Here is a 144,179-nt window from a genome sequence, read left to right on the forward strand (position 1 = left end):
TGCGGCGGTGAGAAACACTTGCAAAGTTAAAAAAGTGCAGGTGGGCAAGAGTTAAAAAGCAAATTCTCCTACCTTGATTTTTGATAGTGTTCTCACTCAGGTTAGTTTACAGTGTTAAAACCAAAGGGACTTGAATAGAGCAAAGGTCCTGAATTTGAATTTCAATGAACGATACTGAGGGAGTGGTTGGGGTATTTTATACATACCCTAAAAACGCGTAATAGGCATTCTGCTCTGGAGGACTTGAAAGGACCGTAACCTTTCCTACAGTTTAACAACACACTTCTCCATAAAACTAACTTAAGAGAAATTCCCTGCATTCCCACACTGAACACTTAGCAGTCTTTTCAAACTTATGATATAGCAGTAAATATAGCTTATAACCGTAAAATTAAGGTTATGTGGACTTGTAACTTTTTATTTTATGCTAGCTCTGTGGGCCACTAGCAAGTTCTACAGAGGTTACTGTCCTGAAGTCTGCAACAAATTATGTGAGTAAAGTAAGAGGAAACAGAACGCAAAACAGAAAACAACCCTCACTCTTTAAACAGACACACTTGGTGTTTAAGGGGAGAAGAAGGGAAGGGGAATCCACCATGAAATTCACAACTTCTCATGCTCTACAATTTCAGTTTATTTTACCATAGTTCTTTGTGCTGTACAGGGAACTGGCTAGCTTACATGGCTGTCATCGCACTCATGGGGTGTTTAATGGCTACAAAAAACTCAAGAAAGGGTGATTGATCTCATATGTAATGAGGAGTGTTTTCTTGGAACAATACCAGTGAGATTCTGGCAACCTGTGCCAGGTGAAGCTCAAACATTATGCAAAATTCAGATGATTTTTACTGTGGTGTATTTAAAAAATGGTTTCCGTGTAGCCGCATCCTTGCAAATTGTGTTATGGATTGTGAAGTCACAGAGCCCCTGGCTTCCACAGAAAATGTGCACTGCTTTTATTATGTGGTTTTACAGTGCCTAGAAAAACTTTGGCTTTCCAGTAATGTAACTGTGAACAAAAACATAATAAAGATAGTCTGCTTTTTTTTTTTCAGTAGTGACTGTAGACTCAAGGTGCATCAGCTTTTGTGTTCCTGAACAGAAACTCTTTAAAATCATCTGCTTTTAAGAAAATAGGTGAACAGAATTTTGTGGAAATCAGCCCTTTCTAGGGTAAATTTGTGACCTTCTCCCAGTAGTTCTGTCTTCTTGAAAACTTTGAAGGCCAAGAGCCATCTCATGAATGGCCTTGTTTATCATGAAAGCCCAGTTGACTGAAATCTCTATCTGGCTTCTGCAGTGATTACAAGCATTTGGACAGCATGGGAATTGGATGCATCTTTACTGACTCAGGCCCTTAGCTAAAAGAAATATAGCCACAGCAGGAGGGGGCTAAGGAAGGGAGCAATTCATTTAATTTTCCAATAGTATCGCAACAACATGGCCATCGTAATTTAAAAGCCTTTGGAACAGTCTTCTTCATTTCCTCCGATCCCACTCCCTCAACTTTTTTGTCTCGGTCTGGCTTTTGTTCGCTTCACGCAGCCTGCCAGACCGACCCGAGCCTGCCTGAACCCAACCGGTTGATCCCTGACGTAATCCCAAATGGTGACCTGTGAGGCCGACCTCAAGATTTGCCGGGCGGAAAAGGACCCACTTGGTTTTAAAGTGCTGGCTCTGTTCTGTGAGGAGCTGGCAAAGTATGTTTTTCTTTTTACTTTTATAGCTTGTTCCAAAGTCCATGGAGGATACACAGCTGGCTGGCAATACCACAGCTAATTCCATGGCTGCAGAGTCTTAAAAAGCCTCTGGTGATGATGCTCGAAAGCAATGCACAAGAGTAGTGCACACTATGTAATAATATGCATGTTGCCTACAGATCTGCGTGCTCTCCACAAATGCACAACATTTGTGAGGTGTTTCATTAATCTTTGATGGAAACAAAGCACACATTTCTATAGATAGCAAGTTCTAAGTGCTCCTGATCTATGTCAATTTTGATTTTACCCCACTGCTTCTTGCTCTCTGTGTCTGATGCCACCGAAAGTGAATGACATCTTCCAAACCTGTTTTACATTTTGGAAGTTGCTTGCATCTGGGAGAGAGCAAGCTGTTGTTTTGAAACTCTTTAAATGAATATTCTGATTCCAAATGGATTCATTTTTTTTTCTCTTGTTTGGTTGGTTATTGATGATAGTTCTGTTTTCTTTAGAGTATATTTTTATGGGCTTTCTTTTTTGTTCTTGACTTCTGTGGGTTTACCAGCAGTCTGAAAAAGTCTAGAGGACAAAAAGAACCCAAATTTACTGAAACTTCATCTAAATCATGACCCAGAAAAGCAGCATGAAGAGAAATAAACAGTAATAACGCTTATGGAACTAATCTCTTTCTCTCTTCTAATTGAGGGGAATTGCAAACATAATATGTGTCCCTGTGGTCGCAATCCCAATGATAATTCTATGAAACATGGAAAGTAGACAGCTCTCCCAAACACTTGCTGGTAGCTAGGATGAGGTAGTGTGTAGTAGTAGTGTGTATCTTCCTGTTGTTGGGTAAAGTCACCCACACAGTTTTTACATAACGGCCACCTGTGAGCACTGACATGAATTATCTTACTGTGAGCATGACAGAGCTCATCACCTTCACTCAACTAAATGTCAGCTTTTTTCAATTACATCAATAAATCAGGACGTCTGCAGCTGAAGGTCACATTCCAGTTAGATTTAGGTACCTAAAACTTAAGTGGGTTTTAAGCACCTAAAACTTAAGTGGGTCACATTCCAGTTAGATTTAGGTACCTAAAACTTAAGTGGGTTTTAAGCAGCATCAGATCAGGAGTTTTGGGGATTTTGCAAGTGATGCCTAGTTCTTTTTTTCTCTTGTATTTCCTCAGTCACCTGCAGTTCTGCTGCTAGGCAGGCTCATAGCCATCTGAGTCCTAGCATCTAAACCAGGTGGGGATTTAGAACTATGTCTCCAAATGGGAAACATCTTCTAGATGTTCTCAGAGCCCACCTTTCTTTATTGATCTTAGTTGTAACTAAGATCAATAAATCCTAAAAAGGGGTCAACAGAACCTCCTTTCTTTCAAAGGCTGTGGTTCTATCTTCTTTTACCACCCCTCACCCCCAATGGATAGGAAAACATCTTTGTAGGTCTTGGAGTACAGACTGGAACCTGAGTCCCACATTTTCCGGGTGAGTGTCCCAGTTGGATATGCAGCCATGCTCACATGGTTTTCACCTGAGAGCCTGGACGGACATCTTGTGGTTAGGGCAGGCAGCTTGAACCTGTCAGGCAGAGGAAAGGACTGCTGAAGTCCTCTTTCCAGCAGGCTACTGTATAAAACACTGATGGTAGGATCTCTGTACAGCAGCTTTCTAAAGACTGTAATGATCTGTAGCAAGTTTCTGAAAGAAGGGATTCAGGAGTGGCGCTGGAGCTCTTGATATTGAGGAGAAAGGTGCTCTGCAGCACAAAGAAAGGAGCTGCAGCTGTGGGGGAAAGGGAGCTGCTGACATCCTGTTGCTACATGTGTTTCATGTTATCTGGCTCTACATATGTGTCCCCTCAGTGCTGGGGGTGTTGGGGTCCCTTCCTGGGATTTTTGACTCCAACTGCACACAAGGGAAGACAAGCTGTGCAGGGGTTGGTTTCTATTTCAGCACCTACAATTCAGGCGCTGAGGCTTTCAGCATTCAGTCCTTGCTTCTTCTATTGTCAGAAGCACAAAGCTGCCTGTCTTAGTGTGTGTTGCTTGCCCGAGACTAGAGTTCAGATATGCAGCTGTTCACGTCTATCTCAATGGGTTGAGATTAATGAATCTTTTTTCTTTCTACAATTTATCTGGGGAATACATCTGAGAGAAGGTCCACCTACCTAGTATTTTTACTTATAGACAATCCAAGTTGTAACTATTGGTTACCTGCAAGGCATAACCATCTGCTCATTCTATGGGTACTGCTGAAGTCCACCCTGAAACAAGCATCCATCTTCTTCACCCAGGCTTCTGTGAGGCCTCTCCAGTGTGGCTCTGGCAAAGTGTATGGTAGGAATCTAGACTGGAGCTGGCAAAGAGATAAACAAATGCAATGTATTCCAAGACTGAGGAAAAGAATGGCATTGGATCATTGCTTTAATAAAGTATTTTTAGCTACAGCTCCTCTGTGTGCATCACATGGTAAGCGATGATCTTTTACGCAGTGCTTTGGCAAATGCTGGGCAGAGCCACTGACGCAAGAGGTAGTGAGCTGAAAGAAAATAACTTGTCTTAAGAGATACTAATTTCATCAAGGTAAAACATTCTGGGTTGGGCATCGACCAGGTTCAAAAGCCATGTCCTTTGTTTCAAGTGGTTCCCAGGCAGCTGAAATACTCCTAGGATAGAAGCAGTCTTGATTTTGACTTTTGACTTCCTTGTCTTTTTTCTTCCCCACCAATTTCTTCCATGTTTTCTTTTCTTGTTTTTCCTAAGTGCCTTCCTGGCCATTGGTACTGAATTACTCTCTCTTTTTGTGTCTTCTGCAACCCCACCAGCCAAACAGTGGCCTGGATTCAGGGCCCTGCCCCTAGCGTGCCCTGTCCCCACCTTTGGCCACAGGACCCCCCCACTGAAATGTGAATAATGGATTATTACAGTTGGGTTGGTTGTTTTTTTTTTTTGGTAAGTCATGGATTTTCCATTATTTGTTACAGTTCCTTTAGGACAACAGTAGAGTCTCGGGTATTAACTGTGTTTGTGTGCTCTGGGGTACCTGCATGTAGTTTACATGCAATTTATGAAAAAGAAGATAAGTGTTTGAGAAGACTGAACTCTACAGCCACTGGAACTTGGAGAAATTTTTACAGCTAGATCTCACAGTCTGAGTTAAATTTTAACCACAGTCACACTGGTATAAATCCAGAGTAACTCCACAGGGAGCTTAATAAGGTCCTGACCACACTGCTGCTGAATTAAACACAGCTCGTGCCTAGCATCTTGCAGGCCACCCTTTGGTGGAACTATCCTTTGGTGGATGTGTGCAAGTCCAGACAGGTTCAGAGGCAGGATCCCAATTGTCTTTTATGGAACTGTTTTCTGGTGCCCTGCTGGAGTTCCTGGTAACCTAAGAAGTATAATACAAAGCTATAGCACAACTCTAGAAAATATAGACCTAAGAGAAAAATGTGACTAATGAAAATATTACAGAAATGTGATACTAATATTAACAAATGTAATTAGTCAGGTTGCCAGGTCTGTCTAAATAGTACTGTAATGAGCCTTGAAAGAAAATGAATAGAATATTTCTGAAGGCATTGTAGGAACTAGACAATATAACACTTCATAGGTTATGTTTTCTCCTTTGTCTGCATATAGTCAGGGAAGAATATACCACATAGGAAAATTAGTGAGCCTAACACATTTAACATCATGGCTATCCCTGGCAGACTTTCCATAGTTAGTTTAAAATAGTGTTCCATGGACTTACAGTACTTTCTTTGATTTGCTGCCAATATTTACTTAAGCAAGTTGAAGAGCTCATGTTGTACTAGAGTAGAAAGAGTGATAAATTGCAAAAATGCAGTAAATGTTAGGCTAATTTTTTTTTTCAGCAGAAATCAGAAGAACTTATTCTCATGGTTGATAACTGTAACAGATTGAGGAAAACATACAAATACATAACAGAGTCAGTAAGTGAAAGCTTCAAATATTTGCTGCACTGGAAGAGATTTTGGCAAAGTATTTTTACTGGGTTCACTGAATCACACACAGTTCATTAGTGTTCAAAACAAAAGCTTTGAATCCTAGAAAAAGTTTACCAAATATTCTGTTCAAATGTGAGAACTAAGAGGCTAAAGTCCCCCCACAAAAAAAAAGTGCCTGCAGCTCCCGTGTTGACTTCAGGATAGAATTTGACCCATGGTAGTACTTTTAGCCTATTTTGTTGTTGATAAATTTGTATTGCTTTTGTTTGTTTGTGCATGTGTGAAGAAAATAATTGTAGAAACTGTATTTTGAGAGCCATGAGGCACATAACAGAGATGATACGGACCAGAACTAAATCCTGAACTGGTACATGCTAATTTTGCTGCAAGTCAAATCTAGGTTTAGGTAAAAGTTTTACAGTTTCTGTAAATCTCTTCAAATGCAAAAAAAAAAAAGAGATGCCCAATATATTATGTTACACATGATATATTATTATATGAAATATAAAAATAAAAATAATTTTAAATAGGTGTATACTTGCAGGAACATACTGTATTTCTGCAATTATACTGGAGTACTTCTGGTTTATGCTTGTGGGCAGTGCTGGAAATCTGAAGATACATATGCTACTTAGTTTGCATTAAAGCCAGGTGAATATTGTATACAAATATTTAGAAATGCTTGTTTCAATGAAAGAAGGAGCTCAGTTTGCTGCAGAACTAATGAAGTCTGGTATCCTATTGCCTTGTTACTTCTAGATGGAATCTTAGACATTGGACTGAAGCTGTCAATCCAATTAGATGGTATTCTCAGACCTTTTAATGGTTTCCATTAACCTGAGGATACCTAATTACGTTTACTGCAAGGCTATTCATGGAAAATAGACCTCATCACAGATACTTATTATATATTTGTAAAAAATCTTGTAAGAAATGTGTGTCATGAACCAAGAACAGTAAGAAGAGAGAGCACTATGAAATCTCTTTGATTTTGCTCCTTTACATAGACCTTTCAGTGATGTAGGGATCAGGTAGTATTGTCACCAGGTGGGGTGGGTAAAATCAAATACAGCCCTTGAACAGTAAATAGCATGTAACAAATAGCAAAAGAAAGAACTGAAGTGAATCACTTCAGAACAATCTAAACAGCTGAAATATGTTCACTGACACAGTTATTTGAACAATTGTGAATAACAACCAGATGAATTAATGTCAAAGTTTGTCCATAATAATTCACAAAGAGAACAAAAGGCTTAATCCACTAAATAAAACATTTGCTATTAAAAGCTTGCCCAGCCCTAGTTCATATACTGTAAAAGGAGGTTGGCTTAAGATATGCTTTATTACCAAGCTCAGATAAGGATACAGGGAAATGCCGCCTGAGGACTTCATTAAAGGAGCTATGGGCTATGAGATCTAAGAGTGGTCAATAGATGAAGTGAAGGTATTTTTACATTGTTTTACGACTTCAGTGTAACAAGAAAAGGATGTAACCAGTGGAACTTGGGGGAGGAGGCAGACAGGGGAAAGTCAACATAAGACAGAGAGCAAAAAGATAAAACATCTTTTGACAAGCTTATCTTGACTTTTAAAACTGGAAGCATGAACTACAATGGACAGTCCCTCCCTTACACCATTATGCAATGACTTTCACCCTGTTTTCCCTTGGTAGCCCTCGTGTCAGTGGACACAGATCTGGTATGGGTTTAAATTGACCCTGGCACCTTGTGAGACCTCACCTGATTCAGGTCTGTGCAGTTCCTCAAAGCAAACTCCTGCTTCTGCAGAGTGCTGGGCTATTCCTCCTGCTGTCGAGAAATGCATGTGGCTTCACTGTGATAGCTTCCTCAAGGTTATGTTGACCTTAAGTAGTGAGTCAAGTGGATAATATCCTGGTGGGGAGGGAGGACTTTGTGAGGGTGGATAATGAAAATCCTCTCCCAGGTTCCCTGGGAGGCTACAAAGAAGAATGCTCACACACACAAAAAAGTAAGAATGTGCATTTGGAAGCCGTGTTCATCACCGGCACACTACTTTCTGATGGAAGACTTGCAGGGGGATAGAGGCACTGTAGCTGGCATCCAAGTTGGAGTCAATGAATTACAGTACATCCTCTGCTGAGCAGGACGTCATGCTTTTCAGTTCTTTCACACACAGAGGTTTTATGGATTTGAGGTTCCAGTTAGGGAAGGCATCATAGGTTTCTCCTAAAAACGACAGTCCTTTGAAATAGGAGCTTTATTAATTTGTAGTCATATAAATTTCATAAACCTTTGCAAATCTTAGGCACATCTGTGGGGCAGATGCTAAGAGTCCCAGATGCTTATGTAGTTTACTAATCATATCTAGAGAAAGGCAGTTATTCACTTGCAACAGCTGGCAGAAGTCTGTGAACAAAGAGACAGGTACATCCTTCTTGGGTGGGAATCCTCAGAAGAAGAAGGGTCTCCACTAAACAAGAATCTTTGAGGATTTCTTTTATATATTTCTCCCCAGTTCTTTTTCAGTTTCTTGGTCATTCAGAGGCTCCTGAGTTCCCTTTGGTGCTGGATGGTAAGTTCAACACATGGGGTTTCATTCACAGCAGAATACATGAAGGACTATATTTAGTGGAGGAAGTATTTTTGCTGTAAGAGAGATTTGTGTCTTCATTTTCACTTGATTTTGTGGGCAACTTGAGCATTGACTTCTCCAGTTCCCCTCCATGCTGTCCAAATTGGTCCATGCTTATATTATTGTACAGTTGCAGCTTCCAGGCTGATTCCATTAAAGGCTGACAAGGACACAGATGAGCACAGGTTCATGGGATGATGTGTCCTGCCTGGTTTCAGATTCCAGATTACCTCTTCTTCCTCACCCTACATCCAAGGCACTCACAGATACTGACTTCATGGTTCTGAGGACCAGACAAATTTAGTTTGGGTGCTCAAAAGAAAAAAAAAAAATCCAAGCCTAAAACCCAAAACAGTCCTCCCCAAAATACAAAGCTCTGTGACCTTTCACAGGTGGGAGTTGAGGAATTAAGGAAACTTTAGAAAACTGAGGTCATGTCTGCTCAGCCTAGACGTTAAAGATCCCATGGTGCTTTACATACTAGGGGAGGATTTACCACCACGTCCTGACCAAAATGTAACCTTTTCCCCCGAGCAAAGGAGCATACCATACTCTGAGTAGAGACTTTTCTCCATCCTGGAAGTGTCTGCATTTTGATAACCCAGCCTGTGCCTTTGTGTAGGTACACACACAAGTGTACACAGAAGGACTTGGGTATCACAAGGGGCTTTGGACTCAAAAGCAAGATTCCCACATTTCTACAGAGTGTTAACAGGCTTATGGCCATGCCCTGTGAAATATTTTGGGATCCTTTTTAAGATAATCTTCATTATTTATAATTATATAAATGGATGGCCAGCAGTGCAAGTAACAACATGTAAGAGCTGTTGGGCTTGACTGGGCAAACATTCTTGTGTTTGGGCAGTTTTACACATGAGGGCGTTCCTTTTGACTTCTTCAGAACTGTTAGCAGTATTGGTGATATTTCCCAATATTAAATTCAAGTTGGGAAGATCATTTAGGTGAGAAAAAAGAATTTGCGAGTATACAGTTAAACTTGCAAGAATATTTGCAGAGCGTAGCTTTGATTTATCATTAGTGTTTGCCAAGTTCTGTGCTAATGGGTCAGAATTTCTCTCCTACTCCCTAATTTAAAAAAATCCCAACATAATTTTATTTCATCTTTTAAAGCACTTTGACTCTAGGGATCAAAATAGCTTGGACTTCTATGCTAAGTTATACTAGAGAATAATTTTTGTTGCCTTCTAGCGTTTCAACAGAAAAATAAAAACCATCCAGTTAATATGTAATTAATAGTTTGGCATTTCCCTGAGGCTTTACCCAGGACCCTTTCTGTTTCTGTTTTGTATTACTGAACTCCCTTGCTAAATATTTCCAGATCATATAGATTTAGATAAGACATGTTCCAGAACTTATAACATTTTTTATTTTGACTTTTACAGTATTTATTAGCGTAATGAAAATAATACTTTGACAAGTCCCCAAATAAATGGTAATATTCACCCCTGGGTAGCTAAGTGAAATGTTCAGTGGTTGTAGTCCATGCGTTACTTAACCGTCCTTGCGTATGAGACATAAAAAGTATGACAAAAATTTTGAGGCTGATCCCTTAAAAACTTGTGACCCTCTCCTTTGACCAAGGCCTTGATCCTGTAGTTTGAGTAACACAGGAGGACATTGGCAGGCATGAGAAATGCCACTGAAATCCAGGGAGCTCTCCTGGAGGTACAAGGAGAGCGTAGGATTGAGACCTAACCTACTAATGTGATCGTTTTGGGCGCCTTTGGGGCAATCTGCAGGACCACTCTTACCTCCTTCTATGCATAATAAAAAGCTGTATGAAGAACAATTTGGTGAAAAACCTGTAACTCAGAAATAGATTAGCTGGGAAAACACCAGAAATTTGCAGATGTCAAAAAGCCAATTATGATAAATTGATAGGAAATCCTACATTCCTAGAGTTAAAGAATTTCACCCACATTCACCAATAGGTATGAAATTATTAAGGTCACTTTTATGCTTAATACTACATAAATGTGCACTACTTCTGATGAGCACAGAAAGGCCCATTTCTGTGTAGCCGTTTGTGTGATTAAGGCCTGTTAAACCTTAAAGGCAACATTTGTCGTCTTTGTTAAGCTTTTAGCACACTTTTGAGACTACTGAAAAACTAAGGAGCCTCAGGAATCTAGGCTGGAGCTTGGGATGTGTGTGCAGACCAAAAGGAGGGCTTTGTAGAGCTCTCTGGCCAAAACGAGCACATTTTCTCCTTTCTGGGACAGATCTCAACTTACAGCTCCCTAGCCGTATCTTCACACCAGTTCTTTTCTTGGTGGACGCCAGTCAAGTGGTCTTTACCTCCACTCTCATTTGTCACCTGCACACGCTTACAAGTTAATTTTTAAAAAGAGAAGCACCAGTTCAAAACCAAGAGCTGATGAGTTTCTGTTTGGGAATATTAAAAAATGATGTTTCAACATTTCCCAAACCAAATATTTCTTTTGCTAAGTGAAATGTTTCAACATAAAAAAAGAATTCCTACATTTTTAAATCCCAGACAAAATTATTTTTCCAAATGTGACTAAAAGTCATTTATGTTTATCCTCTTTCCAAAGTTCAGTTGTTTGATACATTTATTGTTTGTCTAAAAATTGTCTGAGTTGCACCAAGTTTGCTATATGGTGCCTTCACCTCAGCAAGGCTGAGAGGCACAAGAACTTTTTCCTGACAGAAACATCTGAAGTATTTTAAGTAACTTAAAAGTATTTTTCTCCTCTGGTCCTTCCAGAATACACCATGATGAATGTACATTGAAATTTTCATTTCCTTGGACCATGGCCACTTGTTCGTTAACATATTCACAGGGTTGAGTGTGATTTGTTTAATGGGAAGCTTCGTAACTGGAAGAAATTCCCTCCTGTCTATCTTTTCCAAACATATACTTCTTTGTGTACATAAAGGGTCTGTATCTGACTGCACAAACTCATGGAGCAGTTTGAGATTCATTTTATATTAATTCTGAGCATATATTATTTTTTCTTCAATACATGGAAGAGCGATCAGTTCCTTGTTTGGTGTCACTGCACAGACATTTTCCAGTACCATCTGGGAATGATCATGGCATCCATGATTGGAAATCCCATGTTTTTATTCTGTCTTTCCTATGAGAGCGTGAAACTTCACATGCTGGTCCACACATTACCTCAACCCTTTCCAAATATATTATTTTTATAACAGCTCTACAGAACTGTCTCTTTGCAAAAGCTGTGCACCTTGCAAACTAATTGTATCTGAATGTAATGACCCTGAAAAGAAATTAGCCAGCTCTCAAGTCTACTGTCCACCAGTGTATATGCAGAACATCCAAACTTTATAATCTCTTTCTTTTCTCTGGTTATTTTTTTCACTACAACTACCATCATTTGATGGATCAGGGGCAACATATGAAGTACATTTCTTGATGATTAAGAAGCTAAGTGGTTGTAGATCATACTTAACTATTTATGTGTATGAAAAATTAGCAATGTTTTTGAATTGCTGAAAGTCTATGAAACTAAAAGAAGATTAAATCTTTCTGATTTAGTGTGATTAAGATAATAAATGTAAGATTAAATTATGCTTAAAAACTGGATCCATAGTCTGCCAGTAGAGTTAATATATTACCAAGTCTCCTCCCAGACACAGTTTCAGCATTCTTATTGACATGTTGAAAAACGCTATTGGCATCTCTGTGCAAGTTGTGCTTTCCATGTCCTGGTATCTGAATTCCTCTAGGGATTATGGGGGGGATTTAGAACTCTCCTGTAGGCAGATGCAACAGGAAAATGACTGGGAAGAGGGTAGAAAGGTAAAAGAGGGACAGACTATAGCAGTAAGAGAAGGCTGGGAGAGAAAAAAATGGCAGGTATTGAATCCCTATTGAGCAGGTAAGGGAAATTTCTTTCCAAGCAATCAAACTACTCTTCTATGTTACTTTCCAAAACTCTTATTGTAACTACTGTTACTTCTAGCCTGTTGAAATGGATGAGATAACTCCCATGACTTTAGTGGGAAAACAATAAAGTGAGCCCTAACTACAGCTAGAAATCCCACCTTTGCATGTTTTTAAGGTTACGTGTTCAATTTGCATTGGCCGTGTGCACAAAGTTGGAGAACGCTCTAACTTCAAAGAGGAGAAAAAAATTCTCAGAAAATGATTACAGTTATTTATATCTGAGCTAGTTTTGAATTTTCAAGATACTTTTCTGAGTTTCTAGGTCCTACATATTGTTGTGTCCTGCTGGTTGGAAATATTTGTATCTGAACTAGGGCCTAAGATATGCTGCAGCTTCTGCTTCCCTAAGGTTTCTATGACTTCAGGGTAAGCGGCATTTGAGTGTGTGGGCAACTTGTCCCAGCTGGGCTGGTGGCAAGTGGGTTCTGCTTGCTTAGGTTTACCCATGTGGAAGCCTCTAGATGCAGCATGCTATTAATGCAAGAAGGACTTGTAAATTTTTCATAACTTGCCAGACTGACACTGAAAGAATGTCTTGATTGTTTGTTTTTGTCAACAGCACAAAGATCACAGACGACCAAAAGAAGTGGCTTCTTGTCCATAAAACAAATAGCTCGTTCAGTTGAGCTCTGTGAATAGGGCAAAGGGAAAGCCAGGATGGAACCAACAAGTCCACATTTACTTAGACCTGGTAACAACACAACTTGAGGTAGCTGTTGTCTAAGTGTAACTGAGGAAATATCATCTAGGCTTCCTCCAACTGGAGGAGTCTGGAGTTGTTTTTTCAACAGTCTTTTCATAAGCCTTGTCCTAAGCCCATCATTTTTGCAAGTGGGGCTTGAGAAACAACACATCACAAAAAAAAATCTGAAAACACTTGAACAACCAGATGCATGGTTTACCCTTGTGGTCTTTTACCTGACATCCTAAAGCTTGACTGAAATCTCTGAGTAAAAAAAGTGACGTCTGAGCATGGGAAAAGCCAACAATGTGCCATAGAATCACGAGAGGCTCCAGGGGAGAAAACAGTCTTTGCTGAATGCTTAGCTACTGTTTCTCACATGAAAATACAATGGCTTCTGTGCTGATCACAATTATGCTGCTGTAAATCTACTGCTTTCTTCTGTGTTACCTTAGATTTACAGCATTGCAACCGGCCTCACGGTCTTTTTGGTTCTGCTGGTGCCAATGAATTGTATTTTCTCACCAAGGCACACTCAGGAGACTTCTCTCAGTGTTGTCACCCAGCAAGTGGTCTATCTTCTGAAGATAAAGCATATCCAATTCCTGCTTCCTTTAATGAATACTCCTTATTTAGTTAGGAACAAAAATTTGGTTCTAACTGGCATCCGATTGTGCTTTGCAACCTTCTATTTTGATTTTGAAGTTACCAGACTAATGCCTGAACTTTTCGCTCAGTCATTTAGCAGACAAACCCATTGGCTTCAACGTGAAGCTTATCTGTATCCGAGCTCAGTCACAAAGTTATCGGTCTGGAAGGGGTCACAATGTGTCCCACTCCCCCATACCACAGCAGGATTCCATGATAGACACATGTCTAGTCTGCTCTTAAAGATCTGCACTATCTTCCCCAATAGGTTGAAGGTCCACTGCTCATTCTGATCACCTCACAGACTGGTAACTCTTTCCCTCTTTCCCTGCATTGCTCTGAAATCTTATTTACTGCAAATTAATTTTTCATCTTTCCCTCGTGGCCACAGAGAACAGTTCATCATCTCTGTCTCCAACAGCCTTTTTAATTTTGGAAGACTGTTATCATGTGCCCCTTCATTCTTCTCTTTTCTAGACTAAACAAACTCAGTTCCTTCAGCTTTTCCCTTGTAGGTCATGTTTTCTGAACCTTTTAACATTCTCAGGGTTTTTTTTTTTTTCTATGTAAAAGGAAAGACAGTCATGCTGGGAAAATTATTTCCCCAGTATTTGGCTGTAATGGGTCCCTGCTTTGAGATGGTTTCTTCCTTCCTAGAGAGGGTGTTACCCACCTTTGAGTTAATGCTAGACTGAAGGTCTCACATTATCTATTGTCAGTCTCTGTGACCACTGTGTGGTGTGAAAACGAAAGTAGAAGGGTGAGGAAGTATTAGTGAGTAGGGGTAATGTGTGATAGAAGTTGTACAGGTTTAGCATAGAGATGACAGATTGATTGAGGAGTCCATGCATTTCATAGTTTCCAAGAAGGTAATCTCTAGGAACTCCTCCTTAAAGAAGGACGTTAGGTGGTACCCTTCTTGAGAGACCCTGGAGGATGGATGCGATGGCCTCATGGAGCATTGGTGCTGATGATCTGGACTAAGAATTGATGTTTGTATTGCTGGGGTGAAAGTTTCTCTGTGGTGGAGTAAAAATGAACTGTATTTTTTCCCTCTGACTTTTTCTCCCTCTGACCTCATGCCAGTGGTAATTCTGGAGGAAGAACTGGTCAGGCTTGATCCAAGAATCCAGAGTTAGCTTGACTGTCCTCTAGTCTGAACATGCGGGAGTTGATCTGTGTTCTACTGAACTTTGTACCTGAAGCTTGAACCCTTCTTTTCTCTGTTACTCATTTTAATTAAGTGCACCAGAAAATAAAAGGATGATGAAAAGCCTCCTGAAATCCAGGATTTATTTTGGTCCAGCCCTGGGATCCGTTAGCTCATGGCTAGTCAAAATAATGTGAGAGTTTTTATTAGCATTTTCACATTTCATTTCCATGGGGGTGGAAGACTGAAAATATCTCCAAATCTATTATTGTGTTTATTCAGCATCATCATCACTTACTGCCCCTGATCTGATACATCACATTTTCCATCCTTTCTGAGTCTCGCACTGCTGAGCGGCTGCAGCCTATTGATTCTGGCCTGCAGTATTTCTGTTACAATCACACACACTCTAACAAGCAACATTTGCCACAGTCTTAAATGCTGATGGGAATACAAATCCTTATAGATTCATCCTACAAATCTAGGGTTACCTCTTAATTAGCCCAATTAATTTCTGCTGAGCTTAAGCCCTGTTTACACTGGCCATGACAAAGGACTTCACCTCTGCTAGAGGAGAGAGTTAAGCCTACTTCCAGCTGAGATGGCTTATGAAATGTTTTCACAAACCTGTGTGGATAGCACCAAATGGTGTCAGAACCACATTTACAGTGGTCTCCTTCAGAGACCGGAGACCCGGATCAGAAAAGGCTGAAAGAGCGACTTGTGTCATAGTTTACACTGCCAGAGCACAAGGCAAAGGCTTGCCAGCGGGGTGCAGCTACAAAACAGCCAAAGCCTGCTAGATGCTGTGTTAGCTAGGAATAAGGAGAGCACAGACACTGCCTCTGCCCTGCCCATGAGCCCCAGGGAAAGGACTTGACCAAGAGGAGAAGCCTGTGGGGCTGACCAGGAGTGAACTGTGAAGGAGACAGTGGAGAAGTACAGCCATTTTTGCAAAAGGTAGTCTAGTAGCGGATGTCCTTTGACCTTGATGGGATGATTGCATTTCACTGCCTTCCCTATACTAATGCAGGAGGGAATTTACTCAAGGCTCTAGAGATATTCCAGAAAGCCACCAAAGAGAAGACCTTATGAGTCCTTCTTCAAGCCAGCACCTCCTGGATACATCTGCAGACTGACTGCCTGGATCTCCAGATTGATCCTGAGTTGTTGCTGATCCCTTTTGCAGCCTGGAAGAAAGTCACAGGCTTTCTGGACCAGGTCATTCCTTCAAAGTGATTTCTATCTTCTATTTTCCATGTTTGAATGATAAACAAGTCATACTCATGTAACATTATCAGCAACAGGGCTTCCTACAAACTGCAGAGATCCTTCTAACCTTCTGCAATTACCTGATCATTTTTACCAATTTCCTAGGCATTCACAGGGTGTTTACTTTCCCATTTTGTATTTTTACAGAGTGGAGATGGATATTATCAGGCTGCAGTCTAACGCGGATAATTAAATACCACCGTCCACGTTCACATACAAGAGCAGCCAATTCAGGACCTGCTAGGAGTTCTGCCACAAGCTGAAACACCACATCCTTCATTTTGTTGCATTGAAGTGTAACTTGCTAAAAAAATACTTTTTTTTTTTTTCTGTCACTTGTAGGATTAGAACTTGCCTGGTGCCTAGTTTGGCAGCAGGAAGGATGGCTTTTTGGATGGATGTGTAAAATAAAAAACAGTTGCTGACGATAGCAAGGCACTTCAGCGTTCTACCATGAAGAATAGCTTCCAAAATCAAGAAAAATGTGAAGTCTGTGTTCTGTGTTCTTTCCCGATCACTGGTGCAGGATGCTATGGTCTATCAGTTGTTAGCACAGACCTTCAACAAATCACATAACTCTTTCAACCTTTCTACTTTAACTGTGCAAATGAAAAAGTAGCTGTAAATCTTGTTGACAATTACTTCTATATCTATTGGCAGGCGGTCAACTTTGGCCTGAACAACATGGGAACAATATGTGCAGCACAGCCAATGCCCATTAATTGTCTCTTTAGTTTCTCCTGCAACTTGCAGAGCACATTTCTCCCAGGTGATCTGCTTCTCTAAACATTAGTACAAGCCTGTCTGGCACAGAATGCCAATAATTTATGAGTTAGATTCTGCTTTTCAGTAATATTTACAGTGTGCTCTGATGTAGAGCACATTAGATACTTTAAGTATAGATGAAAATGCAGGAAAAGTGTTTTTTTTTCAGGTACCTTCAAGAAGCAATTAAAATTTACTCTCATTTTTCTGTGAACTGTTTCATCAGCTGACGCAGACCCAGAGCCACATACATATGCTCACTGCTAAATGGCGCAAGGATACAGTGGAAGCAGCTTCTAGATACTTTCCTCTCTGTGGCATGGGACTGCTCTCTGGATTGCTTTGTTATCTTGACTCCATGATGTACTGCTGTCATGTTTAATCGCTGTTATTTTACTTTCTGTAACTTCTCCAAGACCTCTCCCGCGTTTCTGGGAAGGGCACTGTGACAATAGGCAATAATAACTGCTTGGCTGCGATGGATGCTTTTCCAGTGGGAACAGCTGACCTTTCACTTTCTCCTTCTGAACTAGTCTCCCAGTGCTGAATGCTTTATAACACTTATTTAATGAGCAATCTTTTCTCAGCTCTCCCAAAGACTTAATAGCAGAAGCTGTAGCGAGATCTCCTATCATCATCCTGTTTTGTTCCAGAGGCACTGCTGAACATGCACCAGTGTTTTATGTGGTGTTGTTACAGCTAAATCCAAGTTACGCACAAAAGCAAACGTAGAGGAACAAATACGGCATGAGTTCCACCTCTTTAACACTTTTCACTCAATTTTATTGTACGATTTAGTCACTGGAAACCCACTGAGGTTTGGAATATTTTAGACTGTCCTAGTCTTGTTAAATGAAGGTTCAAACTATTCTTTAGACATGAAGTGGAGTTGAATTAAGTCTTCCTTACAATTTTAAGGATCACTTGCAATTTCAGGCTCTTGGGTCCGGGGTTTGGAATCAGACTTGGCTGTTGTCTTTCAGCAAAGTCAGAAATAAATGTAATTTTACTGTGGTTGGAAACAAACCCATTTGAGATACCCGCAGTGTATAATTTCCCTCATTAAGGAACCTCTTCTTTATCAGTAATGTCCTTCCTGCCCTTTAGCTGCTTTCTGCTACTTTGTTAACAGCCCACTCCTTTCCAGCAGACTCTGGAAGGTTTTCACTCTTCGTCAATGTGTGGCTGCTTGCTGATTTTCAGAAGGAAGTCACGGTAATATTCCTACCGATCATCCCAGAGACTCAAGCTAGAGAAAAAAAAGGTTTCAAGGAAAACTGATGGCCAACCATTACCTAGTTCTGCTTTTATTCTAATGTGGCAGTAACTCTGCCCCTTCAGAGACTCACACTTGTATTCCCTGGGGTCGTGGTGGAAGGGAGTGTGGTCCACAAAGCAAATTGAAAATCACCTTGAAGTTCATTAAAAGGGTCCTGGCCTCCTTTGGTGTGTTTTCCACCAATTTCTTAGTCTCAATGTCTGGATGTTGCTGCACCAGGTACTGTATTAGGCCTGTAGCTACATCAATTGACAAACAGGTTTTTTCTTGCCTTTCAAACTCGAATAATCCAGCTTAAGCCTCTTCAAAGGCCTGAGAACACTGGAAAAGATGGATGGCTTGCTGTTGTGGTGTGTCCTTTTGTGCTCACATTCAGCTGTAACAGCAGACCCCCGGCACCATCAGTGGGATCAGTTAGAGCACAAGCTGTCGGTGAGGGTCAAGAAGGCTCCTGGGATCCTGCTGATAACGTCTCAGGGGACTTATTCTTCTGCGTGTGTGGTAGATTTGTCTCCCACAAGCCTGTGCCCCTTTTTCACTAAACCTTTGTGACAGAGTAATAGGAAGTGAAGCAGTACGACGTGTCTGGTACCCTGCTGACCCACACAGCCCAGCCCTGCTGCTGCTGCCTTGCCGGAAGCAGAGCAGGCAGCCCCTTCCCTTGCTGTCCCCTCAAACAGTCCTGGATGAGCCAAGAGGGCTTTTCGGTTGCAGCTGGTCTCCATGAGGAGCTGTGAACACCTCAGAGATGTTAGGCTGCTGGAGATAGGTCTGCGGTGACTAGCCCACCCAAAAGCATTGCATGGGAGGGATGCTTGGGGCTGTTCACAGCTTTGGGTGGCTCTGCAGGGATGTTCTCCTGCCTGAAGCATGGCTCCGGGCCTGGGGCATGCCAGGGCAGTGCTTGTTATGCCAGGGGCAACCAGTTCTCCATCAGGACCAGTAAGTAAGAGAGAATGGGCACAATATTCAGTCTCTGGGGAACTGCATTTGTGTTAGTGAAATATTTGACCCAGGATGTGATGATGTTTCTCAGGCTTGTATATGGGACTGGGCAGAGAAGACTCAACTGGATTACAAGGACACTCACAGACCTGGGAGGATTCTCCTTCTACCTTGGCTGGTTTAGCTGAGCAGATACAACTTCTATTGCGACACCCAGCCTTGGAGTTTAGGGCACTCTTCTAGAGAGCAGCACAGACACAGCCCCTTCTGCCCCTCTCTGAGGATGGCTAGAGTCCTGCATAGAGGTTGCTAGGCATATTCATTGACACAGTCTGTCCAAACTAGTGAAACCTCATGAGAAAAGAAAAGCACTTATCCTGCAGAGCTGTGTCTGTGGACAAATGTCAGGATTCTCAAATGCTTTTTAAAAAAAAATAAATTCAGCAACACTTGAGTCACCTGTGCTTATTCCTGCAGAAAAATCTTCCCTGTATTATCTCAAAAACTCATTTGTAAGCCTCTGAGCTGACAAGGTCCCACCTTGCCAGGTCTGGCAGAGCTTTTCTAGCCCTCCTCCTTGCCCTGCCTGGGCCACAGGTGATATTGGACAACCTGCGTAGTTCCTCCTGTGGGATGGCGTGACACTCCATCCTGGAGCAAGCTATCTGTCTGCTCTGCATCCCATTAAGCAAAGGCAGGGAGGAACTTGCCCATGGTCACATGCAAAAACTTAAGTATAAAAGTGTCCTGCTCCAACTGACACCTAAAAATGTGACTTTTCCAAAGCTGCCAAATTTTTACAGCTCCACATACTTTCTTGGTGAATTCTTGGTGGTGAGCATCTTTGGGAGTTAAAAATGAAACATGGGAGGTCTGAGTGATTCTCTGAATTGTTGATTACTCGAGGTGCTCACATCTCTATTATTGAGTTTATTCGTGGGGGAGGTGGTGGAGATGAATCCCATTCCCATCACCATAACAAGGAAATATATTGTAAAATCAAATTTTCATTGCTAATATTGGCTTAGATGAAGACCAGAGCCAGTAAAAACAGTTATTGTAGCCTTCAGATGAAATAACTGATATGCAGTAGCTTTCCCAGATGTACAGGCACAAGGAGGATGGTTGGATTCACATATTTTCTCACACGTACCTGCTGATGGAGAAGTCCCACGTCCCACTGTAAATGTAAATGTCCAGTAATGTTATATAAAGCTATGCCTTTCCCTGGAGAATTTTTGCTTCATAAATTTTTGGCAGCTCAGGACGGATGTAATCTTGCTCCTATGTGTTAAGTAGAAACAGGGCCCATTGCTGTCAGACCGCTGCAGCGAAGCCTTGAGCAATACGGGATATCTTGTTAATGGACACAGAAATACACTTGCCATGTATTCTGAGGCCTAGAATTTAAAATGTGCCTGGATATCACCTTTGAATAAGGTACTGCCTCCTGCCTATATTGTGTAACACCAGACAGGGTTATTGCTTCACCAGAATACATGAGAGCAGTTATGGCAGCGGTGGCCTGTGAGGTTTGCGTATCGCAGCCTTGTTTTGGCCTTAGGTAGCTCATTTAAGTGATGCTGCGTGATGCCTTTTTCCAGTGATCTGAAATATAACAAAGGTGTATTATCTCTTATTGCCTCTGACCTGGCTGAGGTTTGCCACAGAGGACATTTATTTGCCACTGGACGTAAAAGCATCAAAGGATCCAGTGTTGGCGATATATTTAGTCCTTTTATGCTGTTGGACATTTTCTTATCTAAACTTTTGGGCACTAATTTTGCTTATCTTTTGTTAAATTACTTTCCTAAACAAATATAAACATTTCATATGATCTTGACTTGACTTTAGACAATATTTTATGTAGCTCCAGGCTAAAGACTGACTAACAAATCCTTTGTATTTACCTTCAGATATCTGTGGGCTGAAAGATGACATGCTCAATTTGTGTAAGGACCCCTGGATAACTAAGTCTCACTACCTAGGCTGCAGTTGGCACCCATCTTTCTAAGACACTGCAGGACATCTTGGTATCCTTTCCAAGAGGGATGTCCAAGTCTGGGAGCTTTCCAAATGGGAAAACCCATCATGAACTAGATCAGCAGTTGAGATCCATGGAGCTGGCATGGAGGAACTGGATGTTGTTCCTAGGCCGATTCCAGGTATGGGATCTTCAGAAACCTGGATGAGGTATCTGCACATGAGTCTCTATCAGCAACAGGATTGTGTCTAGAAGTTTGAACTTCATTGCTTATCCAGAGGGATGTTTATTTGGCACACTCTGCACTGTCCCTGTGGTGTCTGTGGATGTCACAGGAACACAGAGCGAGTCAGTTTGTCTGGCAGAACAGAGGAGGGGTGGTGTGTCAAGGGGCAGAAAGATCCTTTTGCAGCTTTATCAAAGATATCTAACAGGGATTGTTGCCACTAGTAAAAATACAACTTAGAGATGACAAAGAACACACATGCACTTTACAGGTTAAAAATATGCGTCTGTAATGGTATCACTCTATGGTGCTTATAAACATCCTGGAGAACCTAGCTGAAATCTGTGATACGTGCAACACAGTTTAAGGCATCATTGAGCCACCACTGTTCTAAAAATCTGGCATCCCCTTTACTTGCAAGGCTAAACTGTTTTAAATTTATTTACACCCCACCATTTCCTGAGGGACCTGTTTTCCGTAAACTAATGAGGCACTGATGCAAGAGCTTTGCTGTTATTCCTGGCAGAGACCGTTTTGACTCAGAGGCATACTTCACTGGGTTTTTTTCTTCAGTAGCCCAGTGCAAATAATAAATAGGAGGAAATACATCATGTTTTCGAATGTGGAGGAACACGTTGCAGGACTGTGAGAGGTTAAACAAAGCAATTACAAGTTGAAATCCAGACTATATCACCTGTCCCCACAATTTTTCATGTCTTACCCTTTTCACCTATTTCAAAATTGCATGTACAGTTTGTTGAAGACCAGCTCAATCCACCAGCAACCAAGGAGCAAGCTTGAAAAAGGGAAATAACAAGTTCAATATTCCTCATTGTATCCAAAGGGCTGACATCTCATTCCTCTTCCCTTGGTTAACAGTGTGCCACACAGTGGATCTTTCACTTCACATTTGAGATACAAAAAGTCTTGATGCTGCTGAGACATATGGGACACTCTAAGCAAGGGATAAGTTTAAGATCAATTTTTAGAAGTAAAAAACCCAAGGCTTCAGTGTATTTTCTAAGTGCTGAGTGAAGGTTCTGCAAAGGGACTGGGCACTGTAATGTATACACCCAAGTGCAAAATTGCATCCAATTTGCAAACTAATGGACGTCCGTGTATGCAAAACCTTTTCTAGCATAACTGCTTCAATATGCACTTCAGTTATTCACATCTTTGCACTAAGGCCCATAAATATGTAAAGCTGATTTACTGATGAGGGAAAAGTGGTTATTATGAGACTGATTACAATTGCTTGTTGAATATTAAGAGTACTCTGCATTGGCATATTTATCTGAAAAATGTCAAAATGACTGTCTATGATTAATCTCAAGGCATAAATCTCTTCCCAATTACATGTGACAACACTTTGCTCTGCCTGCGGACCCAGCAGGATGACCACGCTGTCCTCCTTGGGCCTCTAAAGCCAGCTGCCTAGGTAAGGGTCTGGAATTTATCTGTGGTCACAGGAGGGAGAGAGGTAAGGCCAATTACTGGCTCCGAAGACGGGATCCTGCTCCCAGCTTGCTTGTAAGGAGGACGGAGCGTCCCTCTGATTGACTGGCTGGAGAGGACCCGGGTGTCTCACCTGGGAAGGAGAGGTGAATACTCACTTTCCCTCCCAAGATTATTAACCTGTTTGACAGTTGTGAAAATCATGGTAGGCTGGAATGGTATAATTTTCCCAAAGCCAAGGAACAAACGTGCCAAAGCTGAAACCAGAAGCTGAGTGTCCTGATTTGCTGGTCAGGTACTTTAACTAAAAGACCACTCTTCTTCCTCGAGAGAAAGAGAGGTCATTATTAAACACAGGAGAGAGAATGTGCAGAAATAGTGATGAACTAGAACTATAAAGCAAGATTTGCTTGTTTTCCTTTTTCCCCATTCATCCCAATTTCAATCTAGTTTCTATAGGCACTGAGGGGAATATAGTCCTTTATCTGTAAGCCCTTATGAATGTTGAGCAACCAAATCTGGGAGAGGTGAAGGATTCAAGCATGGGATGTCCCTGTACATTTCACAAGCAGAGGTGGCCAAGAGGAAGACATCCACATGAGACCAAACCATCAATCAATTTCTACAGAAATACTTCTTTCTCTGACCTTTCTTTTGCTCATGATGTCACTAAACTGGTTACTGTTACCTGAGGGTATGCTGACACTTCATGTTAATAGCTGCTCATTTGCAAAATTTATCTTAATAAAAATCCACCTTGGAGATGAGACGAGCCTTAAGGCAAATACTAAAAATTATAAATAATTTACTTCAAAAATAACTGGTGATGCTTGAAGCTTGGAAGTATTAATCAGTATGCGTAGAAATGGATTAGGTGCATCACATTTTGACTTGTATCATTTGTATGTTGTATCTCCGACTCTTGCAGTAAACTAGAGGAATTTTTTTTCACACTGAGAACAACTATTGCAAGATGCTTCTGAATTGCACTTGAAAGAATACAGTGATAAGTATAATTTAATTCTGTTGAATTAAAGCACATTATATGAAGAGTACTGTTAAAAAAAGAGTTCAGTTTTCTGATATGTATCACTAGATCTTCTCGCTAATCCACCCTGGTAGCCCAAGTTTAAATTTTCCATGTGAACTTTTTCTTTCTTAAATCTTAGAAGGTGATGAGGTCCTATGTTTGTAGAGCAATTCAGACTTTCCATTTCTTTATAATGTGTGTATGATGTAAAGTGCTTTCATGTACAAAGTAAATAATGGCTTTTAGATTAAGCAGTGAGATTTGTAAATTTAAATATTATTATGTATTTATAACTGCAGATTATTTGATAATGCCCATGTCTGTCTACTCTCACAGAACGGGTGAGTGTTTTCCTTTCATTTTATGATACTGTATGGTGCATAAGTGTGTAAGCACCTGAAAATATACTCACAGATGTATAGGCATGATGAAGCCCACGCTCAGTGCTTAGAGCGGGGACAGACCCTTGACATGAGAATGCTGTTGGCAAAATTTGCTGCTGATTAGGGACAGAAATGAGTTTTTACATTAAATGTGCAGAACATGTCGGGTAGCACATTCGGCCACGGGTGTCTACAACCATAGGCACCTATCCTGGCAGCCAGGTACTAAGATGCTCAGCATGGTGTTTTCGGGAGGCCATGAGCTCCTGCAGCCTGGCAGAGGTCAGGCAGATGCTGCAGGTGGGGAGATGGGTGGCAAAAGTCATGGTAAGCCCCATTCCCACCACTCCTGCCTCATGTTTGGGGCCAGGTGCCCCAAAGATGAGACAGGAGTGTCTTCTTGCAGCCAGGTGTTTCGTTGCAGAATCCAGAGTGAGATGAGGATGGGGCAGGAAGGGAGAGCAAAACCACCACTGTAGTCAGCAGCCTTCAGGGCAGAAACAGTAAATTCCTGCTAAAGCTGCCCAGCAGGCAAAGATACCAGCAGGGTGGACAAGATGATTTGGGCGTTATTCAGGAAAAATAACAGATACTTCCCAGACTTGCCCAGGTCTTACCACAGCTTGTCACTCACCGTGACGCTACATACCCCTTAGTGTGCTTATTTTTGGGTTTTAACCATCATCACTCTGACTGACAGCAGCATGGTCAGAAAACCGGGGTCTAGTTTCCTTGCACCCTCTTCCTGTAACCTCAGCCCCGTCCCGCTCAGTGTGGAGCGGGGTGGCCGGTGCAGTGGGACTGCCACAAGCAGGGGATTAACAGCATCTGTCTGTGCTCCGGGGCTAAAAGCCATCTCAGTGGGACACTGATGCTGGGCTGCACTGAGAGGCAGAGAGCACCTTTGGGAGATTTGCTCCCCTACTTAGACGCTCATATATTTTTTTTTTTCCTTACCTTTGCAGAAAAGCAATTCAATAAATCACCAAAAAATGCCTTATACACTCACAAGGAAAAATCATTACCTGCACGATTTCTGCATACGTACAGCATCACATCTACATTACAAATGTCACAAACATGTCTTAGAATCAGGGTCCTTTATTTTTTCCAGATGGCAGAAAAACAGCTCTCTATGGCTGTTCCTTAAAACATATTTTTACGTAAATAATGGTGTTCTACTGAACAATGGGACTCATAAACAAATAATAACACTCGAGACCCACTTTGCACCATTTTAACTGACTACCCAAGACACAGAGAAGCGATTAATTTTGCTCACAGGCTCTGACTTTGGTTTATGGTGTAACTGATGCTCACAAAAACTGTGTAGAACAGGTTATCAGATGTGGCAGCATTTTTGTCACCACAAGTAAAGGCTTTGAAATTAATTTGGTTATATTTTGAAACAAAGTAGTGCTGAGCCAAAGAATCAGAATTTTGAACATCAAAACTCCTGAGACTTTTTATTTCGATAATTTCAAAACTTTATAAAATGGTCTTGAAAACATTGAAAAAAATCTTTCTGAATGCAGCTTTCCCTGTATAATGCTTTATACTTCTGGCAAATTGGAATTTTCTGAGAAAAAAAAATATTATCATCACAAGTCCCATTTAACTCTGCTTGATAGGAGGAGGCCATTTAAATATCTTGAAAATATTGGGTATTTATGTGCAAAAATTCTGAGTTTTTATCAGGGGATTCATGAGCAACCACAGTCAGATGCAAGTGACGGGAACCATAGGCCTGCCTTTTAACAATTAGAGAATGTACATCTTTTTGGTTTTGGAGGAGATAAGTCCTCAAAGCGTTCACCTCCATCTTCCATCCTTCCATCTTCCATCCCCCTGAAATCATGGCTTCCTTGCTGCCATTACTATTTGAGCATCAAGCTGATAGAACAATCCATTGTGAAAAAGAAACATAATAATATTTTAAAAATTTCCTTCTGAGTCTGTCTTCCTGTACTGGGACAAATAACTTCTTTTTTCTTCTTTGTACTGCATCTCCTTGTCTGTAAAATGGAGTGTGTGATCCTGGCCCTTGGGTGAAATGGTTTAGCCTCTCCTAATGCAAGTTCAACATTTCTTGCACAAAAAAAAAAAAAAGGGCCAGATCCTCAGCAGGTGTGACACAGAGCAGGTCAGACAACATGGTTGGGTTTTGCACGCAAATACCAATCTGCTGAAATCCAGATTTCTGCCTGGCTGCTCAAACTAGTTTCAACCAGAATGAAATTGCTGGTTAAAAGCAACAAGAAGGAAAGAGACCCTCACCCATCTGCTATGGAGAATTTTATTACAGAGACAAAAAACGCTGCAGAAAATTCAGAGGAAATGAAACATTGCATGGCATTTGCAGCAAATAAGGCATCTGTAAGAAGCCTCCTTCCCAGGAATCTCTGCTGAAAGGTAAATTTATTTAAGTAGATAAACTCCACTATATTGTCACAAACCATAGTATAACTTCCACTCAGAAAAGATTAAAAATGCCACATACGCTCACTCTTGCCTTAGCAATGGCATATTGTGCCAAAGAAACATAAACCAGCAGAAACTGGCTCAGAGATGAGGGTGCACTGTAGCATTGCCACAGAGAGAGTGAAGGACACTTTTGCCACTGATTTATCCTGGTTTTCAACCCCCAAACTCCAGCATTTACCATGAGAATGCTACCTCACATGTGCATGGAACACTACAGCTATCTGGAGCATGTTAAGAAAACAAATACATACCAAGACATGTATGTCATATGGACTTGTATTAATTTTACAATGTTTTGAAGGAAAAATAGGCAGGACACTGCAGATCCTCCCTCCCCTTTCCAAACTTTGTCAGTTATCTGAGAGGTTATCCCTGTGGTGTATTTTTCTGGGACCTGTTCACGTCCTTCCCACAGCTGAGTAGGGGATGTCTGAAGACCTCAGTACACCCAAGGGATGAGTTGATGAGTTTTGGACCAGCCTGGAAAGGTGATGGTGAGGCATCCATACTCCTGCTGCCTGTTCATACAGCGCTTCTTCCTCTCCAGGTTTCCCCTACAACACCTATACTCACAGTCATTTTTGAAGACAATGCACAGTCTAATTCAGGGTGTTGATATGGTGTATATTTACACTATTCATTACATCCAGAAGAAGATGCTCCAGGTTTTTACTGCAGCACACACTCAACCTTCCTTCTCTCCAGAGAGTGTTATACCAACCCACCAGGTCTTTTTGTAAGAGTATGAGAACTTCCAAATAATTAAAATATGTTACTGTTATGTGGTGCGATTTGTTTCTGGAAGAGTAATGGAGATTTCACTAATGTAGAGTGGCTTCCTAGGATCCAGGCAGTGGGTGATCCAGCAGGAATTCCTGAAAGGGGGGATGTGTCCTGAGCACATGGGTTGAAATACTGATGCATGCTGAATACAGATAACAAATTATACCAAAGGTCTCTTGGTTCTCTATTGTCTCAGGAGACCAAGGGCCTCCAGTTGTTAGAAGCTCCAGATTGTTTTTTCCCAATCCTACATCCACATTACACACACAGACCTGCAGTACAGCAGCTGAGGTTAAACAGGTGCCTAACAGGTGGCAAAAATATCAATGACATTAATGGCAGAATTGTACTAATGTAGGTTTTTAGATATTTTTAAAATTTGCTTCTACAAACTTGTGAGCAATTCCAATCTTATGTAAGGCCTTAAGACCAGAGGGAACTTCTACAATCAGGCACGTGCAGAAGACCTAGCATATTTGTTTTGCAGCCCACATTCAGGTTTGCTCATGCACTGCTACATTTGCAGCCCTGAGCAATTCCCATTAGCTTTAGCAAAGACTGCTTAAGGTTAAGCACCACAGATTTAGGCCACATTAATCTCACCTTTCCCCACATGGGCTTTAAAAAATGGAAATGAAAACAGTTGAGAGAAAATACTGGCCTTCTGGGAAAAGGAGAGGTTTTGCCTGCTGGTCCCAGAGGGAATATAAAACACCAGGATTAGAGTTACTAAGGAGTGGCTTAATGAAGCTGGCTGGCTCTGTGCTGGTCGTGGTTGTACACGTGGGAATAGCATCCGCATGCCAAGAGAGCACGGCAGTCAGTTGTCTTTAGCTTAAAAATGAATCAAATAAAATTAAAACAGTGTCTTCATACATTAATTTACCAGATTTAAGAAAAAAAAAATGGACTTAAGCAAAGATTTATTGATCATATATATAGATGTAGGGACTAATATATGATAACTTAAGTCCATCAGAACGTGACTTAGATGAATGCTGTTTGCTCATCTCCTGAGTCAGCAGAAACTGGGCTGTAAGAAAAGGATGTCTTGGCAAACTAGTTGACTATCAGAGACTTCAGGTAGTCTTGCTCAGGTACATCAGTGCACATATCCTGGCATTTAAACATGGCCATTCCTGGGTCTGCAGCCTCAAGGTAATGCAGCAGCTCTCTTGCTCTCACGGTCACATCAGGCAATTGCTTTCTCAAACTGCTTCAGCTCCATTTCAACGCAGTTTGCACTCTTTAGAAGTGCACGCCAGAACCTCACTGTCATCTGTCAATTAAAGCCTTTTAATTACTCACATTTGGGTATTCATGGCTAATTTTATACCAATTCATTCTTGCATTACTGTTATCTTTTAAGCATCTTGTCCACTCTATAGCCTTTACTATGTCTAAATATAAAGTAATATTGTTATATCTTTTATCTGACTTTTTATCCCCCTTTTCCTCCCTATTGATCCCTTGCAGCCCTGCCTTGCTTCGCTGTGTGCTGGCCTTGTCTGTGCCTGGTGCTGCCTGTATCCAAGCAAATGGCACTGCCCTGCAAAAGTGCTCAGCTGGTGTCATTCCGAAAACCATCAGAAACCACTGGGTCAGCACACCTGAATGCGTTTTTGCTGGAAAAATCCATTCCAGTTCCATGAAAATACGGCAGTTATCTTTTTCTTGTATAGTTTTTTTAAAAAAAAGATTTTGTGATTCATGAAAAGTACCACATTGACAGGGCTGGAGATAGAAATCCGCTGTTCAAAGAGCAAGTGAAAAATGACCTCCCTGCTAATCTGGCATAGGTTTACTCTAGAAAGGCCATCTACAGCAGTAAAATGACAGCTGGAGCCTTCACTTCCATTGATACTGTTTCTTTCTGAGGTTTTCCTCTCCACTCACATCTGTTAACTTGGAAAAACAGTGGCACCAGCATTTCTTGATGGTCTATGCTCAGATATCACATTCTGTATAACACCCAAGCAAGCCCACTTTATCTAGCTAGACGATTGCTGCACACTGCCTTCTCACCTGTGGCCAAAGGATGTTTATTTCTAATTCCTCAAAAGTTTCCCAAGCCTCCTAAGGTAGCATTGGTTCCTACATGCCAACACTTGAGCTTATTTAAGAATATATGGTACCATCTATGACCAAAGGCTTCTGCTGCAAGAAGCTAGAGCAGTAGGTGAAAGTCCCTGGATCTCCACAGAAGATAGCTTCAAGTGAAGGTGAATTCCAGGATAAGAAGAGAAGGAAATTATGGTTTGGAGAAGATGTGCCTGGATTTGGAGGCAGTTCACTAATGATTATTTAAATACGACAATATTGCAGATTCTAAGGCCATTTGTTAATTTTTGGGAAGTTCACCTGTCCCGAATTTTAAAAGCTTCCAACTTATGCAACCCCTAGATTCAATTTGTTCTAACCCAAACAGTGGCAAATTTTCCCCTCAGTGAATCAAAACAAAATTTGACATGATCTCAAATGCCTGCTTTTTAAATGTACAGGTTGCTCACTTGCAAAAAGACAATAAGGCTTGATTTTCTCCAAAATTATGCCTTAAGTTCTCTCTCTGTTCATGTGTCCACACAGCCAAGTATACCTGAATAGAGGAGACTTAAAGCACTGGACAACCCACGCACCCTGAGTTACACAGTAGCAGCAGAATAGTCTATCTATGTTCTGTACTATAGGGAATTGACAGATTATTGTCAGTCCACTGTCGAAAGGTCCCTGAGACTTGCCTTCACTGTAGTGACTGTGTTACAACTCAAGCATTTGTGTGCTTGGAGACACTCCACAACTCCCCTCTTTGGTCCTCTGTCCACTGCTCCTCCAAACCTTTTTTTCTGTTTTTCTTCTCTGTTGTGATAGGACAAGGGATAATGGTTTTAAAATAGAGGGAGGTAGATTCAGACTGGACATAAGGAAAAAATTTTTTACAGTGAGGGTGGTGGAACACTGGAACAGGTTGCCGAGAGAGGTGGTGGATGCCCCATCCCTGGAAATGTTTAAGGCGAGGTTGGACGGGGCTCTGAGCAACCTGATCTAATTGAAGATGTCCCTGCTTCTTGCAGGGACCTTTAAAGGTCCCTTCCAACATTAATGATTCTACGACTCTTTTCTCCTGACCTCTTCCCTAACCTGGAGGGAAGAATTAGGGAAGATCCAAAGGACTTTTATTCAGTGTCTCAAGCCATGATCATTGGCAGACAAACTTTTGGTCACAGGTAGCATCAGCTCTTCTCTCCTCCACTCATCTCCCCTCAGACTGTTTGATCCTCTTCTGGTTCAGAGGAGCCATCTGAGCAAACCAGGGATCTGTACCCACCTGGCTTCTGCTCCAGCCATTCCCCTTCTTTATAGTCTATGAAAGCCCATTGAAGTTAAGCAGAGGGGGCATGTTATTTCTTTAATAAATTAAAGTCAAGACCCTTTACGTGAATAAAAGTCAGTCCCTGGAGTTTTTTTAAACCTTCCAAAAATAGCCCTCAAAACTCAGCCAAAGTGAATGCAGCCACAATTTCCATGGAAAGCACCATCAGATGGAGGAGGCTGTGCCAGTCAGCACGCACACAATGGCTGTTCAGTCCCCTCCAGCCTTCTCACCTCGGTAGATTTTGCAGGGATAGAGGGAGAAGGTAATGATTGGACTGTGAAATGATGTCATACCCTCCATTCAGGAGAAGATCACCAAAGCTTTCAAAAAAGTCTCTTACAAAATCCCTCACAAGAGGCTATTAAAGAAGCTACGCAGTCATGGGACAAGAAGAAAAGTGCTGTCAATGTTTATAACTGGGCCAAGAGAGAGAAATGCAAGAAAAAGGAAAAATGAATGATTTTAGACAGGCTGAAAGAGAAACAGGTGCAACCCATGCTCTAGAATATCATCACTGAGGATCCTGCAGAAAGAGGTGAACAGTGAGGGGAGGTCTTGGATGTGAGCAGAGTTACACTGCCTACCAAGTGACATGCATGGCAGCTCTTGGGAAGGGGTACGTGAACTACTTAGAGGACTTATTTAAAATGAACTTTGATAATTCATAAATTAGAGCACAATAGACAGATCTATGAAGTCCTTTACTAAACTAGCAGTGTCCAAACCCAACCAAACAAAAAATTCTATTTCAAAAGAGAATGCATTGATTCCATGGCAATGATGGGCACGATAAGGAAAGGGAAACATCTTTATCTGGTATGAAATGATGCATCTCAACTGGAATTGGTGGAGCAATGCTCTCTTGAGATAACTAAAGAGGATCTGACCTTGTTTACGGAAACAAAGTAAATGAGTAAATGAGTAAATGAGTAAAAGAGTAAATGGAGAAACGTTTGAAAATGGAGAGTAGAAAGAATAAGGACATAAGCCAACTGTTAAAAAGAAGATGGCATCTTAGAAACAGATTATTGCATAAATTGAGTACCACTGGGATCTTCAGGAATGTCCTTTGAAACATCTTGGCAAGTCTTGAAAGCAAGATACCAGACTAAGCAGATTGTGGCTTGATGGAGTATAGCAATTCTTACACCAATGGGAGATCTTCAGTAAAGCTTGCCATGGTACAGGCTATGGCTAAAGCTAGAACATACAGGATGAATTAATAAAAAATATGCATGTTGTTTTAAAGAGGAAAATAAATCTCCCATTCAAAGCTGGTCTTTCTGTAAGCTGTAGCATATCCACTCCTCTCAGGTTAGTAAGGTGTAGCTTAAGGATCAGGTTAATGGAAAGGAAAGCTCTACAATTTTTCCTGATTTTCCTCCTGTATGTTCATATATTTCTGTATGACCATGTGCACACATGAGCATACTCAGTACTGTTTGTGGAGACCAATGGATCTAGTGTGACAGATTCAGCATCTGTGAGTTTCCCAAATTACCACACCTGCAGAAATAAAAAGGACTGTTTGAGTCCCTCCATCAGCCCCTGGTGTCAGACTTGTACAAAGCTGTTTTTCACACAGCTCCGATCTTTCAGATGCATCACTTAAGCCAGTCGTGAGTGGGATGAAGTGTGCGGGACACTGAGAGGGAATGTTTTACAGAAATGAAGGGCTTCAGGGAAAGGACTGGAAATGGAAAAAGAGCCATGATGGACTGCGCTTCTCTAGCTGTCAGATGCAGCTTGGAAGTCAACCAGGATGTCTAGAAAAAGCAATTTTTCATATCCTGGTGACTAAGTTCTTCTTCTTTCTTTTTTTCCCCTCTGATGGTTTTTAAAGTCTTTTAAACTTTACTTATACAAAAAAAAAAAAGAGAGTTATGTGAAAAGCTCCTTTTTTTTTTTTAATACACAAAGTTCTGTCTCCTACCGACCAGGACAAATGTGGAATTGGTGCCAGGAGGGAGTTGCATGCACAGAGAAAGTAAAGAGCTGACCAAACCTCTCTAGATATCTATTTGTTTTCCAAACTCTGGTTTCTAAGATTATGATTGTTACTATTTTCTGTTATTAGAGGCCCTAGGCAACAGTGGAATAGCAGTGGGCATGGGACTAGCAACAGCAGTTCCTGCCACAGACTAAATAGGAGAGGCGGGTGAATAGGAAAAAGGTTGCAACATGCAAGGCAGAGATCAAACCGTGTTAAATGGCAATGCTGAGGGCTGAACATGTCTCTTGGATCCCACAGCATTAGCCACAGCTTCAGTTTCTCTCAGCTACATCTTGCACACCTAAAGATATCACCAGTCCCATCATTGCAGGTTGCAACTATCCATGGGTCCAAGGCACCTGCTGTTTCCTGCTGCCGGGAATGAGATGCCTGGCACACAGCCCCACTGAACACCAGACCCTTGTCTAGGTGACTGCACTGAAGGTAAAAATCTCTGTCTAGTCACCTGGCTTGAAAAATTGCTGTTGCTAAAAAGAAAATAAACTTTTTTTTTTTTTCACTTCTGTTTGGAAGTTGATTTCCACCTGATTAGTGACAAACCCACACATGGTTCCCCCGCTCTAGCAACTCCTGGGTTGCTGTACCTCTTGGGGCACATTCCCAGTATGTCCTTGTGCTCTCAGTCAGGGATATAAAGATTTGAGCCATCTCGACATCTTTCTGGCTCCTTCTCATTAGCACTGAGAGTTCAGGTATTCGGAGACCTCTTGGAGTTCATTGTATATTGCCTTTCTTATCAACCTGTTATGTAAATATTCAGCACTTTGTGTAGGATATCTTGATAGCTTTCTCTCTCTTTATTTTTTTTATTTAAGATTTTTTTTTTTTAATGTGGCTTTCTAGGAATAGATCACCTGCAGGGTGCCAGCTTTCCATGTGACTTTTTATTTTATGGAATGAGGTGGTTAGGATTCAGCCACTAAGGTAAGTAAAAAGTGCTTCTTCATCAGAAGCAATGTTGTCTCTGAGCTGAGGTCAGCTTCAGGACTTCTGTGCAACCTGCAGTGCAAGTGATTCTGAGAGGGCTCTCTAGTGAGAAGTTAACTGACCATCATGACGAGATCCAAAGACGGGGACAGTCTAGCAGTGCCTGCATCAGCCTGAGGCTTGCAAAGGACGCACAAGGAGAGGACAATCAACACAGCAAAGGGTGCCAGCACTTCTCTTTGGGAACAGCCGATCAGCACTTTCTGCTGTTTGGGACCACCAGCCAGGCAACAGTGCTGCCTCCTTTTCTTGGAAGAAAAACTGGTTCCTTCTGCAAGGGGTTTCTGTTACAGCTGTGTTCAGCAGCTTGATCATCACTTATGAGGCTGCTAATAACCTATGATCAAAAAGGCAAACTGTGATGCAGGCAAAAACAATTGAAATCTCAACTCTTTCCAGAACTTACTTAGTTTCGCACCCATGTAAGTGATTGCTGGAATTTCATAGGACGCTGAGCTGGTTTGAATTCCTCCATGCATTTAGGATTGGAGAGGCTGAAGTAAAATAGGAAGGTATCTATACCAGGTAGGAGGACCAAACCTTTTGATGCTGTCTCTGGCAAGGTCCAAAATGAGAACCATGAGGAGCAAAATGAGAGGAAACAGGAAGATTTTTTTTTCTACTTTTAATTGGATTACTGCAAGTGAACTGTATTCAGATTGTAGCTTCTTAACATATTAATGAGTATATTTTGATTTTTGCTGCTCCTATTTGACTGTTATCTGAATGTGATGTTGCTTTGGACTGAAGCCTCTGTATCAGCAACATGTAGCTTATGATGCATCTGCCCTACCATGTAGAAATTAATGAAGTTGTTAGATGGTGTGCAGCTTGCTGTGTTTTTAGAATATCTGTAATAACGGCTCTTTAAAGCATCTCTTCCAAGAGAAGAGTCTGCAAACACCTTTTCAAAGTCCATTTGTAATGTTTGCTTTTTCCATTGGACTACATCTTTGTACATGATGCTTCCTCAAAAAATGTAAAATTCTAACAAGAGGGAATTTAACCTGTTGGCTGATATGAATTCTTTGTGTTTTTTTTTTCTGATGAAAATATAAACATGCATACATGTATACACATATACACACACCTATACAAGTATATATAAACATGTATATGGGAATGCTGCTATCTATTGCATGAAATTCTAGAGATAGTACAGTGACAATTAAACGGAACATGATCTTACAGGGTTGTGAAGTTAACAGTGGGTTTTTTTCCCGCTATTTGGGTAAAGGAAAAGATTGAAAAGATACATAAACAGCTACTGCCTTGTCATGGGACTGGCAAGTAACACAAGCTTTCCAAGGAGCTTTTAGTTGAGAATCCAGTGTTGGACATCAGCACAGACTGGATAAACAGTTTTTTGTACCGATAACCCCTTGAAATCCTCTTTCCAATAGACTCCCCTGAATCAGAAGTTGATAAATAGATTGTATAACACATTTGTCCTGTGATTTACTCTGGAATCTACAGAAGTGTGACAGTGGAGCTGGCTCAAGGCTTGGAACTCTTAAACCATCCTGGTGTCAGAAAACCACATTGTTTTTATTGAATCAGACACGCTAAGCAAAGCTCTTTACATTGCTTTCCTGCAGCTGCAGCCAGTCTGTATGCTTGTGCAATAAGTCATCATCCATCAGTGTAGGTGGCAAAGAATAGGAGCAGGCCAGACAAGCAGCCAGCTTTCACATCTCTTCTGGGTCTGTCTCATATATAAAAATATATAGTGTCATCGACCATTGGACAATGCAGACTGGCACTCAATGGACCTGTTCATTGTTCACAGTGCGGTTAGAGGGCTGTGGTCTGTGTGCAGCAAGAGTCCACAGCTCCATGACTTTCGGATACCAGGCTAAGGATAAGCTTTTTCTACAAGAGACTGCTCACTCTTTTCTCCTTTGAAAATTCTCGAGCAAATACAGTGTCTTTCTCCATGCTGTCCTGATGAAGTTGAGCACATTCCATTGTGGTCCATCATCTAAGACATCAATAAGTTGTACATAATCCAGGATCAAACCAGCCTATCCATGATCCTCATAATTTCAAAGTCACCATCCCTGGAGGTGTTAAAAAACTGTGTAGATGTGGCACTTGGGACATGTTTTAGTGGACATGGTGGTGCTGAGTTGATTGTTAGACTTGATGATCTTAGAAGTAGTTTCCAACCTTAATGATTCTATGATTCTATGAAAGCTAACTAAAAAAAAATCTAATTTATTTGTAGTTAGACAAGCACAGGAATTTGGTTCTACAGGCAGCTCAGGAATTTGGTTCTGCAGGTGGTTCTAGACATTGCAAGTAAAATGACTGAGACACTGTAGACAACAGTCCAGCTTTTTTTCTGAAGCCCATGACTGCCCTCCTGATGTAAAAGAAGCATCCACAATACTGCGTACCACACCACATGATGTGTTTGCTACTGCATCTATGCTTATTCAAATCACTTCCCCTTGGTTCAGTAACTTTTCATATCTGTTGTGGAAGGAGAGACTTCTGCTGAAATTTAGCTAAATGCCCTGTTCTTCCATAGTGGTTCACACTGAGCTTTCTTCATTGGAGCAGCCAGGTCATTCGCACTGTGCCACATGGATTCATGAGGGCTGCCTCTTTTCCCTTGCTAGGTAGTAATTCACAGAGCTTATGATGTGTGTTAGTGTTACTGTAATTCTCCATAAATCATTACCATAAACAACATAATTGCTGGTTTTGTGTACTCTGAATTATCATTTGCATGCTTATTACAGCCAACTTAGTATCATCAGTGATGGTTAAAAGCTTCTGCAAGATCAGGATCAAGTGGGAATACACTCAAATCCTTTAAATTTGCCAAGCTCTGACTGACATGTAATGATCTGCTATTTTAAAGAAGCAGCACAGTATTTGTTGACTCACCTGGCCATTTTCCATGCTGCTGAAATTTATACTGTTCATCTACCACATTTATATTAGGTGAAAAAAATCTTTTAAACTAAGAGTGTGCTATTGTGTTTGTCACTGGCAAGGAGGAATGCCTTAGGATGCAGACTTGCCTGCAGATCCACTGCGGTGTTTAGACACAGTATTTCTTCAAAAGCTCATTGCTGCTAATAGTAATTGCACGGTTTTCAGACAATGTAGTCCTGGCAGTAAAAGGAACCACAGATTCCCCCAAGGCTCTGCAGGGATATGTTAGGTGGATTCAGAGTCACCAGAGATATCTGCATCACTGATTTGTCTGTGCAGTGACTAGAAGGTAGGAGGATGGAGTTCAGGACTGCCTCCCCAGGAAGGACCAGTGTGCACAATGCATGACCATACTTGCAGCAGTCCAGCCAGTGTCATCCCCAAATGAACCGGAGGGCTGGGTCCTGTTTTCTCTTTCACCTCCTACCTTACCCCCAGTGTTTGTGCTGCTCCCTCTGCTGTCACCCATCTCACCCACCCCACTCCCTCTCCGGCCACTCTTGCAGCTTTACTAGCTGATTTCATTTTGGATTCTTCTTTTGCTTTTCCAGGACATAAGCAACTACACAGCATCTAACTAACCGCCTCAGTACTGATGCACCGGTTTTTCTATACTGATGGAGGTGTTTTTCTATACTGTACCTGTGTGGACATAATCATGCAGGCCAGCAGCCCCTGGGACTCCTTGGGAGCAGAAAGTCTAACAGAGTAAGCTCTGGTTTCCTGATCCCTGCACCAGCAAATACATGCATTTTAAGAGGAACATAAACAGAGCTTCTCCTGACTACAGGGCAGCCAGGGAGATGCAGCTGAACTTGCAAGACAGTCAGCCTTCTTGGTAGATGCCTGGGCTAGCGGCCAGGGGACTCAGATTTAATTTACAGTGAAGTCATCTATGTTTATTTCTCAGAAAATACATATTAAAAAAATTCTGAAATTAAAACATGGCTAAAACTCTCTACAGTAAACAGAGGTCTTTAAAGGAAAGAATGGCTGCCAGCTTTGCTTTTTGTTCAAGCTGTAACAGATTTGAAGTTTATTTTATACTCAAGGCTTAAAATGATGCTTGAGACAGTTCTTCAAAAGGAGCTGCACATCTGTGGAAGCACTCGCAGAATACTTCAGATAATGCTAAATCTGGGTCGGATGCCCCAGAGATCAAGCCAAAGAGAGAAGTGATTGTTTTGCTTTTGATATCTACACCCAACCCCCCTTAAAATGGGTGACATTTCAGCTGCAGGCACATTATCAGTAGCCTGAGATCAGAATAGCTGTCAAGTACTTTCAATTTGGACTAAAAAACAAACAAGCAATAGAGGTCATGAGTTAAAAATGCAGGACATGCTGTTAAGGCTCTCAGAGCTTGCTGTTCTCCCACAGAGAGGAAGCTGTAATATCTCTCCATATAATTTGTATATCATAGTGGTGAAGGAAGCTCTAACACAGACCAACCACTATTCCAGAGAATGCTTCTGCTGTGTAATTACTTGAAAAACGAAACTCTGTAGGACAGGGAGGTTAACAGGACAGACTGATTTTTCTCAAGGTTCTCAGAACAATGTCTTCAGCAGAACCTGTGTGAGACTGGTCTGTCCCCATCCTCACAAGATGGGAACAAAACAGCTTCATGCTGACTGAGTCTCCTGTGTCATGCAGTGCAGGACATCCTGGTGCAGAGGGGCAAACTGCATTTTGTAGCTCAAGAGTCTAGATTTTCTTTTCAAAACTCCAGAGGTCTTGGGCAATAAAGTGAGTCAAATTTACTGAGTTTTGCCTTAAGGATAATTTTCTCTCAAAAAGGCTTTTTTTTTTGTTAGGAATGACAGAGGGTTTCATTAGTTAATGCTGAAAGGAGAGAAGGCCCCTCCACCAGACTTTGGCTGAATGAAGAGTCCATGAAGTCTTCTGCTTGTCTTAATCCCCCTGTGTTGTTCTGTAGATGAGTGCTGAGGATTTACGTCTCCTAAAGCATGACTGGTGTCTCCAACACTACCTTATGACCTAACAAATCTCAGTCCTCACACTCTGAGCTCCCTTCTTTGAGGGCCCTGGAAGACCACAGGTGTTCATATCCCATCCTGCTGCCTTCTAAACACTCAGAATCACTTTTTTTTTTTTTTTTTTTACACACCTATCTATCTTCCTCCTCTCAATCTCAGTGTTAGGAATCAAGCGATATGGTAGTCTTTTCCAAGCAGCCCTTGCAGGTGGTGTCTTCAATGTGAGAAATCCCTTCCCTGTCTTTCAGTGGACAAACTTCACCCTGTCAAGAAGTGTTTCAGGACTGTCTTTTGTATAATTCCTTATTCTGGCAGCCAGGCTAGACTTAGCAGATCTTTATGAAAATCGTTTCCTTCTGTTCACAAGCTAGGAATGAAGATACTTCTCAAGCTACTCCTAGATCTTGAACACGTCTTACACCTTTCCATCACAATCTTTGAAGATGTATCAGACGAGTAACACCAAGTACCACTAGTAGTGTGAAAACCTGCCATAGGCTGACAAAAGTGAGCTGATAGTCCCAACATCCCAAACATATACATCTCCATGCAGGTGGAATCCATTGCATTTCCTGATTCTGTGAGGTCCTGAAGGGAGCTGAGGGCTAGTCAGAACACCTTACTCTGCTGCAGAGCCTAGAAGAGCTTTGGTGACCTGAGGTTTGTAGTGGAGATCATGGAGCCCAACTCCAGAGTTCACTGCATATTCTTTCTGTATCCTTTCCCTGGCTCCCAGGAAAAGTGGAGGAATGGTTTGCTTTCTCTTAAAGCCTTTTATTCTACCAGTCCTCTGTGGATATGCAATAGTTTACAGAAGCAGGTTTGAGGAGGCTGGCTAGCTAGGGTAGGTGAGCAGTAGCAGTGTCTTGCCTGGGATGGAGATGGGATGGAGAGGGAGCTCCCTCTATTGATTTTCCAAGTCTTAGGATTTTCCTTGGGTTCTCTATGTCCTTCGCTGGGGAGAAGCATGAAGCTTTGTGTTAATTCCCTGCTACTGATATTCACTCTATGTAATGGCTTCTTAGGCATTGGGATGCACCCATACCACCTAATTACTGACATCTTGAAGTCAGGTGTCTAATCTAATTGCTTGGCTTCAGTGGAAAGAAACGGCTGTCTCCAGGTTGAGTAATTTGAGCTGCCTTAGGCATTTATTTTAGGAAAAGCTGCCCTTGGAAGGTAACCATCCCTCTGTATTGGTTGTAGGCTGGATGCTGAGTTTTTAGGCAGAGAAGTTGGATTCCACAGCAGACAACTTTTTCTGACTGACCTCTTAAGAAAGAATATTTCTTTACTTTTTGTTTTCTTTCTTTTCTTTTTCTCTAACATGAAACAAAATCTGCTTGCAGTAACACACTGTGATCATTTAAGGACTACGCAGTCAATACGTTCAAATGTTTATTTCTTTATTTTATTTACGGTCCTGCCCAGTGTAGTTGTTGGCCTCACTCATTAAACTACAATGTTTCATTTCTCTTAGTTTTCCTGTATTTTTGCTATAAACTATTTAAGAGTTTTAGAATTCTGCTTATCACCTCTGTTTGCAGGGTCTACCACTCATCTGGAAATGTAAAAAACTATACTGTTAGCCTACAACTTCAGATGTCAGCTCTGAGACAAATATGGTTTTTGTGGATACAGGTTAGGGAGAAAAAGATTCATTACCTTGCAAGAATAAAAAAAAAAGAAGGTAAGAAGAGTATGAGGTGCTCCGAAACTATGGGAACGGGGAACCAGATAAGTCCTCGTGGAGAGGAAGAAATGAAACACTTGCTATGCCAATGGAACTGCTGTACTGCAATAGCAAAACAAGTTAGAATTTTCCATTAAAGGATGAGCTATTTTTGCTGATGGAGATACCATAAAAAACGATGCAGCCTTGCTGGAGAGAATTAAGGTGTACCTGATGCTGTGAGACACAACATGTCACAGGCAACAGGGAATATTCCCTATAGTAGGGAATATTAGGGAACAGAGAGAAAGCAACACCTTGCATGGAGTTGGAGGCCACGTCTTAGTGGCAATGAGTGAGGAGAGGTGGGACATGCGTTGATTTTGAAGTGTGCTTTCCTCTCCCGCTCACTGCAATTCTGGTGAAGGATGCTGTCCTGCTTTTCCAATGGGTGGTCTCCAAAGCCTTCCGTGTTTGTCAGGGCTGTTGGAGCTTTGTTCGATTTACCTGTGGGCAGCCCTGTGTTCATGATGGGAGTCTTAGTTCACAGGGAAAGCAGGCAGCCACCTGTGGAAGTTACTGTGACCTTCAGAGACATTCTTACACATTTCAAAAACACAACATTAAAACTGCCACTGACGCTCAGACGATGAACCGGTAGGTTACATCAGGACCCTTGTGTCAGGGCCCTGAGTGCACCCCCAGCCCTGACCGCCTCTGCCCACCCTGCCCAGGACTCCCATATCCAGCCCTAGCGCCTCAATTCCTGCCCGAGCAATCCCACCGCAGGGCCGGCCTTCAGCTCCCCACAGCCCGGCCCTGCCCGGCTACCGGCCCCGCCGAGCCGCCCGCCGCCAGCCTGCTCTGGCGCTGAGGGGTTGGCGGCGGGGCAGGGAGTTTGGCGGTGCCGGGGCAGGGCCCTGGGGGGTGCCCGGCAGGCCGCCGGCGCAGGCCGAGGGCCCGGACGGCAGCAGCCCCACCACCCCGCTAGATGTCCCCCGCCGTGTGCGCAAAATGGCTGCGGGCAGCCGCGGCGGGGGGGCGGGGGGCCGCGGGGGTGGGAGCCGGGCGGGCACGGCTGCCACAGCACCGCTGCACTGCCCGGGGTGGTAGGTTTGGTCACTTGCCATATGATTTTTGCTCATTCTGTTTCTAGCCGTGGATCAAACGTAAAAACAGTTCTTCTAGCCTTGGGCTGTTCATACAAAATAAAGCTCTGATCTGAACTACTCTGATTTTACTTTGCTTAAATAAAAAACAACTGCCATTTCGTTATGGTCATTTGGATACAAACAGAACGATATATCTCCCCTCTTGACTCCCCTACTTCTCCTCTTGGGAACCACCTGGCTGAGACCCAAGTGCAAACCATTGCTGGCTGAGGATTGCAAACCTGAACCCCCAGAGCCAGGCTTAACAAAACCAAACCCACACCTCCTGGTGCCCACTCCCACCCAGTACTTGTTGAGGGTACTGCAAGGTGCAGCGGTGGCCGTCAGGCTCGAAAACAGCACAGGGTCTATGTGGGCCTAGGGGCAGTGAGCGGCCATTCCCTCTGTCAGGCAGCGAGGCCTGCGGCTGAAGACTGGTGTTTCTCTCACTGTATTTCAGTGTTTTCAGCAGAGAATTAGTGGTTTCACTAACACTAATACTTTTGACAATCATAATTTTTTTTTTAAGCTATGGAAGTAATTTTCCAAGATGATCCCTTGAACAGAATGAAGAACTATTTTCTTTTTAAATGCTACAAATAACTGATTATGCATTAAAATATGAGACCTGATTAAGCATTGGAAGTAGATTTTTCTGAAAAGTGTTTCAGATCCTGACTTACCACCGTTTTTCATGTGCATAGTCACGGATTCCTCCTGCGACTTGCCTTATGTTATGTAGCTTTGCCCATGGTACAAATGCGTGACTCATCCCTCAGACTGCCTTTGTAGTAAACACAGTGCATGCTCATGTAGTAACTAGTCTAGCTGCGATAGTCAACAAAGGTTATTCTTTTGCAGCTGGGGAAAAGCCAGTTAACGTAGACAGATCATGTCTGTTCACTCCAAACAGACACGAAGGAGGATGTGCAGATGCAGTTCTTAAACACTACACCTTTTTGGAAGCAAAGCGTTAAGATTTTGAAACTAAAGGTATGGTCAGCTTGCAAACTAGGCTTTCAAAAAATCAGTCTAGGGCACACCTTGACCCACTGGTAATGTTTCTCAGTTCTGAAATATAGGAGGATGTTCAAGAAGACTGGAAAAAACCTTAATATTATTCTCCCATGATTTAAAAAAAGCTGAAGATAATGACTTATTAAATATGGCTGAATAAAAGCTAGCCAGCTTCACATATGTTTTGGGCAGATGATAGAACTTCAGAAACAAGAGTAAGTCAATGACTGCTAAAGAGTACTAAAGAAGAGCAGTCTCATTCAATGTCAGTGCTTATGCAACTTGATTTTACCTTCCTTTATTTTTTGCTGAGGAGATTATGAGTCATCTAAAATTTAGTCATGTAGTTTTGTTCTTCTAGTCCAGGTCTAACTACTTAGCATTGTTTGGCAGATCATAGAGACATATGTGGAAAACAATCATTCTCATGTTAAGATGGATCTGTAGAGTAGATGGGATGAGTTGATCTTTGGAGACACTGGTCTTCTACCAGGAGATGGTTTGGGCCAGAAGTCCAGCTCCTAGATGGATACAGTCAAATGAAGTGGATCCTTTCTCAAGCACATACACATAAAACTACGGGTACTCCAGAGGTATGACAACTCGGATCATAAAAAGAACAGCCAAACATTCAAGAGAAAAATTTGGCACTTTAGAACATTAGTAGTGAAGATAACTTTCCACTGAAAGAAGTTTCTTAAACATGTGGATGGGACCTCCGCCCTTGACAATCCTGACAATGTTTTTGTTAAGACACTATTCTTCTGAAAGCCAAGCTCCAGTTCAACTCAACGTGAAACAGGGATTAATTCCTGAAAACTTTCTTCTAGGAAAGAAGTCAGATGGCAGACTCTTCTGCTCCTGAAGTCTGACAACACTTCTCCCAGTGCTGTCTGGTATAAGCAAGAAAGATGATATAGCAAGAAAAAGACTAAAACTAGGCTGGGATGATAATTTGAAATGAAATGAACTGAAATGAGTGAAAAAGTTTATGTCTTTTGCTGAGGTTGTAGTAGAAAATCATAATAAGGTACCAGGTACCATCTCCACCATCCAAAAAAGCACATTGTCACATAGGATACAACTTTGGCAGAGTATAGGCACTGAACATTGAGACAATGATGCAAAAAGTCCCTCATCCTAACACAGCACCCACAGTAACACCCCCAGAAAAGGACAGAATATGGGAAGAGATTCCAATTTGCATAGCAACCTGAAGATTAAAGTCCTCATCCTACATTTAATGAAAAGCAGTAAATAAAAAGGTGGGAGAAAAAGAGAAAGTGAAAAAGGAAAGAGAGAAGTAGAAAGGACACGTGTGCTTGCAGACTTAGAGTCTGAGAGCAGATGAAAGAGGAGGATGTTTGGATTCATTCTTGGTTTTATTTCTTGACCTATGATAATAGCCTACTTTTCCTTCTTATGAGGACTTTCCCATAAAAACTTATGACTGAATACAGGCACAGATATATGCATCCACAGTTATTTCACACATAAACACAGCTCTTGGAGGTCAGATGTGCATTTGAGAGCACCATCAGAGAGAATTAGGATTTCCATTGGGGATTACTGTGTTTCTACTTCCTGCTAAATTAATATTTGTGAAGCTCTACCTGAAAGAACATCACCATCCCTGTGTTTTATACAGCGGGAGTTCACTGATGTACCATGGGCTTGGGATATTTGTATATGGTCAGAAGCTGAGATATTTTTCTGTTTTTACAGCTAGTTGGAGCACAATACACTGCAGCAAAATGTGTAAAAGTCCTCCTCGGACAATAAATGGGGGCATGTATTTTAAACCATCTCTGTTCAGCAAAGCTGAGCGTCTTAGGTGAGGCATGAGGCAGCTGCTTTTCCCTGGCCTGGTGGTTGCTACTTTGACTGCGTTTACAGAAGTCACCCGGCAGAATATTTATCAGATTGGTGTAGAAAGTCCTGTGAGAACAAAGTGAGATGTTTCTGTTGCTGCATTGCATAATGTATTGTGTAATTTCCATGTCATCATGTGATCGCGTATAATTCTCATGCCTGGTGGCCCCACTGAGAAGGGAAATGTCACTGTGCCTGGCATGTTCCCTCCTGGGAGAGGAGAGGAGGAAAGGCGGTAGTGGCAGGGAGGAAGGGAAAAGAAGTGCAGATATCCCCATGGGACTTTTCAACTAGTAGGAAAAAGTACCTGGAGTGAAGATTTCTCAAGGCAGAGACTGTCTTATGGAGAAGCTGAAGGAAAAGTGGTAGGACACAGCTGACCTTGGAGACATTCCTAACTGCACTCCTGACTGAGTCTTCCAGGGATCACTGCTGTCTTAAAAATCAGAAAACCAAAAAGTGCAAGCAGATGAGTTCAAAACAGAAAGAGCAAACCTCCTGCTAGGCTGAGCAGCTGGGGTTTGAGTGGCTCTTTTGCTTTGCCTGCGCAGAGAAGAGCAAGTGAATGAAGCTGCTAATGGAGTGCCTGGTTTTGGCTGGGCTACAAAACCCATTAAAATGGCAGAGCCAAGACAGTGACAATATTTTGGCATGACTTTCCAGTGGTCAAAGTGACCCTATATATCATTTTATGTATTTATTTTTCTATAAGTATACAGTCACCTCAATGACTTGGCGTGCTTTCTAGTCACGCCAGCCAAACCAGACCTTTTCTATTTGGCTCTACCTTCAAGCTTTCTGGCATGTCGACTTCTACCAGGAAAGCTGGCTAGCAGCGGAGCCTCTGGTCTCAGCTGGGATGCAGCTGCCTTTTTTTTTTTTGCTGCAGTCATCAGGGCACAGAAGGGAGAATCTGCGTTTATTTTTACATAAGAGATAAAGAGGGTAAAGATGATTCAAAAGAGAGCTAGGCAGGAAACAGAAGAGTAGGTGTTAGTTTTCAAACCAAGTACTGTATAAAGTTTTTAAACATCACAGCATAAAATCACGTATAGTTTAAAGCCATCTAATAAAACCAGTTACTAGAACAGTCTCATCTGAAAACACCTGCTTGCTTTACCTTAGGAGTATTTAAAACAAGTATTTGTCACCCCCACGTCGCTTGCAGAAGTGTGCAAGCAGTGGAATATCTGTCGGTTTCTCCTGAACTACACATGTACCTTACTGTTTGGAAAAAGAAAGAATTAAAAAAAAAATGTTGCAAAAGCCACAAAGTGTAAGAACCTGCAAGGATCCACTTTCAGCTTCAAGAATGGCTAGTACTACGTTATGGGTGTAATAGTTACTGCTTGCTGTTTGCCTGTGTACTCACCTTCTAAGGGCAGAGCAGTTGCAAGCTATACAACGCTTAGTGAAGCACCATCTTAGAGTCTGTATAAAAACCAGAGATGGTCCAGAGATATCCAAAGTGAAGCAATGCTTTTTGACGACTGGAAGTAGAAATGTCAGAGGAGCTTAGTAGTTCCTATCTCATTGACAAAGATACCTTTCATGACCAAGAGAGTATGTTTGAAGGAACTACAGCATGAAGAAAGGGAGTGGAAAATGTTATGCCAGCAACTCATGTTTCATCTTCAATGACATTTTCCCCTGACGTGGGGACGGTGCTGTCAGTCTGATCTCAGATAAATGTATTGCATGATCTTGTGAAACAGGTAGCTTGATTTCCTGAAGCAAGGAGCGATGAGATGCTCTGATGGTTGGCTGGATTACAAAAGTAAGAATATGCAGCTCCTTCTCACTAGCAGGCTGGGATCCTGAACATGTAACTTACAGATCTATACTGTATTCTTCTGGACCTGCTGCTGGCAGACAGGCTCCCATGCCCAGTTCTTTTAGGAATAATTCTTGGAATGAGCTGCCCATTATTACCATTGGTGTTAATTGCCATATTACTAGCGCACTAGAATGAATTGACTGCAGCCAAGACTGTCCCATGGTGGATGGCTGTTGTCACATATGTTATGGTCTGGAAAGACTGCACTTTAAAACTACGTTTAATATAGAGTGTATAACAACAACAACAACAACAAGAGGTAATAACAGTGCTAGAACTTTTAAAACTTAAACAATTAGAGATATGGGCAAGTGTTAGTGAAGCTTAGAACCCCATACTTTCATTTGGGAGGAACAGCATATACTATATTACTGCTGAATCTTCTAGTGAGTCAATAAAATTTTAGTATCTATAATAACTTATATTTTATATCAATAATGTAATATCTGTGATATGAAATACAGCCTTTTCATAGCTCTGAAAAATTGTTCTAATACATTTGCAGAAATGACCATGTGTTTGCACTGACTTAAGACTTTAAGAAAATGTTTTGTATATTTATAAGCAACACTAAACAACTACATAAAGCAATTCATCAGGATGCATACAACATGCAGCCAAACAACGGCTGTCTGTTGTTGATTTCTGAATGGTTAAATGCAACACCTGAGTCACAGAATCACATAAATATTTTCTAGAAGGGAGTGCTGGCAGTCATCGAGTTCAACTTTGCCTTGGAGTTGGACTATTATTTACACCAGGTCAGACTGGAGAGATCTGTCTTCCAATATGGACTGAAAGAACAAAATGCTGATATGACATTTTGGTGATGTGTAGTTATCCAAAGGCAGAGTATTGATTTCACACTAATGTTGTGAGATGCAGATCTATAATTACTATATATGATATAAATTAAATTGTAGGTCTGATTGCAGTACAGGAAAAATAAATGCTTTGCTCCACCTCTGGGCTGTGAATAGAAAACATGCATCCTGACTTATTCTTTAACCATTTTTAAGTGTCATGAGTTGTTGGACCTTCCATAAAAATATTGCTAGTAATTTTTTTGTCGTCTTCATCATTCCCTGATTGTACCTGAAAGTACACAAATAGAATACATTGATATAAAATCTACCAAATACCTCCTTTGCCAACACAAAATGTACCCTGTTATCATTCAATGTGGCATGGGATTTGGACACCACCCAGGTATGGAGCACAAATAGCGCTACTTGGCTGAGCTGAGTGCTGTCCCTGTGCCCATGTCTGGGCAAACAGAAGAGAAAAATGTCAGCTTAAACTTCAGCAGGTATTTTAGCTCAGCAGATGTATGGTGACTTATAAAACACTTCTGCATTTCTTATCTCTTGAAAGACATGGACTGATAAAGCTGGCAATTGCGATGAGATACTCATCTAGTAAACTTTGGCATTGCATTTATCATGTGTATAAGCTGAACAGTGAATAGCAGGCTCTGAGGACAATTTCTTAACTCCTTTAATGCTGGCCTTTGTTGCACCATCTGTGCTGCCATCAGTATTTCAGTGAGGAGAGACACAGGGCAGAAGTGTGGTTCTATGCCACCCGTCCTGCCCCCTACACAGCATTGAAGTAGTTAACTCTTCGTTTTGCTAATCCTCTCCTCCCCTTCACTGTTGGATCATTCTCACACCATGCAGAAACTGTGAGAACTGGAATGACATAAGCCTTGCTGATGGATCTAGCTCTTGCACATACGAATGCTACAGCTGTGTTGGGGTTCATATTTGCTAGCAAGACAGCCGTAAGACAGATGTCTGAGAGGACTGTCCACTACTGGGTTACAGAGAGAGTATGTTCCTTTGGACTTTGGGCACAATTTACATTCACGGTCCTTCAGTATATTCTGCTGTCCATCACAGGGCTCCAACTGGAGCCAAAATATTTCCTTTCACCTCTTTGTTGATTGATTTGCAGTAAATACTGGAGCTCTTTGTTTCCTCCATAACTGACTGGCAGATTAGATAGGGAGGAATGATGCAGGCAGCAGACGTCCAAGCACCTGCTGCAAGGTCTTGAGTCTCAGCATGGCACTACAAGAGCTGATAGTTTGCAAACGTGATAATGGGTACTCAGGGGATGCCATCCAGTGCTATCACTCTTCCTAGGCTGTAACAGCATCTGACCACTGGGCAAGGGTGGGACGATGAGCACTGGAGTCAACCTTAGAGTAGTGCACATGTCAGGAGCTGTAGCTCCTTTTAGTGACCTCCACTGGCTGCAAACCTGAGGGCTCTTCAACATGGTCAAGACAGGAATATGGGCAACCTGATGTTTTCATGGAGAAAAATAAAAGAACTAGTTCTCTAACCCATTACTGGGGCATGCTTTTGATATTAGAATAAAATGAACTGCATCTGTTTAAACCACCTGTGGATCTAGCCCATAATTTTCTGGATCGCAACACACTCTGAAGACGGTTCAGATATAGTGTCAAACAGAATTTGACCCAGTGACTGTAACAAAAGTCAGAATGTTTATTATCAGTTAATTTGTACACATGCCTGTGGCTCTTTTTCTTGGAAACAACCTCCCTGGGTGACCATGAAATGCTGCTATTTCTGCTGCAAAAAGTACATTTTTCCTGTGGTAGACCAACTTGTCTTGGAAGCGCTGCTCAGCTGATGTAGCTGTTTGTTGAACATCCTCTCTTTGTGTGTAGGAACTTCTGGCATAACGTGATAGACAATGTCGCTGTATGGCACTTGCATTCACTATATTGTAGCTGTAGGACAGGGGATCAAACTCAGCCTGGGTGCAAGCAAAGGGAATTCTGCTGCTCCAGGGAAACATCCCTGTCACATAGGGGTCTTATTCTCCTCCCACAGAACGAAGAGGGGGAACTGACTTTGTGATACTATTTTAAACCATCAGGAAGGAGTAAATAACTGGTCTGGAATTTCCGGACACATTCTAGTGGGAGATTTTTAAGGCTATTTGAGCATTTTGAACTACACTGTTTCCCCCTGAGCCGAAAAATTCTTCCCTGCCATTCTGCTCCTTCTATTGATCATGGTTCAAGGATCAAAGTAAAGTGCGTTTTGTGAGAAGCAAAGGTTAAAGTCATTCACAAAGTTTCTTGACTCTGCTGGGAGTTCAGGGGCAAGCATTTGGGCAACAAATACAGGCTAGAGTCCTCGTGTCCTGCTGCCTGTCCATCCTCTGGCGTCTGTTCTGAAAACCTTTCTGCTTTGGCAAGGACTGCATCATGCACTGAAAAAAAAAACCCAACAAACCAGCACAAGATTTCAAAAATGTGGAAGAAGTCACTGCCCCGGTGTGAAACTCACAGATGTTTTTTCCCCATAGGGTATTTTTCCTGCATTCACAAATGAAGCAGTTTTCTCTCTTCCCTGCTTGTTAATGATGGGAGGATTTTGTCCCTTGGGTTTAATTAATCATCAAAAGTCATGGATTTATTTATTGATAAGCCTTTCCAGGGTGCCCGTCGCTGTAGTATCTGAGGCCACTCAAGCCGTGACCCCGCCGCATTCCTTGGGAGGCAGGGAAAGGTCTCCGGGGTTTATCGCTGCCGCCTGGGAGCTCACCCGTCACTAACTGAAATAGCGCTAAGTGTGCAACCTGCCAATACCCGAGTCACCGCTGGCTGTGGAGGTGGGCTGATTATAACGATATTTGACTTGCTACGATATGAGACGCTGTACTTAGAAAACAGTTTGAGGGAGACTGGATGGAAGAGACAATAAGGCAGAAGCTGTTAATCCCTTTAACGCATGCACAGTAATTGGTATAAAAGCTTACGCACCTCAATATACTTGAGATAGAGAATAAATATCAAAACATTTTTTTTTGCAAGACCATTGTCAATATTTTAAAAGGTTCTCATAAAAGCAAGATCCTAGACTAAATCTAACCTAAAACTTACATCTTTTCTGGGTTTTCCCATTTCGGACAGCAAAAAATTTACCATTTAGGAAAACTCCCAGAAGAGGAGATATTATTTATAGCTCAGCCTTTTTTTTTTCTTCACAGCGCTATGTTGCTGGTAAGCACATACTTAGAAATTAATTGAAAAATAATAATAAGAAAAAATTAGGAGAACTTTTCACCTCTCTGAATAACTTTTTCTTTTCCCTTACCGGTGTTGAATATGGAATGGAGAAGCAGGTGTCATAAATCCACAAAATAATTATTCCCCATTTGCTATATTACCTTTTATTTATATTCCCTGGCTGTTATTTTATGTTAAATCTGCAAGTCCTCTTGTTAGATTTTAGCTTCCACCCCAGCAAGTGAGCACATAGCACATAACCGCTGTTGCCGCAGAGATTTCTTTTCCAAAGCTTAATTACTCTCTGGTCATGTTCATAAGAGTTTTAAATATTTCTGAGGGGCCTTAGTAACTGTAAATTTTTGCCACAAACTTACTTTTTAATTGGAAATAACTGGTCTATCAGGAACAAAATCATCAGATGTTTTGCCATTAAAGGTTAAATTGACTTTCATATAAAGCCTGGCAAGGTTTTGGCTTTTTAGGTCCAAGTAACCTGTCCCTCTGTCGTATTGCTGGGGAAAAAGAACTTCAGACTTCCATAATGTTTACCTCAGACTGGAGAGTTTGAAAGAAATGAAATTTTGATCTATCACAGAACCTGTTGCTTTCAGTAGTGAGGACCTGTTCTCAGCGATGTCCTGGGTACCTACCTGACATAAAGAGGGAGATGTTAACTGCCATAAGGAACATATGGTCAACTGGTGATGGAAGATATCAGAGGGAATAAAAGCAACTAGAGGGATTTTCTGTTAAAATGTAGGCAGCCGCATGAAAGGTGTCTGAAGAGACAGTTCAGCCGAATATAGGAGAGCCTTGCAGACAAGCTCAGAGAAGCCCAACCATGGATTTCTCTTTTCTCTCCTACATTTTAGACAGCAGTATGGTATTGCCTTGGTTAGGTTTTTAGAGCATCAGACATGGTAGTGCTTTCTCAGACAGGGTGAGAGGCTGCAGACTAATGGCACACTGGCTGTCCAGCCGCGCTGAGCAAAGGAGAGTCGAGCAGAGGCACCCGAGTTGGTGCCCATCAGCACAGACACGTGCAGTAGCCTTAAGTATGGGCCTGAAAATAATATTGCTGTTTGTGCTTGCCCCCACAGCACTGCTAAAGAGGATTACCTTTGGTCATGCTAAACTGCTTCCACCTCTGGACTAACATTTTTCCCATTAGCTTGGGAGTCTCTGAGCCATGCTCCACTGAGTGGGGTAGTCAGAGTAAAATTTCCCTCTGTTCAAAGAACACCACTCTGCAAAACAGCAGTCAAGTGGAACACAAGTGTGCACAGCCTCCAGGACAGTTGGCTGTGGAGAGGGAATAATCTGAGCTTGCACTGGGAGGAACTGCTGTTTCTTTGTCCCACCACAAGCACAATCAGCGTCCGTAAGACCTTTTCTCCGGTAAACCCTGGATTTCAGTCTCAGACTTCTTTCTTTGTAGTCAAAATTGCTTTGTTTCTAGTTCTGTGCAATTATCTTCATATAAAGATTGAAGTAGATGGGTAAAATTCTTTCTCTTTGTTGATTCCAAAGACTTCAGTTGAGAAGTAATATGAGACTGGCCTGTATTTAGAAAGTTGATATGGTTAAAGTTTGAGGAGCTAAATGATGGTTCAAGATATGCACCATGTAACAGGAGAGCTGGAGGGAGGGCACAAGTTACACTCCCAGCAGAGGCAGGGTATTTAGCACAGCATGGAGGCATATTCCATCAGGTGAGTCAAAGGCAGGTACTCCCCCTTGGACTGCTACCCGAGCTCTTATTATGTCCGAATGGGGAGCAGTCCAAGCTATTTCTCCACCAGAGATGACCGAGACCTGCCTAGCACAGACACAGGGGCGACCAGGTTAATGAGATGGAGAGCAGCGTGGCACTGGGTTGGAGATGTACTGATTCACTGTTTCCAGCAGGTGATTTTTGCCAGTGCAGCTCCTCAGGCCCTTGTTAGAAGTGAAAACGGCTTTGCCCACGGGCACATTCTCCAAGGATAGCAGCTGTTTTCATAAAAGCGATTAAAATCTGTACCAACGAGACATTTTATCAGAGTTCTGGCCAGAAACCCCCCTGCTTCTCTCCCTCTGCAGATCTACTTGCAGGTGTTCCAAGAGGGAAAGCTCAGAGAAGGAAAAAAAGCAAAGCTTAGCCAAAAGTAAGCATGACTAACAAATTACTCATAATTAAGGTTTGTTAATTGCATAGAACCCAATTAAACCTTTCCACGTCTAAAATGGAATAACTTATGCTCACAGCAGAGCTGTTTAGCTAGTAGACATTTTTGGTGACACTTGTCTGTTGATTTGCCATTAGATAACTTCTTGGCTTGAAGCCAGCTGGGCCGGAGCTAGGAGACTTTTTGTGCATGTGTTTGCAGCACATTTTCACAAAGGGTTGCCAGAGTTTGGCCCATGATGACTAGTGAGTGGATTTATTACATTATTATTTTAGATTGTTATATTATTATTATGCATGACTGACATCGTGAAATTCTTATGTTACGGAACTATGTAGAGTTAATATAAAACAGTAAGCCAGAGAGGCATTTTTCATAAAATTCCACCATAAAGTGAAAATTTTATATAACTGAAAAGTCATGACTTTATGTAGCATATATAACTCTGCTAGAATGAGAATATCTCCCCAAAACATGTTGCCTCAGAGTGAACCTAGAAGAAACCTTTCCCATGATTCCAAAAAAAAAATGCGGATGACCAAAAAAAAAAATCATTTCCAAGTGTGTGTGCCTCTTCCCTTCTTGGTTCCAGCTGCGACCACAACTGGAAATAGCAAAATACCACAGAAATGCAGTTCTTGTGGTACTTCCAGCCCCAGCAGAAGCAGGAAGTATTAGAAATCTTCCAATAAATCATGTTTTCATGAGATTTCCAGTCCAGTGTTGCAAGCTCAAGAAGTCTGGATAATAAACCCAGCTCTGCTTGTCCATCTGAATCAAACATCTTACCCTCGGGAGACTTACCTTTATTCTCAAGGACTGTTCTGTCTGAGATGCTGCTGATATTCCTTCTAAGCCATAACACATCTTCAGTTTCACATTAAGTCCAGCTATAAATTGGATGAAATCTTGCTATGAAAGACAGATTTATCTTTGGCCTTCCATTTCTCTTAGCCGCAGGACAAGTTTTTTTTTTTTTTTTTTTTTTCCCAAGACAAAGGCAACTGCAAGACTTGGAAGTTTGAATGCCCATGGCAGAAGTCCTGCAGCAAGCTGCTCTTTGGATACATTCCCCTGTGTGGACAGATAAGAAAGAGTATCTGACCATGGAGAAGAAAAAGTGAACACAGCCTGAACTGCACCTGAACCATGGCAAAAGGGAAGGCTTCCAGAATGAGCTGGTGAGTAAAAGAACTCGAAGACCCGTAAGAAGAACTGTCTCTCTCATGCACCCTGACCTGCCCCTGGCAATCAGCTCATCCTTGTTGTACATAAGTTACCGAACCCAGCACCAGCTTCTTCTCCTATGTAGTACAGCCTGTAAGACACTGGATTGTGTGGTTGGCTGATCAGACGAGGAGGGCTCACCAGGTCGACCTAAGTAGGTCTATATGATGGTGGCAGTATCAGGCATGTTTTTCTGTCCTTTCAGAACGGAGCTTTGCTGAAACCTGTGTAAGAGATCAGGTCAGTGTGATTGCAGCAAAGAGACTTTCATTGTATGCTGGTTGACATTTTACCACAAAGAGGTCGCAAGATTTGCATGACCTTGTGATCTCTTTTGTGAGTGGTAGTTGTGCAACGGATCCACTGGTAAGATAAGACAACATGAGGGTTTACACCAAGTGGGAAAGTTTACTAGAGATATGGCTTGCCAGTCTCCTCCTTTAAAGAGATAACACCTACATTTCAGGCTCAGAAAAAAATAAACCAAAAAAGACTCAATATTTATATTCTCTTTTGAAGTGGTGTGTAATGCCAGATCTTCACTTTTTAACTTGTAAGACCTCTCTCTGTACTAGGAATACTACTGGTTGAAAGCAAAGTTTTCTTTGCTCCTCAGCAGCTGATGCTGAGTGCACCATAAATGGGATAGATCCTTGTTGACCGCTTTTGTAGCAAGGGCTTTGTGGAAAGGGTTGTAGCCTGCGGTGGGATTTGTTCCTTCCATGTTCCTTTCATGCTGCTCTTGGACATGCGTGAGATGGCTGTGAGAGCTACTCTTGTGTATGTAACCTCCTAGGTTACCAGTGGAAGAGGAAAAATCCAGAAAGCACAGTTCACCTCCTAGTATTTCATCTAGGCATTTTGAGTAGACATTTCAGTGTCTGTGTCAGAGGAGGTGGCTGGAGATACCCCCTTCACCTCCTCGTGTGTGGTTTTGCCGGGCAGCTGTCCCCTCTGCTTTCTGCAGGCCGCACTTTTACATTTCCCAACCGTCCGGTGCCTGCAGACCCAGGCTGTTATTTTGTTCAGTGCACGCTGTCACAGAGGGAAACGTGCTCACACAGAAATGTTGCTTTTGTTCTTGTGCTTTTGTTCCCCTCATTTAAAATGTGAACATATCTGCTTGCTCTTTTGTATGGACACCCCCCTCCCAACTACTTCCTGGGTTAGAAGTCTGAAGAGACACAGGCCTTTGAAACATTTTCTTGGTGTGTGGGCAAAAACTAACAATAACTTTGTAATAACATATATGACTGATTCTGCTGATACTCAGATTGCAAACTGTTTTGGCTGCTTGTGGTCACAAATGCTTTGTCCATTTCTGGTTTCCTTTGCATTTAGTGTAAGATCTTGTGAGCATTTCTATTCATTTAAAAATAAAACCCAAAGCCTTTTTTCTGACCGTATGAATTTCTTCAAGCATACACACATATACACACACACACACATGCACACATATATATAGCTTAGGAAATATGTATTTTTTTTTATAGCATTGCCTGTAAGAACAATAAAATGCCCACTAAACATAGTTAATATTAAAAGTTCCCATAATACATCTTAGGTTTCAGGAATTTAGAACCTCACTATAAACAATGACTTTTGAAACCCAAGAGAATATAATTTTTCCTTAAAAAAAGAAAATAAGAGTATGTGTTGAACTGGAAATTGATTTTCCGTCCAACAGGAAGCCTTTCCATAAACGTTGGGTACAATGATGTGTTTATTAGTTTTGAATCGCTGCTATGGGTAGTAACTCACTCTCTTTCTTTTGAACACAGCAATGTGTTCTGGGATGTGTTGCACGCTCTTCCTCTTGAAAATAACATCAGAAAACAACAGACTTCACAATAAAACACGGGAGAGATGATGTTTGTTTGGAAATAATGATTTGGCATTAGCCTCCTGTTCCTGTTATAAAATCTCACAATGTGAAGAACATTGAACCATGTTGCCAGTATGCACTTTATAAATAGGCTGAAGGAACATTTACGTGGTAAGACATACTGGCTTCAGAGGTGAACAAGGTGGCGCAGGTATCAAAAGCACGACAGTGCATGCTGTGATGGTGAGAGCCACTGCTGGTTGGGTGGGAGACACTGAGTGCTGTGCCCAGGGGAAGGGTGCAGGACCAGGGTGGCTGCTCTTGGTGCACAGCTAAAAATCTAAATCATCTAGGACAAAGAGATGAGACAGCAGTGACAGAAAATGGTTTCCATCCAACAAGGCCTGGGCAGCCTGTGGCACAATGGTCTAATAGCTGACGGTCATTCCCCAGCTAGCAATGTGTCTGGAAAAGTATCTGTAGCTCAGGAGCTGCTTGTCATCACTGGAATTACTTGATAACTACCATGGAGCAGCTATTGGCAGGTCAAGTCAATGAACTACACTGTTAACTGCGCATGGGACCCTTTCCCTAGGTCTGTTCACAGGCATGGGAAGGTTGTACTGCTCTCCCAACTTTGTACCTCTTTTTTAAGTAGGCAGGAGAAGGCTGACTGTAAACTTGGCTTCTTTCATTCTTAATAAGGTGACTGATTAGATCTGAGATTTCTGGGGAACCAAAGGATAATTGCAAAACAAAACGAGAGAGTTCCTGTCCTCTGCATGCTTCTGGACTTTTTCAGGGTATTTTCCAAAATAAACCGATATCAACGTATCATCTCGCAGTCTTTTCTTCTTACTTGTACAAGCGAGTTGGGAAAGTTTTTACTGGAATTACTCACCTGCTTTCCAGAAGGTTGCTGTGCAAGAATGAGGATGCTGAAGTTCGATACTCTTCCCAGGTTGGCAAACTACTCTTTTGCAAGATCTGTGCTTAATGCTGTCCATCTTGGGATGTTTCCCTGTTTCACTTGGGGAAATTGTCTAAAAGATGTGTGAAAAATTTATGTTCTACTGGTTTACAGATTCTTATGGCAGTTTATGCTCTTGGATCTTGAACTCTCATCTGATGTTGTATCACTCAACATGGAGAAATATGATCACAAAGCCATGGAGAAAACTTTCAGATCTGTTCACGTTACTGTGATAAATGTGAGAGGTCTATTTAAAAAGCAGCTCACTATTTATTTGTAGGAGGTGAAAGGCATCTTTATCGTCTATTTCTTAGGAGTTGGTGGCTCTAAAGGTGTGGAGTATGTTTTAAAAAAAACCTCTTTGTGTTGCCAGTGATGGTAGGAGAGCAGGAAAACTTCAGAAGGAAAGTTTAGGAAATGAGTTCTAGTCACATGATCTCAGCAGAAGGCCAAGCAGGTTGAAATGTCCAAGGCAGAGGGATTCAGGGAGTTGTACAGGGAGAGACAGAAAGTCTAGAGAGACAGAGTTCTCAGGAAAAAGGCACATGTCTACAAGTGGATGAGGTTACTACAAGAGAAGACACAGGAGAAGACCTTTGTTAGCACTCATGGGTGAGTGGTGAGGAGATGAGTTTACCAAGAAAGATATGGATGGATTAGCTAGTTGGGTAGGAGGAGATCCAGAAGGTCATGAAACCTGCAAGAGGAGGACGGGGCATGGTAGAGTGCATCAAGAAGAATGAGAGCAGGAGAATCTTGAGAAGAGAAAATAAATAACAGTTACCAACTCCACAGGTAAAGCTAGTTGAAGCAGATCTGTTTGAAAGTCTGCCCACAGTCGTGACAAAATAGCTCCTGCTGCTTTGAGGAACATGTCATCTTTCAAAAGAATATTGAAGCTCACAAACACATTTTTACACTCTCTCAACAACACCAACATGTAGAGCAGAGAATTCAGTCCATGTCTTCAGTGATCCCTCTAGAAATTGTCTTCTGTCAATTAAGTCCACTCATAAGTCCACCTAAATACCACTGTAATTGGCACTGTAAAAGTGTTGAGACACTTGGAGGTGTCTCACTGCACAGAGCCCACTCTCAGGTGGAGATGGGCTCTGTGCAGTGAGAGGTAAGATTTGGTATGTTACCCGTACCTCAGGTAAATGTCTCACTTGCATGCCGTAGTTCCTGTGGTCTGTCTGCTGCTCTTGTGAATGTTGCAATGGCTTTCACTGCAGAGGAACATATACAGCCAAACTTGCAGCTACATAATAAAACCTCACAGAGTCTTCCAGTCAGTATTTTGATGGTGCAATTAGAGAGTCCTTTCAAATATGACCTTTTAACTACTGATGCCATCCTGTAACTTTCACAAAAGTGACTGTGTCAACTGCATCACATGGCTGAAGCTAGACTGATTTTCAGCCATGTGATGCTATTTTATCACCCTCAGGACAAAGGTTAAGCCCTCCCTTTCTTTTCTCCGTTAGGCACCACTTTCTTTGGTCCTCTTACTTTGATAAAGCTAAAATTCCTGATGACCACAGAGTTAAGAGTTTTTATAATCCACTGTGCGCTTCTCTGATGAAGAACCCTGCTATTGTGCTGTATGTAACAGAAATACCTTCACACAATGAAGCAATCATTCTTCCCCAGCAGGGTCTGAATGTCTTGATTCTCATCCTGCGGCAGGTTTGGCAGGAAACAAATTCCCCAGCTTGCAAAGGGCAATGGCCAGCATAATCTTTCTGCATTTTAAAACATTCTTTAATGTTAGGCTCTCTGCATTCAAATGGTAACTTTAGCTGACATAGAGTTTTGTAGAATATTTGAACTGCAGCCTATTGAAACTCTACCCCACTGCATTTGTGAATATTTGCATTACAGTATAAACGTGTTATTTTTCCTTTTATTTATTATGGTACAAGCGTATTTTAAATACTTGTTCTGTGGCTGATTTGGAGGCTGCAGTTTCATTTTTCCCTAGATGGGACATATGCATTATTGGAGGCTTGAATACAAACTGGACAGCATTGAGATAAAGGCTCATAGTTTTTAAATCAACCTAATCCAGCCTGTAGATGGATAGAAGAAAAGAAATGTAGTTCTATATTGATATTATATGATGGTGTAAGTAAGTAAATGGATAAGTGTTGGATGCACAGTTGGACTAAAGTGAATTTACTGAAGTTGAGAATGTTTCCTGTGTGTTTTTTTTTCACTGTAGATTTCAAGATTGCACATGCATAAATTCAGTCTCTTCCTAAGTGAAATTCAACATAAAATTAATTACACTTTATAATAGAAAAGGTATGAATGAGGTCAGGTTTAAAATCTGAGTTTTAAATATTCCCTTTCCTCCCAGTTCTGGAGAGCAAGGAAGAAAAATCAGGAGCAGACCCCAACACTAAGAGTCACTATCCAAAACCTGAACAGATGCTGTGTAAAAATTTAACAATAAAAAAGAAATTATGGCAGCCTTGCTTGCTATTTGCAGCATCCATTAGCGATGCTGAGTGTCCAACTGGGCAAGAGGGGTGTGATGCCTGGTTGAGCAGTGGCCTGTCCCCACTGCCAGTGGTGATGCCGTACAGCTCTGCTGATGCTGATGGAGACCGACTTGAGGGGACCCACTGAGGCTGCCAGAGGATGGGGTCGTCCCCAGGCACCAGGCTGAGGCTTGCTAAGGGACAAGGCAGCTGTACTTCTTGTGCTGCCTGTCTCCTGTTCCCCATCACCTAAGACTCCCAGCAGCACCCAGCCTGCACCTACTTGCTGTGGGAATGCTCCTTTCTGGCCTTGCACCTGGGTGCTGGAGAATTGTGCAGGCAGGGAGGAGGATGCAGACGAGGGAGCCCCTTGGTAGCCCTCGAGAATCAGCATCAGAGGAGACCTCGGGGGCTGAATCTGTCTCGGGACCTGGCGTAATGGCTTCTCCCGATTCACAGCTGCGTAACTCGTGCTGGAGTCAGGTTCATAATATCTCAGGCATGTGATTCACATGAGTGTAAAAGCCACTGGATACAATTACACATTTATTTTTACCTACCACTAAGGGAATTTCCATTCAGTACTATGTGAGCTGGTTGTCCTTGCTCTGTACTGTTTCAGTAGAATTTTCCTGACAATTCATGTCTAAGAAACACAAGACAGAGAGAGACTTAATGTTATGTGAAAGGATTTTCCTAGGGTAACTGTATTCAGTCTTTGCTCAAACTGAACGAATAACTTTGATCTGTCAACTGTGAAAAGTAAACTGGGTGCGACCTTCCGTCATCGGCTAATCGTCTCACTTAATGACATCTGTTAACTTTGTTCTGATATTAGATCATGGTCTTTCTTTGTACTGTCAAGATTTTTCATCCAAGGTCTAATTATTTCACTTTATGTGTATACAGATATCTTGGGAGTCAGTTGCACCTAGTACGAAGATCATTTTTTCTATTTTGAATTTCCAAAACTGATCACAGCGGTCAGATCAATGTGGCCTTTTCATGGAGAAAACATGTCAGCTTAAAGCCCAGCACTGTATCTCAGTCCCTCTCTCCCCTTCATTTTCTCTTAGGCACTGTATTTATTTATTTTTATTCATAATGGACAGGGAAGGAGGAAAAGGGAAAACTCTTTCTGTCCCAGGAAAGTTCAATGTTTCAAAACAGTTGATTGATGTGACTTGCTATACAGATCTGAACTGTCCTACAGGAAGGAAGAAGAAAATACTATTTTTCAGGCTCTCCCTTTCCCTTTCAAAGTTTTTTTTTTATCTTTTAGTAGTGATAAAGGCCTGGGTAGATGGCGTTTTTGGGGGATTAATGGCCACTTGGGGTTAATGCTCTAAGGCCCTCTGTCCCTCAGGTCTTTCCAAACAGATTAATCTCCAGGGGAATGTATGTGCCCTGATCGCTACTGCTGATAATGCTCATCCTCATAGTATAGATCAAAATGCACAGACTTATTGTAGTAATGGCCATGTCCTCACCTCCCAGACTTTGTTCAGTTCAGTCAGCCACAGCTTAAGCCCCTGGTATCATCTGGTCAAACTCAGTTCAACAGAGGTTTTCTCTCTTGGGACCCAATCCTGCAGCATGCCCAGTGTCACTCACCAGTGTTTTGAAACCATTGTCTTCTCCTGTAGTAAATCTAGGGAAATTACCTCTTAAAAGATTGTGAGTCTCAATCCCCTCTCCTCATCCTGTGCAATAGCAGTGCAGGATGTGGGACCACTGAAGAGTGCAAATGCAAGAAGTGAGAGCTGGTTTTTAGGGCAAAGGGACAGTGGCAGGTGTCCAGATCAATGGCAGAAGCATCACATCACCACAAGGTCTTGTGCCCATTTTCTTTTTCTACGATGTTGGCTTTCACCAGCTCACACTTCATTTATTACTGAGATGTACACAATGTTCTCTGCCAGGTTCAAGTGAAAGAAAAATGTTTAATTAAGTGAATTGCATCATCTGTAGAAGACCAGCACCTGTCAGTAGGTCAGCCCATAGTGTGTGTTTCACCAGATGAGTAAGTCTAATATTTTTCAGGTGCTTTCCTGGGGATGGCAAAGGATTGAAAGTTGCAGAATACCTATCAGCTATTACAGGTTGGCTGGATGCTTTCTCTGTGGTAGGGAGTTGTTTTCTTGGTTCTATTTCCTAGTATCTTGTCTGGTCTAGTTTTCAGTTTCTGAAGCAATTCACCCTGCATCACCTCCTTTGGGAGATTATTCCATAGTCTAGTAGTCCTCACTGGGATCCAGCCTCATTTCAATTAGCATGTCATGCGTTTGCAGTAGGAATATCTAGTTCAATATCTGGTTATAAGTAATACACACAGGTAAGTATCAAGACTGCTGCATGTGAAGACTTTAAATTCTATGAGAGTCTGTAATAAATGTTACAGTACATTCCTGTCTCTTTAAAAACATATTACATGCTGAGAAGTAATAGAAGAAAGAATAAAACCTAAATGGCCACATTTTCTACCTTTATCCTTGTGTTGCGTCAATGCAATGTGTTTCTGTGGTATCTAATCTCTCTGCGAGCCGCCCCCCTGAGCTGTCCTCTGGGAGTTCAGCGTGCATTCTTTCCACTTCAGAGAAAGGATTGGGTCTGGTGGTTCTCTTACTCCTCTGGAAGCTCTTATAAGTGAATGTTGCCACTGTTAGAACTTTATGGTCAGTTAAAAGTATGTGAATAGGTGCAAGTATTTGATTTTAATTTCAGGGAACAGGTTTTTTTTTTTAGTTTATAGCTATTGCAAATGTTATCTTTTTAGTTTATTTTTACCCTTATAGAACTTTTAAATACAACAGTTACAAAACAATAACTGTTGTAACTGATATTCTCTGTTACATTTACATGGCACTTTATTATACATACATGCAGCTTTCACAACTTACAAAGTGTTTTTTTTATTTATTCAGTCCTTCAATAATTATGATGGGCTACAACAGAATTAACAGAAGTCTAAAATCATGGTCACTTTTGAGTGTATTCCCAAATCTAGTTTGAAAGCATGTAGGTTATTAATATAATTCTTAATGAATTCCAGCCGCTCTTGCTGACAATAAGAGAAAATGCAAAGCCATTAGCAACTTGCCAGAACAGTGGAGTAATAGCCATTCAGGGCTATTGGGAGCTATGGGGCTATTTGGAAACAAATGGTTATTTCACCAGGGAAGCGAAACAAGCTGCACAGACTTGCACTACCTTTTTTTTTTAAACTTCTTCCTCTTTTTTCTCTCCCTCTTTCCTGCTGGACATATTTGTCAAAGAAGGCCTAGAAATCAAGCATGTGGAGATTTTGTCCACATATGTCAGAGTGGGAGACTTTCATCATGGCATTAGTAGATGAGCCTTCTTTTCTCTTCACCTGTTTCCAAATGCATCTTTGCTTGCTCAGCTAATAAAAACATTCACTGTTCTTGGAGAAAAAGAATCCAATATTAAACAAGCATTCTAAATTACCCTGAGTACTGACTTTCTTAGGGGAATATGTTTAAAAAGCAGATGTAGCTTGCAGCCTTATTTTGCTTTTAAGCATTTAACATGTTTTTATGTGTTTATTTTGTACCAGCCCATATATTGTGTGAGAATATATGAACTGGTTCATTATTCTGTATTTGCCAACATGCATGCTGTCTGATAGTTCAGGTTCTGTTTTGTTTTGTTTTTCTTTATTCTTTATTAAAAAAAAAAACAACCCAAACTTGATCTTGCCCATAAAACACTCAAGCAGTGACATTAGGTGATCTGCTAAGAACCTCTCCCCAACAGCTCCAGTCTAAATGAGCTGAGCAGACTGTGCCTTCGTTGCAAGCTACAGGAGTTAATAAAGGGGATAAACTCAGCTGGAGAGTTTGAATCTGTTTGATGGGATCCATCTGAGTGATTGAAAGCCATTTCAGGCCTGACCTTTATCTTCAAATGTCCTGTTTGAATTTACGTGAACACCATGTAGAGGGATGTTGGTGACACCTGCCTGGTGAAAACGGGACTGTCGCCATCACTAGCTCAGATCAGACATAGCGTTGTCTAGGTGAATTCGAAAAACCTCCAATTCCAGTACATTGCTGCGTACCTGTTACGGTGCTGTATCTCCCTCTTGCAGTGAGTAAAAGGTAATCACATTTTTTTAAGGTCTTATTCTGGCTAATCCTGTTGGCTTGTACATATCCAGACCACTGAAAGTCAACCTGACCCTTTTGAAGAGGCAGAAACAGCACAAAGGCACAGGCTGGCAACATTTGTAAAGCTGCCGTGTCCAGTCCCAGAAGAATATTTGATATGAGGAGGCAGGAATACAAGAACTGTCCTGCTGGGCTGTACCACAGGGCCAATATCCAGTGATGGTGCTGTGGGTGCTTTGGGGAGAGTATAAAAAGACAGTGTAGATATAGTGGCTGGGATTAGAAAAGGAATTCAGATGTTTCTACAAGATAGGAAAAAAATCATCACTAATATCACAAACAGAAATACTTAAGACTGCTCTCAAGGCAAGTGAGTTGTATGTACATATGTGTGCTGCAAATGAAATCCCGTGAAGAAAAGGTTTGGAAAAGAAGAAAAAAGGAAAGGAGAGGAGAGATATCATAGCTGTCAATATTATTATCTGATGAAAACTCCAAAGCCTATTCAATGAATTATCCAAGTAGATATCCTCTGAGTGAGGTGACTCATCCTGGACATTTCAGCTGTGGACACGGAGGTGTGAGAAGGTTCCCATAGGACACCTTGCAAACCGCCAGGGAGCTTCCCTGATGCATCCTGCGGCGTTAGTTGGTAGGAAAAGAACAGAGATCCTGCCTTGGACATCTGCAGTTTAAAGGGAAAAATATGTAAAGCTCTGTTTTAGATAGATTCCTGATACCAAAGTGGGTAAAACTTAAGGAGGAGCACAGGGAGTGGGTCTAAGTGCAGCCTTGTCTTGACAGAAAGTGCTGGAAGAGGGGACAGCCATGAGAGTCCAAAACTGCTTGGATGTCCTGGGAGAGGTTATGACCATGTGGAACTCAAAGATGAAGAGGTTAGGACCTTCATGAGGGAGAGGGAGGAACCAGACCCTTGAAGAAGCACTCTTTGCAGTTGGATGAAATAATAACGAACAAACATTTTATGTCAAGATACTATGCAGAAATAACAGTTATGTGCACTGCAATGAAAATGAAAATCTTGATCTACTTTTGTTTCAGGATGCAAGAAAAAGGCCAACATGGATGCCACAACATTAATCCTGTGCCAAAAGGCAAACCTGGTCTGCTAGGTCAGACAGATCTGATGAGTGGAGTAAAAGTTTACTTCAAGAGGTATCAAACATGGAAATAATGAGATTCAGGAAGATGATGCTGACATGGACTACATGACTTAAACTGAGCGAGTCTTCTCTTCCAGATTCCCAGTGAATATGGGCTATTCTCTAACACCATCCCTCTGCTCTGCTTTTCTGTTGTGGCTTTTACTTCTTTTTCTTTTTTTCCCCCTCCATGCTGCTGTCTCTACTTCCTTTAATTTCTTTCTCTTTGTTGTTGCATTTGTCTACAGACACCTTGGAAATTTTCTCTGAGCTCTCTTATTACTTTCTGGGGAGTTAGTCTGATTTCCTGAGTTTGTTCATGAAGACTTGTTGTTCTTCTCCCCCATCTCACCCCCTCTCCCTTGGTGTAATATTGTCCTTTTCTGCTGTTTAAAGTTACTAATTCCTGGTGTAACCTGTGTGGCTTGTTTTTGGCCACATCTTCTTTTCTGTCTTTTGGTTTTGTCTGTTCTTTCTCTTTAATTCAGTGAGATCATATGCTTCAAGTAAACAGAATAGGCGAAGTTCTGCCTATATTTGCACATTCTAGTGCCTGTTCTCAAGACTCTCTCACCACTGTGAATACTTTAGGTTACTGGTAACTGAACAGGTGCCTCTATCTGCCTCATTTGCAAAATGAACTGTAAGGACATTTTAAATTATTCTCCAGTGTTAAGCAATATTAGAGCTGAAAAACCTCAGTCTACAAACCCTTTTTTTTTTTCTTTTAGTGAATTCACTTCATCCAAATACAACTCATAAAATGTCATCATTGCAAAAAGGCTGTTTTTCAAACCTTGGTTTTATGGCATTAAATGTGACATTACTTCAAAAACTGTGTAAGATGGGCTGGAATTACTTTAAAGTCCTCAACCGCCCTTTACATTGCTGGATTTCAGAAGAGTGGAGTGTTTTTAACTTTTTGGCTCTGTAAGTGTAGAGTCTTTATAGACATTATCTAAAATACAGGTATGAGCTCAGATGAGAGACTCACTTGGCATTCATGTTTCCCTTTGATTTCAAAGTAAGCCAAAGCTACTCAGAATCTTAGAGGAGTGAGTTCTTGTGATGTATTTCTGGTACATCCTGGCTGAGAGTTAATTGCTCTCACAGGGATAAATGGGGATGTGTCCCTCTCAGTTGAGTGTAGTTGCCCTCACCCACCAAGGCCGCTGTATAGGTACGAGTCAGTAGTCCCAGCTCACTTGGTCTCTCTGGCTTTTCCTACAGTGGATGATGGGTGCCATTTAGCAATTTGCAATTAAAAAATTATCTTGTTGAAATAGTATTATGAAGCAGAAGAGAGAGTTTCTTGAGAGTCAGTTCTGCTGCACCATCAAGTTGCTTTTCTCTCCCAAACACTTCTTCGTTTGAATGGGGTAGAGCACAGATAGGTAAATAGTGGACATCCTCTGAGGTAGACTTGGCTGAAGGCGTGAATTTCAATCTCAGTAGCACAACAGTAACCTTGGCCTAATCCATAGACCTGAAAGAAGTGCCCCCATGTAAGGGAGCAGAAAATGGCCAAGTACTTCATGACTGGTCTCCTGTGAGTTGCAAGGGTACTGATCTCCTGGTGCTGCAGTTTCTTCTATGCTAAGCCAGTGTCTGAAAGGATCCATTATCTCTCTTGAAAAAAGTTGAGGACTTCTACCGTGCTCTGAGAAGGTGCATCAACCCTTGAGCAGCTGATCCTGATCCTTTTGTGCCACCTGAGTGCTTCAGAAACTAGGTACTTTGGCTGCAGATGTCTGGCAGGCAAAGCCTTCCCCAGTGAGTGGGAATTATCAACCAGCAGAGAAGTAGTGGAGCCGCCTCCAGCCTCGCACAGGCAGGGCACATGGTGCCTGTCTGGCCATCCCAGCCCTCCTGGGCTGCCAGAGCCACTGCTTCACAGGGACGGTAACACAGTTGGCTTCACCATCACAGAATGCCTCCCAGTGTGGGCTTGGCTCAGCCTGAAGTGCTGATCCTGGTATTTCTTTGGACTCTGCTGAGGGAGTTCTTACAGCATGTTACTGGTTTTCATATCTTTTGGATCTGAGTGTATAGCAAGTGAAAAGGAGGAAAGCTATCCTCCCAGTAGTACCCTGCTAGCATCCTCATGGTGTCACATGCTAGCATGCTGTGTACAGAGGGACCACATGTTAACTTTTGTGGTGCTGTGGGACAGAAATGGATGGGAGTGAATTCCTCCCAAGCAAGTCTGGGTGAGTCCTTGACAGAGACCTGTCTATGGCACCAGAAAACCATCATGTCTGGGAATCCAGCTTCACACCCAAGCCTCGAAGACAGACAAATGAATAGTACTGGCTTTATAAAATCCAGTGCTGTTGGTAGATGAAGTCATTTGTGAGCTGTAAGTTGATGCATTTGTGATCTGAGAGATGCTGTAGTCAGGGCTCAGTTTCGTAAGCACAGTTCTTGCTGCTGCTTGTCATGGTCCACAGTATCCTACTTGGCCTCTGACCATGAGTCATATCTGTCAATTCTGTTTTGAGACCTTGGACACTTGAGGTTACCTCAAAGAGTGCCAGGTACGTATGCTCAAGTGAGACAAGGTGTGACTAGCACCCTGGAACAAAAGGACAGAAAGGTAGGTAGGCTCAGTGCTCCCCTGGGTACCAACACAGCCACTTGAAGTAGATGAATTATCTTAATCATAGAATCATAGAATCTTTAAGGTTGGAAAACACCTCCAAGATCATCAGGTCCAACCATCAACAAGCCAGCATGGCTTCACCAAGGGCAGATCGTGCCTGACCAATTTGGTGGCCTTCTACGACGGGGTGACGGCATCGGTGGACAAGGGATGAGCAACTGACATCATCTACCTGGACTTGTGCAAAGCTTTTGACACTGTCCCGCATGACATCCTTCTCTCTAAACTAGAGAGACATGGGTTTGATGGACGGACCACTCGGTGTAAGGAGTTGGCTGGATGGCCGCACTCAGAGAGTGGTGGTCAACGGCTCGATGTCAGGTGGAGACCGGTCACGAGTGGCGTCCCTCAGGGGTCCGTGCTGGGCCTGGCCCTGTTCAACATCTTTGTCGGCGACATGGACAGTGGGATAGAGTGCACCCTCAGCAAGTTCGCCGACGACACCAAGTTGTGTGGTGCCGTCGACACGCTGGAAGGGAGGGATGCCATCCAAAGGGACCTTGACAGGCTGGAGAGGTGGGCCCGTGCCAACCTCATGAAGTTCAACCAGGCCAAGTGCAAGGTCCTGCACCTGCGTCATGGCAATGCCAGGCACAAATACAGGCTGGGCGGGGAATGGATTGAGAGCAGCCCTGAGGAGAAGGACTTGGGAGTGCTGGTGGATGAGAAGCTTAACATGAGCAGGCAATGCACCCTTGCGGCCCAGAAGGCCAACCGCATCCTGGGCTGCATCAAGAGAAGTGTGGCCAGCAGGTCGAGGGAGGTGATTCTCCCCCTCTACTCTGCCCTGGTGAGACCCCACCTGGAGTACTCTGTCCAGTTCTGGAGCCCCCAGCACAAGAAGGACATGGACAGTTGGAGAAGGTCCAGAGGAGGACCACGAAGATGATAAAAGGGCTGGAGCACCTCTCTTATGAGGACAGGCTGAGAGAGTTGGGGCTGTTCAGCCTGGAGAAGAGGAGGCTCCGGGGAGACCTGATAGCGGTCTTCCAGTCCCTCAAGGGGGCCTACAAGAAAGATGGGGAAAGGCTGTTTAGTAGGGCCTGTTGCGATAGGACGAGAGGTAATGGTTTTAAAATAGAGGGGGGTAGATTTAGATTAGAAATTAGGAAAAATTTTTTTACGATGCGAGTTATAGAACACTGGAACAGGTTGCCCAGAAAGGTGGTGGAGGCCCCATCTCTGGAAGCGTTCAAGGCCAGGCTGGATGAGGCTCTGAGCAACCTGACCTAGTCAGGGATGTCCCTGCTCCTTGCAGGGGGGTTGGACTAGATGACCTTTGAAGGTCCCTTCCAACCCTAACCATTCTATGATTCTATGATTCTATGATCAACCTAACATCACCATGCGTACTAAACTATGTCGCGAAGTGCCACGTCTACACGTTTGCTGAACACCTCCAGGGGTGGTGGCTCCACCGCTTCCTTTGGCAGCCTGTTCCAGTGCCTGACCAGACATAACCTGTAGCTTCTGGAGACATCGTACTGCCTGAAGCCTCATGCTGCTCCCACTTGGGGCTTGCATTCAAACAGCACATAAATGTAAAGCCTCACCCCAAGAAATCTTTCTCCCTGGGGGAAAATCCCTCTTTCTCCCTTCTCCACCTCCAGGCCCACTCTGCTGTGCAGCACACAGAGCTCTCTGCACGCAGCTCCTTGGCTGTGCACCAAGTCCAGGCAATAAGTGACTTGGTGGAAGGCACAATATTCACAGGCTCTCAGGAGGCTCATTGGAAAAATCTGGTTATTAATTAATGTATGATAAGACAGCACAGTATCGTCAAGGGTTTCTTGAAGTTCTTGAAGGGTTTCTCCTAGTGCTTGGGTTTAATATTCCTCCTTACAGCAGTCTCCATATATCTTCTGTAATGTGAAGGAATCAGTGCCTCCGAGAATTTTTTTTATTCTAGCTGCCAGACAGCTATAGACCAATTAATCTACAAGTATGCACATTTGGGGATGATATTCTCCAGTGACTCAGCAGTGTAACAGATGGCAAAATATTTCATATTTATTTCCATTCCATTTCTATATTGGAAATGAACCCAGACATTTTAGTTTTTTGACAGTCAGACAACATCTGTTGAGAACGCTGTCAGCTGAATTACAACCTCTCTGGCAGGTAATTGGGCAGACAGCATGAATTAATTTCAGCTATTCTGTATGTGGTTAAATGTCTTTCTTTACTACATTATTTTCATTGCAAGTGCTGGATTTATGGATGCTGACTAGCTTTACATTGTATCCCTGAGAGTTTAAGTTCAGTCATATAAAGATTTGACGCATTAAGGAAGATACCGTGTATTAAGTTGCAATATCAATGGATTTATTTGCACTCATTCCTTAGCCAAGACCAATTAAAAGAAGGGATGTTTTGGAGGGGTCAGGCCAGTGGCTTGGAGGCGATGCACTCCTCTGCCGTGGAAGGAACTCAAGTGTGGGAGTGACTTTGAGGATTTAGTCCCAGGAGTTGGTGTAACCCAGACATATCACAGTCTGAGATATCTGAGCAGAGCGAGAGGCTGCCAAGTGCTCTCTCTCCTGGTGCAAGCAGCATCCTAGACTTCTGGCAGTTCTCAAACAAAATTTTTCCTGGGGAAGCAGGTGTGGAAGCTGTGGCCTTCCATGGTGAGAGGATGAGGAGTCTGAGCACTGAAGGAAGCCTGATGTGGGGGAAGGGATTTGGTATTTTTCTGCTAAGAGAGAAGCTCCCTGAGCAGCAGAATTAGCAATTTCCTCTAGGCTGCTTGTCCTGTGTCCATATTCCTTAGCTCAATGCAGTCACCTCTATTTCTGCCCTCCTGAGCACTATCCACGTTGCCAGCCTCCCCTGCAACAACACAGTCAGTTGTCGCTCTGGTCCTATTCCCCTTCCACAGTACTTTAAGCTCCCTCATGGTTTTTTGCTGTTGGGTGAGGCACTGTGCGTGATGATGCAGACAAACACACACACATACTCATTTTCTAGAGCGCACATGGCTGTGGACTGACCAGCTGCTGCCAAACAGATTGAACAACAGCTGAGTTCTCCTTGTGTCTCCATCAGACATTTCTGATTTTCAGCAAATATGTGTTAATGTCCTCTAAGATGTCTACTGTCTGCCAAATGCAATTAGGATAAACTGACAGACAGATAGGACAGACAGGGTAGGAACACTTGTGGAAAACTAGGCTAAGAGTCACAGTAAACAAGTGAGTAATGAGGGAAATATCTGCAAGACATTAGTTTAATTACTTTGGTTCTGTGCTATTCTTTAATTGACTTTATTCAACTTTGTTTGTTTTTGTGACAGGAATTAGGTGGTGTTCTCTGTTTATTTGGTACTTAACTTATTATGCTCACAGTCCAGCTCTGGAGCCTCCAACATAAGGAGGACGTGGACCTGTTGGAGTGAGTCCGGAGGAGGGCCACAAAGATGATCAGAGGGCTGGAGCACCTCTCCTGTGAGGACAGGCTGAGAGAGTTGGGGCTGTTCAGCCTGGAGAAGAGAAGGCTCCAGGGAGACCTTATAGTGACCTTCCAGTACCTAAAGGGGCCTACAGGAAAGACAGGGAGCAAGTTTTTAGCAGGGCCTGTTGTGATAGAACAAGGGGTAACAGTTTTAAAATAGAAGGAAGCAGATTCAGACTTGATATAAGGAAAAAAATTTACAGTGAGGGTGGTGGAATACTGGCACAGGTTGCCCAGGAAGGTGGTGGATGCCCCATCCCTGGAAACATTTCTGTTCAAGGCCAGGTTGGATGGGGCTCTGAGCAACCTGATGTAGTTGGAGATGTCCCTGCTCACTGCAGGGGGGTTGGACTAGATGGCCTTTAAAGGTCCCTTCCAACCCAAACTATTCTATGATTCTGTATGTATGAAGTCATATGAGTTACATTCACTCAACCATATGTGTATGTGTCTGTATTTTTACATATGTGCACAGACAGAGAGATAAAGGTGTCCAAAACCCAAGGCTGATCACTGCTGTTAAGTTATTAAAAACTTTCAATTTTTTAGAAGTTTAAAGTTTTTAAAGAGGATTGTTGTGTCAAACTGGATAAAAGTTGAGTGTACAGGACAATAAAGTAGAAAACACAGGCTTAAGTGATGGGATTAAGCAAAGGTATATGCTGATGCTCTAATGCCTGTCTGTGGGTACCAGTCTGGATGTCTGGCAAGTGACAGGCTGTACATGGGGGTGGCATGGCAAGTCACCAAGCCTCGGTGACTCGGCTTGGTGAGTGTTCCTGTTCGTTCACATACCGTGGGACAAGCAGAAGATAATATGGCATACGAGTGGTTTCTTTCGTGAAGTGAAACTAAGCCGCTTGCATTTTCCAGGAGCTGAGCCTACTTATAGAGATGACTCGCAGGTCAGAGGCTCTGGATGTCCTGCCTTACTTGTGTTCTACCTGAGAGCTCTTGCCAAAGCTTGGAGGAACTTTATGTTCTGCACTACTCACTTATGTCAAAATAAAAATCTAGGCAATCCTTCTTTCTTTAAGTCTCTCAGGAGTACTGCAGTTTGCTACACAGTCATTGCATAAAGGACCAGGCAGATAAAGAGTGTGCTTGGACAAAGACTTGCCAGGCTCGTCCGGAGGGCTTTAAACTAGTGTTGCTGGGGGAGGGGGAGCACAGTTCAGCCCACTGCGGTCAGCATGGCGCCAGTGCCAGCACCGAGGGTCCAGAAGCTGAGGAGGGATCACAGATAAGTGCAAATAAACCTAAACTGCGGTGCAATAGTAGTTCTTTACAGACACTTCTTTTTGCTGTTGTGTTATTAGGTTATGAAGGTTTTAAGATCAAAGGTGGCATTCCTTTTAACCAGAAAACACAGCACTATTTAAATTTTGCAAAACAAGGAAGCCTGATCAAATTCAGAAATCTTTATGGCCCTCCAACATCTGCTGAAATGATCTGAGCATGAATCTCTTGCTGATCCAAAATAACCTGGGGCAAAATTTTCCTTCAAAGCTAACCCACATATCATAGGGTGCAAAATCACATAATGTCTTTAATAAATTCATAATTTCTTTTCTGAAACCTTTGGGGAACAGTGCACTACCTTTGAGATAATGAAAGTGCAAAAGTTAACCTTCATGACACCTTCGTCAACCCCATTGCAGTGGTCAGACACGAAGTCCCAGACCTGTTATGGGGATTCTGAGGTGGCTGCTAAATGGACTCAATCCTATATACACTGTGTTTACAGGTGTGTAATTGTAACAGGACATTTACTTTTTCTATGTCTGTAGTAAACAGATGGAAAATAAAACAATTTAATATTAAAAGCCAGTTACAAGGCTTTTCCACCTGCTCTGGAAACAGGGATGGGAAAACTATTAGGAGCCAGGAGTATTTGGTAGCTGGAAAGAATGAGGGTGCAGTTAGTCCAACAATCCTACAAGATTTAAAGAGAAAAGTCTGCGCAGAAAAGCTGCAGAGCATGAAATCCAAACTACATCATTCATGTAGTCTGTTTAAACCAGTATCTTGTCTTCCACAGGAAATCAGTAGAGCTGGAGAACTTAGCACTACCTAGATAGTGTCAACAAAAGTGGCAGTGAAAAATAGTGTGGATCAAGGGGTGACACATATAGATCTCGTAGCTAGGGTTTGGGGAGTTGCTGCAGACAAGTATGTCCTTTTAATTACCCTTCTCGCATCCCCTAGATAAAAACAAAGCAGAGGAGTAATCTCAAGAGGAATATAGTTCTCTCTAAATGTGAAAGATATTAAGCAAACATTCTTCTTCTGGTTGAGACTGTCAAAGCTCTTCTCACTGTAAAGTTTGCGTACCATCTCCTGTTTCTGTACTTTGTGTACCATCTCCTGTTTCTGTAGTTACATGAAGAAAGCAAAGGCAAACAGAAGCTTGGAAATCGCGTGAGAAAGAGCTTCTTTTGTCTGTCAGTCCTTCTGACCAAGTGAAGCTTTCTGGGCCAGCAAGAATGGGAAACATTTCCTTGGTTAGGCTTGACCTTGGTTGTGCCTTTCCCAAACCCCTTGTAAGAAGACAGCAATTTCATTGTACTGGAACATGGCTGAAATACAGCGATTTTACCGGAACGTAACTGAAATAGAACCGTTCTGAGAATGTGTCCACTTTTTGTAGTTGGTCATGTACTGCGTTCTTGCTTTTTCTTTCTTATCCCTCGCATATTGCTATGGAGAGAAATAAATTCATTCTGTGTGTGGTGTACCACATATGAGTAGGTGTGAGGCAACGTAAAGCAAAGGCTCAAGGAAGGCTGCAGCAAAGAAGAGAAGGAATCACTGATGTGGGATTTCGCAGATAAGAAGGCAAAATATAAACAGAAACCAGTTTCACTTACATTATTCCAAAGACACTTAAATACAGTAGACTGGGTGTTAATAATGTTGTGATTTGGAGCAAAAGCCCAGTAAAAAGTGTGACTGAGCACAGGCAAAGTGGGAGCTGATGAAGCACCGAGTTAAAGGATTTTCTCTTTTCTTCTGGCTGGAAGCCTGGCCAGGGAGGCCATCAACAAGACATTTCTCATCCATGCTTCAGTTTTATTATTTTGTTATTCTGTTTTATTTGATCTTACAACAAATTAGTGCATCCTGTTGAGTGGAAGAGACTGGGGTCTTGCCACCTGAGCAGCTCAAATTGCCACCGGCCTGCCTTGTACTCCTTTTGTAAGCAATTACAACAGTACGGATGCAGAGCCGTGAATCTCCACACCTCCCTGTGCGAGAGTGAGGTGAAAGGTGTAAAGCAAAGGGCCTCTCCGTAGGCTTCAGCTGACTTTGCATTTCAGTTAGAGGAAGAAATAGGATATGTACTGCCTGACTGACAGTGTGGAAATAACCCTGACCTTGCCAACGCTTGTACCTGAGCCAGCCTGTGTGCCTGTGAACTGTCCTTTAAAAATTGTTCAGTGCAAATATGTGTTTGAAGGACTGAGCCGAAACGGCAACCTCTGGTGTTAAGTCACGTAGCACGGTGCAAGAAATATAATGGGAAGATGCAGCTATGGCTTTTGCTAGCATGCACAGCAAGAGACACATCTCAAAAGACAGAGCAAGACAAAACTGAGGGCTTCTGGAGGAATTTTTAATAAAGAGCCTGATCCTGCATGCTTGCCTTACCTGTATCCCTGTGTCATGGAGATGGGGCAGGAGGAGAAGAAGAGATGTAGGGTGAGAGCAAACTTCTAAACTGATCCACAGCTGAGTGGGGCTTCATGCAGTCCTGCCATCCTTGTAGCTGCAGTCATCTCCCCGCAAAAATGTAAGAGGCAAGGCTAAAGTTCTGTCTTGTTGCTTAATTTGGGAGAGCGGGCCAGGCGTGTGAACAGGCAGCAGCTGTCCTGCTGTACCCCACCCAGAAAACCTTCTGAAAGCTGTCTGATGCTGACTGTTCTCCTGTGGGACCGGTAACAGCACTGTGCTCAACCTGCACCATGTGGCTGATGTGGATCTGTAAGAGCCAAGGTCTGTAGCGGCCACAGTTCCCGAGGCCCCTTATTTACCTCTTGCTCACCTCCAGCATGATGATACCTCTGCAAGACAGGCAGACAGCACTGTCTGAAGTGTAGGGACACAAATGTCTGAGCTAATGACCTGTAAAAATCGAGATTCTTGTGTTAAGCAAAGAAGCATCAAACAAGCATGCTTTAAATTGCTCAGAATTCCCTTTGAAGGGTGTTGCCTGCCTCAAGTTTCAGAAATTCATATTATTGAAGTTGTTTTAATATTTCACATGTTGAAACAAGCACTGTGTGTCCTTCAAAATGCTGTTTCTGTGGCTGAGCTACTATTTTCTGGGCTATTTGGGGCTAAGGCTGCTGTATGAATGCTTAAAAGTCAGTATGTGTAGATTGGAATAAGAAATACAAGAAATGTAGAGGTGCTTAGAATTTCCTTTTCGTTTCCACCTTAGATGTTCAGGTATTGTTTAACCATAATTATTTCACCTCAATTATTGCACCTAACCACAGGGAATCAGGCTGCAAACAAGCTTAAGGTTGTTTTAGAAGTCTATATTTGCATTTATTCTGGGTTTTTTTTTTCACCACAGACCAAGATGTCCTTCTGTTAGAAGGTGGTGTAAGATTCCCTTTATGGTGTTCTGGTGCATTGTTGTGAAAGGAATTATCATGTTGCAAATTCAATAACCTGCCTTCAGGATCAGTTAGCAAGAAATTATAGGCCATAAAGGAACAAAACATTGTTAAACTTAATATCCTCGGTAACAAAACAGGAAGGGTAAGAGGAGTTCTAAAAATTTCAGAAGTTTTCTCTTTAATCAGCTTTGAAAATTTTGATCTAATTTGAAATGTGACTTGCAGATCTTGCTTTCTGTAACATAGAAAGCTTGTTCATAAGGTGAAAATCCACTGTGTGCCAAGATTCAGGTTGGAGAATGTTTTTATGGCTATCTAATAAACTCTGAAAATAGAGATTTACAATGGAAATGCTGACTCCTTACTCTAACAAGACTGGCGGATGCTGCTGTAACGTACTGTGTAATTTATAGGAGTCACCTGTTAAGCCGTCTGGGACAAAATGTTTCCCAACTTCTAAAATGTTGGTAACTTGATTAACCATATGAACTTCATTTTACAATGATACCAAATGCAGCCTATGCCAGCCCATCGTATTCCTGGGCCGTCATTTCGTATTTATCCGAGAAAGTTAAAAAGAGCCTTTTTAATTAGCCAGAAATAAGTAGTGGTGGAGGTTAAAAGGGTGATGCTGGTGCTTTGGTTTATTGTTTATAGGTGTCATATGAAGTGAGACCTGGGGTAAAATAAAAGTTTCTGGTGTTACTCTTCAGCTAGGGAAAGTTTTTTAAGAGAGACTTGGGGCTTTTAAAAATTGGCTGCACTATATTAGTCCATTGGGACTTCCACAGACTGGAATGGTGAACAGAAAGGGAGATTAATGGAGAAAGAGGGATGATGGATGATAGCGGGTGTCATTTATAGGGATCAGCTAGCAAAGCTCTACCTGTGAGTTTATGAGAATAGCAATGTCTCTTGCAGTAGTAAACACTTTAAATTTCCTTGGAAGCCAGAGAGCAATGAGAAGAAACTTTAGTTCATCTCTGGTTTATTTTTTTTCCCAAGTGTTTTTTTTAATCCATTATCATTTTCCCAGGTTCTTTATTCAGTTTCATAGTACTCTGAGTGAACAGGTGGTTGCGAGCAGTACTTCAGATTCAGCATGGAAGATTGCGGCTACTTTGCTAAAAGAGATATCCATTTTTGCAGATGATGTGAAGATAAAACACTGAACTTCAGGTGATCATTAAAAGATATTTTGCATGGGAATCAGAGCAATATTAGCCTTTATCCCACGTTGCAATCGGAATACTTAACATTATGCACTCCTGTTGGAGTGTCTATGAATGTAACTTGACATTTTCACCCCAACTGTTGCATGGTGTTGCTCAATACTCTTAAACAGATGCTAATGTCCAGTGAACATCCAGCTAGCAGTAGTCTTCAGACAGCTTTACAGACAAGCTGTGGCCTTGTAGTAGAGCCAGAATTTCTGGGCAGTCAGTCGTAGACTGTGGAGCCGACTCCTATGAGAATAATAAGCATCCCAAGTCTCAGTGCTTTCCACACCATATGTAAGAGGCATATCGCCCAGCTTTGTCCTCCCTGAGTACATGTAGAGCAGATGAAATGTTTATGAAAAATAAATCTGAATAAGAATCCCAGCAAAAGGAAAACCCCATAGTGCAGAGTCAGCTCTCCACCCTCAGAAAGCAGGTGAAGAAGCGACTGAAACATCTGAAACAGAGAGTGATCCCATTGCTTAATGTGCTACTGGCAAGTGCCAAGAGTTATGGTGATAGAGGGGCAATGAGATTGTACGTACGTTGGCACAGACTGATATTCCCTGCTGCCTTCTCTTAATTTTAATATTTAAGTTCTTGTGTATCTTTCAGAATGTTAGACACTATATCAAGGAAAATAACACAGCATTAGAATCATAGAATGATAGAATTCTTTAGGCTGGAAAAGACCTTTAAGATTGTCAAGTCCAACTGTTAACCTAGCACTGCCAAGTCCCACCACAAAACCTTTTCCCTAAGCACTATGTCTACACGTCTTTTAAATATCTCTAGACATGGTGATTCCACCACCACCCTGGGCAGCCTGTTCCAATGCTTGACAACTCTTTTGGTGAATAAATTTTTCCTAATATCCAATCTAAACATCCCCTGATGCAACTTGAGGCTGTTTCCTCTCATCCTATCACTTGTTACTTAGGAGAAGAGACCGATGCATGCCTCCCTACAACCTCCTTTAGGAAGTTGTAGGAGCTACAAGGTCTCTCCTCAGCTTCCTTTTCTCCAGACTAAACAACCCCAGTTCCATCAATGTCTCCTCATAAGACTTGTGCTCCAGATCCTTCACCAGCTTTGTTGCTCATCTTTGGACACTCTTCAGCACCTCTCTTACTTTCTTGTAGTGAGATGTACACAAAACAGAACATAGTATTTGAATGAGGCTCTGAGCAACCTGATCTAGTCGGGCATGTCCCTGCTCATTGTAGGGGGTTTAGACTAGATGACCTTTGAAGGTCCCTTCCAACCCTAACCATTCTATGATTCTATGATTCTAAGTAAGCCTCACCAATGCCAAGTAGAAAGGGATGATCACTTCCCTAGTCTTGCTGGCCACATTATTTCTGATACAAGCTGGGATGGTGTTGGCCGCCTTGGCCACCTGGGCACGCTGCTGGCTCGTATTCAGCCAGCTGTCGACCAACACCTCCAGGTCCTTTTCCACCAGGCAAATTTCCAGCCACTCTTCCCCAAGCCCGTAGCATTCCATGGGGTTGTTGTGACCCAAGTGCAGGACCTGGCACTTGGCCTTGTTGAACCTCATACAGTTCACCTCAGCCCATAGATCCAGCCTGTCCAGATCCCTCTGTAGAGCCTTTCTACCCTCAAGCAGATCAACACAACATTAGTTTGTCTGCTGCTTGAAAGTATGTGAGGGTTTAGGAGTCATAGTGGACAAACAGCTGAGGATTAGCCTTCAGTGTGATACTATGAAAAAATAAGTTGATGTGTATCAAGTCAATACAGGGAGATTTCCCCTCTCCACACATTTATAGAGCTGGACATTGCACTCCTGTTCTGGAGTACAAGACTGTAGAGATGGGCCATTAGCAGGTGAAGATGTAAAAAGCTTTTTCTAAACACTTATGTGACTGTTTAATGAATCTGTAAAATCTTTCACTCAGTGAAAATGTGTAGTAGTAAAGGACTCTAACCTCAAGAAGAAAGGCAGAGCAAAATCCTGCAGTTTACCACCAAATGGATACAGCGGGGAAGTGAGACATATTTAAGTGATGCTAGAAAAATAATTGAGCTACCAAGGGAAATACTGAGTTCTACATCTTCTGAAAACTTCATACCAAGACTCTGGAGAATTCACGTAAGCCAAAATAATTGTGGGGCTCAATACAAAAGTAGGTGAATAGAATTATATTAGCTGTGCTGTACTTCTGGTCTTTAGGAGTAGGAATAGAAAAGAAGATGAATTTGAAAGGGAGTTAACAGCCTGCTTCTGGGCAGGCTTAAAAGGAGATAGAGTGCAGGCAGCGATTGATGGTGATCATAGCCATTTTTTTCCCTATTTTTAGCTCTATCTTTTCAGTGACTTCATTCAAGGATGGCAAGAGGCTACGTACCATTACATAACGATATGAGTGAAAAGACTTTGCCTCAAAAGTACTTAGGACACTAAGCAGATGGCAGCCACCTAATCCAACCCAAAGAAGGAAGAAGTGAAATCATTTAGTCAGTTATGTTCATTGGGGAAAGTCTCTGTGATTCTCTTAGATCTAATGGAAAAAGAACATAAAACTTTACAGAAGCTGTCATGTATGTATAATTTTATTACAACAGAGCAGTCAGTTGTCTCTTGGTTTCTTAAACGGGTATTATGGAAAAATTTGCTTTTTTGTTTTGTTTTGTTTTGATTACCTTTTAAAGCATCCTTAGCAGTTTCTTGTAGTTGTTCATTAGTAATTGGACCAATACTGGCACAGAAATGCTATAGTTTATAACTGTGTGAGATCAGATGAATTGCAAACTCCATCTACTTTGCAGTTGTGTTTTTTCTGAGGGAGTCGGTACAAACTGTAGTTGAGTGCTTACATCTGCCCATGAAGCAGGACTGGGAAATGCACTGCACCAAAGCTTTCTCAACGTAACATGGAAAATGGTTGGATGGAGAAAAGCTGTGAGACAGGACTAAGTCAATCCATAATGTAGTCTTGGTGACAGTCAGGTTCTTCACACTGTTTTGACCAGTTTTGGGGCTGCAACCATCCCACAGCCCCAGCCAGCAGCAGGGCAGCCGGGGGGCAGCTGGGGGCAGCCCCAAGTGTTCGGGCAACGAGCATGCAGGGAGGTCTCAGGAGAATCTGTTATTGCCCTCAGGACCCTGACAGTTATTGCATATCCATAAAGGCTTTCTGTGCAGGGATTTGTGCCTGGGTGTAGAGGTGCACCCACCACATTGCACCTACCACTGGGTCCTGATGTTCAGCTTCAGTCACCTCCTCATCTGCTCACCTCCTGCCCAGCTCCAATCCACTGATGGATTTCCCCACCAGAAGCACAGGTCCATGCCGACGGCAAACACTGAGTCAGCCACTCCAGAGTGATACCTGTACCAATCTGTTATAACTTTAAAAAGTGTGTTTCAGCAAGGTGATCCTTTTCAAGAAGCGCTGAATTGGAATTGTTGTGAATTTGGAGTTGCCTTCCAAATCCAGTCCTTCAGCTCCCGAATATGACAATCTCCAAATCCTGCTGCCAGGGCTTCCTTCTTTTCTGGGTATCTGATAACAAAATTGAAAGAAATATATCTTTGCTGAAAGACATTAAAAAATGCAAGTCAGTGGCTATTATTTTCAGCTTTGAATGAGCAGAAAATAGGAGATCGAATTTTGCCTGTAAAGAGCACTGGGAAATAATAACGTAGGTGGAAGTAACTTTCTCTCTGGGCTCCTAAAGTCTGGAGCAATAGAAATATGGTTGTGTTTGTAGCCTTACTCTAATAATGTACCTTACAAACTGAGCATACGTAAGTATTTTATCTTCAGTTTTTCACACTACCGTACAGAAAAAAAAAACTTTTTTAAAAAAGTGTGCAGAATATAACTTCAAGAATGGTTTACTTAGAGTTGCATTGTCTTTTTTTTCTGTAAATTAATTAAAAGCAAAGAAGGTACAGCTCGAAACAATTACTAAACAATTTTTGCGAAAAATATGCTTTTCACCATGCAGTACTTTTCTCCTTGTTCGTCACTGAGGAGAACTGGGATTTATTTATTGTGCCAGATAAAAATATTGAACTAATAGTAGGCAATTTGGTATGACTTCATTTTTTTTTTCAGAAATGAATTCATTTACAAATCAGATTCAATCACACTTCAGTTTATAATAATCAAATCCAGATTTGCATGCCACTAGATATGTATTGTACCAAAATCACAGACTTCAAGAAGTAATTAAAGTATATTCTGTGTACAATATGCAATTTAAAAATTTCCCTTCTGTACCATACAAGCAATGCCCAGAGAAGGTGCGGGATTTTGGTGGAACTGATTGAATAACATTATTTAAAAAAAAAAAGGACTGGATTGCAGTCCTGCAGGCTCAGTCCTGCAGCAGGACTGTTATATAAACTTCACTGGAGTGACTTTGGAAACATGGGACTCAAAGTATCTCAGAAAAATGTGACTCAGTGTACTTCTGTGCTGCAGAGCTGGTTGATTGTCACCTGCTGTGACACTTTTTTCAAGTGTACCAGAGCATGCATGCATGCTGTGGTGTTGCATCTGGTGTGCGAACTTGTGTGTTTGCAGGGACATGTCCTCTACTCCTTGGTGCTAATGTGCTTCACATCATTGTTTCCTGGCCTAGCAAATGATGTGTCCCTGCTGTGCCGTGGAATCCACTTCCCGTTGGCATCTTGGGCACAATCAACCATCTGTGCTGCTAAATCCACTTTCGCTGTTGTGTACCTTTGGGGAACAGGGCATACCTTGCTTTTTATTTCCTTAATAAACTCAGGGAGATGTCACAGTGGTTTGGCCTCCGATGTGGCCTGTGCAGTTGCCAAGAGGCAGGCAGGGAGCAGATGGCCATCAGAGGGGGAGGAACGGGAGAGCTGGAGAATGGTCTCATGTCCCAGCAGTGAGAGGAGGTGTCAATCTGCCCACGAGAGGGCTGCCTTGGGGTGCTTTCTTCCTTTAGCCCTTATTTAGCCTTAGCTCTCTAACCTGATGTATCTAGAAGGTGATTTGTTCCTTCCTAAAATACATGTTTATTGTCAAGGAGATTAATTTCCTTCTGGAGATGGTCTCTTCCTTCCACTGTCCTAGACTAGACAAGCAACTGGCATCAACCAACCAACTGACAGGCTTAAAATCAGAGGAGGTGGGTTCCCACCTGCTGAAAGTAGTGCAGAGCCTCAGAAGGGGCAGCACACCCAGGGACAGAGATCTTGCTGTTAAAAACATGTGCCTTATTTTAGTCTCCACTTTTCTCCTTTTGGCTTGCACACCCTAGGTTTTGCTATGCCAGTGCTAAATTAAAGTCCTCACTCATTAAATAACTTTCTTTCCTGGATGGGCTCTGCAGTTCTGTCAAGGCTGAACTCTTTGACTGTCCTCATCCTCCAAGTACTCTCAAGGGCTTTCTGAAGGGCTGTTCTTGCACTGCTTGTGGGGCACTCCAGGGCAGCCCAACCCATCCCAGTTTGTGCCTTGAGAAGTACCTACACACAGCCAGCCCAAGCCCACCAGCATCCACATGTCCACTGCCAGGTTGGGATGACCTTGTGCTCGTCTTCTGCAGTTTCTCCATTACTTTAAAGTATGGCTGTCTTCAGATGTTTCAGCCAATACGTGGATTGCCAGTTAATTCTGTCCTAGAGATTAGAAAGTGCTGCCAGCAGCTAAGTTTTTGCATCAGTCTGCATGCCATCTACTTATCACCACCGTAAAATAGTGTTTTCAAAAATTTTTCTTCTCAAATTTGGAAAAATGTTTCTCAAACATTTCAGCATTTTCTATGTCACTTTTTCACTTTTTCTAAATTAAAAAAAATCTGCAGGTAAAGAAGTAGAATTTCCTGTTAAGAAAACTGGAATAAAATATTTGTTTTCAGGCCTCATTAATCTCTACAGTTTCAGTGCCTCTGGGGATCTGTGGTTTCATCCTCCCCAGCGATCCACGCTCCCAAACCAACTGTATCTCCTGTAAAGAGCAGAGGTCAGTCTGTGTCTTGGCTATGTTATTCTGCACTCTAATATTACCAGAGACGCTGCTTGCTGACTTTCTGTTGATACCCTGAGTTTGTCCAGTCAATTTTCTTGCTTTGCAATGAGCATTTTAGCAAATTAAATGCTCATTGCCAGCAACTTCTTTCTTTTCTATTTGTTACTTTCCCTATCCTTCCTAATCAGCCTGTTGTTTTTAATGGTTGAATAAGTATAAATAATTAGCACATTAAAAAAAATCAGAAATACCCTATTGAATGTTATTGAGGTTGAAAAGGAGGGTGCATCAATATAGGTGGTGTTTGCAATTATTTTCTTAGTGGAACTTTCTAACAGACTTGGGAAGCATGGATAAGGCTATCCACAGCTTTTTTTCGGGAAACAAAATATCTCCCCATCTCCCTCAGATTTTTCCCTGAAAGTCTATTTATTTAGTGCTGAGCTTTGCCAGACCTCTTGGTTCTTCTGTTCTAACACAGAAAAGCAGTTACAGTATATTAAATGATTCAGAGATACATTTTGAAGTAATTAGATGCAGAGCAGTGATGCAGAAAATTAGTCAAAATTAGTGTAAAATTATCATAACAACTGCACTGAATCCTGATTCCGATGGAAGCTGCAATGCTAGTGGAAAAAAAAAAAGGAAGAATTATATTTTAAGTCACAGTCCTGGAAGTCAAAAGACCAGTGTTCAGTCCTAGCGCTGTGCGAGCTCGAGCAACTCGACTAACTTCTGTTCCTCACCTGCAAGCAGGGGTAGTCACTGTCTGCTACAAAGGAGGAAATCTATCAGTTTTTATAAATTACTTCTAGATACTGTGATATAAAATGCACTGACACCAGGGTCAGCAGGGTTTTCTTTCTTAGAAAACTCTAGGAAAAAAAGATCATTTATGTATTTTGTTTACTTTGGAAAGCATCCTTGGGGATGTTTTCAATGGTAAAGTCAGATGCTCCTTAGCTTTTGGCAGAACTTCATCATCCTTGACTCCTTCCACATCCTGAGCAATCCTGTTTATTCTGTGTTTCACATGAAGAACTGTCACTCCTTCCTGCTCTCCATACCCCTTCCTCTGCTCAGGGCGTAATGCTGACCAGGATGTAGGACAAAACTTTTGTTGTCAACCAGGGCGTAAGACACAGCTTTGGCTGAGGATGCTGGTGGAGGAGGACTTGTGAGACAATGTCCCCTGTAAATTGTCCTCTTGGACATGCCCCACAACCTGCCTGCTCCCCCTCTGTACCACTGGCCTGGGACATGCTTCGGTGAAGGGGAGGGAGCTGGAAGAGCATCTTACAGGGGTGCAACAGAGAAAAGGAATGGAAACTATTTTGTGTCAAAACTCTGTTCTAGGTGCACATGATCGTGTGCATCCAGAGCAGGCACACACTGAGGGCCAGAAGATTGGATACAGACAGGAGCCAGCCCCAGGAGACCAGTCCAGATATCCATATATATAGGTCCAGATTATCTATGGACCTGTCCTTTCTGTGAAATGCAACCACACTCTGTGATGATCATGTTACTCTGATGCTATGGCCACTGCCTGCAAGGCTGAGCACCTGTATTTCCCTGAGCTCTTCCTACTCTCTCCTGTCTCTTGCCTGGTGCATTGGTTGTGAGCTCCTTGGAGGAAGGACTGCTGCTTAATTCTGTGCCTGTGCAATGCCTCCTGCATTGAGGTTCTGGGCCTTGCTGGTTTTTAGATTATTATTCTAATGCAGGTGAAAATTACATGTGTCACTTCAAGCATGTTTTCAAAACTGGCGAGCCCTCAGGTTTCTTCCAGGGGTTTATATATGTATAAATCCTTGAGCAGGGGACTCTGAATGCTACAGGTTTAGAGAGAATCTGTTGATGTTGATGGAAAAGACAGAATAGGTCATACTTCATTTGCCTGTTGTTACCAACTATAAGTGTTTCAATCATTTTCATTAACATTTGTTTAAGTTTATGAATTAAAAAAAAAACCCATTTTTTGGGAGTTAGTGACAAAAGGGTTATATTACGTGTGTCCTGCGGGAAAGATAAATTCCAGTCTTGTATGCCCAGGGTAGGCTCTGGACACAGTGGAAAGATGACAGCAAGCAAGTCTGCAAATAAGCTAATGCTATAAATGTCTTGCTTCTGGGACAAAAAACTGGGGAGTCCTTGTTTCTGCCAGATCTGAGAAGCAGATTCTTCTGAGATGTGTTAGGAGCCAACAACAACAGAAACAACTCTGACAGCCTGGCTTGGCTGTAGGAGTTGCAGAGAAGCCAGGTTAGGTGTTTGCTGCAGCGCCTTCAGGGTATGTCGGTCACTAGGACAAGAGGCACAATGGAAAACACAGAAAAGCTGTGCTGAGGAAAACAAGGTGGTGGTGATGTATCGCCTGCAGATGACCAATTTTTTGATAGTCCAGGCCAAACCAAGCTGATTCCTACTTTAAGCAAGGAAAGTGATGATGAATTGATGGATTAATCTTTAGGGAAATGGGAGTGAGCAGATGCACTTTTCTTCCTTTTCTCTAGGCATACAGTCATCTTGATTTATCCTTTCACTATGAGTAATATTTTCTGCTCCAGCCTAGTGAAGAGTGTTTTGGAAGTGCATGAAATAACCAGGAGCAACTTGATTTTGTTTTATTTCCCAGAGCAGAAGTATCAGTAGGTGGTATGGTCACTGTTGTTATGGGGGACCTCAACCTCTTGCATTGCCAAGGCCACCTGGCCATGGGACTGGATGCAGTTTTGGATCCCTTTGTCCAACGAGTCATAGAATCATAGAATAGTTAGGGTTGGAAGGGACCTTCAAAGGTCATCTAGTCCAACCCCCCTGCAAGGAGCAGGGACATCCCCGACTAGATCAGGTTGCTCAGAGCTTCATCCAGCCTGGCCTTGAACGTTTCCAGGGATGGGGCCTCCACCACCTTTCTGGGCAACCTGTTCCAGTGTTCTATAACTCGCATTGTAAAAAATTTTTTCCTAATTTCCAGTCTAAATCTACCCCCCACTATTTTAAAACCATTACTCCTTGTCTTATTGCAACAGACCCTACTAAACAGCCTCTCCCCATCTTTCTTGTAGGCCCCCTTGAGGGACTGGAAGACCGCTATCAGGTCTCCCTGGAGCCTCCTCTTCTGCAGGCTGAACAGCCCCAACTCTCTCAGCCTGAGTCCCTCCTCCTCTATCAAACAAGCCCTTTGTGTATGGGGGGTGTGCTGGAGCCTGCCAGACAGCCCCACACCGGCACCCGTGGCACTGCTTGGGCACTATGGTAAAGCAGAGTGAGAGGGAGGTGGCCGGGCAGCGCAGGGTAGGCAAGAAGACAAAGAAAGAGCCAGTGAAAGAGAAATAGAGGAAAAGGAGAAATGCAATGGGCTGGAAGGTCAATGGGAATGGGAGAAGAGACCATAAATACTCAAAAAGCTGCAGAATTATAGTGAACAAAATAGCATGAAGGTATTCTGACAAGAATGGGAAGAAGCACTTAGAAGAAGTAAATAAAGCAGGGTTAGAAAGAAAGATCATGAGATGGAAGAAGGCAGAAGAAAGGCCAGTTAAGTTAAAGCAGAGACAGTGAGAAAAGAAGGCATGGTGGGTGTGAGAAGGAAGAAATTTGAATAGCCAGCAGTGGGTAAAGGAAGGAGGGCACACACAGAAAGCCCGTGAGTGACCAGCAGAGGGTGGTGAGATGGACCACTGGTGGGGAGGGCAAGAACGTATGGCAGTGGGGGCTCTGCACCAGGGTTGTCTTCTGCAGGCCCCTGCGCTGGCAAAATTCAGTGGGAACCTGATTTCACTGGTCAGTTAGGGGTCTTTGGATTTAGCTCTTTAAGTCATAACATGCTGATGTTACACAGCTGTCAAATTGTGTAATTTGCATTTATATAACCCCTGTTATTCCAATCTGGACTAAGAAAAGACTGCTCTGTGCCAAAACCTTTCTTACTTGAAACATGATGAAATATTACCTCACTAACACTGCGTGTACTATGAGCAACTTCAATTAATTAGTTGAGAGCCCAAAGGTTAAGCACACATGGATTACCCAGTGTAATTTTTTGGGGGTATGTGTACAAAATAATCAATCTAGAGTTTCCAGTGGGAACGTTTCCTCCTCCCTGCCTCAAGTTGCTCTTTGACACTTCTTTGAAGCTGTGTTGAGACGTGTCTACCCAATTACAAACGGAACACAAATACTGAATATGCTCAGTAAAACCCTGTCTAGAAATCACCATGTGATTTTTGCTTGGTTCTTTGAGGACTGTTTCCTGATTTGTTCCCTAAGCAGAGGCACATGGGAAGAAAATGCAGCATGAGATTGTGGTGCATGGGCAGCTGGGGCTCGGGGCAGCCATCGAGTGTCTGCAGCTTTGGGGACTGACACAGCATCCTTGGTACAGGAAAGCACGAGAGCTCAGTTAGTAGATGCGGTCATGGCTGCACGGCCCTTTCTGGGGCTGCATCCTCCTTATTACTGACTTATTTCCACACAATTTTCTGTTTATATTCCTGCAGTGTCTACAGACCCCATTAAAGAATTTGGGGGTTCATGTTGCTGCACACTGTACCAACTTGTAGAGAAAATAAAGTATCTAAAGTATCTGCCCCAGAAAACTTACAATTAGAATGATTTATTTGGCAGAGAGGAGTAATTTATTTATTCCTTTCTGGTTCTATGCTCCCTGCTACCCACTTGTGAAATGTTTATGTGAGCTCATCTCTGCTAGCTAGTACTTCTTTAGTTGAATTATTTGAACTTTGAAAACAAATCTTTTCTTTCACTAATGGATTTCCAGTAGTGTTTCTCACATGTTTCTCCTTAACTATTTCTCTTTGTAAGAGGGTTTGAGACTTTCCCATTGGGAGATCTCTATGAATCTATTCAAAGAGAAGGTGCTGGCCCATTTTCACATAAAATCACTGTGATTTGAGCATGGCAGAATGGGGGACCTGGGAGCTTTAAGCCACATCTCTCTGGGATGTTGATCCTCCCAGAAACAAACCCGAGATTTTCTTTCTTTCCAGGGGAAAGAAAATCAGTGTGCAAGTTCCCTCAGCTAGCTGAGGTAATTGAACATGACTGCCATATCTCAGGTGAAGCTTAGTCTGCCAAATTACAAATAGAAGGGAAGAGGCTTCTTCTCATACCTCTCTACCAGCCTTTTGTGAGTACTTCACCATATGTTGTCTACATCGTTATTTATGTAAATTATCTCTGATTGCTGAGTGCTGCTGTCTTTTCCTCAAAGAGGAAATCCAAAATGCGGGATTTCACTGGACATGCAACTACTAATGTTGTGTGTTAAAGGGAGGCATCAGCACAAGTGGGTTTTTTTTTGTCCCTGAAATGTTCTTTTCCTCCACACATAATGTATGTAAGGTGCCTTGAGCAAGGTACAAGTCCAGCCTGTTTCTCTACAGGAGCTCTAGTTTGCATTATTTCCACCTCCGTGACCATAAAGTCTGACAGGTCCCAGGGATCAAAGCCAACATCTCAAGTGCCATCTGGAAACCTCTGAAGTTACCTGCTTTTAGAAAGAGGATGACTCCGTTATTGTGTGCTGTCATGTTCCCCATCAAAGCCCAGCTCAATGGCACGATGCTTCCCAGAAGACTGACATCTCACAACCATGCACAGATAAAAGTAGAAGATACATCTTGCTAAATGGGGCTGGGGAAACTCCTGTGGGTAGAAATGGACTTTCACCTTCTCTAACAGAGCCCGGCACAGCTGAGGTCACTTTATGTGTGATTCATTTTGTTCCCTTGTATTATGATGGAGTATGCTTTCTTTGCTCCACTCCTTTTGGTCTGTTTGATTCCCCGTTAATTTTGAAGGCCCTTTTGTAGTCTTGAAGTAAATTGTGCCCTTTGGTGTTTGCTGAACTGGGGATACTCAGCACCTTTCAGCCTTAGCATGGAGCTGAAACAGATGCTAAATGGTAAAATGCAGACATTGTCTCAGTCCTTCTGAATTTTGCATTATCATGATGTCTGCGTATTTCTCTAAAACAGTAATACGCAAAGGGATGCATTTGTCATTCTACTTATTCTCTGCTTCTCAATGTAGGAAATTGTTCCTCGGAAGTAAGCTTCCCACAGAAGATTGCATTTGATGGATTTACTCCAAAAATTTGGCCAAGATAAATTTTGAAAGTGAAGTCATAATTTACACATGAAATTTCAGGTACAGGAGCCTTTTTCAAAACTTCATTGCGATTTAAAAGTTATATGAAGGTTTGTGCTTGTTTAATTTAGCTTTGATGATTGACTTAAAGGTATTTCTCTTTCTGGCTATTTTGGGTTGAGCACTGAGAAAAATGAAATGGAATGTCTTACTGTGATGTATATGTTTATTTAATTTAAAAAAAAAAAAAGCATTTAGGAATAAACCCAAAACCAACAACAAGACATATGAGATAAGTTTGGAGGGAGATTTTTGTCCCATCATCCTGCCGGAGTGCATCATTCTGCATATGGGATAATCTGGTTGAACAGCCTGCAAGTCCTGCAGGTTTCCTGAAAGACGGAGGAGAAGTATACCCAGAACAATTTGCTGCTAGGAGGATTGGCACCAAAGAGCCCTTAATAACAGGTTTTACTTGTGAGAGGAGCTTCACACAAAGGGAGATTAAGGTCTGGTGCAACAGTATGTGTGGTTTGCTTGGATGACCTTGGTACATACAGCTCCTTGCTGTCCTCCAGACCTCTTCAGCAAGGCAGGGCACAGAGATGTGGGGAGGTGGCTGCAAGGCAAGCTATGGTGGATCCTCTGATGTCTGCAGCTCTCATGCTCCCAGCCCACCACAGAAGCAAGGCATTGAGAGCAGCATAGCCTCTGCATTGCCACCAGTTTTCCACTGGGCAATATAGTGGTCTCCCTGCTCAGCACATCAGCTGCTGTCAATCCCTTTCCAAGGTACTCAACTCTCTTATAATATTTTTGAGATCTGTAGGCCCTCAGGTCAAGCTCAACAGGGATGTAAGATTTGTGGCACTGTGATAGACACATCAGGTGAACCCCTGTGCACGGGAGGCAAGGCTGCTGTGTGAGAAGTGCCTGAAGTTGCTTTCTTCTGGGGACAGGCTGCCATCCCCGCCAGTCCTTCCTCTTGCTCTTTAGGGCAAGGAACAAGTGGAGTGTATGTTGTTTGGTTTCAGGGAGTCCAGCTCCCTGCTGCAGTAGCAATGTGGATCACAAGGAGGGGGGTACTGTCGCTGAAATAGCTTCCCCTCTTCCACCGATTTGAGCTAATCTTTGAAAGTGTTTCTTTTTCCTGATGTCACATGTTCTAAGTACTGACTTACTAAATAGAAAAATGACAGGGGAATATGCTCCACATAATTTATGGGAAATTAACACAGAAGTAACAAAAGTCACATTTGTCCTGTGGTTTTTGTTACTGTAAAATGGGACTGGATAGGAATCTTGAGTACACTTTAATAATTCCCAGATACTAATAAGAAATGATCCAGCAGCTTGTGGTGCTTAAGATTTCAGGAAAAGCAACAAATTACTTTGACTTCTTCTGATCCACATCAACAAGACCACAAACCACTGATCTCCTAAAATATGGTACATCCAGAAAACCTACTAGATGGTTTTATGAAGGAGTCATTGTTTTTCAAAACAAAATGAATGTGGAAAGGACAATTTTTGGCAAATAATTACATCTGTAATGGAAAACATACTGGTTCATTAAACTACACTCTTAATCTTCCTCATTTATTTATCAGCTTTTGATGGAGCAGAGTCTGGGATTTATATTCTGTCCCGTGTCCCACAGAACTTTTGTCCAGTAAAAAGGTCATCTGTAAATCTTACATAGGCAAGTGTAACATTTTCCTACCATAACATCATCTTAAAAAAGGGGAAAAAAAAAAGACATGGCATTAAAAGTTAAAAGCTGCCGTAAACCTAAGAAAATACATTTGTTCAGCTGAGCCCACATTAAGCTTGATTTGCTTCATTTGGAAACAGCTGAAACTGGGTAATCTTGAGCTTGTAGTGAGAAATACCAATTTAACATGTATTTGGTGTGCTAAGGGCTGCCCTGTTCTAATTAAAAATCCACTGTGTTTTTATGGTGGTATTCTGGAGGCTGTCTTGATTTGCTGATGAATGCTGACAGGACTATTAAAGCTGTGAAACAACATCACTTGAACGTGGCACAAAATGAAAGGAAAAGCACTGCCATGCTGCTCTTGGGTGTTATTATCCTGATTAAAATCGGAGCCAAAGTGAAAATCATCCCTGGGCTATGCACTTATTTATTTATTTATTTATCCCTTTAAAATGACTTCATGGCATTGGTAGCTGTGTTTCCCGACAGGAACCCTTACGGCACTGTGATTAAGTGAAGGAGCATTTCTTATTAACCCCTCTTGTTTGTGCCTAGAAGTACAGATGAAGAATAGCAGAGTGTGCTATGTGTCAGTATGAATGTGCAATATGGAGAGCTGGACGGGACCCTGACTATTAACATTTCTTGACATTGTTAGTTATTAAAAATTCTTTTCTAAGCAGTTTTGAGAAGCATGTCAGCAGGCCTTTGATATTCAATGGGAAAAGAGTCACATAGATAGACCATGGCCTTTAATTTGTCCCCTTAAATTACCCATGACAAGCTGAAAATGTCTATTTTCACATTATTTGCCATGTTTTAAAAATGTAGGACTCATTCAAATGATGACTGGACCCACAAGCAAAGCAGCCAAGCCAGAGCCATACTAGCTTGTGGCTTTTGGGCCACATCAAACATCTCTCAGTCCTTTCCGTGGGAGGTGGAGGAACAGGCAGGTTAGAAATAAAGTGGACTTCTTTGCATAAGGTCCCAACAACCCTTTTATTTCATATACATACATATAAAGATTATAGGGTGATTTTAATAAGCCTTTTTTTTTTCCTGTGGACTGCTGTCCTCAGCCAGCACTCAAGCAGGACACGTGAAGGCACGTGGAGGCAGGCAGGGTGGAGCACGGGCAGAGGTCTGGGCACAGCTGGGGAGCTGTGGGTGAAGCAGGATGCTGCCTGGAGATGGGGCTGGCACTGGGCAGTGGATGCTGCCTTCAGTCCTGAGGAGACGGGGCCTCCTCCCAGCTCTGTAAGGAACAGGATGGCTAGTTTCGCCTCAGAACCAACGTAGAAGTGGGAACAAATAAGCTCTCCTTTTCCATCCAATCAAGATATCGAGCTAAAATTAACCAAGGCACAAAGAAATGTGAGAAAAAAAAAAAGTATTTAATTGTCTATACGCCAGTGCTCTGAACCTGGTAATAAATTGGCTGTGTTGCCATCACTGGATGCTGCCCATAGGACTCACATGCCTGGAATGCAAAAATCCCTGAACGTAACCTATTTAGGAAGAGTCAACAGGGGAAAGGGAATGGCAGGCTGTGTGAAGCAGGCTGTTATCTCTCTTTGAGTCACTGGACATCCTCTTCCTTCCCCTCTTCTCCTCCCCTGCTCCCCCCCCGCGCAGTTTGCATTCTGGTTTCGGGGGAGTTATGGTCAGAGAACGTGGTCCCAGGAGAAAACAAGGGGGAGAGTGGAACATGACCGCACAACCAGCTGCTTTGGTCCCAGCAGCTGGCGGATTTCCCTGGAACGTGCACACCTGTGGCTGTGCAGCGTGAAATCTCTTTACCCAGGTACCCGCATCAGGCAGACAATTGTCCCAGCAAATGAGATCTCTCAGCTGACACTGCTGTTTGGGGCTGGGCCCAGCGTTTCTGCACAATGGAGAAGGGATGGACAGGTGGTGGTTTTATCCTCAGTGTCTCCTGAAACTTTGAGCAAAGAGTTTGTGTGTATTACTTGTCGTTGTACATTCCTGTGTAGAAGAGTGAGTTTGACGGGGATAGAGTGTCCAGCTCTGATGCTCATCTCTTAGAAGGGGCTGCTGAAGCCTGGAGATGACATAGAAAAGATCCACTCAAACTGTTTAAGTATTGTAAGGAAATGACTTATAGTGACAAAAATTAAAATCTGAGCCTGCAAAGTGTTACGTGGTGTGGCTGCACAGGGGAAAGAGTCTGGGGATGTCTCTTGCAGTCCCATGTTCCTGACGTGGTTCACATGATGTCACGAAAGTCACACCAAATGCTTTACTGTGAGAAAACAGGAGATGCTTTTAATTATCTTTCAACAGAAATGACAAAATCACAGTAGTGGGGGTTTTTTAATGCCTCCCTGTATTTTGTGCTGGAAAGAAAAAACCTGTAAGATGTTGGAAGTTTCAATTTGAATGACATGCTGGGTCTCCCATTCTGTCAATGTTAAAATACCATAGACTTTTCAAAATGTACTGAATTTTGAACAATCAAGCAAAACTGAATGGTATATCTGTCTTAATCTTAATGGATAGAAAATAGTCACAAAAGTCCATGCCATAATTAGACTACAAGTAGGTTATAACCAAATTACTATGTGGAGATAGAATAAACTCTAAACCACATATTTTGTAGTATACTAACAGGCTTGATTTTAAATAAGAAATAAGAATGATGTCCACAACAGCCAAAGACAATAGGAAAGAGGTTTGGACGCTTAGGAACAAAAAGAACATTGGCCCTTGAGAGAAGAAATGGAAGTGTCAATTATGATGGAAGAATAGCAGAACTGTTAAGCAAATACTTCTGTTATGTATTTGGGGAAAAGCCACGTGAATTAGTCATATTACATGCTGATCCTGATACTGAAACACTTGCCAGTTCAACAGTTTCTCAGAGAATGTTAAACAGCAGCTACTAAAGCTAGACATTTTAAAATCAGGAGGTCTAGATAATTTGCATCTGAGAGTTTTATAAGAGGTTGCCGAGGAGCTCTTTGGATGATTAATGGTACTTTTCAGTAAGTCTTGGAACAGCGGGAAGTTTTAGAGGGCAGAGCAAAAATTAAAGTTAAAATTAAGGTTATTAAAATGGGTAAAATTGCAACCCAGGTAATTTTAAGCCTTTTACCTTTACACTGATTGTGAAAAAAACCCCATAATTGTTGATGAAATTAATAAAGAATGGAGAAAGCTAATATAATTAATCCTAAACCATAGTTTTCAGGGAAAATATCTGAAACTGACCTGTGGTTTTGTGGTTTGTTTTTTTTTTTTTTGTCTATACTTGCAAGTTGGTTGAAAAGCGAGTCTTGTAAAATGTTTGATTTAGTACTGTGTAACATTTTAATCAATGAACAATATAATTCACTCCCTGGAGTGTACTAGCGGGATTAGATGCCATAATGTCATAATAAATGGATCACCCTGTTGAATATGTCTATTTTTAGTTGCTTCTTGTAGTTCTGGGTCCTGTCTTCTTCAATTTTTCTAACTGAAGACCTGAAAGGAAATCATTGCAGAGAAGGTTTGCAACCATTTTGGAGACTGGGGAGGAGTAAAGTAACAAAGACAGGTAGCTACTAATAAAGATGGGTCTTCTGAATCAAGCACACTTGTAAAAGTAATGTCAGACTTCTGGGAAAAAAAGAAAATGAGCCTTGCTTATGAGATAGGTAGCTCTGACTTATCAGAAGTAACTCTCCAAAGGACAGTGCCAGGCAAGGTAATCTAAATAAGCTGATCAGATCCTTCAGTGTATAAAGAACATATCCTATGTAGGTACAGGGAGATCAGAAAGGGTGAAATACTAGATCCTCTGGTGAAAGACTCATGGGGTTCAATCTGATTATTTTAATAAGAAGATAAGTTAGAATTTAAGGGAAAACCTTAAGGTACTCATGCTACTTAGAATTGATGATTATCTTTCATAAAAGCTCCAGTCAACCAATGCTAAGAGTTAGAGGTCTGGTATGGTATGGGACAAAATAAATGTGACACAACCTAAGGACTGTCAGCTGCAGCTTGACGGTTTTGGAATAGAAATAAGGCTTAAATGTTTTCAGAGAGTGATGTTAACCATTTGAGCTATATCATATGAATGCAGCACATTTCTTTCAATGGACACTTTAAAATTAGAGTTTTTAAAAGAGGGTGTTGTCTCATTCAAATAATTATTTTAGGGAAATGTTATGTGTTAAGTTTACAGAGAAGATCAAAGCAGAAGAACATGACAAATCGCATTGGTGTAATAAACATTAATCTACTCAGTGAATAGCTGAGTTTATAATGCTGCCTGGGACACTGGGACTGATAGGGAAGAATGTGGGAAAAAGGATGAAAAGCTAAAGAATCTGAAGAGGCAAAGAGAATATATCTGTTCTGGGCTGGAGACCAGATGAAAGGTTTTGGGTCAATTGAGGTTGTGCTGAGTGTCAGTGGTCACCAGAGTATGCTGCAAAGCTTCGAATGGACCCGTGCTTCTCACGTTTTGCTGGTCCTGCCTTGTCCAGGTAAAATCTGCAAGGTGTGCTAGTCCAGTGCATGTCTGATCCTGTCTTGGTACAATCACATGAAACAGGTACATCTTCCCTCATGTCATGAGGCAGAGTGCTGACTCTGAAGCCTTCATTCCCACAAATGCTAGCTAACAGGGCTACTGATACCATGGCACTTATCTTTTCCGCTCTTTTAAAAATCCAAGCTAGCAGACAATCAATCAGCCTTTCCCCCATCCTAATGACTCACGTGATTTTTATTGAAAGAACTGCACCTAATGCTGAAAAATCAATTGCTCAAAATCTTGGAAATACTGGGAATAATTTGTCTCCCTTGAGTCTACGTGAAATGAGGTGAACTGTAGTCATTTGTCATTTCCCATGGAGCAGTACAGTGTTCAGGGCACAGAACAGTCATGCCGAAGAGGTGGATCAGAGTTTTTCAAGGAAGGATGGCCACTTCCCTGGCTGCAGGAGTTAGTAAACTGGAGTAAACGCTACAGCTGACTGTAGGAAGAGAAAAGATAGTTCTATGATTAAGGCAGTTGCATGCTGCTCTGAAGAGCTGCTTTCTGCCTTTGCCTTTGCTTCAGGAGACATCCTAACTTAAGTCCTTTGCAATCCCCACGTAACTTCAGTGGAGTTCTGGCCAGTGGCAGTAATCTACACTGGCATGCAGCAAGAGGTAGTAGAGTGACTTTCAGCTAAGCATCAGGCAGATACCTATGGAGTAAGTTAAGCTACAGGGTTGCATCTGTAGGGAAACACTTGAAGACTATCAGGACTTTCCCTTTGTGAACCCATGCTGACTGTGCCTGATGATTGCATTGTTCTTTAAATGCCTTTCAGAGAGCTCTTCAGTTTACCCTGGGCAGCTTTTGGTGTCCATGGGAAACCATCCATACTAACTGCAACAGTTTGAACCCGTGGCTGTGCTGGTTTTGGCTTGGATAGAGTTAATTTTCTTCACAGTAGCTGGTATGGGGCTGTGTTTTATATTTGTACTGAAAACAGTGTTGGTAATACAAGGATGTTTTAGTTACTGCTGAGCAGCGCTTGCACAGAGTCAGGGCCTTTTCTGCTTCTCACACCACCCCATCAGCAAGTAGGCTGGGGTGCACAAAAATTTGGGAGGGGACACAGCTGGGACAACTGACCCCAACTGACTAAAGGGACTTCCCATACCATATAACATTATGCTCAGCGGTAAAAGCTGGGGGAAGGAGGAAGGGGAAGGACATTCGGAGTTATGGTGCTTGTCTTCCCAAGTTACTGTTAACACGTGATCAAGCTCTGCTTTCCTGGAGATGGCTGAACACCTGCCTGTCAATGGGAAGTAACTAATTAATTCCTTGTTTTGCTTTGCTTGTGTGCACAGCTTTTGCTTTACCTATTAAACAATCTTTATCGCAACCCATGAGTTTTCTCACTTTTACCCTTCTGATTCTCTCCCCCATCTCACTGGAGGGAAGTGAGTGAGCATCTGTGTGGTTCTTAGTTGCCGACTGAGGTTGAACCATGGAAGCATGTCATGAGAAAATTGGAAATATGCTGGTAGGGACATGTATTTAGATATTAATGAGAAAAATATAATCCTCAGGCTCTATTTAAGAATGAAGATGCGTTTATACTCCCAGTTGGCCTACAGAATGGCTTTTCACTAAGATGCCTGATGCTTCACCAAGATGATAGTTTATTCCCATAAATAATAGATTTGTTAATTATGACTCCTTTCATCCTTCTGTGCTATAATATCCAAATTATTATTCAAGCCATTCTAAATAGGTTGATTATGTATTTCTATAGCTTAGCTGGTTTATGATTTTCTGTCTTTTACTTTGATCACCACAGTAACACAGAACAATAATTTTGAAATCTTTTGGTCTTCTCCTCTTAAGAGTTGTTTTCCTCCCCTATATCTTTCACAGATATTATCAGTGGATCCTGTTCACAGTGAGGATACGACAGTGTATCCTGGGAGTCGTTCTGGCATCCCAGGAGATGAGGTCTTGCCAAGAAATGCAGCCACGGATGAAAGTGGAGACAGGAAACAATTTACCCATGGCTCCCATGAGACTCTGTTACAATAGCTCAAAGTAGGGGTTTTTTTTAATATATTTTATATTTTTTATACATTTTTTTTGTTTTAATAGAGTGTCCACTTGTCTGACCTCTTTTTCTAATGCTTTCCTTTATGATTAGAATGCCCCTTTTCTGTAAATGTTAATTTAGTCACAACCCCCAAATTTTCGACTGAAATCAGTCACCTATTGGCAAAAGGGAAGGGAATGCTGAAAAGAGCTGACTACAGAACCAGCTCCTTGTTACAAAATTACAAGCCCAGAATAATAACTTAGAAATGTTTTCCCTGGGTTTTTCAGGTAAACCAAACCACTTCTCAGGAGCTGGGAAATGCTTCCAGTTGCCACAAGTTTGAGGTGACGAAGTTTCATGCCAGGGGATAAAGAGGCGCTGGGACAATGCAGCAGGAGGTTCCATGTACGTGCATCTATATCAACAATAGTCAGCAAAGTGAAACTGCCTTTGGAGATTATTTAGACAGGTTGGTGCTGTGCCCTGTGATGCTGAGTTTATAGAAAGGCCCAGCCAGAAAAGCACTCTACACCCAGATATCATAACAAAAGTGACACGCAGGGTAGTAAAATAAATATTTAATTTCTTCATCTTCTCATATCCACCTCAGACATCCAGCTAACTCTAATAATACTTTACACTGTAATACTTTAGAAATACAAGTATTCTAAATTAATATAAGTGTTTTGATAGATACTTGTGAGTTCATTTTTCACTCTCTGCCCACTGATGGCTTTCCAGCTATGGGGCAGAGTACTGGGAGGTGGTTTTTTTTGCATCTTGTAAGTGTATCAAACCTAAAAGCCAAAGTAGCTTTTGAAACACTAATACTATCACTCAGTGCTTATATTACTAGTTACATCTTCAGAGCCTTTTACAAACAGCCGTGAATGAAGAATGGTAATAGCTTGATTGTATTGTAAACCTGCTTTGCTGTTCCTCCAGCTGCTTCAGTGGGTCTCATCCTGGAGCCTGTGAGAACAGCACACTGATGCTTCAGATGGCTAACCACTGAAACTGGGCTGTGGAAAGTTACGATTTTCCCTGTGTTTCCCCTAAAGGTGAGTTAGACAGTGCATATTAAAATTTTGGAAAGACTCTACCAGCAGGTGGGGGCTTGATATGGTGAGATGTTGCGTACCCAAGGAGACCCCTCCTCCACCGATCTTACCTGTGCTTGGACTATAAGGTCTTCGGGTGCCAGCCAGCATCTTTCCGCTTGTCGGAGTGTCCAGGGTAGTCTTGATGCATGACTCGGAGCTAGTAGGAGTGTAAATATGAGTTGAGTTACTATAAATTGCCATCAAGGAAGACTTGTCCAGATGCTAATAGTGGCAAAAATCATAGCCCCTTACACAGTAGGGGACACTTGCATGGTTTGGACCCCACTTTAGGGCTCAGCTGTTTGCCATCACCCCTGCCTTTGGTCTGCAGAGGTGTCTCCCACACCCATTGTCCAAACCATGGATGGAGGAGGCAAAGGTCAAGTGGAGCAGGGGAGAAGCAGGTGGGGGGGGAAATGCACAGCAACCATTCAATTCCCCAAATGCTACCCTCCAAAAGAGGGAGGTTGAGATCTGGCTGATACCTGTCTCTGAGTGCAGTTTCCTGGGCTGTGTCCTCCTCCCACCTGCAGAAGTGTCTGCTTGCAAGGGACGAGATCTCGGCTGCTTCTTCCTCCTGAGGTCCACAGGTGCCTCCAGGAAGTGTCCCAGCCAGCACTGATCCTCTGTGACAAAGTGTGTCACCCAGGTCCTGGGATCATAGTGCTACCGACCAGGGCTGGGGCTGGGCTCCGCAGCAGCTGCTGCAGGCTGCTCTGTACTGCACGGGCATGACGGCGAGGCTGCCACGCTTGTGTCGCTGAAAGTAAACTGGATGTCAAGTACATTTCCCATCTGGCATCTATTAAAATAATGTGTGTGTGTGTGTGCACGCGCCTATGTGTGTGTATAAAATGTGGACACACTCTCTAATTTCAAATATAGAACAAAATGCATGTTTTAAATTAAGTTTTAATTTTGTCTCTTTTGTTAACTGTAAAGATCCTTTATTTTAGAGTTTGTGCAAACTAATTTACTTAACATATTATCTGTAACAGATTGCATAAGCATGACTGTTATCTGCGTTAGTCATCACTTTAGGCCATGGAATATAACTCATGGCAGTCTGGATTTAATGAATGTTTGAATTAACCTATACCTAATTTCTTATGTTTTAAAACCTAAATCTCATTGAAAGCTGAGCTTTGTTTACTTCCCAAAATTGATCTGAGGGCCATTTGGAACACTTAGTGTATTCTAAAATGTGATTGTATCAACAATACACGCTCGAGTTTGTTTTAAAGTGAGTTTTTCTTTCCTAGTTTACATAAATCATTTAAAAAAATCGTTCACTTTTTTTGGATCATAATGTACTCACTTGGCTTTTAGACCTACATAGCTCACAGGCCAATTTTTCAAACAGGATTCTAAAGCTATTTGTGGATTACTTTCTGTTTGCTACTTGCAATCTGCATTCCTGAGGCAAGCATGCTAAAATGACTGAGGATTTTCATCAAGCTAAATAGAGCAATTTTGGGTGCTCTTAGCTTCTGTGTTTAAAAATACAATGCAGAAGAAACAAACGCCACATTTTCCGTTAAACCACAGAGGGCACTGTTTGTTCCTAATATGAAAAGACCCTATTACATAGATGTTTGTCACTCTTCATTAAGCAATTAATATTAAGAGCTTAAATTTAGCCATTTTTTCCTTTTTTCCTTCTTTGACTTAAAAAACTAACCAGGTGTGTTATATTGATGCACATTCTCCTGTACTTTCAGTGTTTGGTACCAAATACTGCCTTTGTGCATCCCTCCTCTCCTTACTGCTTCACCACACTACATGGAGTCAGATAGTTTCCTTTACAGCGATGGGTCTGGAGAAGTAGTACAAGAAATTGCCTTATGACTGTTTTATGGCTAACTAGCACTCTGCATTGTAACCTGCTCTTTTGGGGTAAGGTATTGAAGAAAGGGAGGCAGGGCAGCACTGGCAACAACTGGAGTCCTCACTCTTAATATTTTTCTTCTGGTGCTTTCAACCAGGACGCAATAAAGAAATGCAGCGACTGAGTTATGTGAGGTTGAAAGTCAATTGGCTATGCCAGTTTTGCAATTCTTGCAATTATTTTTTATTTATCTGCTACTATTCTGAACAATACATAATGGCATTTTCAGTTTTCTCAAAAGAAAAAAAAATCTTCCCAAAACTTGATTCAGAAAAAGCAATAGCAAAATTTTCAGGTTTTAATAAAAATAAATATTGCATTTCTTTAATTCCATGGGATTATTTTTGTTTCTGTAAAAAATGCTGAAAAAATAGCAGAATTTGATGCAAAACAAATTTGAGACTTGTCTTGGAGTTTTGTTGATACAAAGTGGCCCTAGATCATTGTGCAGAGCATCACACACAGACAACATAAACTGTTTATAACATAAAAATCCTAATAGATTAAAGGAAAAAAAAAGTAGAAATTGAATAAATGGTGAACCTCAGATTAGCAGAAATATTCTTGTTCGCTTGTGCTTGCGTTAACTGTGCTGCAAGTTTGGCGCATCTCAGAAGCTTGTGAAGTATTACTTATTTTACCTGTATGGGTCCTTATTTTAGCAGTTCCTCTCTCCATCTAACAGTGATCCTTATAAGCTTTGCTGGTTAATATAATTTCTTGTTTGCTTGAGGCCTGGATAACTTCTGGGATTGTTTTTTTTTTTCCATTTCAATCCCCCAACCTGAGTGTAAGGCTGGTGTCAAGATCTGTGAGGTAGTTTGCAGCTCTTGATGCAGCACTGCATAGTCTTCATTTTCTCAGTGCCTGGCCAAAGAGGGACCTGGACCAGTTGGAACACAAATGGTATTACTAGGTAGTTGCAAGCACTTGGAAAGGATTGCAGGAATTATGGATGTCTCTGGAAAACAGATTTGCCCAGGATCCCCTGATGGGGATTCGGCAATTTATAAGTTGGTCACAGCTTCCAAGCTCATAGGTGGTCATACAGCATCAAAATTTTGGGTCTTATTTATTGAAGGAGGAATAAGGGCTTATCACCGTTCATCACTCTGGTTGACACCACTGTTTCTCTTTGCAGAACTGTAAAATAACTGAGATTGTAAGGGATCTCAGGAGATCCCTAGTCCAACCTCCTGCTCAAAGTGGGGTTCCCTATGGGGCCAGACCACATTGCTCAGGTCTTTACCCAGTTGAGCTTGAAAACCTCCAAGGATGGAGTCTGTGCAGCCTCTCTGGGCAACCTATTACAATGCTAAATTATCTGAGGGTGATTTTCCTTCCTTATACCCAGGATGAATCTCTCTTGTTCCGACACGTCCCAGGATAGACCCTTGCGGAGTTCCTCTTCTCATCAGCCACTAAGTAGGGTACTACTGGGTAACCATTGCCCTTTGAAATGGACAATCCAGTCAGTTTTTCCTCCAATTTTGTAGTCCAGCCATCAAGACTGTAAAGACTCACCTTGGACATAAGGATACTGTAGGAGATCACATTGAAAGCGTTGCTAAAGGAAACCTTTCCTCCATTGGGAATGACTCATGAGAAAGGTGCTGTCCTTGCAGCTACATTTAAAGGGACAATTTGTGAGACAGCTAATGGAGACTGTCCAGAGAAATAGAAATTATTCTGCTGGTTTCTAGGGTTTTTCCTTTTAAAAATCAAGACAGTGAGTTGAGAGTACTTCAATCAACTCCTCCCTTGCTATAAGGCGAAGGATGATAAATTTTTGGAGGTTTCTTTTCAATTATGCAGTAGTAGAGGCCTGCAGTATTTTAAAGTAACCTGAATATGAGATTGTCCATACCAGCAAACAGGCAAACTCTGCTGCACAGCTGGAGTGTTACTTTCCTTGCAGGCACTGCTAGAGACAAGGGCGTTATCCTGCAGGTGCGGTTACATGCTTGTGTATGCGTTTTAGGCTTGGGTCTGCATTACCACAGGATAGTTATAAAAACACGTAGATAGCTCTGTGGAAGAATTTGATTTTTCAAAATGGTTTTCATGTACTTCTTTGCCTGTCTGATTTTCAAAAACTGGAAACATAATCTGGGAAATAGGGCCACAAAGTCATTACAAAAGCCCTGCACAGCACAGCTCTTGCTGGTTTTGGCTTTTCTCTCTCCTCCATATGCCAATTCATTCCTAGCTATGCTTATCAAGGGATCATAAGCATTTTCCATCTCATTTAATTTCTGAACCTGGAATTCAGTATTCTTCAACACAGAATATTGAGACTGCTTTAATTTGCTAAATTTAGGCATATCCTGAATATCTAAATATTTTTAAACATAAGGTTCCTTTGATATTTCCTTTTAAGTGACATAGAATGAGTTTGTAGAAGAGAAAGCAGTACTTAAGTTATCCATAATGCATCTGTTTATGTTTCCAACTGGTGTACTTTATCACCAAGTCATTGGTTTATATTATAAAATGATGGTTGTGTAATAAGTAGTTAGCAGAAACCACAGACACGTCTTTGAAATAACACTAATGGCCATTTTTGATGAAATATATGAGACTTTGTGAAAATGATTTGGTGAAGAAATGTATTTTCTTTACTTCCTGTTAACAGTGAGTATGTTGAAGCCCTTTAATCTCTGCTGCACAACTAAACATTTTTTTTCTTGTTTGGGATTAGTTTGAACTAGCAAGCACCATTTAATAATCAAGAAGCTTTAAAGCAAGTGAATTTGATCAGGGAAGCACTAATTAACAGTACAAAGTGAAAAGAAATGTCCACATATAATGGTTTCAAATAGAAATACAATTAGCTGGTAACCTTGGGAATTAGTTATGCTGCCTCTTTCTATTCTCATCTGGTTTACAGCACTGAGGATCCTTTTCTGCTGGCTGAGTTTGTATATGTAAGAATCAATAAATAATAGTAAATGATAAAGCACACTGGAAGGGCCAAGCATGATGACATTTTTAAGACTTAAGATTTGCTCGGAAGCAATTAAAATTCTGGGTTTATACGAAAGGTGCAGCCAGTCCTTAGCAGTTCACAACACTGCACGCTGGATAAGTTTTCTGGCATTTCACGAGTAAGTCTTCCAACCAGTTCCTAAGCTAAAATTAGCTGTAAGTTGGATCCATAGTTAAAGATGTGATCCTTGGCCAAGTTTAGCGTTTATGTCTGTTAAATACTCTTGCTTGAAAATGACACTTCCTCTATAGTTCAGCTGTAAGATTATATTTTGCACAGGACATATCTGAAGGAATAATTTATGATTAAGTTTTTATGCACTGTTGTATTTAGCTGCTATTGCAAGCAGTTTTGCTGATGCTACATATTATCAATCTTGTTCTGAGAAAAATTTTGCTAAAATTTTGACTACTTTTTCATGTTTTTTTTCCCACCCGAGGTGGGAGGTGGAGGGGGCATGTTTTGGGAAAGCTTTTACCAAACTTTTTCAGCTTTAAGAAATCAATTCATTAAAATATTCGCTTTTCATATTTTTGACATTCTGGAAAAAAAGCTATCTTAATTCAGAATCCCACGAGGCTTTGGTATCAGAACTGGAAATACAACCTCTGTTTTGTGACTGTACTCTTGTTTATCTTAGTGACTTAAAATTTGGTTGTACTACAAAATTTTGAAAAATAAAAAGGTTTGTAAATGCTTAGAAGACACTTCTTTGACATAAGGAGCTAAAAAACCTTTTTTTTTGACTGGACACACCTTGATTTGCCTAGTTTCAGCTGACCTGCCCAGGGCAGGGCACACCGGAAGCTGGGTTGGGGGGAAGTTGGACAAGGAGTCTGGATGAAGAGCCGGGCAGCAGGACCTGAGATTGTCAGGACAAGGGGATAAGAGCCATGAGCACTGCAGGGAGAGCTCGAGGCAGAGGGACAGTGGGAAGTGGTGGCAGAACATGACTGGGGCACTGGGGATGACAGGAGAAACCAAAAAGGTGAGAGCTTGGGATGGGTTTTGGGAAAAGGGTTGAAGAGTCAAGGGTGAGGAACAGACAGGAGTAGGGCAGGACAGGACTGAGGGAGCAGAGAAGGATAAGACAAGCTTGGAGCTGAAGGACAGAAAAGTCTACATCAGTTAAAATCCTCCTATGAGAGATAAAATAAAGGCAAAGATCCCGAGATCTTTTTTTCCCCATTAGGTTTTTCATTCTAGTTTCATAGGTTTGAAACAATTCATTCTTCAAGCAACATCACCAAGACTGCAAAATAAAGCACTAAATAGCCAGTATTAAATGTATATAATATTGTCTCATAGCCTTAATTTAGTCTTCTTTTTTTTTCCATATACAGGTCCAAATTACTTGCTCAAATGATCCCTATTCCACAGAGTTGACACCTCTTTTTGTGCACACAGTAACTGTAAACTCTTAATTACTGAGCAGCTGTTAACACTGCTGCATCCCTTCAATGCTCAGTGAGTATTTCCTACACCTGATTTACTGCACAGCGTTCAACCCCAGCTCTTATGACAGGCAGATTCATTAATGTAGGTTTGTTTTCTAGGGATGATAATAGGTGTGACATAGATATAGTACTTCATATTAACCACTGCATCGTTAAAACAGTGGATTTTGTGATATGAAGGGATATTAACCCAGTTGTATAAGTGAGCTGATAAAATATTTAGGAACTGAGACCAGAAGTGATTATCATATTGGTCACCCTTTCTGAGAAGGCAAGCGTCTGCAGAGTGCATAACATTAGATGGTCTTAACACCTGAACAATTGTATCTTGGCGCTTAGGAGTCAAGTGCCAAGACTTTCTGCCAGGCATTCAGCAAATGAAGTCTTTGCAATTAGTGATCACCTGTGAAATGTCTGGCTTTGAGCCAATATCCAAGTTTTCAGAAGCTGCAGGCATGAACTTCTTCATTCTCCTTTTGTAGTTTCCTACCACATTCTTTTTTTTAATGTATTCAAAGAAAGAAGGAGAGGTCCTACAGATAGCGGTTTTCCTTTCATGATTTGGATCCATTTCAGAAACGTTTGTCCTGTGAATTGAACAGGACAGGGATCCTGTGGTAAAATGCCCATCTCTAATAAAAAGCAGTAAAATGCTAGTTAAATGTTAGTTATGCAGGCAAACTTAACTTCAATATTCACTGACTGCTTGACTACTTTAGTTTGGTTTTAGTCAAATTAACCAGGTATGGGAGAAATAGCAGCTTCCTACAAGTTTTGTGAAGGCATTTCATGTGAGATGAATGGTTCGGATGGATGCTCCTGCTGCAGGAAAGCCTAGAAGGCCTGGGCTGCCCAAACGGCACATGCACCCTGCCCAGATCGTCAGCCCCTGCTGTTTCTTGCTCTTTGGGCTGCCCCCCACAGCAGAGAGGGAGGCTGAGGTTATTTTGTTGAGGAGGAAGTGTAAATAGGGCACAAAGGACACAAGGCTGTAGAAAATCAGACTCATTAATTCTGTTGCCAGTGGAGCAGTGTATGTGTAATGACGACTTAAGCTACAAAATCCTTAAGGTCTTAGAGATGACTCTGCCATTCATGACATTTCATTTGCAGATAATGTGTAAACAGTACTTTTGGGAGGGACACTGCTAGAAGTTTCTCTTGCTAGGCCCATACAATCCCATTGTGTTTAGAGAAATTATGCAGGAGTGCAGTCAAAAGTTTAGACACATAGATTCAGTGGTCTCGATCCTATCACACACTCCATAGACAATAATAAAGGTCAGAATTACCAGCAAGCTCCAGGCATTTTACACTCTTCAGGTGTGACCAATGTAATTCAAAGCCACATCAACTTTTTCTCCAGGTCTGGAAGTTTTGTGTGCCTTTAATATAGTAAACCTGCTTGTAAGCAAAAAAAGTTTTAAATGAGAATTTTTACATCTAAAGCATTCACAGAACACTTACTCTATTTTTAGGAGTATCAGGAGGTGAAAAATGCATAAAGTCTCTTTAAAAATAACTTTAATCTAATCTGGAACCAGACCGTTAAAATCTTTCCCTCAAAACTACATAATTGTTTGGTCACATTAATACACCTTACTATGTAGAGTACTTAAGGATCTTGAACATGCATTTCTTATCTGAATAAATGTGACTTTTTTTTTTTCTAAGTACAATCTTAACACTGTTTTCTTCTTAGATTTTTTACCTATGAAATTCATGGTTGATGTTTTGAATTTTTTTCCCAGCTAATGAGTGTTTTATCTGAGAACCCAATCTGAACTTTCTGCTCTCAAGGGAGATGATGGGAGAAGAATTAGGCTTATTAAAATGCTTTCTAGGAAAGATGAAATTTAGGATTTTTTGGATCTTGTTATGGACCAGGAAATAATAGGAATAATAAACCCAAGATGGATATTATATTTTTAAACAGGGATGCACTGACAATGTTTCCATATGTAGCCTTTGGACTATATGATCTGTTCAGCATGGCCTAATGGCAACAGCAGTTTTGCTATTTGACTTCTTTGCATCCAGGGATTTTGCCACATGTAATGAAGCATTTGTTATCCATAACTACTTCATTAGTGTGAAGACTCACATGGAAGAGTTCTAGGGATCTCCCTTCAGAAAGCTGCCATTGGTGAGGTGGACGTTGAATATCCTCAAGGGAAAGAGATTCACACTGAGAGACTCTCGTCCGTGAGAATACGATGCAGGCGCTCTCTGGAGTCTCTACGCTTGCATGAATAGGAAGGATTAAAGGTTCAGGCTTATAGCCCATTTGTCATGAAATCCCCTAATGATGACAGAAACTGTAGACTGGCCTCAAATAGGATATCTATAAAGAGCAGAGTGAAAAGGATATAGTGAGGCAATGGTGCATGGCCCTAGTTTTAGAAGTATTGAAAGTGAGAGATTTCGAGGAGTTTATGACAGTAACAGAATATTTGGGTTCAGTTTCCCTTTCTCCCGCCAGTGCAAAACCCAAGCACTAAAGGCTGTGTCTTGAAAAGCCCATATGAGCATCTGGTTATACTTGCTCTCCCTCTGTGTCCCCAGTACCATCTAGGAAATACAAGAACATTAGTCCAAAAGCCACAATATGTAACGGGAAGAAAGCAAGATAGCAGTAATGCTGAGCAGCAGCCGGGATGCAGCTGGTGAGAGTGCCGTGATGCTCCTGCCTGTCTGCCTTCAACAGAATGGGGTAGCAGTGCCTGGGATTGTTAAGGCACTTGCCAAATGTGCCTGTTTGTTGGTAAACTGGGATCTACTTGTGTCCTCAGCTTGACCCTGATCCCGAGGCGTGCTGAGGCTGTGGGACTCCTCAGATGGTCCAGGACTGGCACAGTCAGTTGCTCTGTTTTATTTCAGATGGAGATGTTTTGATTTTTCCCTCACTGAAAAAAATGTTGGAAATTCCACATGTGCATTTCATATTTCAGCTGGAACATAACGTCCCACAAAATGGAAATTTCCTCTCTTTGTCTAGCTGCAGCCTGGAAGAAGGGGCCTTTGAGGAGATGCACAGGAGAGGTGTAGCCTGATCTTCAGAGGAAAAAATGAGTGAGAGGCTCTGGGACTGCAGCTCTTCTGTACAAATAGAAGTGTATTTCCTAATCTGAACATATTGTGTTTTAGCTGATAAAAATATAATCTTTGCAACTTTTTGCTGAACACCTGGAATTTTTCAAAGGGATATCTATACCAAGTAAGTTCAGTTACAGATCTGCAAAACACGAGTGGCAGGCGGGGGTGAGGGCAGGAAAGCAAGGTGTTTCAGGACACGAAGCAGCCCTACTCTGCCAGGATGCCTGTTTAAAGTATAAACTCATATGAGCAAGGATAATCTTTTTCTGTATGTAGTATGGTGTTCGGCAAGCTGTTACAAATCAGTAATAATCTGTGTATGCTGGCTTGCCAGGCACAGCTTTTTTACTCCAAATTTTTCCTTGAGAAATCATAGCACGGTGTTACATGTCTCTATCCTGGCATTGCAGTGAGGTGTAACCTGCTGCCCATGAGGGAGAGTGGTTACATGGTGTGGGCAATATCTGCATGCAACTGCTACGTGAGCAAATGCAAGCAGTACCCCCATAAGAATCAGTCTGGTAAAAGAGAAAAAAACCCACCTGTTTGCCAAGATGATTAAGCACAATGGCTGAGATGGGGCTCATGGGCATTTATCAGATTATTTACCATGACAGGAGGCACAACTTGCCTCTTGTGTTCTCAGATAACTCGTGTGTTCTCAAAAATATGAAGGTATCAAAATTTTAAAGTGCATTGTTTCAAAACAGACTGAAAGAAGTTCCTGAACAGAAAATGCAAAATGTTTCGTTCAGTGGGCTACTCGGTAAGCTTTTAACTTCTGTAGTTTTTCCTGTTTATCCTAATAGATGTCTTCTTGTTTCCAAAATGTCAGAATAAGAAATGCCTCCATTAACTTAATTTAGACAGTTCAATTTCAGTGGTGCCCACTGCACTTTGCATTTTATAGTTTGCAGTTAGGAAGCAACATCTGGACTTGTCCCAGTGAAAATGAGATTTCCCACTGTTAATACGTTTATTGTATTTCCTTATATAAATATTGTTTTATTATGGAAAGGAATTGTGTTATTAATCTTGACTGTGTGTCTGGACTGTTGATTCAAACATGGAAGACAAGGTCGTTTCCAAACACTTGAGGTACCTAAGCCCAGAAGCTACTGTTAAGTGGCATCCACGTGTTGGCTTTGAGTGCCTTGCAGCCATTTATATGTTCACGAGTCTGCAGGAGAAATGTAGCTTAGAGCACAGTATCTCAACCCCATATTTGACATCACTGGGAATCTAAATCTCTCTGTCTTACCATTAAAATATGGTAACTGTGGGTTTGCTGACCTGAAATGCGGCTATTTAGTGAAACAAACATATTGGAAATCAGGTTGTTACTTGAATGATTGCTTGCTAGTCATGTTTTCCTAAGCAGATCGTCAGTGCTCTCTATGAGCAGATGGCTATTTAAGCAGATATCCTGCCTGGTTTTAGGGGACTGGATTTGATGCATGTGTAAGGTTCCCTGTGTAATGTAACCCAGTCCTCAAAAGTTTTACTTTTTTACAGTCACAGTCGATTAAATCTGACCTGGCAGGGGACCAGAAAGCCTTTGGGAGGATTAGTGGTTATTAGTGTCATTGCGTTTTCTACTGTAAAAGCGGTGGCTGTGTGATGAGCGGCCGAGCAGGCCTCGCCCCAGCACAGCTCACCCCTTGGAGTGCAGCGGGGACCTGCAGCCTGCCGTCGGCCGGGCTGCCCAGCTCTCGGCCGGCCTCCACTCCCCTCTGTGCCAAAGAGCCCCGCTGTTTGTTAGTAATCGCTGGGGAGCTCCTTTGCAGGCAAAGGGCTTGGTGGCTAGTTCTGGCTGTCGAGGCTGAGCGGTCAGCCGTTGGCTTGGCTCCCGTCCCGCTCCGGGTGTCCCGACTCACCTGGGTGGCAGCGGGAGGCAGGGAAATCACTCAACACCTAGTTCTGTAGCGCTTTGTCTCCCTTTCTTCTCTTTCTGCTTTGTACGCTGCAGCGGAGAGGTGGCTGGCGCTGAACTTTTTACCTTCGAGGCTAAGTATTTTGTGTGCTGGAGAAAATGGCCATTAAAATGATTTGTGAAATAAATACTATCACTAGGGCAGGTGTTGGACCTGTAAACAGTTAATTGCCAGAGCTCTGCAGATGTCGACTATTTCTTTTGAGACGTCTGCCAGCTAATATTATTTGATAGCAGCTCATTCACTTGATGAATCTGTCATTTTGCAATCCAGCTACCAGAACGTGTGCTGGATTAATCAGCTTGCATGCCTGTGTTCAGAAGAGCTTCACAGTCTGCAGTCATCTAGAGACATTCAAGGTATAATTCAATTAATATTTCACAATCATCCCAACAAGAAAGAAATACGTAGCAGAAAAATCAAAACATGTTGTTTTTCTGTGCCTTTGAGATTCATAACAAAATTGTTTTAAAATCATAGTAAGGATAGTAAAAGTCTGGTCCAGTCCAAGTGTCAGCCAACAGCAGGAGATGGGGCATCTTGCTCAGAGGAGATTTAGCCAATGCTTGCTGTTAGAAATTTGGTGAAATCATATTTGTGTTCAACATTTGTGTTCAGCACTTTTCAGCTGGTCCATGCTTTGATAATTATTGCAGAAATTTGCTTCATGTAAACCGATCATGCTCTAAAAGATATACCTGAAACTCAAAGGTGGATCCACAATTAATGATGAGAAGAAATAGGGGAGTATGTCTGAAATAGGCAAAATTTGTTCCTACTTCTGTACTGATCAACATTTTTAATTATTCAAATTAAAACTGTTTTGTAACTGAAAAGCAAAACAATACTTGTGAGCTGGTCCATGGAATATTGTTTCTTCTGTTGACCACATTCAAATAGATCTTAACACCCTCCATAGTAATTTCAGCTATGTTTAGTATTTTTGCTATTCAGTAGAACAAAAGATGATTTGTACCTGAGGAGAATGCATTTACTCAACAAGCCTAGAAAGAAACCATGGAAATGGGAAGTTATCTACATAAAGTAAAAAAAAAAAAAAGAGAGAGAAGTGTGTTGTTTTAGAAAAGCATTAGCATCGAGGAGTTTGTGGTGGAATTTGATTTGAGTCGTAATCTTTTAAAAAAGTCCCCGCTAAAGCAGGTAACTAATTTGCTATGTAGTCAGGCTGCTCAGGTTACCCCCTTGATGTTTTGGGCTGTGGGGACCCTCCTTCAGGACTTTGTTGCTCTCAGTGGCCACAGCCATGGGGCCGCAGATGAATAGGATGGAGTGGCAGGAGGGTAAATGTGAGAGCTTTGTGTTTTCAGACAGTTCTTTTGCTTCTAGGAAAGTTAATTAGGAAGTGAAACCTTAAGCAGTTGACAGTGTGCATTGTTGGCTGCTAGTGCTCTGTGACAAATACCACTGAAAGGTACTTCACTTTCTTTTGTAAACAGAAAGGTAAGGAATTTGCACAAAAATGTATTGGTGAAGATCTGCTTTTCATCATGGCCTAACCACATAGTAAACAACAGAAATAACTTGTTTTAATAAAGTATGGTGTTGAAACATTTATCAGCAAGCTCTTTTTCTCCATTTCAAAGGTATGTTTAGGTAAGAGGAACTGTTGCCTTGAAGAAACCCAATCTGAAATTTTGTTATAACATTTTCTTCAGGTCAAGGTCAGAAAACTTAAGGAAAAGTTTGACTTTTGGGCCATCATACAATTACGTCTGAGTTGATTAATACAGTATGCTGAAACATCCATCTAAGAATTTCTTAGTATTTTAAATGTATCCCAAGTAATAGTTACTCACATAAAATTATTCTAGTAGTCACATTATAAAAAGCATGACTTCATTTTTATTGTCATTTTTTGCATGTAGCTGTGCACAGTTATGAGGCAAGTGTAATAATCCATGTATTTTAATTTCTCTATATAACAATAAAAAGATTAACATACCTTTCTCTTATGGGCTAGGTTCCCTTGAGTGGTACCAATATAAGTCTCTGGAGAATTAATAAACCAGATCTGGGGACTTTAGGGTTAAAGCCTGTTAAAACAGTTCTGCATGGTACTTCAATTGAACTGGACTTTAGTGGTGTACTTGTGAAACCAAAGGGAGAATGGTAAGGAAGTGGCTAAAACGCACAATAGATGCCTGTTTCAGAATAAAGGTAGCTGTATTTTGCCCCACCACTTCCAGCCTCTGCAGTTGGAGCAGCTCTACACACTTCTCCTTTCACGGCGTGAGCACCACAGAGTAACATAGCAGAGTATTAATTATATGACGATTATAGAAAGGGTATGGCATTTGTGGAAGTAAGATTTGCAGATGGCTGCTCCAAGGGGATGGAAAACAGGGAGGAAGGAATAGCATCAAGACCTCTATGTCTATGACACATGTATGCAGACTGGTGCTTAGTCTTATACAGGGGATGACTCAAATGACATTTTCTAAGCAAGACCTAGGCTCTTTGCAACCTCTGTACCCCTGGACTGCCCAGACTGGAGCAGCTGTGGCTGTGCAGAGATGCAGCTCTCTGCTTATCCATGCTGTCCCCTCGCTCATGTCCATTAACCTCAGTCCTTGTGGTAATGGCACAGTTTCCTCAGCCATGTAGATATTTTACAATGGCTTTCCATTTTGCCAGTTTTTCCTACAGAATGGGAGAATTTAGTTCTCTGTTTATACATTGCCTTGAAGTGATGCTCTATCTGTTTGTACAAGGCTGTGTAATGCCTGCAGAGTGAGGTATTTTTGAAGATTTTCAGAGAATCATTTAAAATATCAAATTGTTTAAAAACTTCCATATTTTTCCATAAGAAACTCCTCAAATATTACTAGATTTAGCTTTTTTTTTTTTTATTGCTTTGAAAAATGGAGTAGGAGGATTTTCAAAAGTCCTTAGTACTGCCCTAAATTTCTTCTTACTCTTTTCTAGTGTTCTTAAGGATGCACATCCAACACACTGTAAAAATTACAGTGCTTTAATAATAATATTATTGCACAGGATAACGGTGCCTGAATAAGGTGAGCTGAGTAAGGTAAGTGCTTGAGCAAGGTTAGGTTACTATTATGCATCAGAACTGCTCTTCAGACACTTTGAATGACACCAGGGCCAGGTGATACAGGGCTGAAGATATGAAATTAGCTTGCCGGTGTCTCTTCCTGCTGTATGACTATAGATGAGCATGGGGAGGGCTAGAAGAAGGCTGAAGGACTGCAGGGTCACGGGTCTGCCCCCACCTGTGGGCGTGTTTGGGTCAGGGAGGAGGATTCCACCCTTATCAACCCCGTCATGAGCTCATTCCTCATTTCTTGAGCAGAAAGGAATGTTTATTCAGCTGACACTGTTTCTGGGAAAGAGGCTAGAAAAGAAACCACTGCGTGACAGTCTTCCTCCTTATCATCTGTAGTGGTGATGTATGCGTGCAACATGTGCAGTGCGGGAAGGGATGGGGAAGGATGGCCAGCTAGACAAGGAAAATGAAGTACTTGAATGCACTGGGGATCATTACCCCATTTCTCTGTATCTACAGCAATATTCATCTGAACTTAGCCTACTAAACTTTAATCAAAATAACTTTTTCCACTTGAGCGGTTGATTAAGCCCCAAAGGCTCCATCTTTCAATAAGTTTAAGCAAATTCAAATAATATGTGTGGAGCATGCAGTGCTGATTTATACCACATATATATTAATAGCAGTGTCACTGGATGGAGAGACTGGGGCAAACCATGCGAGTGGCTGCCCCGAGTCCAGCACTGGACCAACAGGGAACAGCTGAAAGCACGGGACTTCCTTCCTACTCCCATACGACTTTGTGTGGGAGCAAGCAGATTTGGAAGGGTGTGATTTAACTCGCAGGAGAGGCATGCAAGGCACAGTGCAGTCTGAGGAACAACCCCTGGTCTGATTTCTTCTGGGGACTGCTTTTCTCTTCACAACATCAGACCTCCTTGCTATCCCTTCCGATCCTGTGCGGCGGGTGTCTATGTGAATGGATCAGTGGCCTTCAACTGCATCTCCTTGTGGAAATTGCTTTGACCTTTATTTTCATTTGTTGGCCCAATTGCTATGCTGTCCCTGAAGTGGAGTGTGGTTACACCTTTCTGCTTAAGCTGGCATGTTTAGTTTAAAACCAGAAGAAATTAGAACTGCTTAGCTTTCTAGAAATAACTTTGCTTTTCTCTTTATCACCTACAGAATGCCTGGAGAGTTTCAAACTAATAACAAGATTAGGTAAGAGAATAGGAAATAAAAACATACGTAGATTTTATTTCTGCAGAAACACCCCTGTTGCATTTACTCTTCCAACACAGTAAATGAGCCTTCTATATACTTTGGCACTACAAAGCATTTCAGAGATACTTCTGGTAAACACCAATACCATATCTATCCTTCTAAACCTCAGTCTTCAGGAATGTATATATTGTATAAGTGGAACAAAAAAAAAGTCAGCTTCAACGTTTTATGCAATCAGTTTGATTCTGGTCACAGCAATTACTCTTTCTGTCAGCAGGAGTAAAATTTACAATCAGGAAACCAAGGAGTCAAAGGTATTCCTGTATAATGCAGCATAAGCTGCACGTAAATTAGATCACCCCGCTGGAAAACCTGCTTCCTCTCATTTGCCTGAGCAGTGCTGGGCGGCCTCCACAAGCCACACAGAAGTGTGCAGTACGCTCAGCCCCAACCCATGGGCAGGTGGAAGGAGCAGAGTTGTGGTTAGAGCTGTGCTGCCATGCCAAGGCAGGATCCCACTGTGCCCTCATCCGTCTCCTCGCCCACCCCATGCATTGCTGCTGGGGCTGGCCATCCCACCACTCAGCCCAGCTTGCAAATGAGGGCTGGGGGAAGAGGTTGGCTTTCTCTGATGCGAGTAAGTTAACCTGGCTGTGGGTCAACCAGTCTTTCTGCAAGTGGAGGGTAGGAAAAGCCCTCTGAGGATGCAGCCCGAGTGGGGCTGGTTTCAGTTCCGCATGCAACCCCAGCTGCTTCCCACCCTATGTGTAACACCAGGCTTGTGAAGGCTTGAAGAAAAGGGTTGCCTTTGCTGCATGTGCTGCCTGGGCCAGCTCAGCTGCTTAGCTTGTCTGCCAAGGGCAAGCAAGGTGGAGCATGAGCACCTCATCTGGGCATTTATGAGACCTTGCTTGAGGTCTGACTTGATATCCTAACTACAAATATGGGGGAAAAACCTGAAATTGCTTAGCCTGGGCAACTGGTCCTTCCCCAGATGCAATCACCAGTTTAAGCAGATGGGCTTAAAGAAACTGAAACCCTTGGAATGGGAGACTTGAGCTACTCCAGAAAGCTCCTCTTGTTCTCCTGCAGTTGCTAACCACATGCTCCTACCTCTGCAAAAATAGATCGGTGTTAACATCCATCTCTTTTCCAAGCGGGATTGTGCTCTGTGGTGCAGAGTAGCAGGGCTCCAGGGTGTAAAGGCTGAGCAAGAATGTGGCCAGAGCTGGGAAGGGCCAACACCATGTGGCCCCATGCAAACCCTTCAGCTCTCATCGAGGGCCTGGCCTTTAGTGGGTAACAGAAATGTGCTGCATACCAGATATCTGAGTTGTTCTTGTGGATTCAAAACCCAAGGGAAAAAAATATGTGAAAAATCATCCCTGCATATAGTTTGGAGTAGCAAGGGAATGAAGGAGCAGAGCAGTAATCACGCTAGCACAATAAGTCCTGAGAGCTGCTCTCAAGGCAGTACACAAGCCTGGCTCTCTCTGAGCACCCTCCCAGCTCCCAGTCTCTCCTGTAGCTGGAGGAGAAAGCAGAAGAGCAGCTGGCCCAGCTGGAGCAAGGCAGAGGTACCCATCCTCCTCCTCATCCTCCTTCTGCCACCCTGGAGCAGCACGTCAGTACCAGCTGCATTTCTCCCCTTTTCTGTCATCTCCCCTTAAAGGGGCATCCAGCTAACTTCATGCCTTCTTGTCTGTCTTTTTTCCTTTTCAGGAGTGAGGTACTGGCAGTCTTCCCCTTTCTTCCCCATGGATTCGTTGGAAATAGCTGAGGAAAACAGTGATCAGCCAATTTATGTGACACTTTCTCAGATAAACGAATGGGAAAAGTGGGACTTTTGAGGCTGGTCTGGACAATGTAATTAAAATGATCCTTGTGTGGCAGTTGTAAGTTGACCCTTGGCAAACAACCTGGCTGGTCGGATCAGGTTTTGAAAACGGCTTTCTCATTTCTTAACATGGAAGATTCTGCATTTTAGTGATTCCATGTATTTTTCTTTCCCTTTGGAGAATTCTAGTGCTTTTATTTATAAAAGAAAGCATAGATTTTGAGACACTTACTTCATCTTCTTTCACAGAATTACCTTCTTCTCCTAATAGTTCAGAATCAGAATCCCTTTTTCTAGGGAGTTAAAAAAAAAAAGAAGAAAAAAAAAGAAAATAGATCTCATTTCAGTTGACAAGAATCAGTAAACTGGTTCCCAGATCTGGGAACCTTTCATTTTGGTAATACATAATCCTCTCTGACTACATTCATTTAATTCTTCAAGCCCACTTTGCACTTCAGTGTGTTCTCAGGTTTCTACCTCTTCATAGTACATTTTTAACACATAGAAATAACATCTGAAAGCTAATTATGTTAAACAACTTCAAGGTAACTTCAAACATACTTAGTCTTGTAGAAAAAAAATTATGTCTAACTTTAAAAATAATTTCTGGTAACAATTATACAAGGAATGTCATAAATATTTCCACTCTGCTGAGCGGGATTTTGCCTTTAGAAAAATAATATTATCATTAACAGTTTTTATCATAGCGGCAAAAAAAAACGAATCAGGCGAGACTGAGTCCTGATGTGCTCAGTTTCCCCACCCACAGTCACCCATTAGAGTCTGACCTTCTCCTCTAAATATCTATAATCCAAGTGGATGCTGTGGATAAAGATGATAGGGATTCAGCACAGATTTGTAGTGGTTGCTGGGGAAGGGGGCACCTGGTATTCCTTCTCCATCCTTCCCTCCTTGGTCCCTCCCTCCCTTCCTTCCTCCCTTTCTTTCTCCCTTCCCCTCTCACTGCCAAGACATGTTAGAGAGGCTCTGGGATCTCCCTGGCACGCTCCCTGTCCTGGAAAGCTTATGTTTGGGAGCAGGATCAGCCTGACCAGGAGCAGGGGGATTTTGGGGCAGAGGAAGCATGGTGGTGAGCTCCCACTCCTCTTCCCTGTACAGGCACACAGCCCACATGGTTGCTGACCTGCAAGGTTTGTATGAGTAACCCATGGGTGAATTCAAGACAGTAGGGAGTGCTTTGGTACGCAAAGGTTGGCAACACTCTATGGAAGTGTAAAGCCTCTGAATCTGGCAATGGATGGGGATGCGGGATGTCTCCTGTCCATTTCTGTCCTGTAGCATGAGATATTGCTGCCTGGGAGAGGAAAGAAAAGTCTCACCTGTAATAGTACAGGACATCTCCCAACGGCACTGGGAAATGCTGGAGTTTTTTTTCTGTTCACTGTATATGTGTCAGTATATTTGAAAGTAATTTTATATGTTTTTTTCTCAAATTCTATAATAGCATGGCTTTCTACACCTATCTTCTTTTCATTTCATTTGTGGTTATGTTTTGTGGCATTCAACATTCTCCAGTGAGAATAAAGTTTCTTTTCATGTTTAGATGTCTGAACATCTCATCTGAGCAAAGGGAATACGATATGATAGCACCTGTCAAGGCCTAATTTGTTCATATATTTTGAAATGAATCATTGATGTAGTATGTTAAAAAACACAACTTGAGATCATGAAGAAATGTGTGGGAAACATATCTGGACTTACGTATAACTTTGGAAGAATGTGAGAATTCATGTTTATTAAGCCAAAATATAATAAATTCACAATGTAAAATACAACTCCAAGTAAGCCAGATGATAAACATGTTTTAATGCAATGCATGCAGCTGCTCCACTCTGTTGTTTCCAGTCCTTTTCTGTCTGGTCTATTTGCTTCCCCTTAATAGCTGCAGGACATATTTACTGGGACTAAAATTTTCCCTTGTCATTTGCAGCACAACTTTCTGGTCCAAGGAAAGACTCATTTCTTTGAACTGTTTTTCTAATAAGAGCAGAAAGCACAGTGAATACTAAATTAAAAACTACACCAGCACATTGCAAAGCAAATTCACTTGGTTTCTGCTTTCTGGGGAGATGAAGAGGCAAAGAGGTAAAGAACCATACGTGATGTGTCTTTACTTCTTGCCTGAAATGTCTGTGCACCTCTGCAAGGCTTGGAATGACCCTGGGGGTAGCTGAGGAGTGAGAACCCCAACCGACTGACAGATTTGTGTCAGAGGAAAAACAAGACAATGAAGGGCAAGTTGGAAATGTGGAAGGTAAAGACAGGCAGTGGCTGAACTGGGTTTGACTTCAGTGGTAGTTGTTCCTGTCCTGTACAGGGTCATCAGGCTGCAGGTTATAGATGTTTCAGAAAAAAAACAACCCAGTTGTTGAGAGAATGTATCTGCAATATTTAATGTTGTCCTGGAGTCTCTCTCACCTAGGCATATGAAAACAACTTTTACATATGAGGGAGCAGGTGAACAACCCTGCTTATTCAGCAACACAGAAATAAAAGTAACATGACAGAAGCAGGGAGACCTTAATGGGTAATTTTTAATTTCTTTTTTTTTTTAAATGAGGGGCTGTGAGCATGTCCCCTACAAACAGTTATACAGAGGGGAGATGTTACTTATTTGTTGGGTAATTTGATGGGGATGCACCCTTTGCAGAAACCCATGACACTTGCCTTTGCCTCTCCTGGTTGACAGGGAATGGAGAGGAAACAGAGAAGATCCTGTCCTGGAAAAATAAAATAAATGTATAGATTTTGTTGTCCTGTATGCCAGCTGCAAATGTTGAGACAAATGGGCATCTTGACAATTTGTTTTGGAGCAGCAAAACAAGGATCTGCATTGTGGGAGTCTCTGGGCAGCTCTAGGATGGTTAGTCACCATACCGTGCCTGGGAAAATGTGCTATATTTTAATTTGTGCGGTAAGGATAAGAACAACACACCGCATTTTGCAAAATATGCTGTACTTTGTTTTATTAACACCAGGCAACTTTCATACCAGGAAAAACATCCTCTGTAAAACCAGGGGGCCCAAATATTGACCCGTAACAATAAAGTGCTCTCTGTGAAGTGTAGAGTGTGAGGGGAATTAGTTTTAAAACACTGGCCTCAGTGGAGGATGGAGAGGGAATATGATAAGACACTGGACTTAAGTAGGGGTCAGGGCACAGGTATGCAGAGCTTTGAACGTGAAAATGGAAAGCGCCAAAGTAATGTGATATCTCTCAGATGAGAATATCTGCAGCTCAGCAGAAATTTCAGCCGTCTGTGGCCATTGTGCCCCCGTCACAGACTTGGAGCCCCTGTGTGAGCAGATGAACTTGAAGGAGCAGCCCCAGCTACTGCCTGTATAAAGTGCGTTTCTAATATGCTGATGCCAACAAGATACAAGTGATTTGGGCATGTTCTTATGGCAATCCAAGCTGCAGCTCACGCAGCCCTAGCTGTTTTACTCCCAGCTGACACTGGTATGGGTCTCTGCATTGCAGCCCTCCCCTGTGTTCCCTCCACAAGCCACGGGGACCATGATGCATATTCCACACCAGCTTCCCAAGGTGTGAAATTCTTAAGCAGCCAGTTTTGCTCCATATGACATCTTCAAATCCTCTATTATTTGTTAGAGGCATTTTTCTTCATAGATGTGTATATTGCATGGAACAAAGACACAGATCAGATTCACACGGTTCCAGGAATGTTTTCACAAGTTTGGACAGGGACTCTTGACTGTGTGGCATAACACATCATTGAGCTTGTTGGCTGTGGGAACACATGGTGAGAAAAACTTGTGGCTGAAATGCTTTAACCTGCATATACATCCCATGCGATGGACCTGCTAAGGGTACTTTGTGAGGGTGAGGGAATTAGATTAACCCCTCCCCAGTGGTACCAATAAGATTTTTGACATGTACTTTGCTAGGGGCAAGTTGAGCTTTTGCCTCATGAATCTTTTTATTGGACAGATTCGAACAAGCGGATCAAATATCAGAGATTCTTTTGTACTACTCCTATCTTCTGCAATCACTGGATTCATAAAGTCATTTCAGATCATTGATGCATCCCATACATTTCTGACATGAGTGCAAACCAGCAATTATGCAATTTTGTGGCTGTTGGAGGGCTGGGTATGGCTTACTACCTATAGCACTGTCTCCTGTGTATTTTGATGGAATGGGACAAGAGGGAAAGGTTAGGAGACAGCATGGGGCATTTATCTTCTTGAAAATGAAATATACATAACAGAGAGGATGAAGACAGAGCATCTTGGTTTAGCATGGTGTCAATGCTGTCTATCATCTCTATGTGTATACATATTCTCATTCCACTTCAGATTTACTGTTTTCTAATCCACATGCTTACTTGCAGGATTATGACTTCCCGTAAGATGTATCTGTATTGTCTCAGGTCTTTTTCAAACTCTCTCTCTTCTGCTCTGCCTCTGGTTCATTTTATTGATACAGAAGGTGGGAAAGGAAGCAACTTCTATCACCTGGTTTGTTTTTTAATTCAAATAACAATTGAATTATCTGAATATGATAGCTCAAAATTATAACCAAATCAAATTGCCTCAAAAAATAAAAAAAAAAGAACAAGGAAAGGCTGTAGAGAAGCAGCTGAACTCGGCATGGACCAAGGAGAGGACAGATGATGCTATCATTCCTGCAACACTCAACAATGTCCAACACACTTACTATAGGGTAGGGAGAAGCAGACCAGTTTTTCTGAGCCAATACTTAAGTATTCGTATGGATTTTGCTTAGATTGGCAGCAACCCTTAAATGAACGGTTTTGTGAAGAAATAGACACTAAAGATAATGTTATTGCTGTTGTTTCCATGGCAATGGACATGCTTGATGGAATATATCCATCACGTGTGCTCTGTAACCATCTGGTTTCACAGTCCTCGTTTCAGACACTCTAGGAATGAAATCTAGGTAAACTTTAATCAGGTTTGTAATACTGTTGTCCTTACAGAAGTTATTTAACATGATTTTGCAGCTGCCTCAGCATGAGGCCCAAAGGTCTTTTTAGGGTTTTATTGCCACTTTTAAGGAATAGCTTAAGAATTGTTATTGTACTTTAGCTACAGATGCCACTGTTTCTTCTTGGTTTCTGAAACTGTGTTATAATGACATCACATTAAGATATTTTTTTTCCAGGCTCCAAAAAGGTCACAGTTATTTTTTCCAAATGGCTCTGTCAAGCATAAAAATTAACCATACTTTGAGCTGGATTTTCTGTATTTGTAATGTGTGTTTATGTTAGACTTTCTGTCAAAACAGGGATTAAAGATAAATGTAGCTAATTAAAAGAACATTTGCTTAGAGCTCCTGGTAATAGATACCTCATTGTGGGGTCCTGAGGTAAAGCTTACTTTAACAACTGATTCAGTTTATGGGATTGTGTTTGAACATTATAGAAGGCTATTTCAATTTTCCAAATTGTCCATATTAGCCTGAGAACAATCAAGTTAAGTCTGTAAGTAAATTGCAGAAGAGAAGTCAGGGTGTACAAGTTAGCTATGTAAAATGTTCTTGTCGGTTCTACTTCCTACACTTCATCATTTCGAATAATGCGTCCCAGCAGTATATGTAAGTGAAAACTGGTTTTACAGAAGGGAAAAGACCTATCTGGCACTGGATGAGTCAATAAGTTGCAAACTGTAGTGTAAGGTAAAGAAAAAAATTAAAAAGATCCCATGTCAAATTAGGTAATTATTTCTTTTTATCTTACTGTACTTTACTAAACAGCTGTGCCCACAACATTAATTTCATTGCACATGACATCTGTGTTATCCTAGGGACTCCTATGCTGGGGAACAGGTCAATGCCAACTGCAATTGCATCAAGTTTCCATAAAATTTCAATGGCCAATAATATTTTGTGCTTTATAAAAAGCAAGAAAAACAATAATGTATTTGTGTAGCGCCTTTCATATTAAGGGATTTCAAAGAGAACTACAAACCCTAGGCCGAATCCTTTAGTTCTTGTATAAACAAAACTCCCATTGATTTCAGCAAACTTACGCCAGAATAAAGAGGACAGAAGAAAGGTGTCAGGATTTGGCTCTATATACTGCAAGCAGCAATCACTTCATCCACTAATAAAGTTCAGTCACTTTTTGGATGAGACCTGGCAGTTGTTTAACATTAACTAACATGAGTAGTCTTGAGCTTACTCAATTTAAATGGAAGGATAAACAAAAAAATAATCCTCTAATTAAGATTTCAGATTTCAGTGGAGCAAACTTTGATAAATTGAGAGGACTGGTTTGGAAAGACAGCTGTGGCTGAGTTGGTCAGGGTCTTCAAAGTGGAGAAAGTTTGGAATTGTTTCAGGTCAAAGATGCTGAGGAATATATCAAAGTATCACAAGCAATGGGGAAAACTATGAAAGGACATGTTTCAGACCTGGCAGGGGGAATTACTACCTTGGGAAGAATATTGGGAATAAGTAGGGAGCCTGCAGGAGCTTAACAAAGGACTGTTCTACAAGGAAATCCTTGATGAAAAGTCAAAAGTAGTGAGAACTGACTGATATTAGACTGAGTTTGGCCTAGTTTCTTTTCAAAAGAAACTCCAGAGTTTGTCCTCTGCAGGTAAAAAAGAAATAGAATTTCTGTGCATTGAGAATGGGATACAGAATAAAAGTATTGTCAGCCTGGAAACAAAGTGTGATAAATCCTTTGCCCAAGTGTTCAGCAATGGGCCATGAAAACAAATAGGAGAGGATCAGTGGGAATGTGACATCCAAGTGCAACTTTCAGCTTGAAAGTTCATCTTGTGTGGGATGTGTTGCCTGTCTCCATCTCAGAGACTGGAAGATGTGCTGTTGAGAACTGCAAGCTTTGTAGCACGTTTGAGGGGAGCTGGCATTGGTGCTGCAGGCCAAGAGAGCAGCAAGAAAAACATCTATATTTAAGTGTAGGAAAAGGCATCTAGACAGCCATGGACATAGAGTCTGACCTAAACTGTATGCAAGGCCCTACAGCAGGCTTTGAAAGAGATCTTGTAGGAGCACTAGCAGACAAATAAAAAAATACTAAACCACAAATAATAGTTTAGCAAAGGTAGATCATATTGAACTGTTATTTAGAATCATAGAATAATTTGGGTTGGAGGGGACCTTTAAAGGTCATCTAGTCCAACCCCCCTACAAAAAGCAGGGACATCTCCAACCGGATCAGGTTGCTCAGAGCCTCATCCAACCTGGCCTTGAATGTTTCCAGGGATGGGGCATCCACCACCTCTCTGGGCATCCTGTTCCAGTGTTCCACCACACTCATCGTAAAATTTTTTTCCTTGTATCAAGTCTGAATCTACCTCCCCCTATTTTGAAACCATTACCCCTCATCCTGTCACAATAGGTCCTGCTAAAGAGTTTCTCCCCATCTTTCTTGTAGGCCCTCTTTAGGTACTGGAAGGCCACTATAAGGTCTCCCCAGAGCTTTCTCTTGTCCAGGCTGAACAGCTCCAACTCTTTCAGCCTGTCTTAATAGGAAAGGTGTTCCAGTCCTCTAATTTCTATTTAATTACTGTTTTTCTGGACAAAAATAATGCAGAAAATATAATCCATCAAGATTTCAGGAAAACATGCTCTCTAAACAAATGGGCACTTTTAATTGTCATAACAAGAGGAATCAGGAGAGGAATTGTAAAGTAGGTAACAAGAGACAAGAAGGTGGACAGCAGCAAGGTCTGTGGAAATGGAAGGGATGAAACCAGACTGGTTATGAATACTGATTTTGTTTAAAACCTTTTTAGTGACTTGACACAAATATGAATAAGGTCCTGACAAAACTTACTGATATGCAGGGTTTGGAGGCTCTCTTTTGGAGAAAGCAGAGTCTAAAAGCCTAAATAAGAACGAGACAAAATATAATAATAAAATAATTTTTAAATCTCCTAGAAGCTTAAAGCTCATCCATTTATAAAAAGGTTGAGAAACAACCTCTTCTACTTGTTGGTCAAGGATTGACTGAGAGCCATCAATGTGATATAACCGTGAAAAAAACAAAGGCAGTTCCAAAATTTGTCAGTGAAATTATTGTCAGTGGGGACAAAAAATACTAGCATCACCATGCAGGGCTCTGACTAGACCTCTTCTCAACCACTGGCTTAAGAAAGGCCATTTGAAAGCCTAGCAGATGCAGGCAAGGATTCAAGTACTTTTAAAAGAAGTATGTTAGTCCTCATAAGAGGATGATAGAAGAGCTTGTTTTGCTTAGTCTGGCAAAACCAGGAAAGATGGGGAGAGACTGTTCAGCAGGGCCTGTTGTGACAGGACTAGGGGTAATGGTTTAAAAATAGAGGGAGGTAGATTTGGATTAGATATTAGGAAATTTTTTTTTTACACTGAGTGTTGTAGGACACTGGAACAGGTTGCCCAGAGAGGTGGTGGACGCCCCATCCCTGGAAACATTCAAGGCCAGATTGGATGAGGTTCTGAGCAACCTGATCTGGTTGGAGATGTCCCTGCTCCTTGCAGGGGGGTTGGACTGGATGATCTTTGAAGGTCCCTTCCAACCCTAAACATTCTATGATTGTATGATTCTATGGAAATGAAGACAAGGGGGAGGTCACAGGGGAAAGTGTCAGAGAGAAAAGAGTCGTTTAAGGTAAATTAAAATATTTTCATATGTAAAGTGAGTGTAAGCTGAGAAGAAACAATTTTAAGTTAGAAATTAGAAGGCTTGTTAGACTTGTAGCAAGTTGAGTAACAGAGGCCAAAACCCAACAACTTTTATGTTGGAGTTTGAAGAGTGCATGAAATAAATTATACAACGTGTTTACTTGCAGTAACAGGGGATTTAACTTAATGGCCCAGAAAGTTCCCTGGATCCCTGTGTTCCGATATCCTCTGCAGCAAACACTGTTTCTGTATAAGAGATTGGAACAGAAATTAAGTGCAGTGCTGTTGAAATTGAAGTGGGAATTTAAGATCCTCAAGAGTAATTAGCCTTGCTGTGTGTGGTCGGGACATGGGAGAGGCATTTAATGGCTGTGAATATCAGTAGGTCTTCAAGTGGTAGAGGAGATTATAAGTCATTGGGATATTCATATATTAATAAGCACTTAAGTTCAAGGGTTATGTTCTTTTGAACAGCACCTATTAATATGCTGTTGAGGTACTGGTTTAGCATTCACTTAGGTGACAACTGCCTATGTCTGACTGTCCCTGACTGTCTACCAGAAAATGACACAACTTGTCTTTCACTTAGCAATAGAAAATGTTTGTAGAGACAGCATGAAAGCACAAACTACTATCAAAATAATCCACTTGTTAGGGTTAGAGAGAATGTGCAACGACACAACTTTCATGCAACAGGATACCAAATATAGCAAAGAGGGGAAATCAAGCTCCATTTTCTTAAATACAGACACATTTGTCAACAAAATGAGTAAGTTACATTGGAGAATGTTCTTAATCTGTTGCCATAATATCTCAGTTTCTGCATGCAACTGAAATTGGGGTCAGGGTGAGATATCTTGAACGTCACTCTATGAAATATCTTGAATGTAGGCGGGAGTTTTCTGCCAGCACCAACAGTGCCTAGCTTATGAAATTTGTTGAGAATTGTTGTCTAACAATATTATAACATGAAGCACTCAGTGATAGGTCTCTTTTTCTAAACTACTAAAAAACATTAAGAATGAATTATGTTACAGGCATGCCATTAATTGTGGTGTAATTTTCACCATGTGCATAATATTTAACTGCGCATTTTGTCACAGTGCAGCTATAGGAAATGTTTTTCCAATATGTCTTTCCCTCTATATATACATTGTGGTTACTCTAATTATTTTCCCCAGTGATAATGTACAACATTCCCAGGGTCCTGTCATATAAAACATTTGCTGATAGATAGGATACATAAAGAGTAATGCAGTGTAGTTTTCTCCTAATTTTATACTTAGTTGAGAAAGAAGTTTGAAAAAGTTATATGGTCTGTGCACATAGATTTCTCTCTGCCTTTTAATTTGTATTAGACACATGTCCAGTACTTTGTTTTCAGTGCTATGATACTCTAAGTCCCCGAGGACCCTAAAACAACTGAGTGAAATTAGCACTAGAAAAATACATAATAATTTGCCTCAAAACAACCATTACTATTTGAAGTATGTTGTGCAGTGTGCTTCTCCTCTGAATTTTCACCCACATTGTATGTGTGGATGCAATAATGATGGGCATGCAATTAGTCAGCAGTTGGCAGATGCTGCACAAGTCACTGCTCTACACTTAATCTCTTCCTGGAATCTTGGGAGAATAATATTTGCATTGGCTTATAACCAAAAATCATCTTAAATACAACTTGATTTTGTATATTTTACTCAATTGTATAATTGTATGGACAAAATGTGTATATATTAAATGGCATATGCTACATGGAATTTTCCCAAGTACAGTATTAACTGTTTTAAAAACCATTTCTCCTGACGTATGGTAACACAATGTGGCCAGCACACCTGTCTGGCTGCATAGAAAGTCTGCAAAAAAGAAATAAAAAATGATCTGATTCTCCTTTTACTTCCACTTGGCAAATCAAGAGACATTTCACCGATGTTGTTATTCTTAGATCATTATATATTTAGTGTAAATTGGAGAAGTATCCTGTCTGTTGTCTTATCAAGGTAAGAGTGGTCTTTTTCTGAGGCACCTAACCTCCCTCCTCTGCAAAAAGAAACACTGCACAAAAATCATTTAATACTGTAGGTGACATTATTTAAATACTATTTTAGAAAAGCTGTAAGATTAGGAATTGCTAGCTGTATCATTGCATCACTGAAAAAGGAGATTTTGGACTTTATTATAGTTGCAGTTTGAACAAAATTTTCACTCAAAAGCTTTGAAATAAGAGGCTGGTACCACATGCATTAGGTTAGACACACTGACCAAGCTCACTGGGAATTTAAATTCTGATCTCCCACCATAGTAAGAGTCAAATAAGTCAGAATTAGTCAGTCATGTTGCTTGGGATTTATGATACTCCATAGGACATCTGAATCAGGTCCTTTTCTCAGTCATATTCAGTCCTTAAGTTTATCTCAAGTCCATCTAACTATGCAGACAAATAAACTGTAATCTAGTTGAGTCTGACTGTACAATGAAAAGGTAAAATTCAGAACAGAACATTGGGTCTCTGTGTTGCTGAGGTCCATGGAGACTTTTTAATTAGTTTTGGCTGGTTCAGGGTCAAGCCCAGGCTGTGTGGTTCACTCTCCTCCAGGCGTGGATTTAACAAACATGGGCCAAAGCTGCATACATCAACACCATAACCACATCCAGCCCATCTGCCTGTGCTTCATGGCTGTCGTCATCACCCAGGAAACCAGTGAGACACCTAACCATTCTGAGAGTATGTGATGTGGTCATAACTATCTAATCTGAGGCAAGCAGTTGAGGGTTTCTTCAGTCTTCATATCTATAGAATGGCTTCATGGATGGAATCATAAATAAAAAATTATTCATACCTTTTTAGAATTATTTGTTATTACGAAGTCAAATTGTAAGGGTTATAAAATTCCAGTAAAAGCTTATAACATAACATGACATAAGCTATTTCTGAATGTATGAAGAAAACTTGTTAAGATCAAGCATGATGGACTTTGGTTTTCTACAAAAATGGTGTATATTAATTTGTTAACTTCTAGATTCAGATTTTTTTTTCATAAGAGTGCACTCATTTTGATGTAATCATTGCTAGAAAGACAAGAGTAAGTCAGAATCAACCCAATGCTGTGGTATTCTTAGTGTCAGCATCCAGAGACCATCAATAGCAGCAGCTCACAGTTGTTCATAAAGTCATATAATTATTTTCTTTTTTTTTTTATTTATGGGTCTTAGTTTCATGTATTAAAAGGGTGAATTGATATATTACTAGATCATAAGAGCATTGCTTCAAGCCACTGTATAGGAAGAAATCTAAATGTAAATAGAGCTAGGAAGGAAGACGTTTAAACTAAGCTTCAGAAATATTTTCTAACTTTGAAGTCTTTGGAGTCTTTTTTCCCAGGGAAAAGAGAATTGCTGAATCCTTGAGACTTTTAAACTTAATCTAGACGAGGCATTAGAAAGTACAGGAAACAATCTTTCATTGGCAGGAAAAGGGCAAGATGACTTTTTCTTTTCTAATGACTAATTCTATTATTTTAAGCAGTTCTGCCATTCAAAGGGCACAAAAGACAGCAATCATGATTAGTTACAAGGTAATGATACATGCCCTGCTTTATTTCATGATGCTTTTTCTCTAATTAATAGGAAAAAAAAAAGAGAATTAAGAAAATGCTGCTTTAATGCTTTATTCATGAAGGACTTCCTGATGATGAGCTTTGTGAAGAGCATCCCCTGTGCTGCAGAGACAGATGTTTTCTGTGGCCCTGATTCAATAAAGCAATCCTATTCAGGAAAGCGGTTAAGCCAGAGAATATCCCAACAACCTGAGGATGAGAACATGACAAATTTTCAGTACTAAAAAGATCTAAAAACATATGCTTTAATGTGACTTCTTTGACTGATGCTCAGCCTCCCTCAGATTATCCAGGGAAGAACAGAAACCAGGTTAACTGTGGATCTGAATGGATGTATAAGCTTTTATAGATCTGATTTTTCCATTACCTATAAACTGCCTCGAGTCACAGACTAACTTCAGGTCAGATTATTCCAAGTTTGGCAATTATTTCTCCTCACCTAATTCTAAATCTCCAGCTTGTGGCTGTCCCTGAGACAGAAAATCAATGTCCAAGTGACCTATGACAGCAGAGCTGCTTACTTTGTGTTGGCCTTCACGAGTCCAAAATCAAGAACTGGATGACAACACACACTTGTGTGGTGTCATGATTGTTTGTAGCTCCAGAACTTGTGTATGAATCTATACATGTATCAATATAATTTTAATGAAAGTTATTATAAACTTTTTCCTTGCAGTTCTGAAACTTTTGTCCGTATTGCGGCAGATGTGGGAGAAATTCCCCTTCTAACCAGGTCAAAGCAGTTCTTCACGGTTACCTTTCCAGCAGGTTGTGCCACAGATTGACAGACCTAATGACACAGGTCTATAGCGTAAGACTATGGCCAAGGGAGGAGGAAATGACACAGCCGAGAGTCACGAGTTTCTGAGTACTTGCTGCTCCCAGTGGTAGCTTTGGAGGATGAAAACGTTCAGCACTAGATGGGATCATGTCCTCTCCATAGCCTGCTTGTTGTATTTTCATTCTTATCACTGTGGACCATCTGAAACACACAATATTCCCTTTCCCTGGCGTAAACACATCCCCATGCTACTTCTGTTGAACAGAGCTGATGATACACTTACGCCTTCCAAGCTGGAAACCTGCTGGCACTGGCCAGTCTTGATGACTGACCTCTGTTCTGGTATGAGCTCCGTTAGTTCATACGGGGTCCATATGGCAGTTTTCTCCCCCCTCCTTCCCTTTCCCTTCTTCTGATTCTCTGCAGGTCTGGAGTTTTGTATGTCTTTTGCAGTGTCTCCCCATGAGTATTTCACTTCTGTTGGCACTTTCCGTAGCAGTATTAATAATGACATTTCGCTGGCATGGGGCCAGCTGTAAAAGCTTATGGAGTAATTTTGTAATAGAGCTGCAAGAGCTTAGCAAAAACCCAGCAGGTGAACAAGTTTTCTCCCTCACTCCTTTAAAATAAAAGCTCTCCCGTTCCGCAAGCTTTGCAAAGCCTTTGCACCAGGGTTTCTTGGAGGCAAGATGTGCACATTTTAACGTGACAAGTCTAAGAACCAGTGCTCTCCTGTGGCACTCCCACCTCCAGCTGCAAGACTGTACCCCCGGTCCCCATCCCGAGCCATGCTCAGTGCAAACATTGAATATAAAATTGCTGCTTTTCCCTTGCCCTCCACCTTCCAGCTGCATATTCCCACCCTGGTTCCCTGCTTGGAGCAATGATTTAATAAATATATCCACAATAATCATCAGCGCCTCTGTCTGCCCTCCCCCTCCCAGCTGCAGTTTCCCACCCTTTTTTCTCTTCTGTGCCATGATTAGTACATATGTTTAAAATAAAACTCATCTTCTCCTTCTCCTTTCCTCTTTCCAGCTGTGGATTCCTCCCCGCCTCCACCTTACCCAGATTTTCAGCCCTTGTTTGTAGGCATATTTCACAGAAAAATTGATCCTCTGAAAATGCCTACCATTCCTCCTATCTACCATTTCTCCATTGCAAATTGAACAGCGGGCTTTAATACGAAATCAGATCATAGCCCTCAGGGGTGCTGGCATGAGCAATCTGAAGAGAGCAGAAAGGTTCCTCTGTATTTGAATCCCTTTTCTGCCAGTGTCTCAGCCATGAAGGGCAAGATCCTGAAAGATGAGGCTGTAGCCTGGACTGCACTCCTCTGTGTAAGAAGCAAAGGCTTTCCTGATACTTCTTGGTTTGGCTGTATGACGTATCACAGTATGAAGAAATAGCTGAGGCTGGCAGGCACCAACTTCTGGTCCAACCCTGTTCTCCAAGCAGGGTCAGCTGCAGCAGGTTGCTCAGGGCAATGTCCAGTCGGGTTTGAATATCTCCAAGACTGGAGAATCCACAACCTCCCTGGGCAACTTGAGCCAGTGTTCAACTACGCTCATAGTAAAGCAGTTTTTCTTAAAAACAGAATTTCCTGTATTTCATTTTGTGCCTGTTGTCTCTTGTCTTGTCAGTGGGAATGACTGAGAAAAGTCTGATTCCATCTTGTTTACATATCTCATCAGGTGTTTACACAAGTGGATAAGATCCCCCTAAGCCTTTTCTTCTCTAGGCTGAACAGTCTCAGCTCTCTCAACTTCTCCTTGTATGTCAAATGCTTCAGTCCCTGTCTGTGTCTTCCTGTGATGGTTTAGCCCGAATTACCACACAGTTTCTCGCTCACCCTCCCCCTCCCCAGTGGGATGGGGGAGACAATTGGGAAGGAAGGAGAACTCGTGGGTTGAGATGAAGACAATTTACTAAAATAACAAGGGAAAACTACAATAATAACAGAAGATAAGGATATTAAAATATACAAAGTGAACAATATATGTTTTCTGACCATCTGATGTCCCAATGACTGATACAGCCCGTCCCGAGCAGCGATCACAGAAACAAAACCGAGCGGCAAGCAAAGGAGTGAAAGGGAGCCAGCAAGGTAGAGAGAACAATGCCAGCAAAACGAGGGAGAAAGATGGATGCCAGGAAGGCAGATACCCGCCCTGGCCAGCCCCCGCTTATATACTGAGCATGACGTTTATGGCATTGAATACTCTCTTTGGCCATTTTGGGCCAATTATTCTGTCCGTCTTTCTCCCAGCTTCCTGCATCTGCAAATTAGTGAGACTTGGAAAGCAGGACGGTGTCCTTGGTCTCATTCACAACAACTGGTATCATCAGGGTGTTTTATCAACATTCTTCACACACAAAATCCAAAACACACCAGCTACTGAGAGGAAAATTAACTCTATCCCTGCCAAAACCAGGACACTTCCCTACACATTGGGCTTTGCAAGAACTCCAGAGGGTTGGTGAGATTTTGGGCTAGACTTGGACCAATAAGAAAGATTGAAAGCCAGAAATCCCTGTTCAGACTCTTCGTCAGTATCAGTCCTGACTAATCCCTACCTGCCTTACCCTGAGAGATGCTGATGGCATGGGTTAAGTCAAGCTCCTTGTGACAGGCACTGGGATGGTGCTCTGCATGATGCAGATGAGTGGGGCAGGCTGAATGTACAAAGGGATCTTTTAGGGGTTGAGCAATCACTCAGAAACAATGCTGAGCCCACAGAAAATAATTTAGTTTTGGTCTAGATGTGACCGAAGCACTTTGGGGATATCCTAGGTGGCTACAGAACCTACAAACAGAATAAAGAGGAAAAGGCCACCATGATACAATGGTAGCAATATTATCATATTGATAGTAATTGGTCTTGATGGTATGTTCGGAACCACACATAATTCAAGTAAGTTCTTCATCCATACAGCTTATGTACTGTCACCTGGGATATGCCTCAGCCTTCTGAGGAATGACAGAGCTGCTGGAAGTGTGATGCCTGGACAGAAACTGAGCGGTACCCTCTACTGTGTTGAATGAAGCAGACCAGCTCTGCTGACTTTTCTGGGATTGGGGCCATGATCTCCTTGGCCACTTTGGAGTGGACAACACTGCTAACGATGCTAATAGGGAAAATCCAAGATTGTTTGCAGGCTGTGTCTAGTTTCATTTAATCAGTGCTTTCCAAAGTAAAGGTGGGTTGAAATTCCACACTACCAGACAGTGTTGGGTGAGTTATTGTAATTGTTATTCAAAGGAGCTAGTCGATAAGAACTGAGGCGGTGAGGGGAAAGAAGCTTCTGTTCCAAAGTGTTTCTAGCTGGCTGGAACAGATCAAGATCTCATCTTTCACCTAAACAGGAATCCCTGGACTCCCTCAACTACTCTCATTTCTGAATCAGTCTCTAGCTGAAACAGCATTCCAGAAAGAAGATAAGATTGTCCTTGATCAAAACAATGTTCTTATTCTATACTCTGGCTGGACAGGCTCTGTGGAGGAAGTGGCTGCTGAGAGAGGGAAAGGAGAAAAGCCAACGTTACGCTACCTTGGGACTGCTCCGCCTTCTGGAATGGAGAGAGCTGGAAGAGCTCTGTATCTTGCAGAAACGTGCACTCTCCTCCACTGGCCTTTGCTGGCCCTACCTCATCCTCCCCTAACATGTTTTCAGCATACTGTTCTCCAGGCCCTTAACCTGTGCAACAAAGAGTGGTTTGGTGTACAGGCTTATACAGAAAGCCCAGACAGAAACCCCCTCTAGTGTTAAAGTTTTCACCCAGAGAGAGACCTTTGGCCCTGTGGTCCAAGTACAGCAGTAGAACAAACATTCAGTGGCTGCAGAAAGCTGTGGTTCAGGGTAATCATAATGTATTGAAAACTCACCAAATGCTCATGAATCAGAAGCATGGAGTCTTTGTTCGATGACCAGACCAGCATCATCTGGTAGAAATACTTAAGCTCCCTCAGTATTTGTTATTTATCAGCAATTTGTAGCTGGAACAGTAACACCTGCAATACCTAAGGATGGAGTGCAGCTCATATTGTGACCTCCTGTATGGTTCCATCCAAAGCCCATCAAAGCTGGGAGGGAGTCTTTGGCTTCAACTATCTTTCAGTCAGGCATTAATCTAATGCATCATAACAATCTCAGACAAATTCCTTTTTATATCAAACTGCCCTCTGAAACTGCCTGCTTTTTTATATTGCTTCATCAAAATACATCCAGCTGTTCCTGTGCTTGTATCAGTACAATTTGCCCCAGACATTCCAATGGAAAATTGTATGCATATTTAAGTCAGTAACAGCTGAATCCATTTTCTTCAAACTCCCCTTATTTTAAATCTAATGGAAATCTAGAGAATGTGATTTGCTTGTCCTAACTTAATTAGCTCAGTAATTTTAAGATTATTAGCACTGGGCTTTTTTACTTCTGCTCAATATGTTTTGAATTCCATCTCTTTGCTCACAGAAAAATGTTTTTACACAATAGGTTATTTTAAATTGTACATGTCCAGCAAACTTTAAAAATATATTAGGTTAGTGCAGTGCAAAGAGAAAGTAGCAGTGATCTCTTCACTACTCCCAGCTGCTATTGGCCACATGACATGATAATAGTAATAGCTTGCATTTCTGTAGAATATTTAGCTTCAGGAAAAACCTTGAAGGATGTTGGGCTGCTCTCAAGTAAGTTATGAATTCCATATGTTTATAAGTGTCTTTACATACTGTGAGGGATTTACAGTATGAAAACGTGTTTGGTCCTAGGAGGTGCTGACTGTCCATGGGCAAGGAGGAATATAATTGCATTTAGGACACAACTGCAAATGCCATCTGCTTTGATGTCATACCTCTGTGCAGCTGTGGGGTTTAGCAAACTCTGCCCACCTGGGGACAATGTGTCCCAAGCAGGATGTGGAGGAGAACCAAAACACCAGGACACTGAGTCAAACAACTTCTGGAGGATTAAAATAGGATTAAAAGAAACAGATTTGCAGGGAAAACTAATGAAGAAATGCCACTGAAGTTCTCTGCTGAAGGGTGACAAAGTGCTAGGTAGTATAGGTGTATTAAACCTGCTGTTTTCAAGAATTTTAATTTTTTTTTTTTTTGTTCTAAAGGATTAAACTATGCTGTGGTGTTAAGAAGACTATCCCATAAAAGCTTCAAGAGAAGTGACTACTCAGCCTAAAAGGAACATGAGGGACAAGGCTGACAAGTGCACAGGTTACTGCAATCCAGGATCTACTTCAATGCCAGGAAAACTGGAGCCTTCCTCTAATGGAGGGATGAGGTGCCCTCTGACGAAGCAGAAGATCAGGCAGAAGAGCAGTTCATCCTATAAACACTATCCAAGATAGAGTCAAGGGTGAGGAGCTGGAAACTGCATCCTCCATTCATGTGGGCAGTCCTTCATGACATTGAAAGTTCACAGCGTATATAAATGTATTGCTTGAAGTGAGAAAAAGCTTCATTTTGACGTTTTCGGTTAGCATGTTTCACTTTTGCCATTCCCTGCTTTGTTGAAGTGCCCAAACCACCTCAGTCATTCATTGACTTATTTATGCACGTCTCCAGATGACCTGGAAAGCACTGTAGCTTGGGTATTGCAGGCTGTGATTACGGTAGCTGACCAAGTTGCCCTGTGGAACCTTGTGCTTGGCTCTGGGGTCCATTTTCTCCCGTGGGTCACCACAAGACCTGGTTGGAGCAGGAACCTTCCCATTGCAGGGAATGTAATCTGGCCAAGGGGGGTCTGCAGTTTGGAGCGAAGAGAGCGTGGGCCACCTGAGTTCACAACTTTCATAAGGGAAAGTGCTGCTGCTGGGAAAGCAGAGTAAAGATGGGCTGACTCAAAAAAAAAGTCGGTTTAGTCAGTTCAATAGACCAGAATGCATTGAAAGTACTGAAATGGTTTAAAATGACTGCTTTATATTTTTTTTAGTTTCACTGATGGAGAACTGAAGTGTTTCATGACATACAAATCCTTTGAAAGATCATTTAGACAGAATCAAAATAACCAGCCCTACTTAAAAACAAGTTGCCTTCGATTATACAGCAGACAATATAGTAGGCTCAGGTGTAATCCACCAGACCACAGCACATCCCAGGAAAGTCATTAACTCTGAATCCTGTTTCCGTGGAAGTCGATAGCAAAACTCCCACTGATTTCACTAGCAGTAAAAGTTCACCTTTTGGATGCAGTTTTTACATTCCTGTAAGGCTGAACAAACCCCTCTGTTTCAACTGTGAAAAAGCAAGACCACACCAGAACAAGCAAAGATTTTTTGGTGAAACTTCCATTGCCAAATTAAAGGAATAGTCGTGTAATTTAGCATGCTGATGACTGTTGTTCAAAGTGCATTCCCTGGTTAACTTGCAAAACCAGATGGAATGAGCAGGTTTGTCTGCTGTGAAGCCTTCATTGTAATTATTTTTTTTTTCAATATTACAGGCAAAAGAATTTTTATCTTCTTCTCTATTTAATTTATCAGGCTCCTGTGAAAGCTAAGGAGAACTTCTTGTAGAAGATACTGCTCTGTAGAAGATAGCCGATTAGTGTTTTCCTTGTTCGGAGAAAATGGTCAGCCTAAAGTTACCATTAAACAACACCTGATGTAAAAGATAAGGTAGGATTTTAGCAATATCCTAAATAATAGACTTCTCTAAAACTATCTACATGCTTAAATAAAGCCATAATTAGCTATTGACATTTATCTGGGTTTTCCCTTCCCAGATAATGAAATTATGAGGAAAGTACTGATATCACTTAAACCTTTTAAAATAATGATGGTAATAATATTAATTATTTAGTATTAATTCTTAATAATAATAATATATAACAAAAGAAGTAATAATAAAGAGACAAATAATAAAACCACGACAATAATAAACAAACAAAAAGCAATAGAAGCCTGGGATTTTTACTGAAAACTAGACTTTGATTTTCTTGTGATGGAATCTGAAATAAATTTCTCACAGTGTTTTATCTCTGTTTTGGAGCTGTAATAATCCTGCCTCTTGGCATTTTAGCTAAATTCCAGCACATCACTGCCCCACCAAGTTTTCTTATTTTTATTGTGGCCATGGAATAAATTAGTTTTCTCCATGGTACCATTTTTCTGAAGAAAGTGTAAGTAATTAATCATCTGCCTTGGTATGAGAAGTTGGATAATTCAAGTTCAAGCAAGGATTTTTCCAGCTCTATTTGGTCATATTCTGGAGGTATGAAGGGCTGACCAGAGCTGACTGAAATTGAAATAGTGTACAAACCTCCTTCGAGTACTTGCACACAGTGAATTCTATCCAAAATTAATTTCCTTAAGCCACAGGAATTAGAATAGAAATAAGATACTTTGATTTTAAAATATGTTCATATCTTTCAGAAAAAAAAAACAAAACAAACCAACAAACCTTTCCAAGTTAAAGCTTAAAGAAAGTGAGATATTGCCATTCACATTTTTCAGCCTACTGTCTTGAACATGCAGTGCAACCCTTGAGGAAGTGTGTGCTGAAATTGCCTTCATTAGCTAGGAGTCAGGTGTACAAAACAACAGGGACGTCTTTCTGTAGTGCTGCTGCTAATATGATACTCCACTTAACAATGTCAAAAGCTTTTTCTTTTTCTGGACAACAGGACAGCAAATCTCATAAGAATGCCGTGGGGAGTATCTTAGATAGTATTTACCAACACTTCTTTTAAAATTACTAGAGGAGTAGACACTCCCAACTGACTCAGAGGTAGTACACACGGCACCCAAGAAAACAAGTGTGCTTCCTTTCTTCTACATTTACAAGGTTAAAGAGTGGTGTGTTGTGGCCTGTGGTACCAGAGTATATTTTTAAAGAAAGGATAATGGATGTCCAAGGGAAAGTCAGCATGTAAAGGGGTAAATTCTTACACTTTCCTTTTAGAATTAAAATTTGGGAGACTTTACAGGCAACAGTAAAGCAAGACTTCCTTTCTATACTAGCTTCTGCTCTCCCACTGCTCTTGAGGTCACATGAGCCATTAATTAAATTATCTCTTTACCTTTCTCTCAAGCCTCACAGTTTATTGCGCTGTCATCCTCTTGTCAGCTTCTTCTACACCAAATCTGCCCCTGCTCAGAAACACTCACCAGTTCCAAACACCCCCATAACATATGTGCTGAGACAGGGCAAACCTGAGACTGAGACAAGTATTTTACACCTTAGAGTGACTTTTCAAGGTCTTGAATCTCCATCCCTTCATCATAACCTAAGCTCTACAGGGTGCCCAAGATGTGGAACTCCCATCATTCACTTTTCATAGATAAAAAAATTACTCAAGTGGAAAAAAATCAGGCCTCTCCTTTTTCAAGACTGAAATCCACAACTCTTGAGCACCAGCTTTCTGTAGGAGCAAAAATATCACCCCACCTCTTTAGACAGATGGTGACCTCCTTTCATGTCTCTTCCAGGATGTTTTAATTCGAGCACTGACCTTCATAGGACACAACTTAAAATGGCTTTTATGATGTTTCATTTAATTTACTGTAGTTTTTGAGCTTCCTTGTTCAAAGACCTACAGGATACCTTATTTCATTTAAGTCTTGAATGAAAGCAAGCATCCAGGAGTAACTGATTTGCCTTCAGTTTACCTACCACAGTTCCGAAGATCCCAGCATACAGAGCTTTACTTAATCTGACACCTTGTCACTTACAGATACCTGCCTATGAAATACTGCACTGGAGGGCAATGAAGAGCTGAGACACTGCTGTCTTACCTTCTGCACCAGCCATTTACTTGTACAAGTTAATATTGGTGGGAGTGTGTTATGCGAGGGGGAAGGAAAGGCAATTTAACCTTTATATAAGGAGCATCAGAGCTTACTGAGGCCTCCTCTTGAAAATCTGAAATAAATATTGTTGTGTATTACATAAGGCAGAAAGACTGAGAATATACACGAAATGTGGTATCAAGACTGTGATGTAATGCCTCATCCTGTACTGCACTGTGTGACTGCTGGAATAAAATGGTGGAAGAGAAAAGCAGGGGAAAACTCCACAGAAATGAGAAATTCAGAAAGCAATACAATTCCAGGAACTAGACTATTCTGATACTGGAGAATGCTGCGCTGTTGTAGATAAGAGCAAAAGAGAGACGGAGATGTGGAGATAAGAAAAATAAGATTTTTTTATGATGAGGGTGGTGAAACACTGGCACAGGTTCCCCAGAGATGTGGTGGATGCCCCATCCCTGGAAACATTCAAGGCCAGGTTGGACGGGGCTCTGAGCAACCTGATCTAGTTGAAGATGTGCCTGCTCCTTGCAGGGGGTTGGACTAGATGTCCTTTAAAGATCCCTTCCAACCCTAACTATTCTATTATTCTATGACTCTAAGATGGAGGAGTTAGACAGCAAAACCCAGAGATGATCTGGTGTAAGATTCAAGTTAAATGAAGTAGAGAGATACATTCCCAGCTATCTGTTAGATAATAGCAAGAAGCATCGCCTGCCATTTTGTTTCTTTTTTCAAAATACTGTGTGAATAGACTCCTGGTTCAGGAGTACAGAGGTCTGGCTTCCTTGACACACACTGCTCTTGCCCATGCTTCCCCTTGTAGAATTCATCCTGCGCTCTCCTGGAGGCAGACACAGAGCTGAAAACACACAGGATCTCTGCAGTGGTGCTCAAATGCCAAAGACAACAGCTTCTTAGACAGTGTGGAGAGAGCTGGCAGTCATCACAGGTTTGAGATCTGAAGGTTATGTGCTTAGTGTGCTCCCCTGTGCTCATGGTCTATGGATACTCCTCAGACATCTTTAAATTTAATTTTCTTACCAAAACCTTGTATATGCATTTTGCATGTGGAATGTTTAAAACAGCATGACAAAATAAGAAAAAAAACCCAAAGCCTTGCAGGTAAACTCAAGGTTGTGTTCTTGGACAGTCAGGGATGCCTCCAGCTCAACTTGTGTCATCTCCTTCTGGGTTTGGTAGGTAGGCCTTCTGGGTAGCCGCAGAGAGGGCACTGAGGCACTGATGAAGACTTTTTTTTTTCTTAAAACTGATCTATTGCTTGCTAAGTCAATCCATTTCCAGAGGGACACAGCTACTAGTCAGTCTTCTAAAACTCCATGGATTAGCAACAGATGTTTTCTCAGTTGTATAATGGAAAACATTTTTTTTTCTTCTTCTGAAGGAAGCGACATATTTCTCTGGACTTGGTACAGTCTGCAATGGTTTGGGTATGGTCTTCATCCACAATAGCTTTGGTAACAACACATATAATATAAGACAACAATCTTGCCTTCAGTTATTTAAGAGAAACCTGACTCCACTCCCGAGACAATGTAACTCTGGCCAAAGGAAGTTCAGTTGACTTCTTCTTTCTCTGAAAAATAGACCACACAATTGTGGTGAATGAAAGAGTAGCCAAAAAATTAAGAGATCATTTTCAGACAAATATCTTTTTTTTTTCAAATACAGTACTTTTTCTCAGTCCTCCCACTCTTGTGATAGGAACTACTGCAGATGCTTCATGAAATTTCCATCTACTGCTCAGTTGTTTATTTCTGTAATCACTGGATTTTATTTCATTTGTTTGCCTTTTGACCCCTGTTTTGATTATGGAGAGTTTTAATGATCAAGGGATCTCTAGATTAGAGTGTTTTTAATGCAATATGCTTTCCATAGAAAATTGGAGGAATTTCACTGACAGTATTGACACTCTGATTTATCCCCACAATCAGGCAAGTACTGAAATTACTACCAAGGGATTTTGATTCCTCTGTTCCCTTTCTTCCTGATACTGGTTTTTTGTTTTGGTTTTTTTTTTTTTTCAGATCACTTAGTTAAATTCATTTGAAGCTTGAAACCCAATCATGTGGTTTATTTTAGATTTTTTTAATCTACCAACTTGGATTTTTCCAGTAACTTCATAGCTGAGTCAAGTTTGTTGACCTCTGTAGCTGCTCTCTCTTAAACCATTAGCTGAATTGTACAATGCACATGCAAACAAAAAATTACTTGACATGCCACCAAGCATATTTTATTTCTGAAATACCCTGGTATTCTAAATCACCCAGTGATTAGAAAGTCCATGGAATGAAGCTCAGGAGAAAAGAGAGAACTAGATTTACTGTTAATTTGATATTTGGAAGTTGCATTTAATTCTGCATGTGGATGCTGAAAAAGCTGCCAAAACCAGGCTTTGCTAAAATGTCATAATTACTGGTTCCTCTAATCCCTAAATACAACATTGTTTGATGAAAACAATATATTCTTCAGTCCCTTCACTGCACCATCTATTTTTTTAGATTAGTTATTTATAAAAGGAAATGTCTGACTTTTAAAAATTGAATAGCTGGGTCACTATTTGATGAATTTATTCTCTCTCTGCATTATCAGTCTTGATTTAAACAGTGGGTCATTGTGTTCTCTTCATCTCATGTTTTAACCAGTCAACTCCTTTTGCTTTGGCCTTTTCTCTATCAAAATGAACCTCACTTTTTTTCCACCATAAGAACCTCTATACTTGTTGTGCCACTGTTCACTGAAAGTGACCCTTGTCCTATTTGGCATAGCGAGAGGACCCATGGGCTATTTGGTGTTTGAGGCATGTCTGGGTGCAGATTTCCATTACCAGACATAGTGTCCTTGTTGGAAATCATTCCAAGCTGAAAAGTCCAACAGGGCACTCCCTTCATGGAGGATCTTGACGCAACTGATAGCACTGTGTGACATGGGCTCCTGCCCAAGAGGAAAACTGGTTCCAATTGATTTCTTCAAGAGATTAGTACATCTAGATAATGGTAGACATTATCTTTCTCCAGCTACTATAAAAATAACAATGAGCAAAATGAAAATAATACAAAATGTCAGACAGCCTACTGAGTGGAATGATGTAGCTAACCTTTGGTGACTGTGCTGTTGGATGGAGAGCACCGCGCTGTGCCATGGGACACAGCTGCCTGAATTCAGTTTTGCTGTTACACACACAAGACTTTCTCAGACGAGAGTGCTGACTCTCTTTCCTGTACCTCCATTGCAGTTCTTTCTCAGAAGGTCTCATTTGCTCCTGAATTGCAGATGTCCGAGGATGTGATTGCTGTCTGGCATCAGTGCCATCTGCTAGAAAAGCAAGATCATGCTGATACCAACAGCAGGGCCTAGGATGTGTCCTTTCAGCCCTGTGTACCAGTAACGAGCACTTCTCCCACCCAGCAGTTCTGGCCATCATGGTTTTTCTGAAACCAGCTAAGGCACTGACTCATTCTGTTGGGTTATACATAAGCTGTTTCAGACTGAGGACCTTCACATTTTTGTCACATGCTCTAGATTATTCCCAGGTTTCTGTTCAACTGCAAAACAGTGCTTGGAAGCTGAAGGAACCCAAGCTTTGTATGTTCTTGGTGAAGAGCTTGGCAGGGCATGATTTGTAACAGCAGTATATTGTTCTTGCTTGGCTTTAAATCTTAGCACTGCACTTCCTCAAGAAACTATCTGACACCCCAGAGCTTGGGAGGAAGGACAATGGCCCTCTGACATCTGATGGCAGTTTTTGGTGGTGGTCGCTGTGCAGAGCTGACCGCTCTCCAGTTTGGACCCACCTGTCGTGAGGGCACTGTGCTGGCATTAGAAAATCTGCTGGGCATTTGGTGCAGGGCTGCCTCAGAACTGAGCCTCCTTTAGCAATATCAGTTTTCCAGGCTGTTTGATACAGGTTTTAAACCATGCATTTCTTTCCAGAGCTCACCATTATGAGAAACCTGTCTATCCTCTGCTATTCGGGGCAGACACATTAGTGACAACCCACTTATACTGAAATCTGTCTGTATGCTGTGTCGTCAAATCTCCTCTCCAAGGTGTGTTATTTTCATTATATAGCATTTAGATTAGTGTTACTGTTTGTTTAACTTCTTTGTAGCAGATCTAGTTATTTCCAAAGCTGCTTGGAACCTTTTGTCATGCTATTTTACAATTTTTCCTCATCTTTTTTAGGTTTAAGCACTCTGCCTATGATAAAAAAAAATGTTTTATTTTCCTGTAAAACACCTTGGATACTGAATACAACCCATATGGCATTTTGAGGAAACAGTATCTCCCAAAGAGGGTGTTGAATGTGCACAAATATGCGCTTGTTTTTTAGCAAGGGCACCTGCCAGAACCCTGCTGACACATCAAGCGTAAAAAAATATTTGGCATCAGTCATCTCCTCCAGAATTTCCTTGTAGATATTGGAAAATATTTTCTTTTATGTATTTATTTAATTCTGCATGATGTTTCCCGGTCCTCACGGCCACATCTATACTGGAAAAGTAAACATGCCATGGTATGTTCTTTAGTACTGAGGACAACTGGAAGGGATATGACCTGAATCCATGCTAATAAATTTGCTGTTCCTCAGAACAGTGACAAGTTAGTAGGGATGGGCCCTGGAATGATTTGATCTACTTATAGAAACATAATTTGAAAGGACTAAATCGGAAGCCGGATTTGGCACTAGCTAGCTGCTTTATAGTGAGAGGGAGGTGGCAAGAGCAAGAAGTGGGTAGGTGATGGCAGGAGGAGAAAGAGGACAATGAGAAAGCTCTCCATATAAGTGGCATCCTCTCTTCCCCGAGGATGGAGGCAATTCGGGGCAGCCCAGATTGTCCTGAGCATGCTTCTGCTTCATGCTTATCCTGAGCGAATGCTGGGCAGAATTTGGTTTTCTGACTGGGAGCGGTACTGGGTTGGCAGTGCTGGAGTGAGTGCAGGGTGGAGATCGGGGAAGTGTTTCTACAGGTGCTTGTCATGGCAGTGCCTTTTCTGACCCACAGAGGGATGCTGCATGGGGTGACAACCGCTGACCACAGCACTGCCTGGGACGTTGGGGTGTGCGGTGACCTCGGAGAGGGCTGGGTGCTCCTGGCTCTGCCGGCTGTTCCTGATGAGATCCAGAGGGGTCATCAAAGAGTTAGGCAGTAGGTACCATCAGGTCTACATAGTGACTCTGGGGACAATGTAGGACACAGACAATCTGGGCAATGAGCATGTTCAGCTCTTGCATTAGCCCTTGCATTTATTTATAGCTAGGGGAACTTTATTAGGGCCTATCTTGTGATACTTTGCATCCTTACTTGGCATGTATTTAAGCCAAAGAAAGTTTCTCCAAAACATAACATATTGCATTTAGATGTGATAAATTGTTTTCACTTAAGAAAGTCAAGGGTTCTGTTAATCACTCTGAATGCAACATTTTGCTGGTTTGTTTTGTTTTTGTTTTTTGTTTAATTTTATTTTATTTCAAAATATATTCGAAACTAAAGTGCAATGAAAACAATTCATGTTAGAAAAGAATTTTTTTTCAAGTAGAAGGTTTGATCTAAAACATTTGTTATAGTTTTTTAAAAAGTAATCTTGAATACTTTATGCAAGACTGACTAGAATGTGAATAGGTGTTGATTTAAACATTAACTTGTTTCATTTTCTTTCTCTTTTTTACCTCTTCTTGTCTAAATGCCTCTATACAGATATTTATACTTATTGTTGGCAATCACCAAATAAGAATGTAAAACTACACATGACTGAGTTACAGTTGTTATTTTAAATTGGCTGCTTTAGTGTAGCCCCAAATGATGATATTCTGCATTTACATCCAAGTGGCTGAAAGAACCATAGTCCATGAAGAAGCACACACCAAGCCCATCACATACAAGCACCTGAATCCTTGCCTAAGACAAGACCCTGGAGCCCTCTTTGCCCTCAGCACAGGTTTTGCAACATCTGAACATGTTGTGGAGTCAGTTGTCGGCGCTCTCTGAGTGGTGCAGAGGGTGAGGCTCTTCCCTAGAGCACTGCGCCAGTCCCAAATTTGGGGTGGGAGCTACCTTATGCCAAGTGTGGGAATGCCCCTGGACTGGCCTCAGTCAGGGCTGCCCATGTTGTTTACAGAAGCTGAGTCCTCTCCTAGGAGCAGGTTCCTGGGGGAACCACACATGGTCCCCTCGCACAGACGCCCGCTGCAGAGGTGTTTAAGGTGATATATGCTGTGCAAGCTCTCGGGCTGGGAGCAGCACCTGGGAGTGACCTGACGGTAACAGGGCTTGAAGGACACTGCCCGGTGTGCTGAGCCGGGTCAGTGCCAGGGTTGCCACACCTGAATCACTCTCCGACATAGGACAATGACATGTCCCATCCCTCACTCCTTTCCTTATGCCACGCTTTGGTTTCCTGTGCATGTTATTCATGGGGAGACAATCTTTTTTTTTCTGAATAATATTTGGAGCAATTTCAGCCTATTTGGGTAAACGCATTCTTCACGGAGACCAAAGATTTCTCATTGAAATCCATATTGGGTTTTACCTAGTAAATCACAGATAATAGATCTAATACTGAGCAACTCTCAGTACCGTCAGCTCTTCCTGACCTGGAGTAATGTGAGGCAGGAATTTAATCTTTCCCTGCAAGCACGAGCTCCTCCTCAGCCTCATTACCTCCATCGTTGGGCTCAGGAGCAGAGTGCCGAGCTGCAGCATGATCTGCAGGTCTTGGGTCTGTGTGTCTTGTGTAGCTGACAGCATTCACTGACACTCTCTCCATAACCCTCAGCAACACATTGAGCTCTTCTGCTTTACTAGGCCCTCGTTGCTTTGATGATTTAATGTCCTCTTTGATTCTGGCCCTAGGCTTGGAAAAGTGAATGCTGCCAACCTGCTTGGAGCCTACAGGGTATTTTACAATTAATAGCATCCCTATTGTTTCCTCAAAGACCACTTGGTATTTTCAGCCTGAACTTATCTTTGCCATTGTTTCATTTCCTCTTTGTTTCCCCTAACAGCCTGTTTTGATTTAACTCTATGTGGTCAGGCATGACATAGATTAAACTGAGTTGTGTATTGAATTTGAAAAGCGCATGAACAATTGTCTTTATGTGGTTGCAGTTTGCACACTGATACTTGCTTTGCATATTACTCTTGCTGAATTGCCATCAGACCTGCACCTGCAGTCTGGTTCTAGCTGGAAACCTGCATATTTGCACCTCAAAGTGCCTGA

This window comes from Chlamydotis macqueenii, chromosome 2 (assembly GCF_036417535.1).
Source record: "Chlamydotis macqueenii isolate bChlMac1 chromosome 2, bChlMac1.mat, whole genome shotgun sequence".
In the NCBI taxonomy this organism is placed as follows: Eukaryota; Metazoa; Chordata; class Aves; order Otidiformes; family Otididae; genus Chlamydotis; species Chlamydotis macqueenii.